The sequence below is a fragment of the Lynx canadensis genome, chromosome B4 (assembly GCF_007474595.2).
Source record: "Lynx canadensis isolate LIC74 chromosome B4, mLynCan4.pri.v2, whole genome shotgun sequence".
NCBI lineage: Eukaryota > Metazoa > Chordata > Mammalia > Carnivora > Felidae > Lynx > Lynx canadensis.
In genome coordinates this window covers 64464437-64608615 of record NC_044309.1, presented here as the reverse complement: position 1 = coordinate 64608615, position 144179 = coordinate 64464437, and the positions used below count along the sequence as shown (strand labels likewise).

Sequence of the window (144179 nt, the reverse complement as noted above, 5' to 3'; positions counted from 1 at the left end):
GAGAGAGAAAGAGCATGAATGAGGAAGGAGCAGAGAGAGGGAGAGAGAGAGAATCCCCAAGCAGGCTCTGCATTCTGCATGGAGCTCCACACAGAACTCAAACGCACAAACCATGAGATCATGACCTGAGCCAAAACCGAGAGTCAGATGCTTAACCGACTGAGCCATCCAGACACCTCATCAGTTACACTCTTCTCAAAACCCTCCCAGCTTCTGCCCACTGCCAGGTCCCAAAGCCATTCCCACATTTTTAAGTTTTGTTATGGCACTCCACTTCTGAGAGCCCAAATATGAATACTTACCTAATGCTCCATACCAAATGATTCCAAAGCATAGCAACTTAAAATAATGATCAACATTTATTATCTCACAGTTTCCATGGGTCAAAAAATTGGAAGTGGCTTAGCTAGGTGATCCTGGCAAAGAGTTTCTGATAAGATTGCAGTGCAGAGGGATGCCTGGCTGGCTCAGTCAGTAGAGTATGTGATGCTTGATCTCAGGGTTGTGAGTTCAAGCCCCATGTTGGGCATAGAGATTATCTTACAAAGAAAAAAAAAAAAACCCTTAACAACAACAACTAAAAGATTGCAGTGCAGATATCAGGTGGAGATGCAATTATCTGAAAACTTGACTAAGATTGGAAGATATGCTTCCAACATGGCTCAATTACGCTGCTGACAATTTTGTGCTGGTTGTTAGCAGGAAGCCTGAATTCCTTGTCATGTGGACTTCTTTATACATCTGCTGAAAATCCTCATGACCAGAGACTAGATTTGCTCTTCAGTCTGAAACAACTGAAAAATGAAAAACTGAAAAATATATGAAACAACAGTTTTCAGACTTTGAGTATCAGATGATGCAAGATAGTGACTCCGAAGAGAGGGAAAGCAAATGAACATAACCTTAAAATTACATTAGCTTCCTGCCTGAAAAGTTTTCAGGCCATAACACAGGGGAAAGAATTCACGGGAAGCCTAGGTATAATTTGGAATTCAAGAGACAGAACTGGGAATCCAGAGAGGCTAAGACAGTTAAAGTTCAAGGGCAGAGGACCACAGAAAAGATAACTACACAGAGAAGGAAATTCAGAGATCTCCAGAGGAACCCACTTAAGTTTTCAGTTGAGTACTGATCAGCACATGTGTATGAGGAAAATACCTGAGGTCAGAGAAAAAAATAGCAGAGGGAATAATTCTCTGCTCTCTGCTCTCTGCTCTGGGAAATGTTTGTGTTCCCACCCAGAAGAGTGTTCACAAAACCTCAGTACAGGGCCAAATTCGCCCTACACTAAGGGCTGCTCTGATCCAGCCCAATAAAGGCTAAATGCAGGCCTCAAAATAATTAAAGTAGCTTCATCCCAGAATAAAGTTCAGGAATAGTAATAGAAAATACAAATTATCCAGCACTTAAGTAAAATTCACAATGTCTGACATCCATTAAAATTACTAGACATGCAAAGAAACAAGTAAATAACATTAATAATAAAGACATTAATCAGTAGAAAGACTCAGAAAGATACAAGTGATAGAATTAGTAGACAAGGACATTAAAACATATATTCTATATATTATATATTCCTTATGTTCAAGGAGGGAGAGAAAAAATTGAGCACGTTAACTAGATAAATGAAAGACATTTTAAGAAAATCAAGTTTTAAGAGTTGAAATATAATGTCTTAGGTAAAATAAATACACATTAGGATTAACAGCAGATAGAAACTGCCAAAGAAAGTATTAGTAACTGGAATACATAGTAATAGTGATAGGGAAAAATCTGTTATAAGGTGGCTGACAGGAGTGATAGGGGACTTCCAGTCCCTGCCCAAAGACTCCCCTTCTGGGTTCTTCCTGCCCTGCTTGCCACGTATGCCAAATTACTACTAATGAGGAAGTAACAGACTATAAATTGTCCCCCATGCTTATGCTCAGGACTCAGAGCTCTGGAGAGTGATCTCCTCTGAGCCCACCGGTGTGAAATAAACCTCCTTCCTTCCAAGATCTCCGAGTACCACTTGGTTCTTCCACTGGGTGATCCAGGCCAGGTTCCATAACATTTGGTTCCCTGACCAGGAAACCCAACTGCACAGGCCCATTGTTGCCACCGGTCTGGGAAAATGGCGAAGCAGTGATGGTAGGAGGAATCGCAAAGGAGAAGGTGTGCCCTGCCTGATATTCAGCAGTCTCCCACTCGGTTGCCTCAGGCCCCACTCTGCCTTTCCCACCAGACTCGAGGAGGATTGGCAGGTGAGGAACTGGACCCGACATTGGATACCAGTAAGGCCTGGGGCCCCAATTCTGTCCTGTCCAGCCCACCCATAGTGGTGGAAGGGGGACCCGATTACTCCCTGAAGACCTCAGTGGTCTCACAGGCAGGAATCCTGGTATGGGGCCCCATCAGTCCAGCCCACCCAAAGGGGTGGAAGGGGGACCTGGTCATGCCCTGGAGACCTCAGTGATCTCACAGGTAGAAATTCTGTGGGAGGGAATGTAATAACCTCTGGTGTGTATGTGAGTGTGAATGTACGACTCAGTCTGGCTTGCCTACCGAGTTCAATTCTGTGGCTCCATGAGAGCACCCTTAAAGTCCTTAAGGTCCCCCAAAAGCCCATCGAGTCTGAGTGAATGGCATACAGTCTATGGCGGCATTGGAATAGTTTCCGATCATAAGTCACAGAGCTGAGACCACTACAGCTAAGTGTCACCTAAGTTCCTTCAGGACACTGCCAGACAGGCATCTGACTGGTCTCCTTATTAGAGGGGGCACCCCTACTCCTCTGTCTTTGCGACTCTGCCTCACAGGAACATCATGGGGTCGGACAGAGCAAAGAAGAGCTTTTCAGGAGACTGTGGAATTAAGATAACCCCTGGCAAGTTAAGGACCCTATGTGAGCTAGAATGGCCCACTTTTGGTGTAGGACGGCCCTCAGAGGGAACCTTAGATGTCCCAACAGTCTGTCGCGTCTGGCATGTTACACCACAGACCCAGGTTACCCTGATCATTTCCCGTATGTCGACTCCTGCTTAGAGACTGCCCAAACCCTTCCCCCTTGGGTGCTATTTACCTGCAACAAACAGGGACAGGCTAGGGTCTTAGTCGCCTCGACAAAGTGGCCCAGAGAAGGTCAACAGAAGTCCCAACCTCCACAAATTCTTGCCGTTGATCCAGAGGAAGAACCAATCTTGCTCCTGCCATATGCTCCCCCGAGACCATCAGCACCTAACCCCCCATTTCCTGATACTCCACCACCTTTGGTTGCCCCACCACCTCCGGACTTGGCAGATCCTCTCTCCCCCAGACCAGTGGCCAAATTGTGCCTTCAGCCAGGCACAGGCACTCTCCAGATGCTGGTCCACAGCCACTGGTACCAAGAGACTCTCCTCTGGGGGGATAGGAACAGGGCCTACGAAGCCTATGAATATGCCCAATCGCAAGGGGAATCCCTCAGGGACTATTATGAGAGGTCTGCGAGGCTTACACCCAGTTTGACCCTGAGGCACAAGAGAGCCATGACACCTTGACAAAAGGATGGGGAAGGTGCAGCCACCAAAAGCGGGGGAGACCCAAAACTTCCTTAGCAAGGGATCAATGTTCCTACTGCAAGGAGAAAGGACATTAAAAGAATGAATGTCCCAACGGGGAAAGTCCCAGAAACCCAGCCTATACACACAAGAACCATGCAAAAAAAAGCTCATAGGCCTAGCAGGAATAGCTTCAGATTGAGTGGGACCAGGCTCACTTCTTGGCCCCCACAAGCCCACAGTCAAAATAAAAGTAGAGGCCCAAACTATGACTTTTATGTGAATTTGGGGGCCACACGGTATGGCATGAATTCCTCTACCTACCTGAGTGCCCTATCCCTCTCCTCAGCTGGGATATACTCTCAAAGCTGGTGGCCCAAATAACCTTTGAGCCAACAGGATGCACCAGCCTCCCATTGGATCCAAATAGAGGCTATCCTGTGCCCAGGCCCAACCAAGTGGCCTGCCCAAATTCAGGACTGCCTTCCCCACTGTATGGGTCAAGGATAACCCCCGTGACTTGCCCACAACTGGGCTCCCATCATTGTAGAGTTAATCCCAGGGGCTCAACCGCAGAGACAGTGGCAATACCCCCTCCCACAAGAGGCAAGGGCGGGCACCCAAGAAAGCCAGCATTCTGGTTGAATGCCAATCACCCTGGAATACCCTGTTCTTGCCAGTCAAGAAGCCGGGAGGAGGGTACCGACCAGTTCAAGACCTCAGAGCTATCAACAAAGTGACTGTCTCCTTGCACCAAGTGGTCCTGAACCCATACACCCTCCTCAACCAGATCCCAGGCTCTGCCAGATGGTTTACCTGCCTAGATTTAAAGGATGCCTTCTTCTGCCTCCACTTGCCCCCCAGAGCCAACCCTTGTTTGCCTTTGAATGGACTGAACCAGACACAGGGCGACAGATGCAACTGACTCAGATGTGCTTCCCACAGGGGTTTAAAAACTCACCTACCCCCTTTTGGGAGGCACTGGCCGGAGACCTCGCCAGCTTTCCAAGGGAGACCACACACTGCACCCTTCTCCAGTATGTGAATGACCTCTTCCTCGCCAACAATACCTGGGAGAATTGCACAGAGGGCACAAGAGCCCTCCTCCAACTCCTGTCAGACTCAGGGTATCAGGTCTCATGGAAAGAGAGCACTAGGGCCAGAGAGAAAGAAGGTCATCACCTCCCTACTCCAGCCCCAAACTAAGAGGGGGCTATGAGAATTCCTGGGGGTTGTGGGATTCTGCCAAATCTGTATTCCCAGATTCTCAGCAATAGCAAGACCCCTCTATGATCTCTTGGTAGGGCCGGAATGAGAACACCCTGTCTGGACTGAAGAGGCCAAAGCCACCTTCCTAGAGATAAAGGCCACCTTGGGGCAGGCGTCAGCCCTTGGCCTGCGTGATATAGAAAAGCCTTTTAATCTCTTCGGGCGTGAGAAGGTCACCCTCGGGGTTCTCACACAGACCGTTGGCCCTTGGCAACGGCCAAAAGAGGCCAGTAGCAGCAGGATGGCCACCATGCCTTAGGGCACAATCAGAGTTTGGCCACAGTTCTGCTCATTAAGGAGGTAGATAAACTCACCTCCTGGGACAAGAGGTCACCTCTTGGGACAAAAAATAAATGTCAAGGTTCCCCATGGTGTTGCGTCTCTCATGCCTCCAACTCTTGGCTAGCACAATACCAGGGGCTTCTCTGCAAGAATCCACGGGTCACTCTTAAAAACAGTGCGGACGCTGAACCCCGCAGCTTTCCTACCTTCTGAGGAAGGGAATGTCCATTGCACACCAGGAACTCAAGGTTTCTCTCCTTTTGAACTAATATATGGGAGGCCTCCTCCATGTCTAGGGAGCTTCCCAGAAAGGAAATAAGAGAACAACTTCAAGGTTTAGGGGCCACCCTAAATGAGTTACAACAATACCATAGAGAGGGCATCAGTCTCTTTAGGATCCCCTGTCCACCACTTCTTACCAGGGAACTCGGTCTAGGTCAAAGACTGGAAAAAAGACCCTCTCAAACCACGGTGGGCTGGGCTTCATACCATTATTCTGGCCACCCCTACTGCCCTCAAGGTCACAGGTCACTCCATGGGTCCACCGCTCCAGAGTCAAGAGGGCCAGTCCTGAGGAGCCCCAGACTTGGAAGACTGACCCAACTCCGATCTTTAGCCCTGTTCCAGCCACACCCCGGAAGCTGACTGGTCTACGCACGGCAGAAGCTTGAGAAATTGCTGGTCTGATAAAATAGACTGTCCTTACTCCTTGCCATGGTATTGGCAGAAGTTGCCCCAGAAAGCTGGGGAAATAGCAAGAGGTTCCTGTTCACACTCACCTTCCTCTTACGGATAGGATGTTTTGTTGGCATTGATTGCCTCTAATCTGGGCCCCATTTGTAAGAGCGGGGCACTTTCAGTGGAAGAATCTGGGCGGGGGAGGGAGATTAAAAGCTTAAATGTGGTGTAACCTCTTTAGGTCTGCTGGTTTGCCTGCCAGTAAGGAGGTTGCCAATGCCATTTTGGGGAAGTGTTTGTACTAAAGTATGCCTCAAGCTTCAGGAAAAAGAGATTAAATGATTCTCAGGATAAAAGTTGGTGCTTGGATTAACCTTCAGCCCTGAGGCCCAGGCTAAATGAGAGGTGTTACTACCCATCCTCCTAGGGGCAGGAATAGCCACAGGGACAGGGACAGGCATAGGAGACATAGGCTAGTGTCCCTGCAGAGCCCCCCCCCCCCAAAAAAAAAGTTCCCTGGCAGGAGTTGCCCTCCAGAACAGATGGGCACTTGACCTCCTCACTGCCAAGAAAAGGGGCACCTGCATCTTCCTTGGAGAAGAATGCTGTTACTTTATAAACCAGTCAGTAATAGTTACAACCAAAGTCAGGGAACTGAGAGACAGAACCAGCCCATAAGTGAAGGTGATGCCCTCTAATACAGCCTAGATCTGTTTAAAGGGGCATCAAAGGGGGGAATGATAGGGAAAAATCTGTTACAAGGTGGCCAACAGGACTGATAATGGGAATTCCAGTCCCTGACCGAAGACTCCCCTTCCGAGTTTTTCTTCCCGCCCGGCTTGCCGTGCTCGAACAGACTACAAATTGTCCACACTGTTTATGCTCCAGACTCAGAATGATCTCCTGAGCCCACTGGTGTAAAATAAACCTCCTGCCTTCCAAGATCTCTGAGTGCCACTTGGTTCTTCTGCCAGTTGATTCAGACCAGTTTCCGTAACAATAGAAACTATCCAAGTGAATTACTGAGAGGGGAAAAAAGACTGAAAAAATGGAACAGATGTAAATGTGTCAATTATACTTCCATTTAAAAAAAATTGGAACAGCATATCAGCTGCAGGATGACTTCAACCAGCCTAACATACATATAATTGAAGTTTCTAAAGGACCAGAGTAGACAAATTATTTAAGTAATGACTAAGATTTTTCCAAATGTGGTGAAAATGTAAGGCTATTCATCCAAAAAGTTCAACAAAGCCCCCAAACAAGAAACATGAAGCAAACTATACCAAGGTACCATATAATGCTTAATAAATAAAATTGTAATTCTGAAACTCCCTATCCCTTTTTCTGCTGTATTTTCTTTATAGGTCTTATCATTCCTTAACATCACATTTATTTATTTATTTATTTATATAGTTTTGGATTAGTGTCTTTTTTATCCCTTAGAAAAATGAGCTTTGTAATAGCAAGAATTTATCTTGTTTATTACAATAAATCCAACATGTAAAACTATGCGTAATATACAGTAAACAGGCAAAAAGTAAATGTCAAATATTTATTCAGAGAAATTATTCTGAGTTTATAAATTTTTATGAGTTTAATTATTTTTGACCCAATTACTATATTACTATATCATACTTAAGGAGATAGAGTTTAGTTTTAGAAATAAAAACATTCCAGACAGTGCTATTGAACTGACCAAATTATCTCCAATTTATTATTCATTTTAAACCAAAATATACTGAATATCTAACCCAATTTTATTCAGTATAATCTTGTTTCTTTACAATATTCTATTGAAACTTCCCATACTCACATTAATCCCTGCCTTCCTTTTTCCTCACCTTTACTCCGAATTTGGCCCCTTCTCTTTCTCTCTCTCTCTCTCTCTCTCTCTCTCTCTCTATATATATATATATATATTTACATTCAGACACCATCTTGGTACAAACAAAAACACATTGAAGGATACCAGAATATACCACTCAAAATATACCTCTGACATATGGATTACTTTGAGCTAAAGGCTATTGAGAATCAGCAGATTCAGGAAAAATTCTCTACCTCCCCCTAATGAGCTAAAAATAGAGTATAAATTTTCTCTTTTATAAAGGAAATTTACACTTGTAAAGATGTCTCTGTACCAGGAAGAGAGCTACTCCTACTGACAATTCTTAAGGCCTGAGAGACTCTTATCTGCGTAACAAGACAACTCTTATTTACCATACATACATTTCCTTCTCTCCCCCTCCCACCCACAAGCCCAAACTTCTTTTCCTTTGTTTAGCTAAAAATGATATGCTAAGTCTCAAACATCTAATCTTATCCTGGAGCCATATTTTATTTTGTAAACACCTGTGCAAACACAAGGAATAATAACTGTTTTCTCTTGTTCTTCTGTCTTTTATCACGTCGATTCAAGACCCCCAGTCCTTGAACGTAGGATGGTAAACATTTTACCACCCATACTACATCCAGACACACCCATGTACATGCAAGCACACACATACATATACAAACCCCAGTCAAATAGAGACAAATATATATAAGCAAACATACACAAACACAGGTGAACATACACAGACTTACACAAAGACACATATATACACAATAAAATCCTTATAAACAGACTTAAAAAAACTTTTAATCTATACAAAATGGCTACACATTATATTCTCTCTCAGAGATTCATAACTTGCTTTAAGAGATTTTATGTAAAGAAACTGGATTAAATTTGCTTAACATAGTACTTTCCAAGATTATTTGAACACATAACTTTCTCACACTGCTATGAGCATCTTAAGGACAGTCTTCTGTAGGACACTGGCTTGGGAAATACTGAGCAGATCATCCCATGAAGTAGATATGTCAGATTATTTTAGCCCAGGGAGTATCCATGTCACTTGGGGAGATTTCTCAAAATTCAGAATTACAGAATCCATCCTAGATGTATTAAATTGAATCTATGCTCTAATCCACTCTGTGTTGATCTACCATTACCATTTCAGAGGACGGTCTACTTCTCCTGTTTCCAATTTCTAGCTGGCACCTTGCTATTAATCCCATATACATTTAAAACTCTCTGGAGTTCCTTTCTTTAAATTTTTTTTAATGTTTATTTATTTTTGATAGAGAAAAAAGAGAGAGAGAGCAAGTGGGGAAAAGGTAGAGAGAGCAACAGAATCTGAAGCATGCTCCAGGCTCTGGGCTGTCAGCACAGAGCCCGAAGCAGGGCTTGAACTCACAGACCACAAGATCATGACCTGAGCCAAAGTTGGACACTTAACCAATGAGCCACCCAGGTACCCCATCTCTGGAATTCCTTTCATGTGATGCCCAACTATCTGGTACTGAGATCAGATGTCACCATTCCTCTGAAGCCTTCACTGGCCTGTCCAGGTCGTCAATCTGATTCCCCTTTTCCATGAAGTGGTGTCATTTTACCTTGTAATTTTTTTTTCTATCTCTCTGCCTGCTATCCTTCATCATAATTATTTGTTTACATGTTCCTTTTATCAGACTGCTATTCTTTGCAGATAAGCCCTCAAGTTTACATCTTTATATTCCTACTGACTTTCAGTGTGTTTAACAAAATATTCAATAATTTTGTTGGTGGTGGTTTGGGTTTATTTAAACTAAAGTGAATTAAAATCTACTCATTTTATTCTATTTTGGTATAGTTCTCAGTTCTCAGTTATTTACACATAATATCCACACATATGGAGTCCTTTATGTAGCAAATAACCCACTTAGTATATATTTGTCCCATAGTCATCAGCCTATATTAGGGACACATTGTTACTGGCTCAGCCTACACAATTATGTCAAAATGTATACCAGGATATGACCAAAAAGATACTGTTGACTAAGATGTCCATAGTAAGTAAGAATTTAGGACAGTAGTGTTCGTATTTGAACCAGGTCCTAGACTCCCAGCTCATTGATCTGCCAATGGCTACCACCTCCTGACTGAGATGTGTTAGCCATTAGAGTTGAGAAGAGTCCAGGTACCAAAAAGGTAGCAACAAAGATTAAAATAATAATAATAATATACAATAATATAAAAATACAACAACAACAATAATAATAACTATCATTTATCAACCACTTACTTTTTGGCAGAATGCTCTACATCTACATATATTAATCTCTCATTAATCCCTACAATAACCTTGTAAGATAGCTATTAGTGTCAGAGAGGAAGAATTTGCCTTTCAAGGTTTTTCAAGTTGGAAGAAGAATCACATTGGCATGAGGCAGAATAACAGAAGGAAATCAAATTTAATAGCACACATATGGGGAATCCTCACAGACATGGAAATTCCAAAGATAAGCAACATAGTGCTTATGTGAGCTCATGCTTATGAGAGGTCAGAGGATACAAAGGGGAGAGAGACCATTAGCAGGAAAGTAAAAGGAGATATTTGGAAAACAAAGCTTGCCCTATTACTTAGATAAGTTTCTCAGGTAAAGAGGAATCTCTGTTAATATTTTTCTTCCTGATACAAGCAGGCAGTTGAAGGGGAGAAAAAGAGATTTTCCTAAATCTGCTGGGTATTGATAGCTTTCAGCTTAAAATAACGTTCATGCCAAAATGGCCCATCTTGGGGCAGCCTGCTCTTGGCCTCTACATTAGCTTCCTCTTTCTACAAATAAGAAAATCAAAGCCTAAAGAGTGTTATGGACTGGGGTTTGCATTCCCCAAATTTCATATGTTAAAGCCCTAATCTGAAATGTGAAGGTATTTGGAGGTAGGGTATTTGCGTGTGAAAGGTAATTAAGTTTGGGTGAGCTCATGAGAGTGGGGCCCACATGATGGGATTACTACCCATGTAAGAAGATTCCTTAAAATGCATCCTCCTGGCCTCTGACTTTCTTTACCCTTATCACACATGCTAAATTTTGACAAGGAGCACTGTCCTTCATGCAACATTTAATAAGTATTTGTTGTGATGTTCCATTCTCTTTTTTCTCTCAACCCCCAATAATTATTCTTCCTCCAGCTGTACTATTTTACACTTTGCTTAACAAACAACCTGCCTGAATTGATTCAGCTTTAGAACTTTCTCCCATCTAGCTACACTGCCCTCATGGACAGGGCTTCTATCAGAAGGATACTTTAGGATGCTTTCAGATACAGGTACCACCACCAACAACAACAACAACAAAACTGATTAAAGGAGGCTTAAGCCAAAAATATATAACTCAAGGTTAACAAAAAGTCTAGGTGTAAGCGGATCCAAGCAGTTTAGTGGCTCAAAGTTGTCAGCCCTCCAGGTTAGAATCCATGAGAGTCTCTTTGCTTTTATCTTATGGTCACAAGGTCACCATAGTTCTGATTAGTACTTCCTCCCAATAGCATGTACTGAGCAAAATAGACAAGGGTCAAAAAACACCTTCCCACCAAGTTGTCTCTCTGTTATCAAAGAAGAAAATGCTTCTCATATATTTTCAGATGGATTCCCTTATATTCCATTGTCATAACTAGAACTAAGCCCATTTTCCCACTGGCAAAGAAGAGTGAAATTAATGCGATCTGTTTAGTCAGTTATGGTTTACCCTCCCCTGAGCCCGTTGCTACCTGTCCAATACCTCAAAAAAAAAAGAAAGACTCAATTAGCAAGTAGGAAGAGAAGCAACAATTGTCAGGTAGATAAACAGTTGCATTGGCCACAAAGCTACCCAAGTCTCCAGGAGCAGGAACCAGCCACATGGCAGCCAGAGTCATATCTGCCTCACTTTCTATCCATCACTTCATCAAACAGAGTACGCTAATATTTTGAGTGGATGAAAGGCTTAGGGATGACTTGAAGAGGAGAGCAAAAAACAAGAACAATATTTTTACTGCCTGTATAGTGTGTGTGTAGTGTGTGTGTAATAATAGGTATTAGAGTGGGATATAGGAAACATGAGTCACACTGATTTCTGAAAGAATGAATTTTTAGAAATCAACAAAAACATGTAACATGCAAACGTATATAACAATACTTATAACTTTAAAAAGTCATGTATGGAGTATATGGTAGTATATGATGTGATCATTATTTTTAGGAAAAACCTCCTAAGGAAAATGAATTTTCAAAGGGAGTCTGAAGGAAGGAAAAAACAAAGAAACGAGTGAGAAGAGCACCCAGGGAGGAGACTGCACAAGAATCAGAAATGCCAGTAAAGACTGTGCTTTTACCCCCTTGTTATTTTTTTTCTTAGTGTCATTATTTTCCTCTCCTAGCAATCCCTTTTCATTCTCTGCCAAACTTATTTTATAAATAGTCGCCCCACACTGCTCCACTCCTTACCTCCTAGTAACTGCTCAACTCTGGGCAATTTAGCTTTTACCATCATCACTCTGCTAGACAAGAATAGAAAGGAAACACTCTTATTACCTAATCTAAACCCATCTCTCCTCTTCCTGCTCATATACCCCCAAGACATGGAACTTTAAGACAGCAATAATATGAACAGAGGAGCCTTCCCTTGGATGAAAGTAAGTATGAAAGAAATTCTGAGTTTTCCTCCAAAAACCGTAGATGATCCTTAGTATCTCCCATGCTGTCGGTAATGTTCTTCAACCCCAGTGCCAGTTTTGCTTACCAAAATTAGCCCATTAGCCTTTCACATTTCCTAAATTGAAGTAATTAGGAAAAAATATTAGCTCAGAAGATTCTTAATGGAAAACAATCATAAAAAAGGAGAGTAAAAGACACAAGCCCAAAACCAAAGAATATGTAGAGTATTAGTGCTCCAAGAGATTGAGCAAATCCGTCAAATTATTAGGTCTCAGTTTTTCCACATTTAAAACTAGAAGGGAGAAAGGGAGTTAAAAGATCTCTATAGAAATTTTTAGCCCAAAGGTTTATAATTTTATCAAAGTTCTGTCTCAATAAGTCACCAATAATCCTTTTAATTGTTACATCCAGTAGTCTTTGATCTTTTCTGATTTTGTTTTGCCTCTGCAGCATTTGGCACTTTTCACATTTTCTTCTTTCCTTTGATGTAAATGAAAGGTTGTGATTTCTTTAAGAACTGGCAGCACTTAAGACCGCTGCAAAAGATTACGTAGGATGGGTATTGCCCAACCTATTACATGCAAAGGACATTATTACAATCAAGGACATTATATCTACGCATGTATTATAAAACTTTTCCACTGATGACAGTAAATAATCTTGTCCAAAAAAACACCACTGTATTATGACTTTTTTTAAAAAGGTAACTTTTCTAATTTATGCAAAGGGTCTCATAGGCTGGCAGTATACTAGCAGCAAGGTCTGTGTTGATAGAACAGAATGAGTTCAGTCTTAACCCAGTTATTAGAACTTGAGATTTTACTGTCATCTTTGACTATTTCCTTTCCTCGACAAATGGCCAACGTAATATTCAAGTAATTCAACTTAATTATAATTCAACTAATTCAATATAATTCAACTTTTTTTTTTGAGCATTCACTCTTTTTAAATTAAAAAGAAAAAGGCATAGTAGTATTTAAGAGAGGTCAATCCTATTAATTCTACCCTCCTCTACATTTCTCCAGCCACAGTATTTGTCATTCTCCCTACCTTTGGTCTCATCCTTCACCGATATATCTTCTATACCACTACCAGTGATATCTCCCCAAGACACAGACCCAATCATCTCTTTTGTTTTCTTGACAACATGCACTTATTGATGAAGAAAATGTAAGAGTCATCCATGTTCTGGCCCCAGTCTACTCTTCCAGCTTTATTTCATGCTTAGTGGGTCCTTAATACATCTTCACTTGGGCCGGGGCTGTGGGGGAGAGAAGGACGTGGGGGGAGAGCAGGAAGGAAGTATAGAATGCCTTGGCAAAATCACAATTATTATTGACTAAAATGTAAATGTTTATACTACATCTGTGGCCTAAATAGACACAGTTTTGCCCAATCCATTTTAACATCTGATTGGGTGAAATAAAAGCGAAAATTCAGTCCTCTTATTTGGAGCCTTTAGATAATTTCACAGGGATTTATAAAGTTCCCAGCATTTCAATCTAGGGACACTCTCTGTTTAAGGCAAAGCAAACTATTCTTCCTCATTTTGGAATTGTTTATTATTCAGAGGCTACAGAAAAATACTCATTAATCCCTATACGAATGTGAAACGCAGAGGGATGCCTCATCACTGAGTCATTCAAAATTTTAGAACATTTAGCTCAAAAATAGATGATAACTCATGCAAGTTCTCTCCCTGTTTATTATTTCTGATCATTAAATTGTCTATGGCAACAAGTCTGTGACCCACCATATCAGCTGACAGCTGATTTTTAAAATAAATTTTCCTTCTGCCAATTTTCTAAATATATCAGCTCTCTTAAAATGAGTAAGCATCAAGGAGCTAACCTGAAGACCCAGTTTTTGCCCCTACTAAGAAGGTAGCTAAATGTAGAACTTGAAAATGAAACACATTCCATTTTATTTTCAGAATTTAAAAGCATAGGACATAATGAATAGCAAATAAGGAAAATGACATCTGAGAGACACAGAAAGAAAAGTAAAAAGCATTTTCCCATGATCGGTGACGTTAGTCTGTAATTCTCAGCTTCACATGGGTGGCCTGGGAGTAGTGGCTCATCTAGTTGCACACGGATGGTCTTCAACCACATCAGTTGGTTTCACATTCAAAATGATGGTTCTGGGACCAAGAATAATCCCATTTTTTTTCTATGTTTTATTTATAATTGGGTGTTCTTCTTCCACGAGTCTTTTGAAGCAACACAATCTGAGTAACTAAATACACTTACCTCGTCCACATGCCAATTAATTGCCTAATTTCCTCTTCTTTGTTATTTGGGTGTGTCTCACTCTGCTTAGCAAATGCATTTCTTTAAACTGTGTATGTCAAATTCTGATAAACTCATAGTATAAATATACTGGCGATGTTACTGTTTAAAGGAAATGTTTGATGAATGCTACTAAATGGTAAAAATCCTGAGAGCCACCTCTGAATTTCTCTACTATAAACTCTGGTTCCCACTTACTTACTGAGTTGTAAAAAGTGGGATTAGATCAATAAACATTTTTGGTCTTTGGAGAAAAAAAGCTTTCCAAATCTACTTTTACTTTGTTGGTTGTTTTTAGTCAAGACATTTTGAATGTTGTTATCCTTTGCATACTTAAGTGTCAGCTCACCACTGATGTTATGAAAGGAGCTTTGACCTTCATCTTAGTCTCATAAGTTGACTTGGCATGTGCCCAAAGTATTCTTAGTCAAGTTGATAGTGGCTCCTCATCTATGAGTCACATTGTTTTAAATACACTAATAATTTCATCAGTATGATCATAGTTTCTGCATGGAGGGTTTAGTTTAGGCTTTCTTTCCCTTCACTGAAACCACCTGGTTCGAGAAACAACTAAACAAAGGTGTATATATTGGATAACACTCAAAGGATCACATGTCAGGGTTGGATTTTGTTTGTTGTTTTTTCATTCTCTCAGCATTTCTGGCAAGTGAGGTGTGCAGAAACCAAAGAATACATTCCCTAACTGATGAGGTGGGGGAAGGCAGTAAGAAAATGACACCTACCTAGTTTAAGGTAATTCACTTAAAAATCCCAAAATTAAAAATCCCAAATTAAAAGGAAGATACCCTCTAACAACCACTTGATGTCACTGCTGTAGCTCATCTCCAACTTCTCCGGAAGAGTGCAAGTTGGCTCCTTCCTAAGTGACCAGAAAAGAAAAAAGGAGACAAATAGAGTTTTAGTCTTTTTACATGGACATTTTTTTAAAGCTAATGATTGTTTTAGTTTTAAGTTGGGTTATCCCACCGTGCTTCTTTTTCTTGTTCTGAAGAGAAAAGGAAAGTCTGTGAAGGATCTGAGCAGCTCCTACTGGACAAAGACAAATATTTCATTGCCATGTCTACAGTTCTCAAATTAGCTGCGTATCAGAACTCATCTGGGGATCTTTGTGAAAACACAGGTCACTGGACTCTACCCAGGAACTGTGGAATCCAAATCTCTGGAGTAGGGCATAGGCATTTACGTTTGTATTAAGTCTTTCAAAGTGATTCTGAGTATCAGTAGGGTTTGGAAATCTCCGTTTCATTTTGCATTACGTTTTTCCTAATTTATAATGTTAGGGAATGTAAGCTGACCTGGTTTTCTAGGCAACTAAAGAATTTTACATTTTCACATCCTCATTTGTCACTCAGAATGAACTTTTGGGATGCATCCTCTCCTTCATGCAAACCTTCTTTCTTTCATCTCTTTCCCTCATTTCTCCTCTTTATTTTTCTCTTCCTTAAGTATTACACAGTATACATTCTCTTAATTGCAACAATTATATATTTTGCTTTACTTACATATCTATTTTTCAACTGAAGGAAAGCTGAACTAAGTCCTCCCTTTGTTGTTTGGCCCTCCCTTTTATGACAAGGACTATACTAGTTCCAGCATTATTCCTAACAATAAAAACAAACTCCCTTGCTAAATTTACACATTATTAATGTTACATGCATTTTTTAGAAAAATAACTCCTTTACCTGGCCAGTTATATGCCAGATTCCATGTAAGACATTTCACACACATTTGTGCATTCTCTCATAAAACCCTATGTGACTAATACCATTAATGAATCTTTACAAATGAAGAAGTTGAAGCCAGAATTTTGCCTCCTCCACCCCACCCCCACCCTTAATCTTAAAGTGGGAAATTCTAACGCAAATTTTTTGGTTTTTGCTCTCTCTTAGATACTGCTTTGTCTTATCAGAAATATGATCACAGTGCTACTGACCAATCTATTAAGTACTCAGTGTGCCAACTTCAAGGAAAATCAGACTATAAGCTAAAGGTAAAGATCCCTACATAATCACATACTATGTAATCTTCTTGATGAGTCATATCATTTCTGGTTACTAGGAAAGAAGACTCAATAACAATCCCCAGAACTGTGAGCCAACTGCAGTGTGACAATCCAACACGTTTAGGACATTACCTAAAATTTTGCAGACTGAGGGACAGAAAATTCCATACTTTGAACAAAGAACCCAATTAGTGGCCCTGCCTTTAGCTGATAAATTGAAGATTGTGATGTCTTCCTGTGTTTTTTCAACAACTCCGTGCATTTCAGCTCTTCTGCAGAACTCGTCAACAATCTCAAGTGTTTTGTTTGCTTTTAGACTTCAAAGGAGATTTGAGACTGAAAACACACTTACCCAACCAATCATTTATGTAAGAAATACTGATTCAATTTTAGCATACTGCCTAATTCTGCCTTTTTCCTGACATAACAACTGGGAAGAATATCAAAGCAAAAATTGCATTGCTGAGCCTGAGAAGAGCCAAAACAATGATTATACTAGCACCAGATACTTAAAACACTGCCAAAAGAAAGGAAGGTATTATTCATTTTGCTAACTTGACTAAAATTGAAACAGAAATTCTGAATCTATGCTGTGTACCAGGTCCGTATCTGGTGATTATCCAGCTGTGATTTTTTTTTTAATTAAAGTGAAATTCACATAACATAAAATTAACCAATTTAAAGTGAACAATTCAGCGGCATAAATTACATTCACAATGTTGTACAACCACTGCTTCTAACAGTGTTAGTTTCAACATTTTTTTTTTTAGTTTCAACATTTTTATCATTCCAAAAGGAAGTCTGATACTCATGAAACAGTTACTCCCCTCTCCCCCAGCCCCTGGCAACCACCAATCTGCTTTCTGCCTCTATGAATTTATGTATTCCTGATATTTCATATAAATGGAATCATACAGGAGCACCTGAGTGGCTCAGTCGGTTGAGTGTCCAACTCTTGATGTCAGCTCAGGTCTTGATCTCAGGAGTTGTGAATTCAAGCCCCACCTTGGGCTCCATGCTGGGAGAGGAGCCTACTTAAAAAATAGTTAATTTGGGGACATCTGGGTGGCTCAGTTGGTTAAGCATCCAACTTTGGCTCAGGGCATGGTCTTGCAGTCTGTGAGTTTGAGCCCCACATTGGGCTTTGTGCTGACAGCTCAGAGCTTGGAGCCTGCTTCAGATTCTGTGTATCCCTCTCCCTTTCTCTCTCTCTCTCTCTCTGCTCCTCTCCCACTTATGCTCTGTCTCTGTCTCTCTCTCTCAAAAATAAACATTAAAAAATTTTTTGATAATTAATTAATTAATGGAATCATACAATATGTGACCTTTTGTGTCTGGCTTCTTTCAGTTAGTATAATGACTCCAAGGTCCATCCATGTTGTAGCATAAGCATATATCAGTACTTCACTCCACTTTATGGCTGAATAATATTTTATTATATGTATACATGATAATTTGCTTATCATTCATCTGTTGATGGGCCTTTGGGGTGTTTCTATGTTTTGGCTAATTTGAATAGTGCTGCTATGAAACATGTATACACATGTATTTGTTTGAGTAGCAGCATTTTTTTTTTGAAGTTTGACACACAATGTTACATTAATGTTACATTAATTTCAGGTGTACAACATAGTGATTCAACTTCTCTATGCATATGCTACGCTCATCACAAGCATAGCTACCATCTGTCACCATACAACACTATTACAGTGCCACTGACTGTATTCCCTATGCTGTACCTTTTATCCCCATGACTTATTCATTCCATTGAGTAGCAGTTTTAATTCTTTTTGGTACACCTTAAAGTGGATTTGCTGGCTCATATGGTAATTTTATGTTTAACTTTTTGAGGAACCACTGTGATACTTTTTATAGCACATTTCTTCTCCTGCCATCAGCTCTCATTGAGATAGAAAGTTAGAGGAAGAGGTGAGACAATGTCAATGAGACCAGAAGTTCTCAGACTTGTTGGTCTCCTTAACTCTTTATACTCTCGAACTTTTTTTTTTTTTTTTAAGTAGTCTTCAGGCCCACCATGGCCCTGACCAAACCCAAGACCCCAAGATCAAGATCTGAGCCAAGACCAAGAGTCAAACACCCAACCAACTGAGCCCCCACTCTGAAACATTTTTAAAGAACCCAAAAGGCTTTTGATTGTGCTGGCCGTGTCTATCATTATTTATTGTATTAGAAATTAAAACTGACAACTTCTTAAAATAACAGAGCCATTATATATTAGCATAAATAGCATATTTCTTGGTAAGATAACTATTTTCCAAAATGAAAATATTTAGTGACAATAGTGAAATTTTCATACATTTGCAGCTAATGTAAGACAGCTAGATTCTCTGGGTTCTCGGCTGGCTCATTTGATAGAGCGTGCAACTCTTGATCTCAGGGTTGTGAGTTCAAGCCCCACGTTGGGTGCAGAGATTACTAGAAACAATAATAGTAATAATAGTTTTATTTTTCATTTTGTGCTTTAAAGTATTTTTTTTTAATTTGAGAGAGTAAGTACGTGAGCACACACACATGCATGAACAGGAGAAGGGCAGAGAGAGAGGATCCCAAGCAGACTCCTTGCTGTCAGTGCACAGCCCCACATGGGGTTCAAACCCACAAACTATGAGATCATGACCTGAGCCGGAATCAAGAGTTGGATGCTCAACCAACTGAGCCACCCAGGTGCCCCAATAATATTTTTTTTAAGACAGCTGGATTCTCATATCTGCTTCTACAGTCAATCTGTTGTTTTACTGAAGTATAAGGAAAAAAATCCAGGCTCACATAGATATATAATTGGAAAAGGGTGGAACAGTTTAGTAGCCTTTTGGGATATTTGTCAGCATTTTCTTTGATACCACATGAAAACTTAAGTGGTAGAATCTTATAAAGGTTAGTTGTGATGTGGAATCTGAAACTACATTAATGAATTTTTTTCACTGTCTGCATTAAAATCCATTTGTCTATTTAGCAATCTGACTAGCTCGTTCACCATGCATGATTGTAACATAAATGTAGGTTCACTGAATTATGGATCTCTTCTAAATGTTGATAAGTCTGGGTATACAGGAACAAAAAAAATCATATTTTTTAATATCACCATCCATCTCAGAAAAATATGGGAAGCTTTTAAGGTCACAATGGTGACACATTGTTTCAAAGTTCTCATTTTTACTTAAAAGTATGAAGCTTGTCATTTGCAACAAATACTTGTAGTTGGTGCCCTTAAATTGACAGCCTTCATTTATTTTCAAGAAAATACCTGCCAATTACCCAAATCTGAATAATCATATTTTGTCAGTCCTTCCTAAAGTGAAAAATGCTATCTCATGAAAAAAGGGACTTGTTACACTCACAACTCAAACAGTTGCACAAACACTTTTCTCCTAACAGTTCTCAGCAGTTCTCTGTGTGTACTTCCCCCAACGTGGGGCTTGAACTCACCATCCTGAGATCAAGAGTTGCATGCTCTACCAACTGAGCCAGCCAGATGCCCCAGTCATACAGAATTTTAATTTTTTTTTAACATTTATTTATTTTTAAGAGACAAAGAACACAAGCTGGGGAAGGGCAGGGAAAGAGGGAGACACAGAATCCGAAGTGGGCTCCAGACTCTGAGTTGTCAGCACAGAGCCTGACGCAGGACTCAAACTCATGAACCGTGAGATCATGACCTGAGCCCAAGTCAGTCGCTTAACCGACTGAGCCACCCAGGCGCCCCATACAGAATTTTTAAAAGGCATGTACTCAAGGATCAAGATTTAATAGAATTAATAAGTTTTACTCTTCCATTAATGCTATCTGTAAGTGAAACTGGTATTGTCTCCTCTCCTGCAAGTGTGTGGCTGTGGAGACTGCAGTGGGTCCAAGGGTGGTGCAAGACCACTGCCTTGCCATCTGTCTTACCGGCCACTGTTTTCCACAGTCAGGACAAACATCAACATAGCAGAAAAGGCAGAGAAAGTTTCACTCTTGTTATGAAAATGGTTTTACTTTAAAGAACTCTGTACAAGGGTCTCTGGAATCTCTTAGTGTCTGTAGACTATGCTTTAAAAACCTCTACTCTAAACGTATGTGCTTGGCCAGAGAAAAGTTATACAGGAATAGCTTTTTAAGGGCAGGGCTGGAAATTTGGAATTCTTAAGCAAATCAGTTGCAAAAGTGTCCCAAGAGTTGTTTCTGTTGAGAGTCTAGGGAGACAGAGAAAAAGAAAGAAACCGTCTTAACCTCCTAAACAACCAAATTGTTAGGGGCCTTTTGAATGGTGCTAAACATCCCTCCTACGTAACAAATTCTCCTACTACCATTGCTTCTTCTGCATCTGGCTGAGAAAACACATGCCCTAGAGCCCCGGAATCACCTTCTGATCCCCATAATACCGAGGACTCCTAGTTTACCAATTCATCTCCACTCCTCTTTTCCCTTCCAGGCCATTCCAGGGACTATAGATAAAGAGATCAGTATCTCAGATTCATACCTCAGAGAACCATCACGCTCCAAAACTTTCTGTGACTCTCCACTGACCATTGCAGTTTTCTCATGGGGTGTCCAAAGACACTTTTTTTTAAAATATAAAGTTTATTTATTTTTGAGAGACAGAGAGAGACAAAGTGTGAGGAGGGGAGGGGCAGAGAGAGAGGGAGACACAGAATCCAAAGCAGGCTCCAGGCTCTGAGCTGTCAGCACAGACCCTGACACAGGGCTTGAACCCACAAAGCATGAAATTGTGACCTAAGCCAAAGTCAGATGCTTCACCAGCTGAGCCACCCAGGCCCCCTTAGACACTTTTCTTTTTAACAAAATATTTGTACATGGTTAAAGTTTGAGATGTGCTGTTGTATAACGCACAAAATCTACTCCCAACATTAAGGCCTTTGCAGTTTGGACCTCAACTAAATTTCTTGCTTTATGGTCCACCGATCCTTTTTACCTGTGGTTTCCAAACCTGGCTGTTCATTAGAATCTCCTTGAAAGCTTTTTCAAGCTTATAGATTCTGATTTAATTGGTTTCCACTGGAGCCTACGAACCAGTATAATTTTTAAAGTTTCCTCCTTGATTCTAATGTTCAACTGGTTTGGGAACACTATCCAGAATTACTCTAGTCAGGCTACTTTCCTTATCAGGCTTCCAGCCATCACACTTTTCTACCTCCACACTTATGCTGCCCACCTTCTTAAAAGCCTCTACCACTTTCCACCTAATTCCATCCTACCTACCCTCAAGATCCAGATCAGTGAAGGGGCACCTGGGTGGCTCAGTCACTTAACCATCTGACTTTGGCTCAGGTCATGATCTTTGGGTTCGTCGGTGGAGCCCCGTGTCAGGCTCTGTGCTGACAGCTCAGAGCCTGGAGCCTGCTTTGGATTCTGTGTCTCCCTCTCTTTCTGCCCCTCCCTTGCTCACGCTTTGTCTCTCTCTCAAAAACAAATAAACATTTAATAATTTAAAAAAAAAAAAAAGATCCAGCACTGTGAATACCCAACCACAATGTCTATACGTATTGCACCACCTGGAAAGCAATCTCTCATGCCTGGGACTTCAGAAATACTCTTTATCTTTCCAATTTATTTGGCACATCATCCTGTACCACCTCCTTTATTGTTGCTTTGAAAAATTTTTGACATGCTATTGTTATTTAACTTTTGACATATTTTTGTTTTATCTCCCTATCTGTGACAGAAGGGCCTCTAGGGCAAGAATGTGCCTTATTCTTTTTGCATACCAAGTTCCTAGCTACTGTCTTACATATTGCTGGCTTTAAAACAATCTGTTGCTTTGATCGCACATGTGTAAAAATTCTAAAATATGCAAGGGGCATGAGGGAACCCATAAGAGCAGATGAAGTCAGCCTTGCTACGGAAAGAAAACATAAATTGGCCCTTAAAAGGTGGGTAGACATAAACTAGGCAGCCACTGAAAACGAGAGGAAATGAGCACCAACAATTTAGGGTGTGAAAAGAATTTTAGCCTGCCTACTTCAGAATGTTTGTTCTGGAGAGTTCCATACTGTGAGATGAAGTCAGCTTGGTAGGGTGAGGCTGATGAGAAAGATCTTAAATACCAGGATAATTAATGCTGGCTAATCCTTTATGCAACTGATTGTTAATGGGGTCACTTTCCCACTTAAGAACTTTCCTGACAACATCTTTGAAATTTGGTTTATTTAGTCAATAATTGCCTTGTTATTCATGGCTTCAAAGCTTGATGTTTCTGCTGAAATACATAGCATTGAAATATTAGCAAGGCCATTCAAAATGCCCAGCAAATCTTTTTAAACCATTTCCACGGAAGCTCCTGCCACAGTCATAGTAACTTCAGAGGGATTTCCTTTCTTACCTCCTCTTCTGTATCACGGGGCAGTCACTAGGATTCCTAGTTGACTTTGGTTCTATGGCCAGAATATTTCTTCAAAATGTTTCTGCTGTCTGAGCGATGACACTTTAAGCTTAAAAAGAGCAGAACTTGGGGCATCTGCATGGTAGCTCATTTGGTTGAACATCTGACTCTTGTTCCCCACTCAGGTCATGATCTCATGGTTCATGAGTTCAAGCTCCGAGTGGGGCTTCATGCTGATGGCCTGGAGCCTGCTTGGGATTCTCTCTGTTTCCCTCTCTCTCTGTCCCTCCCCTGTTTGTGCGCAGGTGCACGCCCCCACTCTCTTTCTTTCTCTCAAAATAAATAAACAATTTTTTTAAAAAAGAGCCGAACTGGACAGGTCCTAAATTTGAACTCGTTTACTTCAATTAAGTAGATGATATTAAGGAATTTTAGTTGCCGCAGGAAAGCTTGGGCTGTAAAAATGAAACAAGTGACTTCAGAGATGCAGAAGTATGTGTCCTGTCTAGACCTGTCCCTGAAACCATGAAAATCCAGAGCGCTCCAAAAGGCCTTTGCCCTTTACAAGATTGCCACATGATCCCTAAGTGAAAGGGGGTGGTTCTGAGAGATATGCAGTAAGCTCTGGGTTTCAGGTTCCAGGATCACAACAAATTGTGAAAACGGATGATTGCTTAACCTTACCTTCAGTTAACACATCATTATTCAAAGCCTTAAGTTTAAAAAAAAATAATGAGATCAAATTAATAAATCAGAATCCCATCTTTTATTATAAACCTTTTTTTCCATAAAGACACACAAAAAATTTGTCCCCACATTTAAACTCTATTAAACAAGAGAGAAGAACTAAAATTAAAATGTATTTCTATTATGCATTTATTTAACAAATCCTGGGAGCTTACTATATGTATGGATTCTCAGTAGTACAGATGAATTGGTGAACAAAGAGTATCTGCTTGCAGGAATCTTAAATTCTAGTAGGGAAATAACACGTATGAACATATGTATCTCTGTAAAAACGACAACTATCAGGACAAATAAGTGCTTTGTAGAGAGTGACAAGGTAGCCGTTTCACACTGTTTGGCCAGGGTAATGCTTTCTTTTTATTTTTTTAAGTAAGCCCTACACCCAATGTAGGGCTCAAACACATGGCCTCAAGATCAAGGTTCTCATGCTCCACCAGCTGAGCCAGCCAGGTGCCCCAGGGAAATTCTTTTTGAGGAGGAGATATTTTAACACATCTGAATGACAGGAAGAAATCCATCTCATGAAGATTTGGGGAAAGCATCTTCCAGGAAGAGAAAGAATTAATGCACAGGTGAAATTCAGCAAAATATGAAAAAGGACACTAGCCCCATTAGCCAAGCCTTGCCCACACAATTTTTAAATTGAGACTGCAGACCTAATAAAATAGAACAGAACATAACTGGTATGGCCTGAATGTTTGTGTCCCCCTCCCCCCAAATTTATATGTGAAACCTAAAACCCAATGTGATAGTATTAGGAGGTGGGGTCTTTGAGAGGTGGTTGGGTCATGAGGATGGAGCCCTCATGAATTGGAGTAGCACTTTTATAAAGAAGACCCCACAGAGATCTCTTCCCCATCTTCCCCATCCCCATCCTCCAGTAAAAAGATGCCTTCTGTGACCTGGGAAGTGAATTCTCACCGGACACCGAATCTGCTGGTATCTTGATCTCGGACTTCTAGCCCCCAGAGGTATGAGAAATAAATGTTTGTTACCATTAAGCCACACTTTGTATGGTATTTTGTATAGCAGCTTGCACCAAGACAATAATGGAATAGCAATGTAAAATAATGGGGTTGGAATAATAATTGTCTGTCCCTTCTCACTCATACTCTCTTTTGGCGGTTGCTGTTCTTTTGGACGATAGCAACTATATTCCAAGTGAATAGCACACATTTCTTCTTAATATTGTAAAGGTGTTATGTATTTTTCTCTTGTCATTATTATAAGTAGGAATGCCACAATAAAGTTAAGCTATACTATTAATCACTTTTGAGATTTTTTAAGTTATTAATGAGTGTACTCTGAATAAAATCCAAGATGATGATCATTTAAGCACCAGTGACATCACTGAGATGGTGAACACACTGGAACTCTATCCACTGTTGAACCAGGAGAGGGCCAGCAGGGAATGCTTCACATCCAATGAAATATGTCTGGATTAACTGCACTTGATTTCTAAAGATATCCAGGTTTTCTCTGAATAGAGTTTAAACTCCACTGATAAAACAGGCAAAGAGCTACATGGATCCTCTAATCTTAAGTAAATTAAGATTGATTTCCTTTGGCTTTGTGTCCTGGCCATCAAAAAATAATAACAGTCCTGCTAACCTCTGAGAGATATGCCAATTATTGATAATGGTAAATAATAACAGCAGCTGCCACGTATTGAGCACTAAGGGTGTTAGATGGTTTACAAAGATAGCCACAGCATCTCCTCCCATCCCTGCATGCACACCCCTTGTAATACAACTTTGTAGTCTCTCCCTTAAGAGGTGTCATCTCTTCCCCCCCCTCCTTGAATCTGGGCTGGTTTTGTAACTTGCTTTTACCAATAGAATGTGGCCAAAACAACACTGAGCAAGTGCCGGAGCCTAAGCTTAAAAAGCCCTATTGCTTCTGCTCCTACTGTCTTAGAATGCTACTCAAGACTACCCTGTAAAGAAGCCTAACTACTAGTATCCAAAATCTATAAAGAGCTCACCAAACTCCACACCGAAAAAACAAATAATCCAGTGAAGAAATGGGCAGAAAACATGAATAGACACTTCTCTAAAGAAGACATCCAGATGGCCAACAGGCACATGAAAAGATGCTCAACATCACTCCTCATCAGGGAAATACAAATCAAAACCACACTCAGGTATCACCTCATGCCAGTCAGAGTGGCCAAAATGAACAAATCAGGAGACTATAGATGTTGGAGAGGATGTGGAGAAACGGGAACCCTCTGCCACTGTTGGTGGGAATGCAAACTGGTACAGCCACTCTGGAAAACAGTGTGGAGGTTCCTCAAAAAATTAAAAATAGACCTACCCTATGACCCAGCAATAGCACTGCTAGGAATTTACCCAAGGGATACAGGAGTCCTGATGCATAGGGGCACTTGTACCCCAATGTTTACAGCAGCACTCTCAACAATAGCCAAATTATGGAAAGAGCCTAAATGTCCATCAACTGATGAATGGATAAAGAAATTGTGGTTTATATACACAATGGAGTACTACGTGGCAATGAGAAAGAATGAAATATGGCCCTTTGTAGCAACGTGGATGGAACTGGAGAGTGTGATGCTAAGTGAAATAAGCCATACAGAGAAGGACAGATACCATATGTTTTCACTCTTATGTGGATCCTGAGAAACTTAACAGGAACCCATGGGGGAGGGGAAGAAAAAAAAAAAGAGGTTAGAGTGGGAGAGAGCCAAAGCATAAGAGACTCTTAAAAACTGAGAACAAACTGAGGATTGATGGGGGGTGGGAGGGAGGGGAGAGTGGGTGATGGGCATTGAGGAGGGCACCTTTTGGGATGAGCACTGGGTGTTGTATGGAAACCAATTTGACAATAAATTTCATATGTTGAAAAAAAATAAAAAATAAAAAAATAAAATTCATAGGCATAAAAAAATAAAATTCATAGGCATAAAAAGAAAAACTGAGAACAAACTGAGAGTTGATGGGGGGTGGGAGGGAGGGGAGGGTTGGTGATGGGCATTGAAGAGGGCATCTTTTAGGATTAGCACTGGGTGTTGTATGGAAACCAATTTGACAATCAATTTCATATATTAAAAAAAAAAGAAGCCTAACTAACCTACTAGAAGATGAGAGACCATATGGAAAGAGGCTCAACCATCCTAACTGTTCCAGCCATACTAGGTGAGTTCCCGGACCTATGAGTATGGCTGTCTTAGACTACTGTACAGCCCCTGCCAAGCCACCAGCTGCCCTCAGCCCCATGAGTGAACTCAGGCTGAACCCACAGAACTGTTGAGTTAACCACCAGATGATGAGAAAGAAATCATTGCATGTTTAAACTCTTAAATGTTGGGATAGGTTTTTGTTGTTGTTGTTTTTGTTTTTCAAGAATCAATAACTGAACTAGGTGTGGACTAGGAGATCTAAGTGTTTTATATTTAGTATCTAAGTGAATCTTCTTAACAGCCCTTAGAGGCCAATACTATTAATGATGCAACATGACAAATAAAGGACTTGAAACTCAATGAATTTAAGTAACTTGCCTAAAGCCGCATAGCAAAGCAACAAATCAAACCCAGCTCTCTCTGGACTCCAACACACATTTACATCCCTCTGCCATTCTATGAGGATGCTTTAAAATATCGGGGCGCCTGGGTGGCGCAGTCGGTTAAGCGCCCGACTTCAGCCAGGTCACGATCTCCCGGTCCGGGAGTTCGAGCCCCGCGTCAGGCTCTGGGCTGATGGCTCAGAGCCTGGAGCCTGTTTCCGATTCTGTGTCTCCCTCTCTCTCTGCCCCTCCCCCATTCATGCTCTGTCTCTCTCTCTGTCTCAAAAATAAATAAACGTTCAAAAAAAAGAAAATTAAAAAAAAAATAAAATAAAATATCATCCTATGAGGATGTTTATGAAAGATGGGACTTTTTAAAATCCAAGCCAGATTATTAATATTATTTTTTTGATGTAGAATGTAATACTTCCATTTTTAGAATTTCAAGGAAATAATAGTATGTATGGAAAAAGAACACAAATTAAAAATGAAGATAATTTATTCATGAATGAAAATACACATATATCAATATCTTGTATCCAAATAATTGCCAAACAATTCAAAAGTATATAATGAAGTAATTTAAAAAATTTAAATAATTCATGACACTGTGATGCTAGATCCTTTACAAAGTTGTAGAAAACCATTTTTTTCCTGAATTTCTATGATACCTTCATAAGGTTAAAGATTATTAAACATTGTTCCCTCTTAAGCATTCAAATCACACTGAGATTTTGTTTCAGGCCAGGCCACCTCCTTCAGGGTGCACCTGGGCCCACTCAGAAGCAAACTAATTGATCAAAATGCCTATAGGTAAGAGGTTATACTCAATAAAGTATTTATTGAGCACCTACTAGTTATCTCATTGCTAGGCTCTATGGCAGAGACAAAGTGAGGAACATGGTCTCCTATGAAACCAAGAATATATGGTGGAAATCAATCAAGTTGTTCCCTCCCTTCCACCTCTGTGGCCATCAGATGAAAGTTCTGACAGCCATTTATGGAGCAGCTGTGATCATCCACCCAGAAGGTAGTGAGCTCATACATGCCCATTAGTCATGATTAAAGTAACTGTCTTTTTTCTTTTTTTTTTTTTTAGTAAACTCTATGTCCAATGTGGGGCTCAAGCTCACAACCCTCAGATCAAGAGTCTTATGTTTTACTGACTAAGCCAGCTGGTGGCCCCTAAAGGAACTGTCTCAGAAGCCTCAGTAACTTTGAAGAAATTGCTTGTTGCCAGCCCTCGTGGTTGCCCACTGGGTTTCTACTTCCCACATCACATTTGAGGTCTTTTAAAAAGGATAATTTTCAGACCTACATACTGACAATGTATCCAGAATAGCAGACAAAATGGACATCTGTATTAAAGATAAACACCTTTACCCTCATTTCCAATGAAAGTCCCCATCAGAGAGTGATGTTCAGCACCTTCCTTTTCCACTCCTAATGCAGTTTCATTGTATGTGGCTAATGATAAAACTGTTACCCATTGCCTTGGCAACATATCCATTTGCTAAAAGGAGAAATAAAACCTGAGATTTAAAATTTTCTGCCAGGTCTCTTACACTAATTTAGGAAATATTTTTAAAAGAAATAGATATTAATAGCCTACAAATAGTAACAGGAAAATGTTTCAAGAGAAGACACTCATGAAAATGTATTAAAGCTTATTTTTTAAAATAAAAATCAAAGAATTTTGATGCCATTAATGTTCTTTAATGTTCTTCATTAAATTAAATATTATTTCTGGGTGGCTCAGTCAGTTGAACATCTGACTTCAACTCAGGTCATGATCTCATGAGTCATGGGGTCAAGCCCCACATCAGGCTTTGTGCTGACCGCTCAGAGCCTGGAGCCTGCTCCAGATTCTCTCTCTCCCTCTCTCTCTGCCTCTCCCCCACTTGTACTCTCTCTCTCTCTCTCAAAAACTAAACATTAAAAAAAAAGGTTGAAATATTACTTCTGCTCCAAAATGTATACTATAGTCTTCCAGTAACTTCATGAATTTTGTGCATATTGGAATTTCCCATCCTGGAATTTGTAAATCGTTAAAGAAAAATAAAGATTACTCTGAGGAAACCCTAACTGTAGGTTTGAAAACAATAAAATATTTGTACTTAAAGGTTATAATGTATAAATCAGATAAAAATGCAAATTTAAAACTCAAGACTTTTTCGAATCCTTACTGCAGTTTTCCAGAAGTAACCTCATAATTCAATTATCTGTTATTTACATTCTACCTCAACATTGCTGTGATTTTACCTTTTTTTTTTCCTTTGTTGGCTTCTGTTGGTAAATGAAAAACAAAAGAAGTGAAGCATTTTCAAAATTGAACCAAATACTAAAAAGTAGTAGATTGCAGAACAGCCAAACACCACAGAACTATTCACAGCATTTTATTTCCACTCCACAATTTGTTGGCCAGAAGCTATGTTTAGCAGGTAATCTCAGGGCTTGCTCACAATTTAGGAAGTCAGCTAAGCAGTTTTCCAGGAAATGCAAAGAACATGACAGGACTTGCACTCTGTTGGAGTAGAAATACATCTATTGTGCGTTTTGGGGCATGAGACTGGAGTCTGCATCCTTACCCTGTAATTATTGCTATTGCAATAGGGTTCTCATGTTCAAAGAGATCCTTTGATTGAGTTGATATGTTAAGCTTATTTTCAAAGGGATTGTTCTACTGAACCATTGAATTATGAAAGTATTCAAAAGTTATTTCAGTTTAGCTTGGTTTTATTTATAGGAATATTACATAGCTAATTGGTAGAATACCTAGAGTATATAAAGATATCCATGTGACTTTTTAAAAGATAACATGTTACCAAAAGAGTTTGAAAACCTAAATAATTATTGCTAATGGCTGTTGGCCACTCATCATATACCATGAAATAAACTAAGTTCTTTTTTATTTTTTAAAGTTTAGGGCACCTGGGTGGCTCAGTCTGTTAAGTGACTTCAGCTCAGGTCATGATCTCATGGTTCATGGGCTGGAGCCCTGCATCAGGCTCTGTGCTGACAGCTCAGAGCCTGGAGCCTGCTTCAGATTCCGTGCCTCCCTCTCTCTCTGCCCCTCTTCCATTCATGCTTTCTCTCTCTCTCTCTCTCTCTCTCTCTGTCTCTCAAATATACATTTAAAAAAATTAAATGTATTTATTTATTTTGAGAGAGAGAAAGAGAGCATGCAAGTGGGGGAGGAGCAGAGAGGGAGGGGGACAGAAGATCCAAAACAGGCATTGTGCTGAGAACAGACAGCCTGATGTGAGGCTCCAACTCACAAAAACATGAGATCTTGACCTGAGCTGAAGGCAGACATTTAACCAACTGAGCCACCCAGGTGCCCTGAAGTTCTTTTTGTAAAAAATCCTTATTTATTTATTTATTTATTTATTTATTTATTTGTGTGTGAGAGGGAGACTGTGCACGAATGTGCGTGTGCAAGCAGAGAAGCGGCAGAGACAGAGGGAAAAAGAGAATCCCAAGTAGGTTCTGTGGTGTCAGCTCAGAGTCTGACCGGGGGCTTGATCCCATGAATCGTGAGATTATGACCTGAGCCAAAATCTAGAGTTGGTCCCTTAACCGACTGAGCCACCCAGGTGCCCTTATACTAAGTTCTTTTATGCTTCATTCATTCATTCATTCCAACATATATCTATTGTCTACTATGTGCATTACTCTAGGGCCTGGAGAACAGCAGTGAACAAAGCATCCCAGCTTTCATGAAGCTTATATTCTTGCACGAAACAATTAACAAATAAGTGAAACATAGACCATCTTTAATGAAAATAAGTGCTATGGAAAAAAATTAAGCAGCAAAAGGAGACACTGAGGACTCTGTGTGAGTATGTGTGTGTTAATGTACCTCACTGAGATAAGTCAACATGTGAGCAAAGACCTGAAGGAGCTGAGGAAGTCCAAAAGTGGGTCCCAGGAAGATGTTTGTTAAACAGCATTAAGCAATTACTTATTGAGTATTCTTATGAACCACCTATTTAATTCTCACATCAGCAGTTTATGGTAGGTACTTTCATTGTTCCCATTTTGCAGGTAAGAGAATTGAGGCTCAAAAATGTAAAGAAATTTGTTTAAGGCCACAGCGTTCACAAAGGGCAAGTTGAGATCTGAACGCAGATCTGCCTCGCTCACAAACTGTAAGGCTTTCAACCAGCTTCATCCTGTCTAATCACCCACTTATCCTATCACAAGATTTCTACGTGCTCAATATTGGTACCTACGTAAGATGATAGTCAATTACAACATCACACTTAAAAAAAAAAAAACTACTTGAGAGGAAAAAGTAAGCCAAGTTTGGCTCAGTCAAATAAAATAAATGAGAAAAATTCCTCTCCAGTTCCCTGGTTAGGGTTCTAGATGGCGGCAGAACTGATCTTGTGGATTATGGCTCTCCAGGCACAAAAACAGGGATGCCTCAGCTGGCCCTGTGGGGCTGGTACTGAAATGTCCTTCAATGCAGCATTTCCAGGGCTGAAATAAGAGGCCATGAGTAGAAGTGGGGCAGAGAAAGAAGAAGGGGACGGGCACTGAGTCTGTTGTTGGAAGTCTCTATCATCACTCCCCCATCAGGTCACTGATCTTTTCAGTTGAATCTCAGCATCAGGGTTGAATGTTTACATCTGACTGTGTAATTGAACTCTTCACAGGGTATAATCTACTTCAGGACTGGTCCTGCTGTAAGGCATTAAGACCCACCATCTACATGACTTCACTTAAGCACTACATTCCACAAGGCTTTAGCCTGTGGCCTGCTGAGAAAGAGTGGCAAAACTATCACCACTCTGTGGTCTAGGCTTTGGGCCCCTTGATTTCCTCTTCACTCCCTGGAAGCACATGTACCTGTGCATTAAGTGTGTGTGTATGCTTAGTGGTGAATGCACAGGACAAAAGGGAAGCTGTGTTCCCCAGCCACTCCAGACCTGAATAAATGGAGTTTTGCAGTAATTGAGTGATTTGAGGGAAAGTGAACATACAAATCCAAACAATCAAAGGAAAGATTATCTTACTTAATACCAGGGATAGAGGTTTTTCTTTCTGCCTCTCAAGTCCAAAGAGGAAAATCAGGACAAGTGGCTTAGGTTGTAAACTTTAAGGTCAAGGACCCTTTCTGTTGAGCTTGGCTCTCAAGTTCTCTGAGTAGTCAACTGCGGGTGAAACATAATGAATAGCATGATAAATATCAGTTGTGAAAGATCTGATTGAAAGTCAGAGGCCACTTCCATGGGCACCCTACAAAAAGCTTACCACAAACAAGGCTTAATCAACATTAGCAGGGCTATTAAACAGTATCACCTATTAAAAGCGAGCTCTTCCTAGCGCCTCTTTTTGGAGTTTCTCTGTGTGGGTGTGTTCGTAAGAGACTGGGTGAGCAAGTGTGTACTGGGTACAATTTGTGTGTTTACAAGAGAAAACAGAAGCTCTCAATGAGGAAGAACATATGTTTCTGGGACGGCATCTGCGCAAAAAGTACATAGCCCCTGAAGTTGTACTAAGAAAAAAAACTAGTTAATAAAAGTCTTTTATTTCACACACGTCATCTTCTTGGCACATTTCCCTCCTACTGCCCTTTCTGCCCCACCTTTCTTACCCTCAGGTCCAGGAAAACCACGAAATGTTGAACAGTCTGACAGAGCCTGCCTAACCAGATATGCTACTCACTCGGGGATCCCAGAGGCAAATCTCAAGCCAGGATCAGAAATGACTCTCCAGGGCGCACCTGCCTGGAGGGCGGCCACTCTGCAATTAAGCGGAAATCACATCCCTTGCCAGGGCTGCGCGGACGCCGAGCACTGCAACCTGAGCACAGCGCGGCCCCTGCAGGCGGTATCGGAGGTGACTCGGAGGGTTTGCGCGACCCCGGGCAGACCGCGCCCCTCTCCCACCTCCCCGCGGGCGCGTCCGACTAGCCAAGGGTCGGCGCGCGCGATCGGCCCCGCCCCCGCTCCCGGGCCGAGTGCGCGTGCCTGGCCGGAGCGGCGCCCCCTGCCCGAGGAGAAGCTGGACCTCAGATCCGGAGGCCGCATTCCCCCTTGCTCGGGCCTCGCTCCAGGCGTGGGGGGCGGGGCTGGAGGCGGGGCCGGGGCGGGGCTCGAGCCAGTGCCCGGGGCTCTGCTGCAGAGTCTTCCGCAGGTCTCGCGGCAGGCTAGCGGCTCCGTCGCCCCTCCGGCCCCATGGCAGCCCCCGGCTCCCCGGCAGAGTGCGGCTACATCCGGACAGTCCTGGGCCAGCAGATCCTGGGGCAGCTGGACAGCTCCAGCCTGGCTCTGCCCTCCGAGGCCAAGCTGAAGCTGGCGGGGAGCAGCAGCCGCAGCAGCCAGGCGGCCAAGAGCCTGCGGATCCAGGAGCAGGTGCAGCAGACCCTGGCCCGGAAGGGCCGCAGCTTGGTGGGCAACGGTGAGTGGAGCCCCGCTGTCCCCCGCACCGCGCGGATCCCGCCCCTTGACCCTTCCCCTACCCAACCCTCATTCTCAGCGCCCTGTTGCTTCGATTCGTTGCTTCCTGGGGGTGCGGGACCTGGTGTTCTGCCCACCTGTTGCTCGCCGTCCCTTTGTATGACCCGCCGCTCCTCCAGACTCTGACTTATTTGGGGAAAGCATTCTAAAAGCTTATTCAGCTTCGTCTTTTATGTATTTACATATATTAGATGCACGTGTATATCTACGTGAAAGAATTCAGTACTAGATTTTCACCCCTTCCTTAACACCCTCCCCTCTTCACCCCCCCCCCCACCCCAATACCGTGGACTTAATCTGGAGGCTGCGGGAGTCTATAAGCATTTTGAGATTCTGTGCAGAAATTTGTATCATTTTTTTTTTCTGGGAGAAAATGCTTCTAGCTTTTATTAGATTTTTTTAAAAGAGTATGACCCCTCCATATATACATACATATATATATATATATATATATATATATATTTTTTTTTTTTTTTTTTTTTTTTAAACCTGAAAGTACTGGCCCTCCCTCTTACAACCTGTAAATTGGGATTGTAGTGCCTCGCCCAGGTACTTTAGGGCTCTCCACCTTTATGCGGAGCGAGTGGTTGATCTAGGAAGTGGAAAAAATTGAGTAGGAGTCTTTGGGCGAGCGAAAAACCACACCACCTGCGGAGGAGGAGGTGGAAGGGGACTTTGGCCCAGGCGGCCGAAGCCTTGTCTGCCTCGTTGCACCGTGCAGAAGTCCTCGTGTGTACAGCCCTGGTCTCTCCAAAAATTTAAAACGTGGAAGTAAAAGCGGTTTAAAAAAACACAACAGCACTATATTAGTAATTAATTGATAGGGGAGGTGGAAGGGAACACGGCAAACCGGTTGTTAAAATTAGAGAACGTGATATATCATTTTCTCCCCTGCTAAAAGTCAGATGATCAGATCCGCAGAGTAACTCTTATTGTTTAATTTACTTTATTATAAAAGCAGTAAAGGGGCACCTGTGTGGCTTAGTCGGTTGAGCGTCCGGCTTCAGCTCAGGTCATGATCTCACAGTTTGTGGGTTTGGGCCCCGCATGGGGCTCTGTGCTGACAGCTTAGAGCCTGAAGCCTGCTTATGATTCTGTGTCTCCCTCTCTCTGCTCCTCCCCCGCTTATGCTCTGTCTCTCTCTCCCTTTCAAAAATAAATAAAAACATTTAAAAAATTTTTAATTAAAAAAAGCAGTATAGGCTTATTGCAGAAAAAAAGAAGAAAGAAATTGAACAGTTAAGTTGGGATATCTGTTTGTTTCCAGCAATGTTGAACTATTTCTTTCTTGAGGACATAACTTGGGCAATGGCAAATGTAGAACCCATTAGGAAGAAAAAAAAATATTTGCAGACCAGAACAAAGATTTAAAACAGCTGTCCCTGGGAGGATGTATTGTTTTCAGTTTGTGTTAAAGAATCCTAAAGGATCCTAAAGGATCCTAAAGGATCCTAAAGAATCGTAAAGGATCTGGCAGTACGTATTTGCATGCTTGAAAGGTAAAGAGATGTTTAATGACTGCAGTTAATGTAATTGCCTGTGTGTGCCATGAATCAACTATGTGGTTTGCATTTGTTACTATGCTTTCAAAACAGTACTTCTGTGGTAGATGTTTGAATCCCCATTTTACAGATGAGGAAACTAAGCAGCTAAGTAACACTCAAGTTTCCACAGATCGTAGCAGAATTGGTATTTAAACCACCAAGCCTGAATTTTTAAACCACTCATTAGTTGTATTGTTAGCTTTTGGGTTAATACAAAATGGGGTTTTTATTAGACCCTGAGGCCTTCCTCATCCCCTATTTTCCTCTAAGTAAAAAATCTGAGGCGTTCCGAGAGTAGGGAGGTCTAGATAACGCTGAACTGCCACAGTACATGGGATAAAAAGAACCTAAATTTACATTTGAGAGTCTGACTAAAGACTCCAGGACAATTGAGGCCAATTTTTGACTGGTGGTGTCATTGCACCCATTAGTCTGTGCAGGTCCAGTGTTTAACTGAAACCAAACTAGGGTCTTCTCAGGGGACACAAGGGATGCACATTGTGTGTTCTTTCTTACTCTCAGAAAGTGGCTAGCCAGAAGAGCAACTAGACATCAACTATTCAATAAATGGGGGAAATTAACAGAAGAAGAGGGAACATTGTTGAGCATCTGTGTGCCTAACCCTGTTCTAAAATCTTCCTCTGTTCGCATTTCATTAAATCCTGAAAACAATTGCATAGGATAGATATGAAGCTCCATTTCACGTGTGAAGAATGCATCAGTCTCTGAATATTGGATGCTTGACTCCAAACCCACATGTGAACTGTCTTCCCTACAATGTGGTGATTCAGGTTGCTTGGTGAATTCAAGAACTACTGAATGAGTCTATACTTCATGCAGGGCATTGTGCAGGTGCTGAATTACCCATAAGACTCCCCTTGCTTTTGGGCAAGAAGTTTAAAGTCTAAAGAAGGAAACCTCCCTTAAAAAAATATGTTCTCAAATAGGAAATAGTGAGGAACCCAAAAGAAGGAGAGCTAACATATTATGGAGTTTAGAAGTATGAGTTAGGCTACTAGTTGAAGGAAATTTTGAAAAGCTTCTGAAAGAAATTGAAATTTTAGAAGTCAAAAATTCAGTAGGACTGGATATGGGACAGACATTGGAGCATTCCAGGAGAGAGCAACAGGAATATTTCATGGTTCACAGAATTGATATGGTAGAACAAATCATGTCATGGTGTTTCTGCTCTAATGCTTAGGGCAACTCCTTGAATGGCCCTGCCTTATACTAAGGAACAAAGTGTTTGAAATATTTTGATTACAACAGGAGCTTCCCTGCAAACTGAAATGCACTCAACAGCCTACACAGAAGTACAAGTCAGGCAGAGAGATAAGGCAGCTAACAACACCTACTTACTCTAAAGCCTCAGCTTTCTGAGACTTAAAAAGGAAATCGGCTTCAAAGGAATTTAACATGTCATGCCAAGGAACAATTACCAGGGATGGTTCATGTATGTTAATTAAAGTTCTTTGAAAAGGCCTGGGGGGCTTGTGATGGTTGTGAGTATTGTTTTTAGTATTTCCGTATTACTGTCATGTCTCTAAAGTTGAAACAGACAAGCAATTGTTGAAATAGTACTGGCCTGGAAAGAATCCTGTATCAACACAAGAAAGTCTGGGAAGAAATGACCCTGGTGTTAACTGCTGTTAGTTCCAGAGCCCTGGAGAATTCTGAATTGTTGACATACCTACAAGATTGAGGCAGTAGATAATCTGTTGAAAACAGAGATGCGATAAATGAGGCTGATCTGTTGATAAATACCCCGCAAGGGTCTTGAATGCCTCAGTATATAGGTGGGTGGTTTTCATTGTAAATCATTCTAACTGCTGAACATTGTAAAGTTGCCTGTAACTCTTGGGAGGTGGGTTGGGGGAGGGACGGGAAGCTGTGAAAGGGAGGTTAGAGGGACGGGGGGATCAGAGGTGTGTAGTAGCATTGTGAAATGAATGTATTGTGGGGAATTTAAAAAATCATTTTATAAACATCAAAGAGAAGATATTTAAGAATTGCAAGTATTAGCAAATGAAAAAAATTTAAGTGTCCAAATCCTATTTATTACACTTATTTTGAAAGTACTATTATACTTACTACACAGTTCCCCAGGGTGCTTGAATAGGAAGAAAATTATGTTTTAAACTGTTGTATGTAATACTCATAAAACACAATGAACAATATCCCAATAAAATTTTCACCTTCTTTGGAAATCCACTATAAAAACTTGAGGCATGTCATTTACTTAGTTTCTCTGGCCAAAAAGTTTTGAATACCTGTGATCAGAAGAAATTCTGGAGAAAGGACTGAAAATTGGCTAAGGAAGCAAAAAAGGCAGTAGGCATTATTGAGGAGAGTGGGGTTGGGGTGGGGGTGATTGTTCAAATCCTGTATGGATTATTTGTTTGCCAAAAATAAATTCCAGGAATGAAGCAATTCTGGGAGCCAGGTGCCTAGTCATTCAGAAAGTGGGAGGGATGGGGGGGGGGAGTCAGATGATGGGGGGGGGGGGGGGCAGAGATATGCCCAAGCTGCTCTGAACGTAGTACATCAGTAGTCCAACCTGATTGAAAGTCTGTGTCTGCCTGAAAAGCCCATGGGCCACTTTTTGTTTAGTGTCTAGCAGATCGATTGCTGTGAGTACAGAAAAGGTGGGGGGGGGGGGGGGGGGTTGTTGTATTTGTTTATTTGTTTAGAAATTCTTCTGATTATAGTTTCTCAAAGGAAACAGAACACTAGCAAAAAACGGTTACAAAAAAAATATATTCCACACCCTTAGAAAAAGTGAGAACACACCCTTTATGGATAAAGTTTTGAGTAAGAGGGATCTTAGGGATCTTTCAGAATCAGTGGAGCTGTAACAGTGTTTGATTTTGATTATAAAAATTCATTGCTCTGTGTGTCACAGATAAAATGCAGGACACTTCCTTTGAGAGAAGACTGTCATTTAGGCTTTTAAAAAGGCCCCTTTAATGTTATCTATGCCCTGTCCTGGTGGTTCCACTCATGGGAACAGAGGGGAGTTCACTTGACTTAGATATTTTAGGTATTTGTTGTTCACATTGGCTCATTCTTCTGAAGTGCTGTCTTGGTTGTCAACTTTAAAACTTTTTCCTCATGTGTTCAAATAAGGATATACATATTTGCCTTATTTTATCTTCAGATATAGTTATCATTGATTTTACACTAAAACTGAATTTCTGGTCTGATCAATAAAAGCTTTTTTTTTTTTTTTTTTTTTTTTTTTTTTTTTTTGCTAAGAGAGTAACCATATTATTGGCAACCTATCTCTGATAGGTTGAAATATAATATGTTGCTAGAACCTCTGGAATTTATAAACCAGAGTTGATAAGTCCCATAAAAGATCACTTGGTTCCATCTCACATGATAGTCAAGAATTTAAAATTACACAATTCTGAGATAAAAATGTTGGACTCCAGCTATTTTGTGCATGTACATAAATGTATGAATACATAAACACCATACTCCTGGAAAAGTAAACAGTAAAAGGCAGTGTTGCAAGTGGGAGTAGAAAAATGGGAAAACTTCATCTTTGTATTAGAGTGAGCCTGTTCACTTGCCTAACTTCTTATGGTAAGAGTAACAGAATTTCAGGGGTGCCCGGCTGGCTCCGTCAGTTATGTGTCCGAGTCTAGATTTCCACTCAGGGCTTGATCTTGCAGTTTGTGATTTCGAGCCCTGTGTCCGGCTCTGCACTAACAGTATGGAGCCTGCTTGGGATTCTCTCTGTCTAGCCACCCCCCCACCCCCACCTTCCCTGCTCTCACTCTCTCTCTCAAAATAAATAATCTTAAAAATTTTTTCAAAAAGAATAACAACTTCAGATCCTCTTATAATAGAAATATTTAAAAATCTATTTTATATCTTGTGTAATGCTATTAGTGGCAATTGGATATTGGACATAAAAACAGTTGTTATATTCTCTCAAGTTCTTGAAATGAGGTAGGGAACCCAATATGTAGACTTAGATTAAAATGCATATTTAGAAAAAAAGAACCTTGAGCACTTGAAAATGCAATTCTCCATTACCATTAAAAGAATCCATATATTTGTATCCTTGGAATAATCAGATTTCAACTTAACAATGTTGATGGGTGAGGCATCATGATCAAAGCAATCCCTTAATTTCCAGAAGAAATCATCGCTCATTAGAAGCTTAATAAATTATTTCCACTAAACCTTAAATCTCACCAACACATCCATACAATGAGCGTAAGGGGGGTCCCATGAGAATTATTGTATTGGATTACCTTTTCTCTTTGAAGGAGGAAAACAAATGGGGACTTTTCTTGATAGCTATTAGGAACTTATTATAGACCACCAAAATATTACAGAAAAATACTCAAGCCATACAGATAAGAGAATGACAATAAATATTTAGCATCCAGATGTAGACGCAACCTCACCAAAAAGAACATAGCTTTTCTACTCAGGAAGAAAGATTCTGCTTACGTTAGGGGGAAAGAATTTTTTCCTCCTCTTTCTATTCCCAGAATGACAGAGAAACAGAAAATATTTGAGCACCTTCCATCCACTCCAAGGCAAGAGCACACATGTGACTACCATCTTCATATTTTGGCCCCACTATGGCGATCCACGGGATAGACGTCAGCCTGAAGCATCAAGTGCAAACTGAATTTATAGAACTGGGATATTTTGAATGTATAAGGAAATATGACTAACAATTAACTCCTCAAGTGCTGATGCAAGACTGTACTAGAAGCAGTAGTAAAAGATGCTATTCTTTATGTCAGGATGTGAAAATTTACCTAGAAAAGATAAACTCTTCCTGCTTTAATCTGGCCTCCAACCCATTCTCCACCTCACTCCTGGAGTAAACTCTCTAAAGTCTCAATGCATCGTTTCTTGATTTAAATTCCTTCAGTTCCTTGCTGTTTTCTACATAGCCATTCTATGAGTAAAATCGTCATTCAGCATGGCATTCCAAGTTCTTCAGGGTCTGATGCCTGCAACTTCTCAAACTTCATCTTATCACCACCACTCCCACTCCCCCACCAAACAAACACGTGTGACTTATCTTCCTTTGTGTTCCTATTCCTGTGGCCCTCATTCCTCCCTTCTCTTGGCCTGGTTAACTCTTACCTGCCCCTCAAAACTCAGTTCAGTTGTGCCCTTGGATAGACACTATCTCAGAGGGTAGAGAGAGATCTTGAATGCAAGTTAAAGGTTTGATATTTGCGAGTCACAGAAGATGTTTAGCAAGGGAGAAACCTGAAAAATGCAGGGGATTTCTGACAGTACATTTGGAAGATTTGGTGAGAGGAGGATTTTAAAGGAGAAGGGACAGCAGCTCTGAATGAGTCGGGAGGGAAGAGACTAGCTGTGGTAAGTGACAGGCAGTATAATGATTGAGACTTGTTACGAAAACCTGTAGTGAGTTTTTAAAAGAAAATAATTAACTTTGTGAGTTCTGTAAATTCATCATTTTGACACTGTGAGTATGATGTGATATTTGTCATTGCAGTTCTGAAGTTATCATTAGGGATATCTCAGCAAATGAATTGGCAGAAATGCCACGGTAAGGAGACACATCACAGGAATTAATAGATTTAGAAACTTCCAGGATGTATCAACTTAGTACTTTACCGGTGTGCTTATATTATAATCACACATTCTGCTTATCCTGCTGCTCAAGCAAAATGCATGATACAGACACCTGCAGTACATAAGGGCTTTTGTAATAGGTATTTTTGTAGTCATCTAGAGCAGTAATTTGAGGATTGTCCCCCAAATGCCATAAATGGATCTATCAGAGGAAAATCTCAAACTGGTTAGGGGCCTCCTAAAAAATAAAAACTTCTGGTGACTGGTTGATATATTGTGTGAGGGTTAATAGTCATTGACTAGATCCATCATGGCACATGGAGCTTGTGGCCCGTTCTGTGAGGAGAGCTGCTCTGTTTGTGGCACATTCACATTCATTGGAAGGCAGCCGTGCTATACTCGCCACTGTATCACCAATGCTGACTGCTGGAGTATCAACTTTGTAAGAAGTCGTAGCTATCCAACCATATACCCAATATACCAGTTGTTTCTTCTATTTGATTATGGAAGTTGTGTTAACTGGTCACAATAAGCACTGCGCACTTTTTGTTCATTTTTCAATAATGCAGAACATTAATAGATTTTGACCTACTTTGAAATAATTCTTTGCCATAATTTTTAAACCAACAAATTCTGTTCATTTTCCAGCCTGAGCAAGAACTCACCTGAGTTGGTTGCATGTTTAGAATTGTGGTTTCCATAAATATCTGTTCATTGTTCTTAGTAAGAACAGAAGATAAATATATGTGTGTGTATACACATATATAAATAAATTTTAATGTAAGTTCAGGAAAGTGAATCCTGGGCCATATGCCCACACAGGCAAAAGAAAAATCCGTCACCAGTTCCAGAGTCCTGAGGTATGGTTCTTGATAGGTCCTAATGAATTTCATGTTGTTTTTTTGTTTTTTTTTTTAAATTTTAACATTTATTTATTTCTGAGGGACAGGGAGAGACAGAGCATGAGCAGGGGAGGGGGATACAGAGAGAGACACAGAATCCAAAACAAGCTCCAGGCTCTGAGCTGTTTGTTAGCACAGAGCCCAACACGGGGCTTGAACTCACGAACTGTGAGACCGTGACCTGAGCTGAAGTCGGAAGCTCAACCGACTGAGCCACCCAGGCACCCCATGAATTTCATGTTTTTAAGCTCCTACTTTGGTTGGTAAATGACTTTAAGGAGCCATTTAAATATGAATTTCTCTATACAAATTCATTCTGATCAGCTTCACCTATAATGCTGGCTCACCTATAATGACATGCCCCCAATTTTACTCTTAGTGAAGAAGTTAAATTTCTTTTTAATTATTTTGAGAGAGAGAGAGAACAAGGGAGGGGAAGAGAGAAAGAGAGAGAATTCCTAGCAGACTCTGCATTGTCAGCGCAGAGCCTAGCTTGGGGCTTGAACTCATAAACCATGGGATCATGACCTAGAGGAAATCAAAAGTCAGATGCTTAACTGACTGAGCCACGCAGGTACCAGAAGTTAAAGCTTTTTAAGGTGTGTGAAGACAACTGTTACCTAGAGGTTGCTGGTGAAAGGCCAAATACAAGCTTTTAGACCTCCAGGCTCTCTGTCCACCATAAGACCATTGTCAGCCCACACTGTGAAGGCAACGTCTTGTGAGTGCCAGCACAGTTAAATGGAGCGTTTAAATCAACACTAGAAGTAAACACCTGCTGATTTCTATGTATACATTTAGTCATACCTGTTTTCACGGGAATTTCTTCTATCTCGAGCTCTACAAGTACTCTTCTTATAGTCAAATCAGGTTTTTAACCATGCTGGTGGAGAGTCATAGAAGAGAGTACAAGAAGTGAGTACTAGAAATTTGAAAGAAAAGATGCTTTTCTGAATGCAAATGGTACTCTAACAAAGGTTTTGTTTTCTGTTTAGCTCTTCTCAATTGTCTATTTACCATGAGGGAAGCTCGAGTTGATTTTTTAAATGTGCTCAGATACAGGTAATAAAGTCACAGTAGAAGCTTCTCAATTTGATTTTGTAAGTGTATTAAATTTAACTAGTTCGGTAATAAGCCGCTCACAAAACCCACAAACAAAAAACTGATTATGGAAGTTAGTTTATTTTTAACCCTGACAACAATCCATTATTTTGGACAGTACTGGCATGCATAACCAGAAACCAAGATATTTTCTCCCAACCGCTGCTTAGGGAATCATATCATTCAGATTAACGTTCAGACCAGGAAAGAGAAAATTACATCATCACATGAGGTGAACACCTGTGCAGTCTTCCAGGCAGTTCGGCATCCTTCCACCATCAAAACCCAGTCCCATCACCACCCCTACCCCTACCATTGCTTTGAGCTGAACTGCTTGTTATTTGTGGAGGTGGGGTTTCAAGTTGTTCTGTAACTACCTCATTCATTTCCCTTAAAGTGGGTTCCATAAAGTGTCAATGGTGTTCTTAGAAGAAGAGGTAAGGATAATGTTGCCCAAGTAATATTAATTTAAAATAGTTCCTATAAATATTGCCTTCTTTAGGAAACTGTACAAATGAAATGAATGGCTGGAAAAACCACAATATCATTGTGAGCATCAGTGGCTGGGTCCATCACAAATAACCAGAAAAAGTTAAATTCAGTGTCACTAGTAAATCTACCAGAAAAAAAACTCTGAGATACAACACAGTGTAAATTGAAGCATGCACAGTAGTTTATCCCTCATTCTAGAACAGATTAATTCATGAAAAAGTGTAAAAAATTTTTGTAACCCAAATTCTGTTTTATTTTTTTCGTTTTTTTTTTTAAGTTTATTATTTTAGAGAGACAGAGACGTTGCAAGCGGGGAAGGGGCAGAGAGAAAGAGGGAGACAGAGAATCCCAAGCAGGCTCCATGCTGGCAGCGCAGAGTGTGACGTGGAGCTTGAACTCACAAAGCCATGAGATCATGACCTGAGCCAAAACCAAGATTCGGATGCTCAACTGAGCCACCTAGGCGCCCCTCAAATTCTATTTTAAAAACTATATCTCATTTTTTCACGTTTCTTTACAATTTTAAAAGCATTTGTATATATGCTTTCTCAAGTAAACCTCTGTCTCAGCAACTCTGTTAGTAACCAGAATTAAGGGAAACTGAGACATCTGAGTGATTTGTCTAGGCACACAGGAAGGGGTGGAGTGGAGGCTCCAGGCCAAGTCCACAGATTTCTTCCATTTAGGGAAGATACCTGTGTCATTTTGTGAAGTAAACAAATTCTTTGAAATGTAAGGATACCCTAATATTCCATGTTAGAAGATCTGAATTTTCATATTGGATTTATTGAATCAGGGTGTGCCTGTAAATACGCTGTTTTTGTTTGCTTTGTTGTTTCTGGGTTGGAGAAGGGCATGGCTGAGTTTTTATATGTGTTCAGTAGTCATCATTACATATTTTATCCTTCAAACAGAAAATGGCTTGTTTAAAGAGATTCATTTCCATCCTGATTAATACATATCCTTTTTTTTTTAAATCTCACCCAGTTCAAAATTTCTTTAAAATCTTAGCATACAGCTGCTAATTCACCTTTAATCCACTATACTGATCTCAAACCCATGACTGCCTAGTCAAATCAATCTGCATTACTTGTTGTTTGAGATTGTCCCTTTAACCAGAGAAACCTGCAAGCAGAGTATCAGGAGTCACAAGCTTTCTAGCACAGGAAGAGAGTCTGTGGCTTAAAGATCCAAGCTTATTTTATTCCTTGTTCCCAACTGTGTTACAGTTATTTTGGGAACCAGTAAACCGGTCTCAGTTCATAGATCCGAAAACCGAAGGAGAGGCTTCCTTATAAGGACTTATGTTGGGAAATAAAGATTTAATAGTTAGAGAGTATTTGGAGTTACCCAGATAAAGGTTCTCAAGGAAAGAGAATGATTGCTTGTGGTCTTCACATCCAAACCTATGATGATAATCCCACCAGAGCTTTCACAAATGGCAATTTCACAAAGACCACAGTGCAGTCAAATAGCAGAGACCAGTAGAAATGAGACCCAGAGTTCAAACGTGATACAAAACCGCTTTGCAATTTGAAGCAAGTAACTTAGGGGCGCCTGGGTGGCTCAGTCAGTTAAGCATCTGAGTTTGGCTCAGGTCATGACCTCAGAAGCTCCTGCGTTCAAGCTCCACTGTCAGCACAGAGCCCACTTCGGATCCTCTGTCTCCCTCTCTCCCTTCCCTTCCCTGCATTTCTCTCTCTCTCTCTCTCTCTCTCTCTCTCTCTCTCAAAAATAAATAAATAAGTATTAAAAAAAATAATAAACCAAGTCACTTAAGTTTCCCTGTTTATAAAAGGAGGTGATAGTAGCTGACTGCATCACAGGCATATTGAAAAGAAACATATAAAAATAATTTGAGCTCTTTTCAAAAGCAAGTAATATTGAGCTATAAGGAGCTCATGTAAGTTCCTTTAAAAAGCCTTATAGCCCCCAGCAACACTGTGAGTTAAACATCTTACTTAAGTAGGCCTGATGATAAAACTCACTGATTACCTACCTGTTCTGGTAGGATACATTGTTTCACTGGATCTTTTCCAAAGATTCTTAACACATTTCAAATATCCTTGCAGGAATCTCAGCTTGAAAATGGAAGTAGCCCCCTATTAACTGTTTTCTAGAATGTCTACCTGTTCCTGGAAGTAGGGCAAGGGTAATACTTAATACTGCAGGTGATCATGAGCTGGAGGGGGCCCTGGAAGAAATTTCCATGTTTGTTTGTTTGTTTTTTAATGGCACCTTTACATCTTCCACCATGTCACTGGAATTCATTGTTCTAGCTACCATCCACATATGTCATTAATATTTTCCCAGTCTAGATTGTCCCTGACTCATATGTTCAGTTTTCATATAATCTAAAGTTTTGAAACTACTTTTTTGAAAGACAATAAATTTGATTTCTTATATATCAGGTAACCAGTAATTTTCTACTTGGCCGTAACGTCTGTAAAAAAGACTTCTCTTTTATTGGAGTCGGGCACGGTCTGAGCATGCTCCTGCCTCTCCCCCAGCCTCTCCTGCCTTTCTACATCCCTAGTGCTGAGGGCACCCTGGTCCCAGACCTTTCAAGATTAGAGCCAGGATGTTCCCTGGACCTGCCAGCCAGCCTCCTTTTCCACACCAGCAGGACCCTTGCTGCCTTGCTTTTCTGATAGCCTGGGGTGGAGAGCAGGGGTGACAGAGTTGTGGGGCCTAAGACAGCCTCTGCAAACCAGCCTGGAGCCTCAGGCAGGTTTTGAGAATTGAGCCCTTAAGGCCTCATAGCCTTTGCTCTAGGGTTGTAGAGAATTCCTTTCCCTCATTCAGTGCCCAGGTTCCAGACATTCTCTGTCATTGAGGTTAAAAATAAGGGGCTATCTGGCCGTTTGCCTGCCCTTATGGAGAAACCAGGCTCTAGAAACAGCAGATGCCTGGCTTACCTCACCTTCCATGGTCTATAGAAAGGTGACACTTATAAGCCTGTAGCTGTCCCCCCTAACCCCTCAGGACCCTTTGAGGCCTGAAACTGTTTACCAGCTAGGTTTGTTGGCTCCAGGAAATAAGACACACGTATAAACATAATTTGGAATGGATTCATACTTTTTAGTTCTCTGACAACAACAATCTCAATCCCCCCACCCCCTCAAAATATGTGATTCTATTTTTGAAAAATGTGAATCTATTGTTAGCCTTTGAAATTTTGACTTTATAATAATCTTGTTGGGAAAGTATGTTGGTATGTTCCAATGGTGTTGGAAAGACACTGCCTGTGTTTTATTCTCCACATCCTTTATGAGTCTGAAACCTGAGAGAGTTCATTGAGTATTTTTTCCTCTGATTTTTAAAGGAAAAGGAAATTTTGGTTAAAATCAGGGAACCAGAAATTTCCTAAGTTTTACGGATCTGTGATTTTTTTTTTTAATTTTAATGCTTATTTATTTTTGAGAGAGAGAGAGAGGAAGACACAGAATCAAAATCCAAAGGAGGCTCCAGACAATGAGCCACCAGCACAGAGTCCGACATGGGGCCCGAACTCATGAACCGTGAGATCATGACCTGAGCCGAAGTTGGACACCCAGCTGACTGAGCCATCTAGGCGCCCCAGATCTGTGATTATTTGGATTATCATCATCATTATTATTATTTTTAAGGCAGTGGGAGATTATAAAAGAAGAACAAATACAAAGCTGAGAGAAGGGGCAGCCTGGGTGGCTCTGTCAGTTAAGCATCCGACTCTTGGTTTTGGCTCAGGTGGTGATTTCACCATTCCGTGGATTCGAGCCCCTCATTGGGCTCTGCACTGACAGCACAGAGCCTGCTTGGGATTCTCTCTCTTCCTCTCTCTCTACCCCTCCCCTGCTCGCTTGCTCTCTGTCTCAAAATAAATAAACATTAAAAAAAAAAAAGCTGAGAAAAAGATAAAGGAGGTAGAAGAGGGTTACAACACTGCCCTCTACCACCCCCTCCTCAGAGAGAAGTATTTTAAGAGATCTGCATCCATTGAGAAGGCCCTACAGCCCCACAGAGTGAGCAGGGAGGGCTGCCTCCTACTGTGTTTGTAGAGGAGTGGGCTGAATTAGACCACCAAACTAAGAGAGAATCTTGTAAGTACACAAAAGCACTCATCTATAGTTCTGAGGTTGATTTTCGTCTCCTGGCTAACTCATGTTGCCAAATACCTCAACCCCAGACTTGGCCCTTTTTAAGCTGATCTATGTTTTCTTTGACCACAGTGACCCACCTTACTGTTTTTACAAGCTGTCTTATCTAGTAGTGTTGAGTCACTGTTATATTTGTCACCATTATATTTATTGCCTACACCTACATCCTTCTCAGGAAGCTTCTGAATTCCTGCCCTGGGAATAAAGTTCTCCTCTGACTTAAGAAATGGAAAATTTATGGGATGGACCACCTAAGCCAATAAGTGATTCCCCAATTCCTCAGTATTATAACAAACACTTTTGGATCTTTGTGAAAATCTTCTCTCCCCTTTGTTCCTTTTTCTTACCAAAAAAAAAAAAAAAGTAATTAATTTTTAAAAATATTTTTTGATTTTTCAACTTTCATTTTGAAAAGCTCATAAAGAATGTTGTGAAACCTTTCTTCACTTCCCACATCTAAGGGTGATGTTAAACCAACACTTAAAAACACTAATACTTGGTATTGGTCTTAATTACTTAAATTTAAAGTACACTATTATTATATAATCCTTAACTACCAGTTGGCCTACTTAATATTTTACTATATGCTTTATTTCAGGAAATCTTCACCGAACCAGCAGTGTTCCTGAGTATGTCTATAACCTGCACTTGGTTGAAAATGATTTTGCCAGTGGGCGTTCTCCTGGTACTAAAACCTATGATATGCTAAAGGTAGGATACCAAAGAATAACCTACTTATCAGATTACCATGAAAACATTTTTAAGCTTCCATAGATATTTTTTTGTAGATCTTTATTTTTTTTATTTTTATTTTTTTAAGTAAGCTCTGTGCCCAACGTGGGGTTTGAACTCATGATCCCAAGATCAAGAGTCACATGCTCTACCAACTGAACCAGCCAGGCACCCCTTCCATTGATTATTTTTTTTATTTATCTTTCCCAAATATTGCCATTTCCTAGATGAATTATATGAAGATTGCTTTTGTGTGGACACCATGGAAAACCGGGGACTTTAAATAGTGTCACATCTGGGGCACCTGGGTGGCTCAGTCAGTTAAGCGTCTTGATTTTAGTTCAGGTCATAATCTCGTGGTTCGTGAGTTCAAGCCCCATGTCGGGCTCTCTGCTCTCACAGTGCAGAGTCTGTTTTGGATCCTGTGTCTCCCTCTCTCTACCCCTCTCTCTGTCTCTCTCAAAAATAAATAAACATTAAAAAAATTTTTTTGCAATAAAATAGTATCAAATCTTAGTACAAAAAACTTAGTGCAAAACTTAGTACAAATAACGAAGTCTCTTTTTTAGAAAAGGGGCCAACCTCTTCATGTGATTCAGAGACACAGACATCTTATGTAATAGTCATGGAGTAGTTGGTCTTCAACAGAGATGAAAACTGATTTATGCCTCATTTAAACTTGATTTCTCTGCAGCCAGGCACCACTTATGCCACTTATGAAAATCGCTGGGGGAGAGGAACCGCACAGTACAGTTCACAGAAGTCAATGGAAGAACGATCCTTGAGGCAACCTCTGAGGAGACTTGAGATTTCTCCAGACAGCAGCCCTGAGAGGATTCATTACTCACACAGCGATTACCAGTACAGCCACAGAAGCCAGACCGGGCACACTTTGCGGCACCAAGACAGCAGGAGATCCACCCTCCTTCTGCCACCTAGATATGCTCGCTCCGAGATTGTTGGTTTCAGTCACTCTGCAGCCATGAGCAAAAATCGCCACTATGACACCTACCACAGACAGTACCAGTACGGCTCTGTTAACGACGCCGTTTTTGACCCCGTTCCCGTCAACCCGGTGGTGCTCACGTACCCCAGGCCCGGGACCAGTCACAGCATGGGCAACCTTTTGGAGAAAGAGAACTATCTGACTTCAGGGCCTGCCGCTGGGCAGGTCAGGCCACTGGTGCCCCTGCAGCCTGTCACTCAGAACAGGGCTTCTCGGTCCTCCTGGCATCAGAGCTCCTTCCACAGCACTCGCATGGTGAGGGAAGCCGGGCCCAGTGTCACTGTGGATTCAGGCGGGAGGAGGACACACATGACTGTTGGCCAAGTGGCAGCAGGTGGAGGAAGTGGGAACATGCTCACGGAGAGAAGCGCTTTCACCGACTCCCAGCTCGGGTGAGTCCCCTTGTCAATCTGTGGGACAGTCAGTGCCAGCACATTCTGTTCCCACAGGCCTTAGGGTGTGAGCTGGCACTTCTGGGGCCGCAGAGAAAGGCTTCCAGAGATAAGTGATTAAAATAATGACTTTTCAGGCAGCTGCCTAATTGACAGATTAGCCTATTTACCTCAGGGACAGGGGCCAAGCTACCTGTTCCTATGGCAGCTTTGTGGGGAAATGTGACATTTCGTCCATCTGTTCCAAATTAGATGCCGGCTGAAGGGCTGGCCACCCCTTGGCTGTGTGAAAAGCTGCTCTGAATGGGAGCTAACTTCAGAGTAGACCAAGAAATGGGTAATTGCATGCATTTGCTCAATCATTCCTTAAAATGAAGGAAAGAAGGAAAAAATGCTTACTGCCCGTGCTAAGAGTGAACTTCATATGCTATTTTGATGACTACTGTCCTAAAAAGATGGAGAGTTAAGTAAGTAAAGCAGCTAATTTCTAGGTGCTGATACCGATGCTTTTACTTTTTGATTCTAGCAGCAGTGAATTGGAGGGTATTTTTTTTGGCAATACTGAATAATTCATCAAATTTTCTAAGTCATTATTTTACCTCTCATATTGACTTTATGGCTCATCTAATCTAACCTTTGGAACTTAACTCATTCAGGTTTAATGATGGAGTACAAATTTCATGAACTGAGGAAGTTACTAAGAGAAAAAGGTTGAGACATTATTTGATTATTAAATCAGTAACTCCCAAAATAATGATGTAGTATTATTATAGTAAAACATTAAATATGTGGTTGTTTTAATTTCTAAAATTGCTTAGTGGAAGTTGTCATCTCTCATGATCCCTGTAAGAGAAATTGACTTAATACTCATTGACTGGGCAGGCCCTGGTGATAAAAGATACTAGGATTCATCTAATCTTGAAGCAGGAAATGTGTTTTATAAAGCAAAACTGAGCATGAGACTTCTAGCATTTCTTTTTTTTTTTTTCTTAAGTCTATTTATTTTGAGGGAGAGCCAGTACAAGTGGGGGTGGGACTGAAAGTTGGAGGCGGGTGGAGAGAATCCCAAGCAGGCTTCTTACTCTCAGCATGGAGCCCAGTGTGGGACATGAACTCAATGAACTGTGAGATCATGACCTGAGCCAAGATTGAGAGTCAGACGCTTAACTGATTGAGCCACCCAGGTGCCCCGAGACTTCTAAGATTTCTTATTGAAAGCTGATCTTTGTCAATATGAACATACTTAGAAGAAAATGCATGAGGTCATTATTTGTGGAGGAAAAAGCTGATCAAGGCTTTTAAATGGACAATTTAAAATTTATTAAATGCCTACTATATCCTAAGATTTGTGCTTGGGCACAGTTTTCACACAGTGATTTTAGCAATAACAGAACTCTCATGCCACATCCTCTGACAATTAGCCTTCTTCTCTTCCTCCATCTGTGTGTCCCCATGCTTCTTGAGCCACCCTGTCACTTCTCAGTCTCCTCACTCTGCTGCATTTGGCTTCAGTCCCCACCATTTCACTGGAACATTGTCCTCACCAATGGCTGCCTTTTTGCTACATCCAAAGTAGACACATATTTAGTCCTTATAATACTCGGCCTTTGGGCAACATTTGACAGCAGGGTCTCTGAAGTTCTCTCTCCCATTGGTTTCCAGGGCATCAGCCTCTCCTGGTTTTCCACTCGCCTCTCAAGCCACATCTTCATATTCTCTGAGTGCTCCTTTTCTGCATGCCCGGGGAGGTCATCTTTAGTAACCTTCCTCTTCCTGGTCTGGGTGCTCTTCCAGAGAGGCCCGTGTACCATGAATCCTCATGATTCCCAAAGTTTTATCTTCAGAACCATCCTCTATCTTGAATTCTATCTAGATCTGCATGCATTTCCAGCAACCTCCTGGACATCCTACACTCAGTATATGAAAAACTAGATTTATTAGCTCCTCCTTACTGTCTACTCCTAACCATCTCCTTATACTGAAGTCGTGCCATTTACAAACCTAGAAGTCATGCTTATCTTCACCCCTCCCCAGTCACATCACCATATTTTAACCTCCTTAATGGGCCTTAAATTTTTACCCTTCTGTCCGTCTTCATTGCACATATGTCTCTTCCTCTGGTCTTACTGAGAACTGTTCTCTGGCCATTAGAATGATCTTCACAAATCTAATTGTTTCTCTGCCCAGATTATAACCTTTCCATAATTCCACCAAGTTTCCATACTATGCAGCATGGCACACATGGCCCAGCCTGTGTTTTCACCTCTGCTTATCACTCCAGTCCCATCTCTTTCTACTCTCCTTCACCCTTTCTCACCGCCATCCGCACACACTCCCCCCACTGCCAACCACTTGAAACTTCTTCACTTTCTTCTTCCTTACTGCCTTCCTTTTTTTCCATCTAGCCATCTGTCTCTCTCTGTCTCTGTCTCTTTGCCCCCAGTAGCTCTGGTTTTGCCTGGCTACTCATGATACTGGATGTGGCTCAGATACTGCCTATTTCCTGATGATGCCCCTCACAATCTAGATGCCCCAGATAGGTGCACTGTGTGGGTGTCTCTACCAAAATAATACATTGTAGTTATTCATTTCTTACCTGCTTTCCCTCTAGACTTTGAACTTCCTGTGAGTGTCTTATCATCTTCATATTCTCAGTACCCTAAAACAGAGGCAGGCCCAGTATAGGCACTATATAAACATATGGCAAGAGAACACAAGAATTAAGGAAGGAGGAAATGAAATAGAAACTCTTTACTTTTTGCAATCTAAGTTCTTTTTGTTGCTCAGATTCTAGAAGTATTAACTATGCTATTTGGGGTTATTGTTGTAATGGACAGGGCAGGTTTCATTAGAATAATCCTACCTAAAAGAATAGAAGGAACACTTGGGAGTCAAGAAATTTAGAATAAAGGGTAAGACTTATATTCTTTTTTTTTTCAATATATGAAATTTATTGTCAAATTGGTTTCCATAAAATACCCAGTGCTCATCCCAAAAGGTGCCCTCCTCAATACCCATCACCCGCCCTCCCCTCCCTCCCACCCCCCATCAACCCTCAGTTTGTTCTCAGTTTTTAAGAGTCTCTTATGCTTTGGCTCTCTCCCACTCTAACCTCTTTTTTTTTTTTTCCTTCCCCTCCCCCATGGGTTTCTGTTAAGTTTCTCAGGATCCACGTAAGAGTGAAATCATATGGTATCTGTCTTTCTCTGTTTGGCTTATTTCAGTTAGCATCACACTCTCCAGTTCCATCCACGTTGCTACAAAGGGCCATATTTCGTTCTTTCTCATTGCCCTGTAGTACTCCATTGTGTATATAAACCACAATTTCTTTAAGGACTTATATTCTTGACAGTTCCTAAGTTGCCATTCTAGAGAAATCATAAAAACGAACTCTTCTTGAAATTTTTGTTCTCTTCATAAAACGAGAGGGGGTCAGAGGTATTTCCTATAACGAGGAGAATAGGTGATCAAGGAGGCATCCATGCCTAATGCCTAGATTTATGGTGTCTATGTCTCCCTTTCTTTAGTGTGCCCATGGCATTTCAGCTCCCCAGGCTGCCTCCTGAGAGCCCTGGCTCTGGGACCACACCCTGTGTTCTCCTTTGCCCTGCATTCTGGCCCCTGTTTTTGGAATCTATACTTTTTTCTTTCTTTCTTTCTTTCTTTCTTTCTTTCTTTCTTTCTTTCTTTCTTTCTCTCTCTCTCTCTCTCTCTCTCTTTCTTTCTTTCTTTCTTTCTTTTTTTGTTTAGTGGAAGCCCCACGTGTAAAGAAGAGGTCTTTCATGTATGTGGAACATTCCTACAGAGTAGCTAGATAGAATTATAAACCTACACAATAACATAAGATATCAAACAATGGATCTTTCTTTCCAAAAGAATGTCTGGCCAGTTACTAAGGTAGCTGAAAACCAAGACATTGGAGTAAAAGACAGTCAGTATCTGTTTAAATCAGACTGCTGAGAAAGGTTTAAGAAATCACCAAATAAAACATTCCAGGTCTGTTTTTCTGAAAATATGATTTTCGTACCTTTGGGGAACTAGTGGTTCAACAAATGAATATTAGGCTCCTCCTGTGTACCCAGCACTGTAAGAGGTAGAAACGGCATGGAAAGGATCAGTGAAAAAGAAAATGAGACACATCATCAAGTGCTAGGTTATGGAAATTCAGAGAACAAAAGAGCGTTGTGCTCTGAGATTAGTAGATGGAGCCTCTGGAGAGAGATTGAATCTCTAGTAGGATTACCAGTGAAGTTTGTGACAGCAGCACAGAACAGAAAAATTCTTCCACATCCTGTTAATTACCAACCTCTTCAGTTCTTTGATTCGAGTCTCTTTCAGGTATATCTATCTTTCCATTTCCATTTTTAATGGCCCAGTTCAAAGCTTTATTGCCTCAGCTAAGACTCTTACAGTTCCCTCAAAACGGCCTCTAGAAGTACGTATCTCCACCAGAGGCCTATTCCCAAAGCAGTGCTTTCATCACACTTCAATCTTCACGGAGTGGAGGAATTGCATTTCCTGAGCATCTGACCACACGCGGGAGCTTTCCATTCATCGTCTTATGTTTGGCCCTCTGAGGTGTAGCCCCGTGAATACATAGAATATCAGGGGACCTGCCTCGGGTGGGGCTGTGTTGTTAGCTGGCAGGAACACTGGTTGCTGAAGGATTGCACACGTGAAAAAGTACCATTTTTAATTTTTTCCTACATCTCGTATTCTGACCAATGATACCATACATGCTTCCTCTTGCATTTTTCATATACATTGACATCATTTTAACATTCTCTGAAGTTGTTAAAAAAAAGACTTCTGGAGAATATGTTCAGGTGAAAATGGGGCCCAGGTGCAACTACTCTTCCTGATTCTCCTCCCTGCCCCTCCTCCCCCCCCCCCCCCGCCCCATCTCCCAAGCACATTTCTGTAGGCTTCAGGAAGTGCTTTGTAATTGGGTGGGAAGGAAAGAGGGAAGGAAGAAGAGAGAGAGGAAGGAGGAAGAGAGAGGGAAGGGGTGGGGAGGAATGCTGTGAGAGAATAGAGGAAATTTGGAATAGGTCTAGCTGGGGATAGGGACACGCAAAGATTTCACTGGACTGCACAGACGGTAACAAAACAGAAAATCCACACCCTGACCACTGTTGCAAACCTTCTTAAAGAGGAAGTGCTCCTTCAGTTTGGGAATTTTTTTTTTTTAATGTTCATTTTTATTTTTGAGAGAACACGAAGCGAGGAGGGGCAGAGAGTGAGGGGGACAGAGGATCTGAGGCAGGCTCTGCACTGACAGCGGCACCCAATACGGGCTCAAACTAGTTTGGGAATTGTTTTCAATGATAATATGAAGTAGCACTGGATTGATTAGCAGTGGATAGAGAGCTTCTTTATGAATCATGTTCAGGAAAATAAAGGAGTAATGGAATTATTTGTGGGTGTTAAGAGTGTTGGGAAATTCAAACTTTCCTGCATCGTGTATGACTTATGAAATGGATTAAAGGCTTAGTCTTAAAAAAAAAAAAAACTGCATCGAACAGAAGGCTATTCTTATGTTATAAATAATTTTCCATCAGTTGAAGCACCTGTAGTGACGGATGGTAAAGATTTAAAATTGCCACTGAGATTGAGACTGTTACAGTTTTAATTTCTCTGTAAAGGTATTGGAGTCCATGCATGTAAACTATTTCCATCTCTTTTAAATGATGTATTTCTACTAAATAAAAGTGACTCAAATTCTGGATTTAATGATAATAGCCTACATTTTTACCCATTAAATTGACTCCTGAGGCACAACATTTTAAAATGTGAGATCATTATATAATTCTCAGTACAGATGCCAAAACTGTTCTGCTTCATTCTTAATACCCTTGTACTCATGACATAACACTTGTATGTTTGAACATGTGTATCAGAAACACTGGGTATTGGTTTTTAGTCATGAGTCCCATTACTCTTATCTCCACACCTGTGTTATACCCACTCACACACACATTCACAATACTATACACACGCATAATGCATACATTATGCATAATGCATACACTACACACGTGCATACATTAGTGGGTTGGCCTGATATAAGAATTTACAGGCATACCTCAGAGGTATGGTGGGTTAGGTTCCAGACCACTACAATAAAGTGAATATTTTGTTTTCCCAGTGCATACAAAAGTTATGTATACACTATAATCTATGAAATGTGCAATAGCATTCTGTCTTAAAAAACAGTGTACATACCTTAATTAAAAAATACTTTCTTGCTGGGATGCCTCAGTGGCTCAGTTAAGCGCCCGACTTCAGCTCAGCTCATGATCTCACAGTTTGTGGGTTCAAGCCCCACGTCGGGCTCTCTGCTGACAGCCCAGAGCCTGGAGCCTGCAGTCTGCTTCAGATTCTGTGTCTCCCTCTCTCTGCCCCTCCCCCACTTGTAGTCTGCCTGTCTCTTTCTCTCTCAAAAATAAACATTAAAAATTTTTTAAAAAATACTTTCTTGCTAAAAAATGCTAACCATCATCTGAGCATTCAGAGAGTTGTAATCTTTTTCCTGGTGGAGGGTCTTGCCTCGAAGTTGATGGCAGCTGACTGGTCACGGGGGTGCTTGCTGAAGGTTGGGGTGCCTGTATTGTGTGGCAATTTCTTAAGATCAGACAATGAGGTATGCTCCATCGATGGACTCTTCCTTTCATGAGTGATTTCTCTGTAGCATGTGATGCTGTTCAATAGCGTTTTACCCACAGTAGAAACGTCTTTCAAGATTGGAATCAATCCTCTCAAACCCTGCTGCTTTACCAGCTAAGTTGATGTAGTATCCTAAATCCTTTGTTGTCATTTCAACAGTCTTCACAGTATCTTCACCGGGAGTAGATGCCATCTCAAGAGACCACTTTCTTTGCTCATCCATAAGAAGCAACTCCTCTTTTATTAAAGTTCATGAGATTGCTGCAATTCAGTCACATCTACAGGCCCCACTTCTAGTTCTCTTGCTGCTCTTACCACACCTGCAGTTACTTCCTCTCCTGAAGTCTTGAGCCCCTTAAAGTCATCAATGAGGGTTGAAAAAAACCTCTCCCAAACTTCTGTTAATGTTGATATTTTGGCCTCTTCCTATGAATCAGGAATGCTCCTTATTTATTTTTTAAGTTTTATTTACTTAGGTAATCTCTACACCCAATATGAGGCTCGAACTCAGGACCCTGAGATCAAGAGTCACATGCTCTTGCAACTGAGCCAGCCAGGCACCCAGAATCAGGAATCCTCTTAATGGCATCTAGAATGGTGAATCCTTTCCATAAGTTCTTTAATTTACTTTGCCCAACTCCATCAGAGGAATTACTATCTATGGAAGCTATAGCCTTATGCAGTGTATTTTTTTAATAAATTTTTGAGTGTAATTGACAAACAATGTTACATTAGTTTCAGGTAGAGAACATAGTGATTCAACAGGTTTATACATTATGTTCACCACAGTGTAGCTACCATCTGTCACCAACGCTACTACAGTATCATTGACTATACTCCTTATGTTGTGTATTTTATTCCCATGACTTCTAAAAACCATAGACCTCTTCACAAATATTCGTGTTATCATTGCTCAGGAGCATGATAATCTCTATATCATTCCAATTTTAGCATATGTGCTCCCGAAGCCATGCATTTCTTAAATAATAAGACTTAGGTGCCCCAAATTACTCGTTGATCGGTGAGCTGCGGAGTGCATATTGTGTTAGTAGGCATAAAAACAACATTAATCTCGCACATCTCCATCTGATTTCTTGGGTGACCAGGTGCATTGTCAATGAGCAGCAATATTCCGAAAGGAATCTTTTTCTTCTGAGCAGTGGGTCTCCACAGTGGGCTTAAAAATTCAGTGAACCATGTTGCATACAGATGTGCTGTCACCCAGGGTTTGTTGTTCCATTGACAGAATGCAGGCAAAGTAGATTTAGCATAATTTTTAAGGGCCCTAGGATTTTGGAAATGGTCAATGAGAATTGGCTTCGACTTCAAACCACCAGCTGCAGTGGCCCTTATAACAAAAGAGCCTGTGTTTTGAAGCCAGGTGCTGGCTTCTCCTCCCTAGCTATGAAAATCCTAAATAGCATCTTCTAATATAAAGCTGCTGCATTGAAAATCTGTTTTTTAGTGTGGCCACCTTTCTTAAATATCTTAGCTAGCTCTTCTGCGTAACCCGACGCAGCCTCTACACGAGTGCTTCACCTTGCAGTTATAGGTTATGGAGACGGCTTCTTTCCTTAAACCTCATGAACCAACCGCTGCTAACTTCCACCTTTTCTTCTGCAGCTTCCTCCTCTCTCTCAGCCTTCATAGATTTAAAGAGAGTCAGGGCCTTCCTCTGGATTAGGCTGTGGCTTAAGGGAAGGTTGAATGTTGGGCCGGTTTGATCTTCTATCCAGACTGCTGAAACTTGCTCCATATCAGCAATAAGCCTGTTTCCCTTTCTTACCCTTTGTGTGTTCACTGGAGTGGATTTTGAATTTCCTTCAAGAACGTTTTAAATTTCCCTCAGGAACTTTTCCTTTGCATTTACAACTTGGCCAACTGTTTGCTCCAAGAGCCTGACCTGTCTTGGCTTTCAACATGCCTTCTTCACTGAGCCTGATCACTTCCAGCTTTGGATTGGAAGTGAGAGACATGCAACTCTTGCCTTCCCTTGAACACGTAGAGGCCACAGTAGAGTTAATATTGGCCTAGTTTCAATCCGTGTCTCAGAGAATAAGGAGGCCTTGAGGAGAGGGAGAGAGGTGGGGGAATAGCTGGTTGGTGGAGCAGTCAGAATACACACATTTTTGGGTTAAGTTTGTCATCTTACGTGGGTGTGGTTTGTGGTGCCCCAAAAGAAATACAATAGTAACATTGTATTACAGATCACCATAGCAAAAATTTAAATATCGTGAGAATTACCAAAACGTGACCCAGAGACATGAGGTGAGAAAATGCTGCTGGAAAAATGGCACTGATGGGCATGCTGGACACAGGGTTGCTGCAACCTTCAGTTTTTAAAAAAGCAGTATTGCAAAGCAGTAGAGTAAGGTACAGTAAAACATGCTATGCTTGTATTCATTGTGCTTGCTAACAAATACTGGAAAACACCCTGCCACACTGTCTTTTTTATTCTCCATTACCTGGAATGAATCAGGTGTACTCTTTTTGAAGCCAGAGTCCTAGGATACCTTTAAGGCATATCTTTAGCCACAGTTCTAAGATTTCGCTGTCCTCAGTCTGGTTTCTCTGAGTCAATGCTTAAGGAAGCATGAACGTGTTAACATCCACAGTGATAATAGGTCCCCTAACCCAGTTACCCTCTAGGCAGAAATAAAAGGGGAGAGAAAAACCAGTTCAATGAGGCATTTGGGAGTTATTGTTTTACAAGTGGCAATTTTATTTGTCCTCTATAAATTATCCTCTCTTGAGTCAAACTGCATCAGATTTCATCATCACTATAAATACCCGCAATTAGTAAAGGACAAAAGGATGCTACTAGAAAGACATAAACCAAATGTCATTATAATGGCAAAACAAATGGTAACAGAATGTTTATAAAATTGTTTTCTTTAAGAAAAAGCATATTTTAAAAGTTTATTTATTTTGAGAAAGAGAGAGAGAGAACACAATCACAAATAGGGGAGGGGCAGAGAGAGAGAGAGAGAGAGGGAAAGAGAATCCCAAACAGGTGCAAAACCCTACACAGGGCTTGAACCCGCGAACTGTGAGATCATGACCTGAGCTGAAATCAAGAGTCAGATGCTTAACTGACTGAGAGACCCAAGTGTCCCAAGAAAAAGCATATTTAAATCTTTAAAAAAAATTTTTTTTTATGTTTTTTTATTTATTTTTGAGAAAGAGAGATGGCGTGAGCAGGGGAAGGGCAGAGAGTGTGGGAGATGCAGAATCTGAAGCAGGCTCCAGACTGAACTGTCAGCACACAGCCCGATGTGGGGCTCGAACTCATGAACCACAAGATCATAACCTGAGCTAAAGACAGACACTTAGCCGACTAAGCCACCCAGGTGCCCCAAGAAAAAGCATATTTATAATTGTCTTTAATCATTACCTTTCCTGATGAATTCTTCACATCAGCATGATTTATTTGAACAAAACAAACCCAATTTTCCTGAATTTTACTGTTTACATACTGTTACATTTATTAAATAAGAATACTTTTAGAGGCGCCTGGGTGGCTCAGTTGGTTAAGTGACTGTGACTCTGGTCATGATATCACGGTTCGTGAGTTCAAGTCCCACATCCAGCTCTGCTGTCAGCACGGAGCCCGCTTCAGATCCCCTCTCTCTCTTGCCCCTCCCCTACTAGTGCCCTCTGTGCACTCTCTCTCTTTCAAAAATAAACATTAAAAAAAGAGAAAATTTTTAGGATGCTTATTTTAAAATTCATTTTTAGCTGAAATAACAGTTTCAAACAACTCTGAGAAAAACCTAGTGATTGTTGAGGGAAGGTGTTTCATTCCACAGGTGTAACATTACCCATGGTAGAAATAATTTTTAACTTCTATGACCAAATTTATTTTATTTTTTTATTTTTTATTTTTTCAATATATGAAATTTATTGTCAAATTGGTTTCCATACAACACCCAGTGCTCATCCCAAAAGGTGCCCTCCTCAATACCCATCACCCACCCTCCCCTCCCTCCCACCCCCCATCAACCCTCAGTTTGTTCTCAGTTTTTAAGGGTCTCTTAAGCTTTGGCTCTCTCCCACTCTAACCTCTTTTTTTTTTTTTTCCGTCCCCTCTTCCATGGGTTTCTGTTAAGTTTCTCAGGATCCACATAAGAGTGAAAACATATGGTATCTGTCTTTCTCTGTATGACTTATTTCAGTTAGCATCACACTCTCCAGTTCCATCCACGTTGCTACAAAGGGCCATATTTCGTTCTTTCTCATTGCCCTGTAGTACTCCATTGTGTATATAAACCACAATTTCTTTATCCACTCATCAGTTGATGGACATTTAGGCTCTTTCCATAATTTGGCTATTGTTGAGAGTGCTGCTATAAACATTGGGGTACAAGTGCCCCTATGCATCAGTACTCCTGTATCCCTTGGGTAAATTCCTAGCAGTGCTATTGCTGGGTCATAGGGTAGGTCTGATCAAATTTATTTTAAATTCCACGTAAAGTCTTATTGTGCCTTTGAAGTGACCTTTTCAGGTGTAATTATCATACTACACATGTTTATCTCCAGTGAGTTCAGTTTCTTTCTTCGGTATATATTATGCTGCTACTTAATTCAGTGACATTCTCAGAGGCCAGTCTGATCAGAGGTGGAATATTTCTACTGCTAGCTTCCTATGCCTTCTGACCTCAGCTGATGATTTTTCTTTTGGCTGAAGAAAAGCCAAGGCTTAGGTGTTCTAGGTGCTTCCCCATGTTAGCCAAGTCATCTCTGAAAGATCAGGTTGGTAGGCAGGAGGGAGCAGGTTTGGAACTCTGCTGAATCCGTGACTGTTTGTCTAGGAATGCAGACGTGGAGATGACTCTGGAGCGAGCAGTGAGCATGCTGGATGCAGACCACACACCAGCACCCAGAATTTCTGCGGCAGCTACTTTCATACAGCACGAGTGCTTCCAGAAATCTGAAGCGCGGAAAAGGGTGAGTATCATCTTAAGTCCACTGTAAAATTACCACGCTTTGACATCTATTATGGTGGCCCTGCACACTGAAACCAGTAATTTAAGTTAAAAACAAATCTTTATTGAGTTATATGTCAACTATAGGTCAATTTTAAATAACAAGTTAATAAAATAAGTAAGTCTTCATCGAGCCTTTTTAATTTAAAGGGAATATATACTCATTACCAAAAAAAATTTACTGCAATTCAGAAACTTAGAATGTAAGTCTCCACACAAACCTTCCCCTCTTTGTCTGTCTCTCCAATCTCCTGCTTTGGGACCAAAGCCAACAATTGTTCACAGTCTGTGTACTTTTAGAGTTTTCTGATGGGAGGAGGGGGTTAGAGAGCTACCAAGAGCGCACATGAGCATTTTAGACTATTGTTTTCTATATTTAAATATATATTAAATATAAGCAATGTTTTGTGGTTTTCTCATTAGGCAGTTATGAAAATGGTTCCATAGACAGCTCTGTACATATATCTTTTGGCATTCCCATAAGTGTTGTACAGGGCAGACCACCTCCCAAATGGAATCACTAGGTCATTTTATGTTTGTTTAAAAAGTGGTATATTTTTTCAGGAAAAAATCATAGTTGAAAAAGGTTTGCAGTGAACCTAAGTTTCCCTCCTACTCCAAACCTACCCCCCATCTTCCTTTTTCTTTTTCTCTCTCCTATCCTCTCTCCTCCTCCCTCCCTTCTCTTTCCCTGTCTCTCTCTCCCACATCATTTTTGGGTGTCTTTCCAGAGATATTCTATACGTGTAGAAACAATTACTGGGTGGGTTGGTTCAGTATCCTTTTTCATTTAAAACAAAATTACAAATAGTAGCAGGTTATGTATAGTAGTCTGCACTTTGTTTTCATTTAAGGCTATATCTTAGAAATGTTTGATATATATTAGCGCTATTTCATTCTTTAAAGTTGCTACATGGATTTCTTTTGTATAAATGTACCAGTTTTGTTTGTTCATTTTTTAACAGCTTTATTAAGGTCCAATTAAATTTTACCATGTTTAGCCATCATGAAGCCACCACAATCACGATAACGAACATATCCATTATCTCCAAAGTCTCTTTGTGCCCCTTTATAATCCATACATCTGACCCCTCCCTAACCCACTTCCACTCCCCAGGTAACCAATGATCTGCTTTCTGTTACTATAGAATATATTAAAGTTTCTAGAGTTTTATGTAAACTATGTAGTATATATGCTTTTTTCTTTGGATTCTTTTACTGAGCTTTAATCTTTTGAGATTTATCCATGTTGTGTATATCAAAAGATGTGTGCATATGTGTGTTTGTGTGTGTATAGCTGAACAGTATTTCATTGTATGGATACACCTTAGTTTGTTGATTCACTCACCTGTTGATGGATATTTGAGTTTGAGCTATTACAAATAAAGCTGCTGTGAACATATATGCACAAATCTGTTTTCATTTCTATTGGGTAGATACCTAGGAGCTGAATGTCTGGTAGGTATATGTTTGACTTTTTAAGAAACTGCCAAACTATTTATTTTTACTTATTATTTAGAGAGAGAGAGAGAGAGAGAGAGAGAGAGAATGAATCCCAAACAGGCTCTGCACCATCAGAGCCACACAGACACCCATTTTTCCTTTTAAAAAAATTATTTAAATTCCAGTTAAATGCAGTGTCACATTAGTTTCAGGTGCACAAAACAGTGATTCAACACTTCCATACAACACTCGGTGCTCATCACAACAGGGTACTTTTTAATCCCCATCATCTATTTAACCCATCCACTCACCCACCTCCTCTCTGGTAACCATCAGTTTGTTCTCTATAGCTTAGAGTCTGTTTCTTGGTTTGCCTCTCTCTCTTTTTCCCCTCTATGCACATTTGTTTTGTTACTCAAATTCCACATGTGAGTGAAATCATATGGTATTTGTCTTTCTCTGACTTATTTCACGTAGCACTATACTCTCTATCTCTGTCCACATCACCATAAATGGCAAGATTTCATTATTTTTTATGGCTGAGTAATATTCTAGTACTTTATCCATTCATCAGTCAATGACATTTGGGCTGGTTCCATAATTTGGCTATTGTTGATAATGCTATTTTGAACAGAGGGGTGCATGTATCTCTTTGAATTAGTATTTTTGTATTTGTTGTGTCAATACCTAGTAATGCAATAGCTGAATTGTACAGTAGTTCTATTTTTAACTTTTTGAGGAACTTCCACTCTGTTTTCCAGAGTGACTGCACTAGTTTGCATTCCCACCAACAGTGCAATAGGGTTTCCCTTTCTCCTCATCCTTGCCAACACCTGTTGTTTCTTGTCTTAGCAATTCTGACAGATATGAGGTGATACCTCATAGTTCTTTTGCCCATTTTTATTTGGGTTTTTGTTCTCTTGTCATTGAATTTTGTCAGTTCTTTCTATATTCTAGATATGTCTTTTTTTTTTTTCAAATATGTGATTTGGAAATACTTTCTCCCAGTTGTATTTTGTCTTTCCATTATTGTAATAGTTTTTGATTTTGATGGAGTCTAATTATAAATCTTTTCCTTTATGGACTGTGCTTTTCATGATACATCCAAGAAATTTTTCTGTACTCCGATGTCACAAAGATAATCTATATTTTCTTCTAGAAGTTTTATAACTGTCAGATTTTATAGTGTATGATCCATTTGGGTTTAATTTTTGTATATATTGCAAATGTAGACTGATGTTCCTTTAAAAAAAAAAAAACACATATGCAGGGGCACCTGGGTGGCTCAGTCAATTAAGCGTCCGACTGTTGGTTTCAGCTCAGGTCATGATCTCACAGTTAATGGGTTTGAGTCCCCTGTTGGGCTCCGCGCTCACAGCTCTCTCTCTCTCTTTCTCAAAATAAATAAATATACATTTAAAAAGTATATATGCAATTGTTTAGGCACCATTTGCTGGAAAGATTATTATTTTGGTATTACTTCGTTTTTGTGCCTTTGTTGAAAAGTAATTGATCACATCTATATGAGTCTATTTCTGTATCATGTATTGTATTTCACTGATGTATTATTGGTCTATCTCCTTGCTAATACGACACTGTCTCGATTACTATAGTTTTATATATTAATATAGTTTTATATTGAAGTTTGCTAGTGTTAGTCCTCTGACTTTATTCTTTTTCAAGTGATTTTGGCTATTCTAGGTCTTTTACAGTCCCATTTGAATTTTAGAATCAGCTTGTCAATTTATTTGTGACAAAACTGCTGGGATTTTGTTTGAGATTGCATTGAATCTATAATGTATGGAGAATTTTCATCTAAGCAATATTAAGTCTTCTGACCCCTGACCATGGTACATTTCACTATTTATTTAGGTCTTCTTTAATTTCTCTCAGCAGTGTATTGTAGTTTTTACTCCAGAGATCTTTCATGGTTTTTGTTAGATTTATCCCTAAAGATATAATATTTCTAAATGTTTTTACACATGGTCTGGGTTTTTTTTTTTCACTTCAATTTTTGATTGTTCAATGCTAGTATATAGAAATATAATTGATTTTTTGTATATTGATCTTGTATCCTGTGACACTACTAAATTCACTCTAAGCTCTAGTAGCATATTTGTAGATTTGTCAGATTTTCTACATAGACCATGCCATCTGCTAATAAAAACTGTTTTGTTTCTTCCTTTGCAATCTTAATGACTTAGGTTTCTTTTTCCTTTTTTTCTTTGGTACTGGCTAGAACCTCTAGCACAGTGTTAAAAGGAAGTGAAAGTGAACCTGTCCTGTTCTTGATCACAGGCAGAAGCATTTGGTTGTTCTTGCACTATTAAGTATGATGCTACCTGTAAGTTTTTGTTTGTTTTTAGGAATTTAATCTGGGGGATTTTTACGTGGGTTTTTTTTTTTTTTTTGGAAGAAAGGAAAAAATTTTATATTTTAGTATTTTTAACACCATTTCCTTTTCCTGCTTTTTGTTTTATTTTTTAAATTGAGTTATAATTGACATATAACAGTATATTCAGGTGTACAACATGACCCGATATATGCATATCAATGATTACCAATCTAGTTACCATCCATGCTCGGTTATGAATTTTTTTCTTGTGATGAGAACTTTTAAGATCTACTCTTAGCACTTTCAAATGTACAATACACTCTTAATAACTAGTCATCATGGTGTACATTACATCTTCTTGACTTATTTTATAACTAGAAGTATGTCCCTTTTGACCACCTTCACCCATTTCACCCATGCCAAACCTCCCACCTCTGGCAACCACCAGTCTGTTCTCTGTATCTTTGATTTTGTTTTTTCTTGGTTTGTTTGTTTGTTTTTAGATTCCACATATAAGTGAGATCATATAGTATTTGTTCATTGTCTGACTATTTTACTCAGCATAATGCCCTCAAGGTTCATCCATGTCGTTGCAAATAGCAGTTTTTCCTTCTTACTTATGGCTGAATATAGTCCATTGTGTATATATGTCACACTTTCCTTATCCACTCATCCATCAGTGGACACTTAGATTGTTTCCATGCAATAGCTTTTGTAAATAATACTGCAGTAAACATGGAAATTCATATATCTTTTTGAGTTAGTGTTTTCATTTCTTTCTGATAAATACTCAGAAGTAGAATTACTGGACCATAAGGTAGTTCTAGACTTCATTTTTTGAGGAACCTCCATACTATTTTCAGAGTGTTTGTACCAAGTTATATGCTCTCCAACAGCGCACAGGGGTTCCCTTTTGGCCACATCCTTGCCAACACTTGTTATTTCTTGTCTTTTTGGTAATAGCCATTCTGACAGGTGTGATGTGATATCTTGTTGTGGTTTTGATTTGCATTTCCCTGATGATTAAGAAGGCTGAGCACCTTTTCTGTATGTTGGCCGTCTGTATGTCTTCCTTGGAAAAATCTATTCAGGTCCTTTGCCCATCGTTTAATTGAATTGTTGTTTTGCTATTGAGTCATGTGAGTTCTTTATGTTGTGATTATTAACCCCTTATCAGATTTATGATTTGCAAATATTTCCTTCCATTCCGTAGGTTGTCTTTTCATTTTGTGATAGTTTCCTTTGCTGTTTGATCTAGTCCTACTTGTTTCTTTTTGCTTTTGTTCTTTTCTTGTGTCATATCCAAAAAATCATTGCAAAGACTGACATCAAAGAGGTTGCTGCCTATGTTTTCTTCTAGGAGTTTTATAGTTTCAGGTCTCACATTCAAGACTTTAAGTTGAGTTAATTTTTGTGTATGGTATGAGATAGTGGTCCAGTTTCACTTTTTTTTGCATGTGGCCATCCAGTTTTCTCAGCACCATTTGTTGATAAGGCTCTCCTTTTCCTGTTGTGTATTCTCGGGTTTTTTGTTGTAAATTAATTGGCCACATATGTGTGGTTTATTTCTGGGCTGTTTATTCCGTTCCATTGATCTGCATGTCTTTTTATGCCAAAATCATACTATTTTTATTACTACAGCTTTTTAATATAGTTTTGAAATCAGCATGATGGCCTCCAGCTTTATTCTTCTTTCTCAAGATTGATCTGACTAGTCAGGATCTTTTTGTGGTTCCATATAAATTTTAGAATTATTTGTTTTATTTCTGTGAAAAATACCATTGGAATTTTTTTTTTTTTAATTTATTTTTGGGACAGAGAGAGACAGAGCATGAACGGGGGAGGGGCAAAGAGAGAGGGAGACACAGAATCGGAAACAGGCTCCAGGCTCTGAGCCATCAGCCCAGAGCCTGACGCGGGGCTCGAACCCACGGACCGCGAGATGGTGACCTAGCTGAAGTCGGACGCTTAACCGACTGCGCCACCCAGGCGCCCCGTGGAATTTTGATGGGAATTGCATGGAATCTGTAGATTGCTTTGGATAGTATGCACATTTCAACAGCATTTCTCTAATCCATAAGCAGGGAATATCTTTCCATTTATTTGTGTCTTCAGTTTCTTTCATGGACAGATCTTCTCCTCTATTAAATTTATTCCCAGGTGTGTGTGTGTGTGTGTGTTTTTAATGCAATTGTAAGTGGGATTGTTTTCTTAATTCTGATAGTTTATTACAGGTGTACAAAAATGCAACAAAATTTTGCATATTGTTTTATATACTACAACTTTACTGAATTCATTGATTAGTTCAAGTAAACTTTTGGTGGGATCTTTAGGATTTTCTATATAATATGTCACCCGCAAATAGTGACGTTTTGCTCTTTCTTTACCAATTTGGATGCCACTTCCTTTTCTTGCCTAATTACTCCAGCTAGGACTTGAATACTATGTTGAATAAAAGTGGTCAGAGTGGACATCCTTGCCTTGTTCCTAGTCTTCAGAAAAAAAGCTTTTAGCTTTTAACCATTGAATATGATGTTAGCCGTAGGTTTTTCATACATCACAATATCAAGTTGAAGAACTTACCTTTATCCCTAATTTTATGGAATTTTTTTTTTGGTTTTTACTCAGAAATGGTTTTGGGGGACACCTGGGTGGCTCAGTCAGTTAAGTGTCCAACTTTGGCCGAGATCGTGATCTCACAGTTTGTGAGTTCGAGCCCCTCGTCAGGCTCTGTGCTGACAGCTCAGAGCTTGGAGCCTGCTTCAGATTCTTTGTCTCCCCTTTTCTCTTCCCCTCCCCCACTCGTACTCTCTCTCAAAAATAAATAAACATTAGATTTAAAAAAAAAGAAATGGTTTTTGGACTTTATCAAATGTTTTATTCACTTATTAAAATATTTCTATGGTTTTTATCTTAATTTTGCTAATATGGTAAATTACTTTGGTCTTTAAGTGTTATCCCATTCCTGGGATCCCACTTGGTCACGATGTCCTGTTACCTTTTTAAAATTAGATTTGGTAGAACTTTGTTAAGGCAGTTATACAGCTATATTTATAAAGAATATTGATCTTTTCTTGTAATGTCTTTCTCCAGTTTTGGATTGAGAGTAATAAAATACATTGGGAAGTGTTCTCTCCTCTTCAATTTTCTGAAAGTTTGATTGTAATTGGAATTATTTCCATCATAAATGTTTGGTAGAATTCACCAGCAAAGCTCTTGGACTTGAACTTTTCTTGTGAGAGGTTCTTAACCACACTCAGGACCTTCAGATTATGAGACTGGCACACTGCCTGCTGTGCTAAGGAAGCTAGCTGTGTTCTCAACTATAAATTCATTTTCTTTAATTGGTAACAGGGCTTTGGGGGCTCTGTATTTTTTGTAATGAACTTCGGTAGTGTGTGTCTTTCAAAGACTTTGTCCATTTCGTCTAGGTTGTTCCAGTGCTCTTCATTGTTTTGCGTAGATGTCATGTTATTTCCCATTGCCTAAAGAATTCTCTTTAACATTTACTCTAGTGCAGGTCTCCTGGTGGTTAACTTGAGCTTTTGTATGTCTAAAAAGGAATTTCATCTTTGCTTTTGAGAGGTCTTTTCACTAGGTTGACAGTTTTTTATTTCAGTACTTGAAAGTTGTTGCTTCACTGTCATCTTACTTGCTTTGCTTCAGACAAGAAATCATCTGTCATCTTCATTGTTCCTCAGTACATACTGTAACTCTCTCCACCTACCCAGCCTGCTTTTCAGATTTTCTCTTTATCACTAGCATTGAGCAGGTTGGTCATAATGTGCCTTGGTGTAGTTTTCCTTAGGTTTCTTGTGCTTGGGAGCTCATTGAGCTTAAATTTGTAGATTTTTTACTTTTCATCAAATTTTGGAACTTTGTTTGGAATTTCCAATTTTCAACCATTAATTCTTCAAAGATTTTTTTTCTATCCTTTGGGAACTTGTTACATATATATTTGGCTACTTGAAGTTGTCTCATAGCTCATCTGTACTCTATTCTTTTTCTTTAGTTTTTGTTTTCTGTATGTTTTCTTTTTTAGATATGTTTATTTTAAACATATTTTATTAGATATTTATTTGCTATGCTTTAAATTCACTAATTCTTTCTTCTGTAAAGTTTAATATGCCATTAATCTCATTCAGGATTTTCTTTCATTCATAAATTGTAGTTTTCATCTCTAAAAGTTTTGAGTCTTTTTTCTATCTTCTATGTCTCTACCTAACATTTCAAGTTACTTGAAATCGGTTTGACCCTTTTAAATCTTGCTTTTGAGATTTGCTAGATGGAACCAGAGCAGCATTTATTCTAGAACGAATTAATCCCCACTTCTTAAAGCAAGACAATTCTGAAAACTAATGCACCATGAATTAAGAGGTTTTCTGACTGGGTAGTGAGAATAGGCACTGTTCTTGGGCCTGTGTGACCATGAGGAGCTGTTCCCTTAAGTCCTTTGGTTATTTGGTTGGTTAGTTGGTTATTTCCCTGGCTTCAGGCAATTTTCTCACACATGTGCACTAATTAATACTCTACTGAATATTAGATGGAGACACTCTGCAACCTCAGGAGTTCTCTTTCTGTGCCGCTTTCTCACTGGTACCTCTTCCCTACGGACTCTTCTTCTTGGATCCTGCACTGTCTCCTGAACTCTGCTTGTTGAATTCCATTTGGGTTTTACCTCACTACACAGCAGCCTGAGAACTCTCTCCATACGGTGATCTTTGACAGCAGTGGGGCTCACCTTGCTTGTTATCCATCCCTTGGGGATCACTATCCATCATTGCTACATTACCAATTGTGGAAACCATTGTATGCTTTGTCTGGTTTTTAACATTGTTTCAGATGATAGGTAAATCCAGTCCTTGTCACTATTGAGTCATTATTAATTTTGATAAATAATTCCCTAATAAATTCCACCTAAGATTGTGTAGACTTAAACATCACCAACATTGCATCATAGTGCCCATTTATATGTACCATTACTACCATGAGATTATTCTTTTGTGTTTGTTTTTGTTAATCTAATAAGCAAAAAAAAAAAAAAAGCCATCTCTTTATGGTAAAAACTTTACTTTTTTTTTGAAATCAAGACTAATAGTTGGTCACTTAATCAGTTACAAAGGAAAAAAAAATTTAGTTATACACACATACCACACACAGTTTGTCATAATCTTGCATAAATTATGCCCATTGTGTATCATCTGCAATTTTTAGTTTCTTTAAAGTGAAATGAGAACTTAATGACACTGATTCATCTGATTTCACCTGTATCTGAATTTTTACATTTCCCGTAGTCTTTTACATTAATTTTGTTCACAAATAATTACAGAGCTTTTTAAAGCTGTTTTCCTTTATCTAGTCTTTCCAAAGCATGCAGATTAGTTTTCAGAGAAACCGAACTCTTTTCACCCTTAAATTTCATTCGTTTACCTAACAGGTAAATAAATTACATGATTACAGTAACAAGTACAGTTGGCCTAAATACATTGGGAAACATGTAAGTTATTCTTAGTAAATTTGTAACTCAACTAGTAAAAATTGGAGTGCAAAGCCCAACATAGAGTAACCTCTCAGCTTTGATAATTCTCAGGGAATCAGTAGGATTTCCAGAGGGAAACAAGAATGTGACTAATCCTACATATCAGTTAAGTAGAGTCAGGCAAAAGAGTTCTGTGGACTGTTTTCTCCAAAGATTTGTATCTCCTTAATGCTTGGTAGGAATTCATTATCTATTATGCGTAATATTATATATAATCCAGTGTTATGCATCTTATTGTATCTTTCATCATGCAGGATTGAAAAAGTCTTCTGAAGTCCAATTTGTCAGTATTTCTATTCATGACATCTGTATTTTAGGTATTACTTTAAAACCTATCCCCACATCTAGATTATTTCTCGTTTTAAAAGCTACATAATTATTGAGTAGTTCTCACTGCCCTTTGCCTGTATGTTTGTTCCATGGGAAGAATATGTAAGGATTAAAAAAAAAAAATTTTTTTAACATTTATTTATTTTTGAGAGACAGAGACAGAATGTGAGCAGGAGAGGAATAGAGACAGACGGAGACACAGAATCCAAAGCAGGCTCCAGGCTCCGAGCTGTCAGCACAGAGCCTGATGCGGGGCCCGAACCCACAAACTAATTGTGATATCATGACCTGAGCCGAAGTTGGGACACTCAACTGACTGAGCCACCCAGGAGCCCCAAGATTTAAAAAAATAATGTATTTAACTAGTAATGAACCCTCTTTATACATATAGGTGAAAAGAATTCGGCTAAAAATTAGTCCTTTCTATGACTAACTCAGATAAATGTTTAAATCTTTTTTTATTACCAATTTTAAAAAGCTGGGCATTATTAAGCATGCTTTCATTTTCTAATATGGAATTACTTGAATTTTTCTTTTGTTTCTCAAATTGGGCTAGATTTCTACGATCTCTTAAGTTGCTAATTTGATTATAAATATCATTTTGCTTACATATGTGATTAAAGCTGTGCTTGCCTTCTTGGCTCTTTTTCTAAAACTAGGACAAACACTGGTTTTGAGAATAATGAAACATGAAAGTCACACTGAAACCTAAAAATACATATGCATGGTAGAAAAATTTAAGTATTAAGTTATAACCCAACATGAACAAAATCCTGCTAATATTAAGCATAGTGCTATAGCATTTGAATTTATGTATAAAAGACATTACAGGCTCAGTCTCTGGGGCATGTGACTCTTGATCTTGGGATTGTAAATTTGAGCCCCATGTTGGGCATAGAGATTATTTAAGAATAAAATCTTAGGGGGAGAGGGAAAATGGGTGATGGGCATTGAGGAGGGAACTTGTTGGGATGTGCACTGGTATGTTGTATGTAAGCGATGAATCATGGGAATCTACCCCCAAAAGCAAGAGCACACTGTATACACTGTATGTGAGCCAACTTGACAATAAATTATATTTAAAAAAAGAAATAAAATCTTTTTTAAAAAGGCAATTCTAATTTGAATATAAAGATCAAAATTCTAGGGGCGCCTGGGTGGCGCAGTCGGTTGAGCGTCCGACTTCAGCCAGGTCACGATCTCGCGGTCCGTGAGTTCGAGCCCCGCGTCAGGCTCTGGGCTGATGGCTCGGAGCCTGGAGCCTGTTTCCGATTCTGTGTCTCCCTCTCTCTCTGCCCCTTCCCCGTTCATGCTCTGTCTCTCTCTGTCCCAAAAATAAATAAACGTTGAAAAAAAAAAATTAAAGATCAAAATTCTAAATCATAAACTTTTAAAACCAGTGGCAACTTTTTAATCCTTATTTTATTTGATTAGGACTCAGCCCATTTATCATACTTGATCCTCTTTTCCTTTTTGAACCTTTCTTCTTTTGGTCCAGAGTCTCCTGGTTCTTTTTCCATTTCTCTGGCTCCTTCAGCTTTCTTCTGTGAAAAATTTATCATCAGCTGTCCCTTAAATGTTTATGTTCCTGAGATGCCTTCCTGGGACTTTTCTTCCTCAGCACCATCTCCTGACCTGCCTCATCCACTCCTATGACTTCCATCCCTATATGATTTAAATGCTGATGACTTCCTGCATCTCTGCCCCCTTCTGTCCCCTGGGCTCTAAACCATGTGTCCATCTATTTCCTGGACATCCCACTGAACTCAACATCAGCATTTCAAAAATGGGCACGTTAATTTCTTTTGCTTTTCCTCTCTACTAGCCAACCCTCCTTCTAACTTGTTCTTCCTGCTGGGTTGAAAGGCAGGACCCTTGGTGGTTTGAGTATTAACACTCAGAAGTCACTCAGGGAAGCGTGAGTCCCAGCATCCTAATTACCTCAGTGACCTTGGGCAGGATACTAACGTCTCTGAGCCTTGGCATTCCTACCTATAAAGTGGAAATAATAATCCTACTAGAAAGAGTTGTGAGAATGCACTCAGATCATGGTACAATGCCTGCCCCAATCTGAACATATTATTTCCTGTGTGAGTGGTAGTTCACCCAGGTGGTATGACACAAAAACTTGAACACAGACTTTCAACTTTTCTTTTATTCTTACCTCTCAACATTATTCATATTCATGCAGTCTTCAAGACTTTTTAGTGCTGCTACTAAAAGTGTCTTGAATCTACTCACCTCTTTCCCTCCCTACTCAGCGCCACTATGCTAATCCCTATCACCATGTTTTCTGTTAACTCAGCCACTTCCTGGTTAATTTCCCTTCCTCCACTTTTAACCCACTACTGATACAGTCGCCTCTCAGCACCCACTTGCCTTTAGGAGGAAGGATAAATTTAATCTGCAAGACCCTTCTAAAACTGACCTTATTTCCATTCCTGCTTCAGATCTCATCACTGAAGTTTTGACTGCCATAACTATCTTGCAGAATCTTATAAAACTCATACGAATTCATTACTCAAAATTTGAGAAATTAAGAAACAGACAAAAAGAGACATACCCACACTTCCCCAATATTGTTACCATCTTAGTTTTGTTCTCTGACTTTTTACAAATTGAGTATGTAGCTTTCCTCGTAGGGATTTTTTTTTTTTGCTTTGATTTTAAGAAGCATGCACAAATATATGCTTGTTGTTTAAAAAAATACAAAATAACAAGCAACTTTCATAATTTATATGCCCATCATTTCTCCCAAACTCCCTAAATTCATTTCCTTCTTTATGTCTGTGTTTGAGTAGAAATAACATAGATATTTTATACATTTTTTCTAGTAACACTGTACAATAAGCATTTCCTCATAACATTAGCAATATTTTGCATACCTCATATTAATGGTGATGCAGTAGCTACCATGTGTTGAGTGAGTTCTATGTACCTAGCATGAAGATTGTTAATCTTAGATAATCTCCATTTGACTGGTGAGGGAACTGTAATGACCAATATAAAATATCTGTCAGTTCTAACATTACTCTGCCTCTCCCATGGAAACTTCAATCTGTGTGGATTGTGACAATCATTAACTAGTCTTCCCCTGTTGTTGGACATTTATGGTTTCAAATTTTTCCCTTTTATAAATACTACAGTCACAGTGTGCTTGGGTGGCTCAGTTAGTTAAGCATCCAACTCTTGATTTTGGCTCATGTCTTGATCTCATGGTTCGTGGGTTCGAGCCCCATGCCAGGCTCCACACTCAGCACAGAGCCTGCCTGAGATATTCTCATTCATTCATTCTCTCTCTCTCTCTCTCTCTCTCTCTCTCTCCCCCTCTCTCCCTTTCTCCTCCTCTCCTTCCCTCCTTCCCTCCCTCCCTCCCTCCCTCCCTCTCTTGCTCTGCCCCTCCCCTGTTTGTGCAGGCTCTCACTCTCTCTCAAAAATAAATAAATTTTATTAAAAATTAAATAAATACTGTACTTACAATTACATGTGTGTACATTTCAAATTCTTTCCTAATGAAGGTTATTAGAAGAGAATATTTTTGAAGTTTTTGGCACTTACTGCTGATTGCCTTCCTGAAAGGTTATACCAATTTTCATGGAGTGATTAGTTCTAATGGGAAGGAAAAGAGAAAAGGGGAGTGACATTTCACAGAGGTGGTGACATTTGAGCCAGCTCATGCAGGATGAGCAGGGCTTTGCCAGAAGTGAGGCAGAGTGGTCGGAGCATTCCCAACGGGAAGGAAGTGAGAGCAAGGGCACCAGGGCACAAGGGAGCCCTTGCCCCAAAGGAGTCAGTCTGTTCCTTCCGCTAATTTGCCACCAGAATCCTCATCATTTATTTTATAGTTGACAGGAAGAAGAATCAGAATAGAGCCCTTCCATATATTTAGAAACCATCTCAAATGAAAGGTCTTTTGAAGTTCTGAGATAGTCATGTTAGTCTGTTTCTTCTTTCCTTTTCCCAAAGGGAGAACAAATCCCCTGAGGGTTCAGTATAACTGGGAAATACATGCCACCTCTCTCATCCCATCTGCTTCCCTGAATGTGAAGGGACATTCAGTACATCTGAATGGGACAAAGACAGTACATCTGGCGTTGGTTCTGACGTGTACAGGATCTGGAGCGCCTGGGTGGCTCAGTCAGTTAAGCCACTGACTTCGGCTCAGGTTATGATCTCACAGTTCACGGGTTCGAGCCCCGCATCAGGCTCTGTGCTGACAGCTCAGCGCCGGGAGCCTGCTTCAGATTCTGTGTCTCCCTCTCTCTCTGTCTCTCTCCTGCTCGTGCTCTGTCTCTCTCTCAAAAATAGACATTAAAAATAATGCATTTGGTATTGATTTTGTATCAATCTGCTTAACAAGATGGATAAAAGTAACCTAAGTCTATTTATAAATTTGGGAGAGGTGCCAGACACTAGGGCGTCAAATTCAGCAGTGACTAGAGCTGTAGCAGATTTCTACATTTGTCTGAGCATGGTGTGTCCACAATGCCTCCTTTCTGGGCTGGAGCAAGTGCTGAAAGCCCAAGGGGTGAAGGTGACAGGGTAAGCAAAGCCGGCTGTCCAAGCCCCCGAGTCCAGTTCCACATGCCACTTCTCGCTGATTCTATCATCGCATCTGGAAATGCAATATGACTGGTAAGCCACATCCCATCATATTTTAAAGAAGGCCACTTAGGAGTTACAAATCAAGCAATAAAATATTTCTAAAGCTTGCAAAATACCTTCAGGACAAACAGGATTTTCTTTCTGCATCTGATGCTTCTATAGCTACTGTGAAGATTTAGTATAGCTGGCATTTATGAAGTTTGTGGAGTGTACATTTAACCAACTTAAAACCTAACTATGAAATAGAAATTGATGGAATTGGAGAAACCTGTGAATTATAAACAATTTAAAATGTGCCTTTCTGCTCTTAAGGAAGTGTAGTAATGGGAATAGAGGAAGTGATCAAGTAGATGATCTACTGGACCAGAATTAATTGACAGCTAAGAAATCTTTATCAGTAGCACTTTTGTGCAAATATATTAGAATGGCTGTAAACATAGCCCAACAAAATTGCTGTGGCCAGTTTACCAGTCATGCCCTGTTCTGCACATGTCTCCTCTGAAGTGAGTTGTAAGTGGAAGTATTATTCCTCATTATTACTAGTGAAGCCTCAAAGAGACCAAAAGAGTACTTCTCTCATAAGGTTCTCAACAAGCTATTAATTAGATAACATAAATGAAACTCTTAACACTATGCCAACACCTTCTAATGGTAGAAGTGGGTGGGAGAGTCATTATCTGTGTTTTATTATTATTATTATTATTATTATGGTTATTATTTTTAAACTTTGACTTTGATTCTTGCCTTGCTAGTCTTCTCCCCAGTCCTAACAAAGAAAGATGTAAGATTGGAAGATTATGTCTTAAATCTCATTTATCTGTTTACGAAAGGGAAGCTGAAATTTGATGATACATAGAAAATATGAAAAGGTATTACTGGGCGCCAGAGCATGAACTGTGAAGCAGTTAGGGCATCATTCATAAGTGATGAACTTCAGCTGAAAGGGAACCTCCTGCCCATTCACAACCATAAGTGTTTCCTAAAATTTTCTGCATTAAGATGGTGAGAATGACTGACATCTTTACTAGAAGTTCTTACTAATTTAAAATTTCTGCATCGGATGCCAGTGGAAGCCCATGAGAAGAAAAAAGCCCTCAGTCTACAACTTAACATTTTGCTTCAGCCACCCCACGTCCACCTCTTGACTTCTTTAGATAATATTTGCAGCCTAAAGTATCACATTGCTCATATTGCCATGATTTGACCTCTTCTTGAACAGCTATACATTTCAGAATCTAAACCATCTATTTTTATTCTTCTTTTCCTAGTGGTAACCCTTTCTCTAATAGACAGCATGCCCTTTCTTGCATATTTGGATGGGAGAGATATTTTCTATTTTTTTTAATTTTTTCTATTTTTATTTTTTTAATGTTTATTTTTGAGAGAGAGAGAGAGAGAGAGAGAGAGAGAGATGGAGTGTGAATGGGGGAGGGGCAGAGAGAAAGGGAGACAGAATCTGGAGCAGCCTCCAGGCTCTGAGCAAGCTGTCAGCACAGAGACTGACATGGGGCTTGAACTCACAAACTGTGAGATCATGACCCGAGCCAAAGTCGGACACTTCACCAACTGAGCCACCCAGGTGCCCCGAGAGATATTTTTTAAATAGCATATCAAGGGGTGCCTGGATGGCTCAGTTGGTGAAGCGTCTGACTTCAGCTCAGGTCATCATCTCACAGTCTGTGAGTTCGAGCCCCTCATCAGGCTCTGTGCTGACAGCTCAGAGCCTGGAGACTGCTTCAGATTCTGTGTCTCCCTCTCTCTCTGCCTCTCCCCTGCTCATGCTGTGTCTCTCTCTATCTTAAAAATAAAAACATTTAAAAAAATTTAAATAACATATCAAAAGTGTAAAGTTACATTATTTACTTAAATTAAGAAGCTTGCATAATTTTTATATGAAGCTTTTTAAATACCCTAAGCAATTGATCATAAAAATAGCTGGCATTTAGGATTAGTTTGCATTGCTACTACCAGTGCCATGGTAAATGAATCTTTATTTCTACCATTGATGGTGAGATCTGTCCATTTATATTGACTGTAAAGTTCTGTCTGGAAAAAAAAATGAAATGTTCATATAATTGTGCTGTTCTTCTATAAAACTCCTTACTCCTCTCATTCCAGCTCTGTTCATCTTCATTATGCTCAAGACTTTAAAAAAATATTTTTTTTAACGTTTATTTATTTCTGAGAGAGAAAGTGAGACAGCGTGAGTGGGGGAGGGACGGAGAAAGAGAAGGAGACACAGAATCTAAACAGGCTCCAGGTTCTGAGCTGTCAGCCCAGAGCCCGACAGGAGGCTTGAACCCACAAACTGTGAGAACATGACCTGTATGCTCAAGACTTTTATAGCTTAACTCTTTCTGTCCACTTAACTGTCACTTACCCACCTATCACTTTACTTTCCCCTTCAATTTTTTCATAGGTTTCAGTCTTCTCACATTTATTGTTAGCTCCTCCAAGAGAGGCAGGCACTGCCTTATAGCAGGTGTATATTGTATGCAGTGAGCCTCAGGTTGTGTCCCAGTTACTGTCTGATGGGGACTCTACTTGACATTAGTGAACTTCATCTGTTCATTCATATTACAACAAATGTCTTTAATGCTACATCAGAATAAATATCTGAAATACACATCTGCTTCTTCCCCAGGTTAATCAGCTTCGTGGCATCCCCAAGCTTCTGCAGCTCCTAAAAGTTCAGAATGAAGATGTTCAGCGAGCCGTGTGTGGGGCCCTGCGAAACTTGGTATTTGAAGACAATGACAACAAGTTGGAGGTCGCTGAACTCAACGGGATACCTCGGCTGCTCCAGGTGCTGAAGCAAACTAGAGACTTGGAGACTAAAAAGCAAATAACAGGTACTGCTAACAGAATATTGAAGGATGTAGAACAGTGTACCCAGCTGGGTATGTTATGTCATCTGTTTTTCTTTTTTTTTTTTTTTTTATTTTCTTTTTTCTTTTTTTAAATTTACATCCTAATTAGTTAGCATATAGTGCAACAATGATTTCAGGAGTAGATTCCTTAGTGCCCCTTACCCATTTAGCCCACCCCCACTCCCACAATCCCTCCAGTAACCATCTGTTTGTTCTCCATAGTTATGAGTCTCTTATGCTTTGTTCCCTTCCCTGGTTTTATATTATTTTTGCTTCCCCTCCCTTATGTTCATCTGTTTTGTCTCTTAAAGTCCTCATATGAGTGAAGTCATAGGATTTTTGTCTTTCTCTGATGGACTCATTTCACTTAGCATAATACCCTCCAGTTCCATCCACGTAGTTGCAAATGGCAAGATTTCATTCTTTTTGATTGCCAAGTAATACTCCATTATATATATGTATATATATTTACCACATCTTCTTTATCCATTCATCCATTGATGGACATTTGGGCTCTTTCCATACTTTGGCTATTGTTGATAGTGCTGCTATAAACATGGGGGTGCATATGTCCCTTCAAAACAGCACACCTGTATCCCATGGATAAATGCCTAGTAGTGCAATTGATGGGTCATAGGGTAGTTCTGTTTTTAGCTTTTTGAGGAACCTCCATACTGTTTTCCAGAGTGGCTGCACCAGCTTGCATTCCCACCAGCAATGCAAAAGAGATCCTCTTTTCTCCGCATCCTTGCCAACATCTGTTGTTGCCTGAGTTGTTAATGTTAGCCATTCTGACAGGTGTAAGGTGGTATCTCATTGTGGTTTTGATTTGTATTTCCCTGATGATGAGTGATGTTGAGCATTTTTTCACATGTCGGTTGGCTATCCGGATGTCTTCTTTGGAGAAGTGTCTATTCATGTCTTTGCCCTTTTCTTCACTGGACTATTTATTTTTTGAGTGTTGAGTTGGATAAGTTCTTTATAGATTTTGGATACTAACCCTTTATCTGATACATTGTTTGCAAATATCTTCTCCCATTCTGTCGGTTGCCTTATAGCTTTGCTGATTGTTTCCTTTGTTGTCAGAAGATTTTTATTTTGATGAGGTCCCAGTAGTTCATTTTTGCTTTTGTTTCCCTTGCCTCTGGAGACATGTTGAGTAAGAAGTTGCTGTGGCCAAGATCAAAGAGGTTTTTGCCTGCTTCCTCCTCGAGGATTTTGATGGCTTCCTGTCTTACATTTAGGTGTTTCATCCATTTTGAGTTTATTTTTGTGTGTGGTGTAAGAAAGTGGTCCAGGTTCATTCTTCTGCATGTCTCTGTCCAGTTTTCCCAGCACCACTTGCTGAAGAGACTGTCTTTATTCCATTGGATATTCTTTCCTGCTTTGTCAAAGATTAGTTGGCCATATGTTTGTGGGTCCATTTCCGGGTTCTCTATTCTGTTCCACTGATCTGAGTGTCTGTTCTTGTGCCCGTACCATACTGTCTGATGGTTACAGCTTTGTAGCATAGCTTGAAGTCTGGGATTGTGATGCCTTCTGCTTTGGTTTTTGGGGTCTTTTCTGGTTCCATACAAGTTTTAGGATTATTTGTTCTAGCTCTGTGAAGAATGCTGGTGTTATTTTGATAGGGTGTCATCTGTTTTTAAGTTTCCCGGAACAAATGGCTAATGGGCTCATTATTATCTGAGAGGTGGCTTTCAAGGAACATTGTCACCCTCTGAGTTAAACCCCAGATTAAAGTCAAGTTAGAAATTTTTTTCCTGAAAGGGAAATTATTTTGAGGCTTTTGCTCAATATTTTAAATTAAAAACTCTGCAACTTTGCATGTTTTTACAACTTTACAGTGCTCACCATAGGGAAATTCTGCATCAGTTTACTAACAGCCAACTTTGTGATTTGAGAACGTGTAAGGTTTCAGTATTGCCTCAAGTGCACAAGGCATTCATTCTGAAGAGACTCAGTAAGAACCACACCCAATTATTTGTTTTATTTATTCAATAATCCACTTGCTGGATGTATACAAAGAAAGTGAATCAGGGAATCAAATAGTGTCCTTGTGTAGAGGATTAGTTTAATCAAATTAGTCAAAATACAAGAAATGTTATTTCCCAATCCTTCCATTACCTGGACCCCCCAAAATACCAGCTCCCTAGCCCACTCATCCCTGCACCCTAAAAAGAAGAAAAAAAGATGAGAGTGGCTGGATGCGTTTTTCTAGTTCTTTACTTCATATTTCAAAATCTTGATTTGAACAAATAAATATCTTCTTTCTGCCCAATAGATTAGAAGAATGAAATAATCTGATAGAATTAAAGCAACAGTTTTAGTAATCCTTGAAATGTGGAGAAGAGAGACCTAGTTTTATTTAAATGAATAGTGCATATGGTAGAGGAGAAAAGGGTGCATTGATGTTCAAGCTTAGCCCTCTTGCTGTCACCGTCAGCTCCCTGCTGATGCTCCCTGCACACATTCCTGAGTGCAAGAGCATTACTGAGTGCAACCGTTGGTGGTATTGCCTTGCGGAAACCTTCCTTAAGTATCTTCAGGGGCCTAGGTGGTATACATACATTTTTAATTTATCGCCAAAAGGTTTTAAGGTATTTTTAGGTATTATTAGGTGATGAAATCTCAGTTTTATAGATGAGAAAAGTAAGGCCCAAGCCCTTTTTAATATATCATATAAAAGTATTTTTAAATGATAATGCTGGACAGTGTTGTTTATTTTAGAAGGAAGTATTCCATACATTTTGTTATAAGTTGAATATATTCTACACTTCTGCAGAATATACAGCAGTTTATTATACAACAGGGTTTTTTTCCTGTTTTTAAAAATGTTGTCATTCTATCTTCTCTGCCCATTTATATCTTAAAGTAATCACATTTTTTTTCTATCTTGATATATTTTAATTTTATAAAACTGTATGAAGGGTTATACCTTGCTATCCTTCTTCCAGCACGCTGTCATGTCCCATGAGAAATTTCCTTCCATAACTATGACTTATATTAAAACACCTACAGAAATTAAGAGGGATCTCACTCATTCATTCATTCAGCCAGCATTTACAGGGTGCCTGCAAGTACCAGGCAATGAGAATCATTTTAGAAAGGTTGTAGATGTTCTTTTCTTTCTACTAAAACATGAACATTTACTTGATGGTTGGCACTTAAAAAGAAAACCAAACCTCACAATTGGAACCTAACATTTCCTTCATTAAACTGTAGTAATGACAGCCGCAGGAGAGAATCAGATAATCTGTTATACGGTAAAAAAAAAAAAAAAAAAAAAACTTTCCGAAGGAGATGTTTCATTGTGGACTTTAAAATAAGGATAGGATACATTTTGAACTGGTGTTTTGAAGGAGAATGAAAATTATTCCCAGCGAAGTGAACATCATTAGCGAAGCAAAAAGAAGCTGCTGGTCATTTTTAGAGGCAGTTGGATAATAGAGTATTGATGTTAAGGTATATTGTATCTAGAGAGCTTGGGAGGATGTGTGGGTGTGTGTTGAGGAAGTAATCCATTGAACCATGCTTCCCCTTCTTTTGTAGGCAATAGGAAACTATGGTCAGAGAACATTCTGTGGTATTAATGCCATAGAAACCATTCAGTTATCTTTACATAATGTGCAGAACTGATCAGTGGAGGTTTATTGTGCAATTCTCAGGATTTCTAGTACAAGCCAAGCATCCCTTCCAGAGGGGGCTCATTACATGCTAATTGAATTGAGTCGATACTTGAATGTTTGATACAAATCCTTCTAAATAACTTTCTTTAGCTATTAATAGAACAGCTAAGTAAGTGCTTTCTGGTCCTCAGAAATAAATTGTTGACTTAATGTAGACATGTTTATATCTTTGCTTAGAAACACAAAGCGAATGACCATACATATGAATTTTTTCTTGTCTATTTTGTGGGTATCTTTTTATTGAGCCTGTTCTTTGTGCTAGTCACTAAGCTAGGACTTTCCATTTTTCATCTTTGTCCCTCCAGTCATCTCCATAAGGCATTATTGACAATTTACATATCATCAGTGTGACACTCGGTGGGGTTAAGTAGATTGCCCAAGATTATGCAGCTAACAAAGAACAAAGCCCATATTTCAACCCAGCTGTATCTGGGTGTCTTGCTGTATGAAAGTGGCTCTCACCTCCCTCTTTGGAGGCAGAGAGTGATTCATTTTTACACTTCTTTGGGAAAAGACTTGTCTTTTAGGATCTCAGATCAGAGAGCTCTCCTTCACTCCTCTCTGACCCTTCCTCTGTCTCCACTTGCCACTGACTTGGTTAAGTCCTCTTCACCTCTCTGGTCTACTATTGCAGTAGCCTCTTACCTGCCCACTGATTCAGTTTTGCACATTCCCAGTCTGTCCACTACTCTGCTCCTAGAGATTTCTTTCTGATACGAAAATATGGTCCCATTGTGCTCCCCATTACCTCTAAGATACAGTCTATACTGTGCAGTATGCCACACAAAGATTTTATGATCTGAGCCTGGTGGCCACTGGCAGCAATATCTCCTCTCATACCCTCCCAGCCCAGGTTCTGAAATCCTAAAGGATTTGCTGGTCTGTCTGTGTCTCTTTTCTGTCTTGATATCTTTGTCTCTGCTGTTGTCTTGGACTAAAATCCTTTTCCACACTTTGACCACCTGGTGAACCCTCCTCATCCTTCAATAGCTGTCTTTTCCTCTGAAGGATTTTCAGATGCCATCCTTCCATACTTCATGCCCCCCAGTGGAGTTTTGAAAGAAGGGGCATCTTTGAACTACTTTTGCATCCTTTAATATTAGGATGCCACTTATTTCATGCCTGTGTGTTTACTGCAATAACAACTTTGCTACTCCTCTAAGTTGTTCAACATCTGTGGCTGATTGAATATAAAAAAAGAGATTCATGACCTGGGAATATCTCGATTAAGAGAAATAAAAGGATCAGGTTTGTTTTCAGATAAGACCCTGATTTTCCTGGCCAAGCTATAAAAAAAATTAACCATCCGATTTCTATATATGCATAAAAAAGGCATCAGCGCTTTGTTCTGCTGGGAGAGAACATCAACTCACTGACCTTCCTGGCATTTTCAGTACCAGCCTAGGAGGGAAGCTCTTCCCTTTTCAGATGAAAAGACTTAAGGATCAAAGACGTTCCCTCTATGAGATTGTTCCCCCTTCCTTACCAAGTGAGCCTGTTAGTGTACTTTAATTGAAATGAGAACAGTACATACTGGTCTCAGAGGCTCATCTCCAAGGTCACTGAGTATTGAGCATTTGCAGGGGTGAGTAGGACTCTGACTTGGTAAGAATGAAGCAGGAGATTCTTGTGCCTCTTTTCATGTTGCATAAGGCTTAAGAGTCAGGATGATTGGCAATGAAATTTGTTAAAAATGCATATTGACCTCTGCATGTTTTTTGGAAATATTTCATTGGCTTGGTATATTTTAGTAAAGTAGCAAAAACATTTTGCTACAAGATATTCATTATGCACCTTTTAAAAATAATTGTATATTATTTTATTCTGCACTTGTAATGTGCAACAAGTTATCTTGGGTTTGTATATAACTTGGACTAAATGGCCTTTGCAATAGTGTGATATTTCAGGGAAGGCTTACAAAACTTAGGTGAAAGAAGTATATCCATGCAAGGGAAATTATTTTAAAAAAAAAATTCCTCCTGGTCTGTGATCACTTTGAAAAATAAGATTAAAATGAACCAGTCTTCCTCCTCCTGCTCCTCTTCTCCTTCTGTACTGATAATAGGGATTCATTTAATCATAATATGTAATTTCTGCTACCTCATTGTCATGCAGAATTTGTTAAATAACTCTATTTCTATTCCTAGAAGGCAATATTAATAAAACACAGATTTTAATATAAGATCCTTCTACTAAAATTAGCTGTTTTTTGCAAAAATCACAGTTGGCAAAACATTTCTGGAGAACACAGTTATTCTTATCTCTTTTATAATTGCTAATTATTCAAAGTATATCCCTTACCAGAATCCATTTCTTTCTTTTTGGCTAGAATGAGAGCTTAGAGATAGAAAATTACAGGCTTATCACCTGCAACAAAGAACTTAATAATAGAAATTTAGGCACTATGAGTAAATTGACTGGAAGTTAAAGGTGAGACCAATGAAAACCTAAACCCTAATGTTATATCGGGTCATCTAGAATCTAGTCATTGAAATGAATATGTATTAAGGGTCCTTTAGTCCATTCATTACCCAATGCGAGAAATGGGAATCTTTTTTTTTTTCAAATCATCTCTATGCTCAGTGTGGGGCCCGAGTGCACAACCCTGAGATCAGGAATTGTGTGCTCTACCTAATGGGGTAGCCAAAGGCCCCAAGAATAATTTTTAAAATACAAATTACTAAAATCCATTCTGAGATTCTAGCTAATAAATTTGGAATGTGGCCCAAGAATATGTCATTCTGATATGCCGCTCGGTTTATTAGAAAACTGGTAGTCTAGTCTAACACTCTAGCTTTGGGATAAAACCGCTTGTCAATATTTTGATAAAGGAGGAGCTCATTTTTAGCAGTCTTAGCGATAGAGCTGGATCTTACAGCAGATCTTTCTGTTTCCTTCAAAGCTCTCTTAGAAGTTTATATTTTCAGTGAGCCAGAATCTCCTTCCCTAGAATTTCCACTCATTAGTTCTGGTTTTGCCTTCATATAGTCACAAAAAATGATACCTAGCTATTAAATTTACATTTGTTTAGTTACTAGAGAAAATGTATTCCTATGTGTATTAGATTCTAATATTTTTTAGCTTGGGTTAATTTTTCTACTAGCAATTGAATTTTTAATGATATTTAAGAACTCTATATATTAAGGATATTCACCCCTTGTCTCATATTGTCATATGTATTTTCCCAATTTGTAATTGGTCATTTATTGATGTTGTATGTACATGTTGGGAGAATGTATAACTGTTTAATCCTGAATCTCTAGTGAAAAGTTCCTTCCTAGCTTTGTACCATACAAAAATTTGGCAGGCATGACATTTCTATATAATACCCTACATTAAAAATTTTAAAGTTATACTAAAACTCCCAAACCAGATACTTTTATAGAAATAATACTGGATACCAAGTTATAAAGGATGTTGACTGTTGGAGGAAAATTCCACTCCCTTTGTTCAGATTAATCCTCTTCTGGTTTTTATTGTAAGTTATACTTTTCCTTTGAGTGCCCTGTGTGGTCCTTTTTTAAAAGAGGAAATGGCATCATGCTTCACATTTTTAAGCCTCTGGCAGGCAGGGACTATTAATTTGTTTGCTTATTTAAAGCAGGAAGCTTTTTTTTCCCTCTCTCTCTCTTCTTTTTAACTTTCTTTAGTAGCTTAGAAACCACAACTCCACCTTAGACCTGCCTCTAAATTGTTTTCAACAACCCTTGGAATTTTATTCTGTCACTCCCCCATCCAGAGCCCCTCAAGATAAAGTGGGAGGAATGAAGTCATTGTGTTGCAAAATCTGTGGCCCAGGGACACTGCTACTGCTCCTGACTAGTCTAGTTTGACCAGGAAAAGACCTCCTCCTGAGCCCGAATGCTAGCCCTCAGAAAACACTAGACCCAGTGTCGCCCCATCTGACTGTAGCTCTGTGTAGGCTGCAGTGGAAGTTTGGTTTCAGAAATTGTTGTTTCAGAAACTGATTAAGTAAAACTGATTAAGGTCAAAAGGCTGCATCTGGCCTAGAGTGTTCTAAATGGTGGTCCAAATAGAACTATGGTTGAATAATTATCAACCTTTACCTGTACAATTATTTCAGTCATTAAATCAGGGGAGATGATATCACCACATAATTCAGCCAAAAAAACCAAAAGCACCTTTCCTTGTTTCATAAGGTAGACTGTCCTGTATACCTATGCTTCCTCTCTCTCGTATGCAGACAAAAGAGTACATTTTAAAAGTGAGAATTACTGACTGGGCAATGGCGGAGTGAGTAGGGAAGAAAACGAAGATTCCCATCTCTTTCTACCTCCTCTCTCTGCCTTCCTGGATGCTAGGGAGTTAGAGTCATTTGCTGAGGTATGAAAGAAGGCAATGCAACTTGACACCTGCTGGGAGTCACTGGAATAGCAAGCAGGAGGTGTGCCCTCCTTCCACTGAATCAGAAGTATTTGAATGCCAAATTTGTAAGAAAAACCAATCCTAAATGGATGTGCCACTTTGTATCCTCTCTGACTACCCAGCCTCAGGCTCTGTCTCACAAAGGCCCTGGAAAGTACAGTATTCTATTATCTTAATTTCTTTCTGAGTTGGCTTGTATGGCCTTTTTCTTTAATGGTGGGTTAAGGGGAGAAGTTTCAAGAGGAAAGGGAAAGTTAAATCAGTAAATGCAGTACCAGCCTTAGACCAATGTTTAGGCCATACATGTTGGTAGATAGATTAAAAATACTCTTGTATCTCCTTCACTACCAAACTATAATATAAGAAATACATGAGGTAGCCAGTGTAAATTCCAGGAGGACATAAAGTCTGTCATTGGGTAGGATTTAATAAATATTGGGGCGCCTGGGTGGCGCAGTCGGTTAAGCGTCCGACTTCAGCCAGGTCACGATCTCGCGGTCCGTGAGTTCGAGCCCCGCGTCGGGCTCTGGGCTGATGGCTCAGAGCCTGGAGCCTGTTTCCGATTCTGTGTCTCCCTCTCTCTCTGCCCCCTCCCCCATTCATGCTCTGTCTCTCTCTGTCCCAAAAATAAATAAACATTGAAAAAAAAAATTTAAATATTAATTGGCGATGTTGATCAGCCTACTGGTGATAGGCATGGGTATAAGCAAAGGCTCTGTAGGCCATCCGTGCTGTTACTGGGAGGCAAATATCAGGTGGAAGTTTCAGGTAGTGGGGAGCAGGAGGCGGAGGGAGATATTCCCTTTATATGGCCCTTTAAAAACATTGAGGTCTTGGGGCACCTGGGTGGCTCAGTCTGTTAAGCATCCAACTCTTTATTTTGGCTCGGGTCCTGACCTCGTGGTTTGTGAGTTGGAGCCCTGCATCAGGCACTGCGCTGACACGCAGAACGTGCTTGGTATTCTCTCTCTCCCTCTCTCCCTGCCCCTCCCCTGCTCTCTTGCTCTCTCTCTCTCTCAAAATAAGTAAACATTAAAAACATTGATGTGGGGCGCCTGGGTGGCGCAGTCGGTTAAGCGTCCGACTTCAGCCAGGTCACGATCTCGCGGTCCGTGAGTTCGAGCCTCGCGTCAGGCTCTGGGCTGATGGCTCGGAGCCTGGAGCCTGTTTCCGATTCTGTGTCTCCCTCTCTCTCTGCCCCTCCCCCGTTCATGCTCTGTCTCTCTCTGTCCCAAAAATAAATAAACGTTGAAAAAAAAAAAAAAAAAAAAACATTGATTGATGTCTTGGGGCGCCTGAGTGGCTCATTTGGGTAAGCATCTGACTTTGGCTCAGGTCATGATCTTGCGGTTTGTGAGTTCAGGCCCCACATCAGGCTCTGGGCTGACAGCTCAGAGCCTTGAGCCCATTTCAGATTCTGTGTCTCCCTCTCTCTCTGCCCCTCCCCTGCTCATGCTCTGTCTCTCCTGCAAAAATAAATAAACATTAAAAAAAACAACAACAACATTGAAATCTTGGGATACCTGTCTGGCTCTGTCGGTAGAGTGTTCAATTCTTGATCTCATGGTTGTGCATTTCAAGCCCCACATAGGTTGTAGGGATAACTTTAAAAAAAAATAAAGTCTTTTTTTTACAAAATTAAATAAATAACAATAAAAACATTGAAGTCTTTATTGCAGTAGGGTCATTTCGGGCCTTCATGTTGGTGAGACCAGAATTTATTATGTATGTGATGTCAGCTTAATGGTAGGATCATTTAAGAGAAATGGCAATAAATGTTTAAGGATTTCTAGCTTCCATTATCATTCCTGATTAATTTAAACCTGCATAATTTTATATCATAATTCCCCCCCACCCCACCCCTGCTGATTATGGATCAGTTTCATTGCCATCTAAAGAACTCTAAACCAATTCTTTTGGTTGGGAAAGGGGCTATCTCCCTCACTCCCCCCCCCCCCACCCAAATACCTAGCCACAGCCCTAGGAGTGCTGGCTGTAACTCCTCTTTTCAGCAGTTATTTGACCCATCCCTGTTTTGATAGTACTCTTTGTTTTTCTAGGTTTGCTGTGGAATTTGTCATCTAATGACAAACTCAAGAATCTCATGATAACAGAAGCCTTGCTCATCCTGACTGAGAATATCATCATCCCCTTCTCTGGTTGGCCAGAAGGAGACTACCCCAAAGCAAACGGTTTGCTCGATTTTGATATATTTTACAACGTCACAGGATGCTTAAGGTAATGCCACTCTACAGATCTTTCCTCTGTGTACCTTATATACTACATCCAGATTTTCTAAAACTCTACCCCACTACCTAGAAGTCCTATAAGAATTATAAAGATCACTCTAAATATAAGAAGCACAATGTAGAGACAATGAGAGAGGTAAAGTAAGAACAGAATGTTGTTTCTAGGTATGTTTGATTCCAGAAGCTACCCACATTAGTTCACAAGAGCGAGGATGTCAGTTCCAATAAAACAGAGATCTAACCTGAACACCCAGAAGTCCATGCAGACTGGCCTTCCCTATCTCCCAGGGTTTGAGGCAGGCTCCATGCTATTTTTAATTCATTAAAATCTAACTTAATGATGTGGTTAAAAAAATAATTGTAAACCTAGTGTTTTTGTTATATTTTATTAAAGTATAATTGTATTTGTTTTAGATGTACAAAGTAATGATTAGATATTTGTATATTTTACAGACGGTCACCAGAATAAGTCTAATGTTCATCACCATACATAGTCACAAAATTCTTTTTCCTTGTGATGAGAGCTTTTATGATTTTTTTCTCTTAGCAACTTTCAAATGTGTAGTATTGTATTATTAACTATAGTTGCCATGCTGTATGTTACATCTCCAGGACTGACTGACTGACTTATTTATATGTTTGTTTATTTATTTATGGCATATGAAAATTTATTTCCATTATGGTTTTCTTTGGACTTACTTATTTTATAACTGGAAGTTTGTAACTTTTCCACATATACCCACTTTGCACCCCCCCCCCGCCTCTGGAAACCCCACCAATCTGTACTCTGTATCAGCTTATTTGTTTTGTTTTGTTTTAAAAGTAATCTCTATACCCAACATGTGGCTTGAACTTACAACCCCAAGATGTTCTACTGACTGAGCCAGCCCCTATGAGCTTTGTTTTTGTTTTTGTTTTGTTTCTTTTAGATTCCATTTATAAGTGAGATCATACAGTATTTATCTTTCTCTGACTTATTTCACTTAGCATAAGGCTCTCACAGTCCATCCATGATGTTGCCAGGGGAGATATTTCATTCTTTATTGTTGCTGAATAATATTCCACGTATATATACCAGATTTTCTTATCCATTCATTTGTCAGTAGATACTCAGATTGTTTCCATAGATTGTTTCCATTCCTTGGCTATTATGAATAATGCTTCAGTGAACATGGGAGTGCATATATCTTTTCAAGTTAGTGTTTTCATTTTCTTTGGATAAATACTCAGAAGTGAAATTGCTAGATCATAGGGTAGCTCTGTGTTTAATTTTTTGAGGAACCTCCATAATGTTTTCCGTATTGGTTGTGCCAACTTACATTCCACAAGCACAGCACAAGGTTTGCCTCTTCTCCATATCCTCACCAACACTTGTTATTTCTTATCTTTTTGATGATAGCTATTCTAATAGGTGTGAGGTGATATGTCATTTTGATTTGCATTTCCTTGGTGATTAGTAACGAGCATTTTTTCATGTGCCTATTGGCCATCTCTGTCTTCTTTAGAAAAATGTCTATTCAGTTCTTCTGAATCTATCTTTCCTTTTCTCTTTCCTTTCTCCTTTCACCACTTTCCCCAAGTATTCTTGACTTCTTTGTTGCAAATGAATTGACTGTATATGCCCAAGTTTATTTTTGGACTCTTTATTCTGTTCCAATGACTTATGTGTCTGTTTTTATGCCAGTACCACATGCTATTTTGATTAATACAGCTTTGTAACATAGTTTGAAATCAGGGAGTGTGATGCCTCCAGCTTTGTTCTTCCTTCTCAAGATTTCTTTGGCTGTTTGGGATCTTATGTGATTCCATACAATTTGTAGAATTGTTTGTTCTATTTCTGTGAAAAATGCCATTGAAAATTTGCTAGGAATTGCATTGAATTTGTAGATCGCCTTGGGTAGAATGGACATTTTAACAATGTTAATTCTGCCAATTCCTGAGTATGGTATATCTTTTCATTTATTTGTGTCTTCAGTTTGTTTTTATCAATGTCTTATCATTGTTAGTATACAGGTCTTTTACCTAGTTGGTCAAATTTATTCCTAGGTGTTTTTAAATAGCTGTAAGGCAACAAAGCCTAAAGGAACAGGCTTATGTTTTACCATAAGAACAGCTACTAAAGAAGTTAGTTTGAGCCGCATTTCTAAATAGTGGGATGAAAAAATGCTTGAGTTGTTTTCTCCTTTGGGCTGTCAGATGCCAACTAAATCAAGAGAAAATAGAAACACATGCAGGAGAAAGAAAAATGCTAGTTTTAACTTCTTTAAAATCATGCATCTCAAGCTTTCTTGTATTTGAAAATAATCATTGTTCTTTATGTGCAAGGATTAAAAGAAATCAGAAGATGTAATCAAAATTAGACAGCCCACGAGAGGTCAGGACATATTCTGCCTTTTGTTATTTTCTCTAGTTACAGTTCATTTTTGAGGGAATCTAGATGGTAACTGAGAGAATTTATCATGGTGAAATGTTTAATCTCCAAAGTTAATCACACAGTAATGCATATCAAATACCAGTTTTGTGTAAGAATTATGTTAGCTACTCAGAATTTTACAAATGTGAATAAGAAAATCTTTTGGGGATTTTTAACGTAGTAGGGAAAGCAGATGAGTAAAAGCACTAGAACACAGCTACAGTGAAATGTATTTATTAGAGCAGTGGGCCCCTGGAGCATTAGCATCTGCATCACCTGGGTCCCACCCAGACGTTATGAATCAGAAACTCTCAGGGTGGGGCCCAGCAATCTCGTTTTGACAAGCCCTCCTGGTGATTCTGATGCCATGGTATCAGAAGTACAAGTGAGGTGCTGCAGGAATGCAGAACAAAGGACAATTCATGCCAGCTGACTGGGATCTGAAAGACACTATAGAAGAGGTGCCAAATGAACTAGGCCTTGGTGGATTATTTCAATAGTCACAAATTCTCTAAGGACTAAGGACTAAATTCTTGAACAGCAGAAGAGGTGCCTGTATGATCTGTTTGAGTCTGTCCTTCTGTACAGTTCACTAGAACTGCTTTTTTATTGCACTTTTGATCTAATAACACATTTTGTTCTACTTGAAAACATTTTGGGGGAAAAGTAAATAAATAAAGTAAATAAAAATAAAAATATTTTGGAGACAGCTGGGTGGCCCAGTCGGCTAAGCATCCGAGTCTTGATTTTGGCTCAGGTTATGATCTCACAGTTTGTGGGCTCGAGCCCCACATCGGGCTCTGCACTGACCATGGAGCCTGCTTGGGATTCATTATCTCTCTCTCTCTCTTTCTCTGCCCCTGCCTTGCTAACATTCTCTCCCATCCCTCCCTCTCTCTCTCTTGAAATAAATAAAAATAAACACTCAAAAAATTAAAAACATTTTGCATCTCAAAATTTCTCTGTAGCTCCCCTTGCCTGGCTGTGTACATCAGAGTTCTTAAAGTGGCAGATGTATCTGGACTTTTTCAACTCAAAATGACAGATACTCAACTCAAACTCACTCAAGCCAAATAAAGATTCATTGGCTCATGTGGGTGATATGTTGACAGTCACTTGTGAAAGTAAAGGAAGTACACGAGGAACCATGACCTCAAGGACTAGGACAGAAATTCAGCATCCCTGGGACTCACTCTTTTTTTTTTTTTTTTTAAGTTTATTTATTTGGGGGGTGGGGGGAAGGGAGAATGAATGGGGGAGGGGCAGAGACAGGGAAAGAATCCCAAGCAGGCTCCTCTGCCAGCACTCAGCCCAACGTGGGATTGGATCTTATGAACCAAGAGATCATGACCTGACCCGAGATCAAGAGTTAGACACTTGATGGACTGGGTCCCCCACCCCGGTGCCCCTCACCCTTTTTTAAAATTTCTATCTTCTCTCTGCTTCCTCTTCTTTTGCATGTTGAGCTCATTTCTCTACAAATGCAAACATGTCTACACATTCTGTTTATCTTTAATCCTTGACACCTAGCAAAGTTTCTGACATATAGTAAGCAAATATAAAGTATTTGAATTAAAAAAATAAATGAATGAGCAAATGAAAAAATGATGAACTGAGTGAATAATCAAGTCTGGCAACGGTATCAAATTTGTGATGGGAAGTGATCAAACAGAAGTTGGAAACATAGGCTAAGGCCAGATTGTGGGGGCCTTGAAGGTCATCTTAAGGAGTTAATTTTTTTCTTCTGTAAGCAAGATTAGCTAGTATGGGAGGATAGAAATATGAGTTCTGTGTGAAGAAGAATTATAATATCAATGGGAAGGGTGTATTGAGAAGGTGAATAATATAAAGATAAAAACGTGAGTATCAAATTTCTTTGTGTAGTTTCCCCTTATGAATGAAGAATAAAAGATTTGCATGGTCTGAGTGTAGCAGTGCCCTGGTTCACATACATTTTCCAGAAGATGTGATAGCTGAATACACTCCCATCAGTATGAAACCATTTCAAAGAGTGTTTGCAAAACCAATCCAAACCACTGATTTGAACTACTTTCAGAAGCAGAATATAGCAAAAAATCTACAAAATTGAATGCCATATTATATGCTTAAGTATCTGTTCTTATTTCGCCTGTATATCTAATTTACAATAATAATAACTGACATTTATTGTGTATTATGTTCTAGAAACTGTTCTGAATGCTTTATGAGGATTTTCTCAGTGTATTCTTAAACTGAGGCCCTTGTAAAGTAAGCTTTCTCTATCTTGTAGATGAGGGGCTTAGATTAATGATTTTTCCCCAACGTCATGTGACTAGTAAGAGACAAAGCTGGAATTCAGATCCAGGAAGGCTGTCTCCAAAGCCAAATACATTTATAAATGAATACATTAATGTTTGTCACATTTCTACAGACTGTGCTCGTATGGATAAAGCGTCTGCCCTTCACAGTCTTGTAACCTCACAGGGTAGGTAGGCCAATTTAAAGTCACATTCAAGTCTTAAAGTACTGTATCCGTGTCTCCTTGTTTTTGTTTTAGAAGTTCTGTGCAAGTGGAACTCTACACTGCGTTTCATATAAACAGAGAAGGTACAAAGGATGAAGCCTAAGAAATGAGAGAAATTTCCATGAGAGGAGATGGCATTGTAGGCAAATCAGGGTAGATGTTGTCACTATGAGTATAAAAGCCTCTAGGACCTGTGCTAGGACAAATGCGCAGAATGTAAGAGAAGACCTCTAGGGAACCTGCAATCACATAGCCTCAGTTTCCATGACAATAGAAGTGTGTGCTGAGCAGTTGCTTATTTTTGACCACAGCTTCTCTAAAAAAGATTTTAAGACAGGTGTTGACTGGTTCTAACAAGTGTGAATCTAAGCTGAATAAGAAGGTCATAAATGTTAGCAAATATCTTAATTGCTACAAGTTTATTTGAGGTATTCTGTCCCCCAGAGAGTATAAGAGCCAAAAATGAATTGGCCACATGAGCAGTATCCTTGGCATTATGGTTGACTCAGGTTAGCCTAGCTAAATTTTTTCAATCTACTTAGGAGAAAAACCACATGCACCAGTGACTTTGTCCCTTTACTAACTTGACACTGAGATCAGTTTTGAGAAGAACTTCCCTTGGTCTGCATATAGCAATGGCATAGAATGAGTCACTTGCTTTGTTGATGAAATTGTGGCAGTGGCCCTGTGCACCTGGAGCTGCCTCAGCGAGATTGCATTCACACAGGAGCACCTGCAGAGTTTATCATTCAGAGAGACTGTCAGGTACAGCATACTTGTCAGGTGTCAGATCTCTTACATACAGGATTAACGTCTGCTTGCAGCAGCATTTTCCATGGGACGTGGCGCTTTCTTTAGGTTTCTTAAATAATATTATGCTAGCCTAAGAGTAGTAAAATCCAAGGTAGGAGAGGAAACATGAAATTGTACCCTCTACCTTGTGCTAGAGCCAGCAAAAGCGATCGTCAGCATCTCTTAACTCCATAGGCAGTGACCTCATGTTGGTAACTTGAAATCAGCCACTGGGAGTATTTATACCATAGAAACTGGCAAATGCTGCAAGTCAGAGGTCTCCCAACTCCCTTGCCCCTAGAAAGTTGGTTGTTAAATAAACATTCACCAGCACACCACCAGATCTGAATTTCTGTTAATTACCATCAAAATGTGGATAGTTAGGGTACAAGCATATTTTTTTCTATACACATCCCTTTTCAAAGAAGAAACAATTCCTTTGTTTTCTTGGAAGGTATTCCAAAGCTTCAGCATTTCTTTTTTCTTTTTTTTTTTTTTTTTTTGAATGGAGAAAATTTTTTTCAAATTATTTTTATTTATTTAGAGTGACAAGTGTAACAGTTAAAATATTTGATAATTCATTGCAATCAGTAGGATACACTCTGCCAGGAATTTCAGATTCCAAAAGACTTATGTGACAATCATAGAATTATAAATTTACCAAAAAGCATTAGCTGCCTCCTTTGATTTAACACCTCTCCTACAAGCACACTCATTGTGATGAGCCCCTGCTTTCCAATTAATATGGGTAACTTCTTAGCAATTGATGTGACATGGCTGTCAAATCTGTATGTTCCACCTCCCTCATTGACACACTTTTGGAAAACCTTTGGATGTGACAAATAAAACCAATGGTTATTATCAGGGGAGGTTTGAAATTTCTACCAAAGATTGACCACTGTTCTCTGTTCCTCCATATTACTCTCCTGGCTTCTATCTTCCCCTCCTTCCTTCCTTTCATTTCTTTCCCCCTCTTTCCTCAGTCTTTGTTCTCTTAAAGGAGAAGGGGTGGAAATAACTTAGAGGTCAGAAATTAGAATGCCTCCAGACTTCAGATTGGACTTCTTGTGGACAGGTGTAAGACCATGTGGAATGGCAGAAACTGTCAGACTAGAGAATGGCGGGAAAAATGCTTGTTCCAAGAGCAGTGAGATTCAAACTTCTGGAAGACACTTTGGGCCAAACACAAACCTCTCTAGGCAGCCTCTGTTAGCAGTCTCCTTCTTCATTCTTGAAGAAATTAAGCGGACAGTGATTCTCCCACAAGTACAGAACCAGTTATCAGAAATTTGAGAAAGGAAACTAGTCCAGCTTTCTTGGTATTTTACCACTTAGTCTATCTTTCCTCTTACCCAACATTGTATTTATTCCTTGAATGCCTGCTATATTCAGAGCACTGTTTAAATTTCTGAAATTTCAAAGGGAGATGAGATCTATCGTTGCCCTGGAGGAACTCCAGGTTTAGTAGGAGAGACAGGCACCTGAAGAGAAAAGTCACAGTCCATTTGATAAGAAGTGTAAAAGGTATGAAAGACCAAGGCATTGAGTTGCCTGAAGGTTGGAAAAAGTTAACTGGAAAGTTACATTGAAGGAGCTTTTAAAGGATGAGCAGGTGTTTGAATGTCCCTCTCCATCTTCAGCTCCTCATTCTGTTACTGGTTCGTCTCTGTCATTTTTCAATATAGTCATATTAATCTTATCACCATAATTGAAGACCACCCTAGAATTTTGCCTTTTTGTTTAGGATGATTTTTCTTATTCTTGTATTTTGTGCCCATAGATGAAGCAAATGGTTAGAGAAGCAAATGGTTACCACATTTCCCTTGCAAATTACTCAAACTTCATTTTCTCCACATCACAGTATAGCAAATGTGTTTTGATGAATGTATAATATAATTATATAAACTAAAATTTATAACTGTCTTAAAAGAAACTTCCATTGTCACTTATTACTGTAAATCTAACCGGGGTGGATTTGAGTGGTCAGAGAAAGCAAACTACCTTAAAAAGAAAAGCTGTACTTATCAGTCTTGTGTCCTAATTAGCCACAGGGTTGAGAGTAATGTCATGAGGTGGGAGGGCGTGCTGTACTGAATATCAGTACACCTACTCTCTGGAAAAAGAATGTCTCTATGTAAAATTTTAATACATTCAAATATATCTATCTTGTTGAGTATTAAAAAATATGGTGTTACTGAATTTCATTTTACACATATCTAGATATCAAACTTCAGAACTTTTTTGAATCTGCATTTCCTTAATTATATATTTTCATTCTATTTATTTGTGCTCATTCATCCCTTATTCTGAATATTCATGACAGAAAAGGATTTATTTGGTCGAGCTGTGTGCATAATGCTAGATGATTATTTAAATAATTAAGATTACTTAAACTAGGGTCTAGTTTCCCTGATTATCAAATAAGTTTTTTTGTGTGTGAGAATATAGATCCAAAGCAAGTCAGAACTACTTTTTAAAATTGTAATTTAAATGTAGTTCTTTATTTCTGGAAAATAATTTAATATAAAGGTAGAAGATAGTGTAAACAATACCAAAACCTGATAGAAGTATTCACATAATTCAACCTACAGAGTGGTTTTTCCAGAAATATAAAGACAGTTGAATCATCAACTTCAAACACGTGTATTTGGTTAATTATTTAAATTCTTCACATTTGATATGTAAACATAAGCAATATTGAAGTCTGTTGATGGAGAGGAAAATTTTTTCTGTGCCCTTCAAGATTCTTCTGGCTGGTCTAACAATCAAATTGACTTGAGACAGACTAGCAGGAGAAAGTCAAACAAAAGCTTAATAAAATGTATATCTCCTATATACATGGGAGAAACCCAAGAAAACTGAGTAACTCCCCAAAATGGCTAAAGCCATCACCTTAAATATCATCTTCAGTCACAGACAAAGAAGATGTTGGGGGTGGGAGTCAGGGAAGTTACCAGGCAAACCACAGTAAACAAGAATAAGGCTGTTAGGTAGTTTTAAGTTCATGCTTTCTCCATTGATAATTTTTTAGAGATTTAGAGTCTTCCCCCACTTGCCAATACAGCTAGGAGACACCTTCACAAATGGAGATTTCCCTTACAAATGTAAATGTCTCTTACAAAAGTGTAACTTCCACTTAGTTTGCAGACCTTCTCCTGTGTTTGCTGCTTCTTAAAAATAACCAGCTTAAAATAATATGTCAAAGAGGCATTCCTTGGGGCGACAAAATTTACTCCTGTACACCATATGTAATGGAATTGGCAATATTTACAGCAATGTTATACTATCAGTTATAATTGCATTTTATATGTGGTACATTTTAGATATTGTGGGGGTCAAGGATAGACCACCCTAAGAGGGCCCACCTTGACATGAAGATTATTTTGAGCTGAAGGCAATCAAGATCCTGTGGGCTCTAGAGAAAATTTTGCCCCTTCGTTAACTACATAGAATACCCTAAATTAGGGGTCTTTCCAAAATAAGGGTTATTAGCATAGATAAATTTTATCCGACCCATCTGTATGGCAGGACAAACATCTAATTACCAGACATCTGCTCTTTTCTTACTGCCCTGTAAATTATATTTCTCTGAAGTCCCAGATCCCTACCCACTTCTTCTTAGTTCAGAATGACTCATATACTTCATTTTGCCTGTCTTTGGAATTTCCATGAATGTGTAGATTCTCTGTAAATACGCTATTTGATTTTCTCCTCTAAATCTGTGTCGTGTCAATTTGATTTTTAGTCCAGCTGGAAGGATCGGAATTCTTGGGGGACAGGAATTCTTGATCCCCAATAATATAGAAACAAATGTGTAGTTTAACGGATTAAATTATTTTGTAAATGTCTCTTCACATAAATTTAAAAGGTGTAAGTTGTATTTAAATGGATATATAAGAGCTTCCTGGGTAGCTCAGTCAATTGAGCATCTGACTCTTGATTTTGGCTCAGGTTGTGATCTCACAGTTCGTGGGTTCAAGCCCTGCAGCAGGCTGTGTGCTGACAGCATGGAGCCTATTTGGAATTCTTTCTCCCTCTCCCTCTGCCCCGCCTCCACTCACACACTCTCTCTCTCAAAAGTAAACATGTAAAAAATAAATGGGTATATAAAATCTGGATTTTAAAAAATGTTTTATAAGCTAAATCTTGGAGATTTCAGATCATCAGTTTGAAATTTCTCATCAGTGGGGCACCTGGGTGGCTCAGTCAGTTAAGCATCCGACTTCGGCTCAGGTCATGATCTCACAGTTCATGGGTTCGAGCCCTGCATCAGGCTCTGTGCTGACAGCTCAGAGCCTGGAGCCCTCTTCGGATTCTGTGCCTCCCTCTCTCTCTGTTCCTCCCCCGCTCATGCTCTATCGGTCTCCTTCAAAAATAAATAAAAACATTTAAAAAAAAATTTGAAATCTCTCATCAGTAAGTAAGATAGTAAAGCAAACAAATCAAACATCAAACCAAGCAAATACAGCCATGTTTTCATCCCTCTCTCATCTCCCTCAGCCCAGTGCTCTTAAGAGCATATGTCACATTAGAATTGTCAAACAGCACAATGACAATCCTTGAAAAGGTCTCAGTTCTTCAGACTCAATTTTCTCCTGTCCTATCCATGCCCTTAGCAGATAGGCCCAGATTAAAAATTGTACTTCTCAATAATTATATGACATTTCTCGTTGTCAAAGAAACTCTTATCATAGTCAGAATTACTATTAAAAATTTTGTAATTCATCATTATTTAAAAAAAAATGAGCAGGTTGATGTATTTGGATAAAGCAGCTGATGACTTTGTTGCTATCCTGTGGTTAAAGTCTATGGCTGTCTTGGAGGTACAGACTATCTGAGCATCATATGATTTTCGCTAGGACTTAAGCACCTTTATCAATCTTAGTCTGGTACCCAGATGTCTCCCTTAGGTGTCAAGAGTGTCTACCCAAGTTCCAGTGGCTTCTGGGCATATTTTAAAAATGAGTTTGCTCTTGATAATTGATTTGAAATGTAATTTGGCATTTTATCTTGAACAGCCAGCTAAATCCGAAAGAAATGACTGTTAACCTGCCAACCAGATTATTACTGGCTGCATTGACTATTCAGAATACTTTTGGAGGACCTGAAAAATACAGGAAAGCAAAACTAAAGGATTTTTAAGGACAGATTTTCTCCTCCTCTACCTTCTGGTTTCTTGATGTATAATAGATGCTGACATATCTTTGTTCGGTTAATGTTCCTTGTCCTGGAAGGAACAAGATATGTAGGTGGGAGAGCTTTGTTCTACTTCCCAATGATGCTTCTGTTTGCAGACCAAACAGTTGACTTTGGCTGATGTTTGCAGATACCTTCAGGAACTGATGTTGACTTCAGGGTAACAGACAAGCCCTTCTCTTGGCAAAGAGTTTTTGTCCCTCTGCCAGCTCAAATGAGGCTCCCCTTTTGTTCTGTGCAATAACAGACTGCCTCTGCTGCTTTCTCTGGGTTAATCACAGACAAGGCCCAACTGTTTGATATATATCAGCTGAGAGATAAACAAAAGCCCAGACCTAAATCTCAAATAACAAGAGGAAGAAGGACGCCTCCTTATCCACCAATCTCTTATCAAGTGCCTGTTGGGTCTTAGAATGGACTCTGACCAAGCACTTAGCAGACTGAGACCTTACTGCACAATTTCTGATACATAACATTAGAAATCCCACAATTGTTGTTGAATGTGAAGATGTAGCCATAGTATTTTTTAAACCATTGAGGTGATCACTATTTCAGTGTGCGTGGTTATACCTTGAAGACTGGTCCCATAGGCAGTAGGTCTTGCATGTGATACACATGTAAACTGTGTGTTAGTAGAAAACCACACCTATAATCAGTAGACATTGCCCCATTTAAAAAAAAAAAAATGGGGGGGGGGGCCTGGGTGACATAGTTAAATGTCTGTCTTTGGCTCAGGTCATGATCTCACGGTCCATGAGTTGGAGCCTACTTCAGATTCTGTGTCTCCTTTCTCTGCCCTCTCCCTGCCCCAAAAGTAAGTAAATATTTTAAAAATATTTTTAAAAAATCTCTGCCTCTTAGAATTACTTGTTGGTGAAGTATCTTAAAAAGATTCACTTTGGGGCATCTGGGTGGCTCAGTCGGTTAAGAGGCTGACTTGGGGCTCAGGCCATGACCTCTTGGTTTGTGAGTTCAAGCCCCGCATCAGGTTCTGCACTGCAGAGCCTGCTTGGGATTTTCTTTCTCTCCTTCTCTCTCTACCCCTCCCCTACTTGTGTGCACACATGTGCAGACACGTACTCGTGCTCTCGCTTTCTCTAATAAATTAAAAAAAAAAAAAAGATTGACTTTAACCATATTATTATCTGTCGTTCTCCTATCTGGTAAACAATTATAGCCTTTCACTTTATTTTTTTTTAATTTTTAATTTCAGTATAGTTAACATACAGTGTTCATTTCCCCTAGCTAGTTGGCCATGCACCACACAGTGAGCTTTGAACATTCTGTGTTGTAACAAACTTTCTTTCAGTGCTGGCAGACTGGTTGTAACAGCATGCCTGCCTACAAGCAGCCACACACAGATAACTGCTGATGGAAGGACCAATAAAAATCCTACTAGAAGCAGATAATTCTGATTTTAAACAGGAGTCACAGGTCAGGATTCCAAATGAGATTTTAGCATGCTGTGATTTGGGGGAATTTTATGAAAATTACAGATCATAATATTTATATAATGCCTACTCTATCTGTCACATCCACTAAATTGCAGTTATTTTTATCATTTGACTTTGTCCATTCTTTGGTTCACCATATGAATTGAAGGTTTAGTCAACCTGTCATTAATCTTAACAAAGATATACCATTCTTCTTTTAATTCTAGCAAGGTCCAGGGTGTTTGGTTTTCTTTTCTTCTTTTCATTGTGACACTCAGGAATCTGGGAGATAAGTGGTCGCAGAGAGAGTCACGAAATCACTGATTCGCTTTTGGATAAAACACCCGAATCCTCCTAAATATGTGAGGTTTTGTTCAGAGATGTACAGAGGGTTCAGATTCTATTTTTTCCCCACCTATTACAGGTCACATTACCAGAAAAACTCTTCTTAATACCTTGTGTATTAAGGTGTCTTAATACCTTCTTTTTTTTTTTTTTTTTTTAACGTTTATTTATTTTTGAGACAGAGACAGAGCATGAACGGGGGAGGGTCAGAGAGAGAGGAAGACACAGAATCCGAAGGAGGCTCCAGGCTCTGAGCTGTCAGCACAGAGTCCAATGCAGGGCTTGAACTCACAGACTGCAAGATCATGACCTGAGCCGAAGTCGGACGCTTAACTGACTGAGCCACCCAGGCGCCCTAATACCTTCTTGTGTATTAAGATCACAAGCAACTGATCAAACTGATGTCCTCCCAGTCTGACTCAGTGAAGGTGAAGAGCTCCAAAACAGCCCTGCCTTGGTCAATGTGTTTATATTCCCTGCCTTGGTGCAATGAGTTTATATTCCTTCTTCTGAGGCCCCAGCCACCTGCCTCCAACCCCCACTCCAAGGACCTGGTCTTTATTTTTTTTTGTTTATTTTTCTTTTAAATTTTTTTAACATTTATTTGTCTTTGTGAGACAGAGACACAGCGTGAGTGGGGGAGGGGCAGAGAGAGGGAGACACAGAATCCAAAGCAGGCTCCAGGCTCTGAGCTGACAGCACAGAGCCTGATGTGGGGCTGGAACTCACAAACCATGAGATCATGACCTGAGCCGAAGTCAGACGCTTAACCGACTGAGCCACTCAGGTGCCCCTAAGGACCTGGTTTTTAAATTTCAGTGTACCAACAGCATGAGGTTTCAGTTCCTGGAAGTTGCCCACATACTTACTAAGACTTTGGCTAGATTATACCAGAGAAAGTAAATGCATCATTTAATTAATGCCGTAGACACTAAGCATTTCTAATATATTCATTGGTAACTCTGATAATCAATTTTTAATGAGTCGTGTGTTTGCTCATTCTCTTTTACTTTTCAATAGGATTTTTGTTTTGACATATTGATACTTGATATTGTTCCATTTATAACTTTGGGATTTTTTTCATATTAAACTTCCATTGGGCTACATGTAAGGAATAGTTACAAAGAAATATTTCTTAGGATTCAGGAGATACATTGTAAAAGCTTCCATTCTGCCTAAGATCATCACGGTTTAATTCTCTGATTCCCACAAGCTTAAATACTAGCTATTGAAAAAACTATTTTAGTACTTTAAAATAGATACATCATTTTAGTAATTACTGCTTCTTTTCAGAGTGGTGCAATAGCAAATTCCTTTCTGACTAGTGACTTCTATTCATGGATATAGCGCTATAAAATAATCCACCCTTATCGTTCATATTTCTGGGTGGTTAAGTAAGGTAGGAACTATTTTTGATATGCAGGAGCAAATGACTGAAGCAGTGGGGTTCCATGCACTTTCTGTCAACAAAGGTATCAACTGCCAGAAAATCCTGATAAGTCCCATTTCAAAAGCAAGCAGAGTCTGGATAATACCAAACTGCAAGACAGCAGTTCATGTGTGTGAACTGGCAGTCCTGCCAATTTGAATTACCATTCTCACCCAAAATAAACACTTTGAAGTTTAACGAAGTTAAGCCATCCATCTGCAAGGTGTATAATGGCTTCAGCTAGTGAGAAATCTTTTGATTTGTCAAAGCAATTTTAAACTACTGCCATTTCTCCAAGCCAGAGGTTGCAAAGGTCAAAGGGAAGCTTTCAAACACGTGATAGCATTGTCTCAGAGTTGGGGGACATATGGTGTTTGCTAACCAAATGGCGGAGTGAATAAATGTTAGACGAGGTGTGCTCTATTCTGGAGAATAAAGAACAGCTCTCCTATCCTGACGTTACCACTACTGTGCTATCATCCAGAAAAGTAACTTAAACTCTGTGGACCTCAGTTTCTCCAGGTATAAAATGAGATGACTGGAAAAGATGCTTTTTCAGTTTCTGTCAAGCTTCTTCAAAGAGTGGATACGGGATCTTGGTTCAAATGATCATTTCTTGGGAAAAACCTACAGTAAAAATGGTTTGATTTACAGTTTACGAACCCATGAGTTTTCTTTTTTCAGTGGTACAGTAAAAACTAAATAAAGAGAATAAAGAGGTGAATCTGTAATTAGAATAGTCAAATGAAAACCAGAGTCACAGAAGGGATTTTGTTAAAGTTAAAAATTCATTGTAGAATAGACACTTCTCTAACAAAGACATCCAGATGGCCAACAGGCACATGAAAAGATGCTCACCATCACTCCTCATCAGGGAAATACAAATCAAAACCACACTCAGATATCACCTCATGCCAGTCAGAGTGGCCAAAATGAACAAATCAGGAGACTATAGATGCTGGAGAGGATGTGGAGAAACGGGAACCCTCTTGCACTGTTGGTAGGAATGCAAACTGGTGCGGCCACTCTGGAAAACAGTGTGGAGGTCCTCAAAAAATTAAAAATAGAACTACTCTATGACCCAGCAGTAGCACTGATAAGAATTTACCCAAGGGATACAGGAGTACTGATGCATAGGGGCACTTGTACCCCAATGTTTACAGCAGCACTCTCAACAATAGCCAAATTATGGAAAGAGCCTAAATGTCCATCAACTGATGAATGGATAAAGAAATTATGGTTTATATACACAATGGAGTACTACGTGGCAATGAGAAAGAATGAAATATGGCCCTTTGTAGCAACGTGGATGGAACTGGAGAGTGTGATGCTAAGTGAAATAAGTCATACAGAGAAGGACAGATACCATATGGTTTCACTCTTGTGTGGATCCTGAGAAACTTAACAGAAACCCATGGGGGAGGGGAAGGAAAAAAAAAAGAGGTTAGAGTGGGAGAGAGCCAAAGCATAAGAGACTGTTAAAAACTGAGAACAAACTGTGGGTTGATGGGGGGTGGGAGGGAGGGGAGGGTTGGTGATGGGCATTGAAGAGGGCATCTTTTGGGATGAGCACTGGGTGTTGTATGGGAACTGACAATAAATTCCATATAAAAAAAAATTCATTGTATTGATCCAGCAACCATTCTCTCCTCGACTGTTAGGTTGAATCATGAACTTGCATTTTTGTGGGTTAAAAGCAGTCTTGTATCATTGATTTCATCCTATAGATGTGGTCTTCGCGGGAGCAGGATACAATGCTGTGTGTGCTTTCTTGTTCCCACTAGTTCTTAACACAATGCTGGGCACATTTGTTCTTTGTATGTATCGAAAGCAGTATTTGGGGGCAGAAAGGCTTTTGAAATCGCTTGGTGCAATATGTTATTTTATTTTATTTTTTAAGTTTATTTTATTTAAAAAAAAATTTTTTTTTTTTTTACATTTTATTTATTTTTGAGAGAGAGACAGAGCACAAGTCGGGGAGAGGCAGAGCGAGAGGGAAGCACAGAGTCCGAAGCAGGCTCCAGGCTCTGAGCTGTCAGCACAGAGCCCGACATGGGGCTCGAACTCACAAACTGTTGGATCATGACCTGAGCCAAGTCAGACACTTAACCGACTGAGCCACCCAGGCGCCCCTAAGTTTGTTTTTTTTGAGAGAGACAGAGACAGGATGAGTTGGGAAGGGGCAGAGAGAGCGGGAGACAGAATCCCAAGTAGGCTTTGCACGGCCAGCACAGAGCCCGATGCAGGAATCAACAAAGCCATGAGATCATAACCTGAACCGAAACCAAGAGCCAGATGCTCAACCAACTGAAAGCCATTCAGGCACCCCACAACCTATTATTTTAAAGATGAAGAATAACCCAAAAGTTCTCAGAATTGTAATTCTTTTGATGTTCAGAATGACAGCGACATTGTAAATAAAAACTTTTGAATATCCTTTGAATGTTCTACCTACCAGTAAAAAGAACGAGTCTGATAAATTTTATAGGACTAGTTCTTAGCAATTAAAGTTAGCCAAAGGGTGATTCTCAAAATTCAAAGAATGTGAAGATGCTGCTCTTGTGCCATTTTTGTTGACAGAAGTGTTAACACTGTGGGGAATTCAACTTTTTTAATTGCTATGCTAAGAAGAAAACCTTAACCCAGAGGAACATAGTAATAATAATACTAGAGTATAAACGTGATCTGAATTTGAAATATGATCCCCAAATAAATTACTTTGCTGTATTTGATACGTTTCAGTTCTCTATAAGGAAGCAATCTCCACTTGTAGATGTAGTTACTGTTTATAGACAGATGTCATGACCTAGCAAAATTAGAAATAGACTAAGTACAAAGATATTTATAGGTCATGCTTTTGACTTAGGTCTTAACTGTGGAACTTTACACTTTTGTCACATCTGTCTGCCATTTTAGCTATTAAATCATCACATTTTAGAACATCTGAGTTGATATTTGTCAGTAATTGTTTACACTGAAATCTACAAAACCCCAAAATAATATAGTCCAACATCATGTCTTTATAAATGTGGAAATTGAGGCCCAGAGAATTTAAGTAACCTTAAGTTACTTAGAGTTAAGACACGGAACAGGTTGGGGCTTGGACGTCTACTATACTGTGTCTAATGTACCATTTGTTCTTTTACTTGCAAAATGTTTGCCTCATATCTATCCTCTCAGAGATGGATTGCAGATTAAGTAAATGATGCTATGACCTTGGTGCTTAGAGTGAAGTAGACAGAAAGCTTTTATTGACGTGACAACATGTTATATGAATATAGTTAGAAGTTGTGTCCAGATTTGAAAACCATTGAGAAATTGATAATTAATTGACCCCAGGAAGTGTCTGCCACACTTTTGCTTATTTGTCAGTTTTCCAGACACATGGAAGAAGCATCAATCAAATAAAGCTTTGAAATAAAGGCCTATTAGATACACAGCTTAAGTCTTATGGTTGGTTGTTTGTTTTTTCCTGGTAGAAACATGAGCTCAGCAGGCCCTGATGGGAGGAAAGTGATGAGAAGGTGTGATGGACTGATTGACTCGCTGGTTCATTATGTTAGAGGAACCATTGCAGATTACCAGCCAGATGACAAGGTGATTCACGCGTTAAATATCTTGCATTTGATTTACCTCCTTTGTCTTACTAAGACTCTTCAGAGTATTCTGGAAGTAGCTATTTGGCATTAACTCATTTGCTAAGCTTAAGATATCCCATCCATGCTTAGAAATATTAAAATCTGCCTAACCCCATTTTTCCGTCTACTTTCCAGACCCAAATTTACAATTAGCCATTTAACAACTCTGTGTAGATATTTGAATGGAGGCCTGTGCTACATGTGCAGCAATGAACTTAAATTCATCTCTTCTCTTACTCCCAAACTTGCTCCTTCTCTGAATAATCCTTCTTAACAATTATCACCATCCACCAAATGAAAGCAGAAATCTGAGTAATCTCCGACTACCTTCCTTCCTCACATCCCATATCCACCAGGCAGCAAACCATGTGCGCTCCACTTCAGAAACGCCCTCCAGTTCGTCCATTCCTCCCTCATACTGCTGCTGCTGCCCTGGTTTGTGCATCTTTCATACTGATCACTGCAGTAGCCCCTAACTGGTCCTGTAAACAATAGCTTCAGTTTTCCAGCTCCATGTGACTACTAAATTATGTATCTTAAAATATAGAATCGTTCTGAACACACCCTTAAAAGTGAACTAGAAAGGCTCTCCGGGGTTGTAAGAAAGTCAGCCTCTATGTCCTAATATTGTGCTCATGACAGTTCGTGATCTAGCCATACTCATTCCACTCCCCGCACCCAGGGAACCCCACAGTCCAAGCACACCCTACAGCATCCAGTAAACTGTGTAAGATCTAAAACCTAGTAAGTCCTGTGATAGGTGATAGCATACGTGCAAAGGGGCATCTATGTGTATATGGTCAATATGCACATCCTCTTTTCTCAGGCCACGGAGAACTGTGTGTGCATTCTTCATAACCTCTCCTACCAGCTGGAGACAGAGCTCCCAGACAGATATTCCCAGAGTATCTATATTCAAAATCGGACTATCCAGGCCGACAACAACAAAAGTATTGGGTGTTTTGGCAGTCGAAGCAGGAAAATAAAAGAGGTATGTTGGGAAGACTTTGAAAGCCAAAGTGTGTATGTGTGTATTTCTGAGTACTTAGTGTATCTCAGGCACTATTTTAATTTGTTCTAATCCTTACATCCACCTTACGAGGTGTGCATTGTTGGTATCCTCATTTACTGATGAGGAAACAGAAGCACCGAAAGGTTAATGAATTTTCCCAGAAAAATTTAGGAAATTAGTAGAGGGGATAGAATTCAGTCCTGGGCAGTCTGGCTCCAGATTTGCATTGTTCACCGCAACGTCATACTGCTGTATGCTTTATAAGTTAGGAAATAAGCTTAATATAGTATAGTCAGTGGTGTAGAAATTGCTTAACATTAATAGTGACCCTGATGCTTGGCTCTGGATATCCTAAAAGTACACCCATACGAAGAAATACTGTGCATTCTGGCATTTTGTGAAAACTGGAAGAATGTCACCCCTCCTATTCCTCAGACTATCGTGGTGTGTATTTGTGAACTTGGAGAGCAACTGGTAAGCTTAGAATCCTGTTGTTATCCCAGACAACTTCACAAGACTTGGGGAAGAGGCCTGTTTTTCTTATCTCCAGGGTGGTTGTGACTAATTTAGCTTCTAGCTTAACAGCAGCCTGAAAACTGTTCTAGAATAGCCTATGCTTAATTCTCTTAGATTCTCTTTCACTATGAAATGTAAAGTTGGGAGGTTTACAGGATGTTGTTAAGGAGAAACAGTCATTGTGAGCTCAAAGTTAACTGATTGGATATGATACCTATTTGCCTTTTTGTTTCCATACCAGGCGCTTGTTATTATGCAAAGTATTAGTCTCTCTAGACTAGATGGTATTTCTGCTCTCTTGGTTTGGGTGTGGAATTGTAGAAATGACTCGAAGGCATTAATTCTGGATTTCATTGTGTATGTGGTTAGCAATATCAGGACATGCCAATGCCGGAAGAAAAGAGCAACCCCAAGGGTGTGGAATGGCTGTGGCATTCCATCGTGATAAGGATGTATCTGTCCTTGATCGCCAAGAGTGTCCGAAACTACACTCAGGAAGCGTCTTTGGGAGCTCTGCAGAATCTCACAGCAGGAAGTGGACCAGTGAGTATCACCCCTGTTTTTCTGCTTTTTAAAAACAACGACATTGTTGGGGCGCCTGGGTGGCTCAGTTGGTTAAGCATCGGACTCTTGGTTTCGGCTCAGGTCATGATGTCACAGTTCGTGAGTTTGAGCCCTGTGTCGGGCTCTATGCTGACAGTGCGGAGCCTGCTTGGGATTCTCTGTCTCCTCTCTCTACCCCTCCGCTGCTGTCTCTGTCTCTCAAAATAAATAAATAAACATTAAAAAAAATAAGGACACTGTAGGACATACCTACATCAGGTTCAGAGATGAGGTAGTAAAGTAAGAGCAAAAGTTTTTCTCTCTTCGGTTAAGACAGTTCTCTATAATTTCCAGCAAGAGTTCCAGCTTTCTAGGACTTTCAGCCTCCATTTCTACAGAACCAAGTCAGGCTGTGAGTGAAAGACTCCTAGATATTTATATTAGAGCTCTTTCAGTTACAAGTCTCAGAATCCTACCTACTGGCCTGGGCAAAAAAGAGTAATTTCTTGGCTCATTTAACTGAAAAGTCCAAGGTGGTGGGTAAGGTGCTCCAACAATTGTAATTATAACTTTATCTCTGGGTTCTCTTTGCTCTTTTGGTTTTATTCTCAAAGGCTCTCCTCATATGGCAGCAAAGGTCACCAGTGATTTCAGACTTACCTTTTATCCAGGCCAGGGTCCCCACAGAAAAGAAACTACCATTTTCTCAATAACTCCATTTGGAACTCAAGACATAAGTTTCACTTGCCCATTTCTGAAGAAGTACCTGTGGCTGGGAGCCTGTGATGTTCTGATTGTCCAGGACTCGGTAGTGTGCCCACATGTGAATTTCAGGGGATGGGTTAGAGCAGGCAGGGGTCACTGCCACTTGTATCACATGGACTGAAATGCTAAAGGAGTGGCTCATCACCAAAAGGAAGAATGAGTGCTGGGCAGGCAAAAACAACAGATGTCTACTGGGTATGGAGTTGGAAAGGACATCTGTGCTTTTGTGCCCCAAAAACTCAACTGCAGAATAAGGAGCTGCTTCTCTTCCTGATGTGCTTACTTTATACCAGCAAAGTAAAAAATATATAAAACAGTAAAAGCTCATTCCGTCCCCCATGTATTTTACACCTTAGTTCATACTTAGGGATTCTATTAATATGTAGTTATTTGAACTAAGCTTATATTCCTTGCCTTGGTCATGAAATCATTAGAATAACCCCCCCCCCCATAATAGTTCATAATATGTCCAGTTTCCAATTATCCATCCCCATAGAGAAGAATACTCTTCTGGATAACAAAAATATTATTTATTCTTTACTTGAGAAACCATGTTCATTCTTTAATGTGTTTACAGAGAAGCTTGCTCTGTTTTGAAAAAAATTGTGAAATAGTAAAACCAATATTTCTCTTAACAGAAATAGGAGTGCCTGGGTGACTCATTCAGTTAAGCATGACTCTTCATTTTGGCTCAGGTCATGATCTCGAGCCTTGTATCAGATTCTCTTCTGGGTGTGGAGCCTGCTTAAGGTTCTCTCTCTCCCTCTCTGCCTGCCCCTCCCCTGTGTGTGCCTGGCTGGCTAAGTCAGTAGAGCATGTGACTCTTGATCTCGGGGTTGCGAGTTTGAGACCCATGCGGGTGTAGAGATTACTTAAAAATGTATATACGTGTGTGTATACATACACACACACACACACACACACACACGTATATATATGTATATACACATATACATATACATATATACATATATGACAAAACTTTAACCTCTCTGATTTTCTGCAAAATTTACTTGTGCATGAAGAGAAGGAAACAAGAAACTACCAGGAACGACACAGTCCTCTTACCTTCCCATTTTCCCATGCTAGGTTTCCCAAAACCATTTTTTTTTTCACTTTGCCAAACTACAGAAACCCTTCTATTAGCTACCAGCCAACTTAAAAGAAAATGCCAGGAATTAACTTGGTGTGCATGTATGTGTATGGATATCTGAGTCCACTGTGTTCTGAGTATGGTTCAATATGAGCTAACCCTTTAAGCTTGGCTTTTAGCCTCTTCCAGTCCAAGATCTCTCATGGAATCCAAACAGTCCAGAAATGTTTCCATGTTCCTGAGGATAGATACTACGTACAGAAACACTTACACTACTTAAGTTCTGAATATGTAGTTTATTACCTAGAGCTTAAGTTCCTTCATTCATTTATTAAACAAACATTTTTTGAGTGCCTACCGTATAGCAGGCACTAGCCTAGAGCTAAGCACATAGCAGTAAATAAGATTAAATCCCTGTGTTTGGTAATAATCTAACTGGGATAAACAAAATAGGAATTTAAGGCACTAGGAGATTCCAAGTCCAAAAGGAATCGAAGCATTGGAGATAGCCTCATAACTGTCCTAATTGTGTCGAGGCATTTAAAATCATACCTAATGTTAGACCAGTCCAGTTCCCTGAAAGGAGGCTTACACTGAACTGGTATTAATCCATACTCAGAATTGTTAGAGTTTAATTTGACTGGAGATTTATAGGAGAAAATCCTTGGCACCATGGGACAATGATATTTTCTTTTAAGTTAAAAGATGCTTTTTATGAAAATTTTAACTTACATATATATCTTTTATAGTTATCACTGTTCCTAATTTTGTTATGCTTAAATTGTGTGATAAAAAAAATACTTGGTTTTATAATTTCCAAAAAGAATCATTGAATAGGAAAACATGAAAAGCAGGGCATTTAAAATAATTTCAGGAAATATCCAGTCTATTAAACTTGTATTCATAACTGAGATAGCACTGAGCAGTTGATGGTCATGGGCAAAGAGCCTAAACTAGAATGGATACAATGTGTGTGTCAGTTATGTATCAGTAGAAATAAGTTAATTAAACATCACATAGTCAAAGTTAAAAACCATTGAAATAAGCACTTTTCAAATTTCTAAAACACTTTAGAAGTTTTTAATTTCATATCTGTTAGGAAAAAACAAAACATATCCCCTACCCTCACACCTTACTAGAAAACAAGTTCCAACAGCAATGAGATTTAAATGTTAAAGACAAAACTATAAAGCTTGTGAAAGGATATCTTCATGATAGGGGAAGATTATTTAAAAGTGGATGCAAGGGGCGCCTGGGTGGCTCAGTCGGTTAAGCGGCCGACTTTGGATCAGGTTATGATCTCGCCGTCCGTGAGTTCCAGCCCCGCATCGGGCTCTGTGCTGACCGCTCAGAGCCTGGAGCCTGTTTTAGATTCTGTGTCTCCCTCTCTCTGACCCTCCCCCGTTCATGCTCTGTCTCTCTCTCAAAAATAAATAAACGTTAAAAAAAAAAAAAAAAAAAACCATCTTGTTTAAATTTTTTTTTTTTTCAACGTTTATTTATTTTTGGGACAGAGAGAGACAGAGCATGAACGGGGGAGGGGCAGAGAGAGAGGGAGACACAGAATCGGAAGCAGGCTCCAGGCTCTGAGCCATCAGCCCAGAGCCCGACGCGGGGCTCGAACTCACGGACCGCGAGATCGTGACCTGGCTGAAGTCGGACGCTTAACCGACTGCGCCACCCAGGCGCCCCAAAACCATCTTGTTTAAAAAAAAAAAAAAAAAAAAAAAAAGATAAAAGTGGATGCAAAAAGTACTACTATAAAGTATGTGTTTTATAAATTGACTACATTAAAATTAATAACTTATGGTGCTATGCTATCCAAAGACATTGTTAAGACAGTAAAGAGTCAAACCACAAAGTAGAAAAAGATTTTTGCAACGTGTGTAAGTAACAAAGGTTGGTATATAGAAAATATGACAACTCATCGCGGCGCCTGGGAGGCTCAGTCAGTTAAGCATCCAACCTCGGCTCAGGTCATGATCTCACAGTTCATGAGTTCGAGCCCCGTGTTGGACTCTGTGCTGACAGCTTGAAGCCTGGAGCCTGCTTGAGATTCTGTCTCTCTGCCCCTCCCCTAGTCGCTCTCTGTCTGTCTGTCTCTCTCTCTCTCTCTTAAATATAAAAAATAAAACATAAAAAAATTTTTTTTAAAAACTCATCAAATTAACAATCAAAAGGTAATCCAAAGAAAACTGGCAAGAGACTTGAACAGGTGCTTCACAAAATGGCCAATAAACATTTGAAAAGGTATTTAAAACCTCCTTAGTAATCAGGACAATATGAACTAGAAGTGCTTTTTGCAAATAGTTGACTGAGTAACTAATAGTCATTCTCACATATTCCCTAGAGCTGGAATACAAAAATCTCTTGGGTAAATCTGTCTGTTTACTTTCCTTTTTGAGCAAATTCTAAAGACCACCTCACTTCACTTTCTCATTTGCCTCCACGAATCAGAATTAATAAGACTAATATTTAGCTATTCTTTCCCCTGATTGATTAAACATCATTTGAGAATCCAAACTTCATCTAGACTTGCATGTTTCCAATTATCATTTTTATATACTAACATCAAAGCACTTTATTATATATAAGAATATATCATTAGGTGGTATAGTATGATATACGTACAAAACAAGATTTTAATTTTAAAAGCATCTTATGTCTCAAGAGAAAATAAAAATTTTAAGAAATAAATATCTTGTGATGTTTTAATCTATCTTGATCTCCTGAGATGATAGTAAATCTTTAGGAAAACTTGATAACATATTATTCATATAGTTCAGTTCAATAAATATTTACATAAGACCTCTCATGTTCTAGGCACTGTACAAGGCACTGAAAGGAAAAAAAAGAGTTGGATAAGACCCATTTCTTCCTTTAAAGGAGCTTCTAGCAGGAGAGATAGCAGTTTAGTATAGTTGTAACCTAGAGAATTAGGGAGTAATGATAAGGAAAGAGGAAAATGGATACCAGGCCAGACGAAGACATCTGAAGACCATTCTGGAAACAATGGAGAGTCATTACAGAGTTTAAACCTGAGGCGGAACATAATCAGATTAAATTTTAGAAGAGTCATTCTGGTGGGAGGCTTTGAATCCCCAACTGGCATTTAAAAAACAGAAAGTTGACTGGCAACATTTGGTTCCTAGTGGAGATTGGAGACCATAACTTCGCAGAAGTGCCAGTCCGCAAATGCACTATTTACTCTAGCAGTATTTGGTGGCCAAGTATAAAATCAGTTTTGCAATTATACTGGGTAGGTAGAAAATAAGCTGGAATGATAAGAGAATTAAGGGTATTGAAAGATAGTTTGTGATGTGTTGGTTCATGTACAACTAGTCTAAATAAGAAAGAAAGTTAAAACGGAAGAGTATTGGCAACTTGAGGTGTGGGGAGTAAAGGTTGAGATAAGGGCACTGGAGTTCTTGATGAGGCTGAAGAAGAAATATAGTAGGAGTGAGGGACAGAGAGCAAAGTGAACAGGAAATTGTGTTCAGAGTATAACAGTTTATGTTTTCAGAGTCAAGATATTTTGGGATGAAATAGGTTCTGTATGACCATGGAAGTGAATGACTGATGTGTGGAAGAGATGACAGTCAGTGACATTTAGCAAGTCTAGGAACAAAGGCATAATTAATGTGGTCATCTATAGTGAATGTGGAGTGGAGAAGGCTCTGAGCCAGGCTCCGAAGCCTCCAGTGGATGTTGGGAAAGGAACGGTAGGCCTTGAGATGACAAAGAAAATGCTATGGGGGTGATAGAGCTGGATGGCCATGACTCAGAAGACAGAGCTACTGCGTGTGAGGGAAGACATCTAGACGGGCCATTGGGAAGACAGAGGAATGCTAACCTACCTCTGTGCCCAAGTCACGGGAGTGGTACAGAATAAATAGCCTCCTCTGGATGGCTACAGAGGAAGGATTCTTCTCAGAGTGGAGCAAATAGTTTAATGGAGTGCTCTACAAGTTAGTGTGACAGACTTGTTTACAATAAAACATTCTAAAATAGTGATTGTTAAACTTCTTTTGAGTCTTGGACACTTTGACTATCTAATAAAAGTTATAAACCCTTTCCCTGAGAAATTTTATTATAAACACAAAAATAAGTTTTCTTTATTTTTTATTTTTAAGTAATCTCTATACCCAACATGGGGCTCAAACTCACAATCCCGAGATCAAGAGCCACATGCTCCACCAACTGAACCAGCCAGATGCCCCAATACAAAAATAGCTTTAAGGACTTGCTGTCCTCTCCCTAAAACCTTTCTGGGATCCAATCTTCAGAACCCCTGTTCTAAAAAGTACAGTAGAGAATATAAGAGCAAATCTGCAGGAGGGAGGAGAAAATAAGCAGTATTTAGATAAGATAAACAGAGAAGATAGACACCCTGAAGAATGGTGGGAATTTCTGGCAGGTGGCCTCAAGTTAGTTTCAGATAGAAATCTATAAAGTTGTAGACACAAGCCAAGATCCCTGTATTAGAGGTGTATTGATGCCAGGAAGGTTTTGGTCAGTACTCTAATTTGCCAACCTAATTCCAAATAAGATTGGTCTCTAGTGGACTTGGACCTGGACCAGCAACTTGCATACACAGCCTCTGACTGAAAGCATCGAATTAGAAATAATCTAACGAGCCATACATTCTTTTCTCTAAAGGCCCAATATCTCTTTCAGAATAAACTGGCTTTTTAGAATTGAACAAGTTTATTAAGATATGTAAAATGCCAAAACTTAAGCAAAAAGAAACAGAAAAGGTGACTAAGCCAACAAATACATCGAATATTAATCAAAGGCATCTCCCTTTAAAATTTTTCTCAGTTGTCTTCGTGGATAAATTCCACCAGACCCACAAAGTTGAGATTATACTTACACAAATAGTTCAAGAAAATAGAAAAATGGAAAACATTATGCAACTAATTTCATGACACTAGTGTTTGATTCTAAAACATCATCCTTATATCCTTTTCACAATGCTGAGCTGAAGATATGAATAAAGAGGAAAGCAAGGAAAAGACAGGCCCATTTTATTTACGAACAGGCAAAAATATAGTAGGTAACCAAATCCAATATTCTATTTAAAAATACCTAATAAGCTGTTTTTCTCCAGAAATAAAATTGAAAACGTAATAAGAATTTAAAGGAAGTATCTTCAGGCTGGTTTCATCACAGCTTTAGTTTTAACAGTCTCTGGTAATCTACAGAAATTTAAAATTAGTGTGAAGTCAAATACAGTGATATTGATAAGATATGTCTCACGCAACAGATGCCAACATCAGTAGCTCAGACAGTTGTCCAGAAGGAAAATGGCCTGCAGCACACCCGGAAGATGCTGCATGTTGGTGATCCAAGTGTGAAAAAGACAGCGGTCTCCCTGCTGAGGAATTTGTCTCGGAATCTCTCTCTGCAGAATGAAATTGGTGAGTCAGCAAACGTGTCTTGATGTAGTGAATACATATCGAAAATATAAATTCAGGGGCACCTGGGTGGCTCAGTTGGCTAAGCATTCAACTCTTGATTTCGGTCATGATCTCATGGTTTGCAAGATCAAGCTCCATGTCAGGCACTGCACTGACGGCACAGAGCCTGCTTCGAATTCTCTCTCTCCCTCTCTATCTGCCCCTTCCCTCCCTCCCCTCTCTCTGAAAATGGGTAAATAAACTTAAAAAAAAAGAAAGAAAAGAAAATATAGGGGCATCTGGGTGGCTCAGTCAGCTAAGCATCTGACTTCAGCTCAGGTCATGATCCCATGGTCCATGAGTTCAAGCCCTGCATTGGGCTCTGTGCTGATAATTCAGAGCCTGGAGCCTGCTTTGGATTCTGTGTCCCCCTCTTTCTCTGCCCCTCCACCACTTATGCTCTGTCTCTCTCTCTCTCTCTCTCTCAAAAATAAATAAACATTAAATTAAAAAAAAAATACAAATGCAATAAAACATTGTCTGTATCACTTTTTTTTTTTTTTTTTTGCAATGATGAACTGAAAATGTGACTAAGGAGCAAAATGTGATAAAATAGACCTGGCCTTTGCACCCAGGCATCAAGGGTCCGCTTTCTCCCAGGGTCTCAAATAGGATTTTTCTTTTTTTTTTTTTAAATTTTTTTTTTTTTTCAACGTTTATTTATTTTTGGGACAGAGAGAGACAGAGCATGAACGGGGGAGGGGCAGAGAGAGAGGGAGACACAGAATCGGAAACAGGCTCCAGGCTCTGAGCCATCAGCCCAGAGCCTGACGCGGGGCTCGAACTCACGGACCGCGAGATCGTGACCTGGCTGAAGTCGGACGCTTAACCGACTGCGCCACCCAGGCGCCCCTCAAATAGGATTTTTCTTAATATCCAGTGTTTTGTTTTGTTTTGTTTTGTTTTGTTTTGTTTTAATTACTATAGAAGGGAAACTTAGACCTAATTATAATTAACAAGGTAAGTACATATTTGATGTTTTTCTGCCTTCAGTTGTATCATTGTGGATAGTCTTTTTAACCTATGCACCTGGCTTTGGGGATGCTCTCTGGGTGGCCTACTTAAGTGCTGCTCTTCTGAAACATTGAAAGTGTACACAGAGTGGTGTTCACTTTAGAACCTTGGTCCTTGGGGTGCCTGGGTGACTCAGTCAGTTGAGTGTCCGACTCTTAATTTCGGCTCAGGTCATGATCCCAAGGTCGTGGGATTGAGCCCTGCATCAGGCTTCACTCTAAGCGTGGAACCTGCTTGGGATTCTCTCTCTCTCTCTCTCTCTCTCTCTCTCTCTCTCTCTGCCCATTTCCCCCGTTCACTCTCTCTCTCTAAAAAAAAAAAAAGAAGAAGAAGAAGAGACTTGGTCCTTGTTGTGCTAGAAAAAAATGAATGAACAGATCACACACAAAAAAAAGACAAAAAGGAGGAGTATACTGAATGTAGTGGATTCAGCATAGATGGTTTTTAAATGAATACAATGAAACATTTGCTTTATTTTTGAGAGTCTTTATTATTGACAAAGGTGATAACTATTTACACCATCAAATAATGTTTTCATTTGCTTTATACATAGAAATGCCTGATATGGGGCACCTGGGTGGCTCAGTCGGTTAAGCAGCCGACTTCGGCTCAGGTCATGATCTCATAGTCCATGAGTTCGAGCCCCGCATCGGGCTCTGTGCTGGCAGCTCAGAGCCTGGAGCCTCTTTCAGATTCTGTGTCTCCCTGTCTCTGACCCTCCCCTGTTCATGCTCTGTCTCTCTCTATCTCAAAAATAAATAAACGTTAAAAAAAAAATTTTAAAAAAAAAGAAATGCCTGATAAATACTTGTGAATCAAGTCAAAAACTATAAAATGAGATAATAGGAAAATAATGCCAAAAATCAGTCATGCTTCTAATGCTCCATAAATTAGTCATTTCTGACAACTTGAAAACTAGTTTTTCACAAAATTCTACTAAATTTATAAACAAATGCTTGTTTGTTTTGGTGGACACACACACACACACACACACACACACACACAGCACCAGAGATACTGAAGTCTGATTATGTCTTAATAATGTCATTTCCAAAGCCAACCAGCAGCACAACATTGGAGAGGTAGTTTCATACAATGGTTTCGTGCCCATAATAAATATAGAGAGAGCCTGGAAATTTTTCAGTGAATATGAAAGAAACCTTGCCGTAGGCACTCTGAAAATTATGAAAGTGTTCTCTTCATTGTCCTTTGTGGACTTTTGTGTTGCACTTTAATCAGGTATATTATCTTTGACTTTTTTTTTTCTTTCCCTAAAGGAAATGTTGACTCCATCTTTAAAACAGTGCCGATGGAAATAACTGTGCTCCACACATTATGCATGTGCCTTCAGGGCAAAAATGCTGTTGGTCTCAGGTTCAACCATCCTCTAACTGTTGGGAAGATACAAATACAGCCCCATACTTTATTTTTTTATAAATAAGCATTGTATTTAATTCTTCAATGGAGCAGGAAATGACCTTGGCAGAATCAAGGTTTTTTTGTATTTCACTACACTTAATGTTTATCTATTTTCTTTGTTTACCTACTTTGAGTGACTTCTGGCCTTCATACATTGCATCTTAAATTTTGTTGACAAGCTTGGGTAATTACAATATTCATACTTTCTTTTTCCGTTAACAATTAATGGCTTAGCAATGTGACTTCTCATTCCATATTTGTCACTTTTAAGCAGAAGCTAGGTAAGTGGAAAATCATTGTTCTGGATGGTTTTATTAAATAATAACAACATCAATTAAAAAAAGATATGTGTTCATTTAAAAAATTCAAGAAATTAAGAAAAGCATAATAAATGAAGCAAAAAATACTTCCTCTTACCACTTGGAAAATAACCATTGGTAACATTAGGTGAATATTATTCCTGAGATCTCTCTATACCTATCTACCTATGATAAAAGTTTAGACAAAGAGAGAACTAAATAAATCATGCTATTAAAATTGGATCATACATCTAGTGGTTAACTAAAAATTATTAGAGTTAATTTTAACAAAATAAAAGCAAACTGAATGATACAGAATAACTTCAAATACATTTTTCATTACATTTCAGGCATGTTTTAGAGATTGTGATAATGTGTGCTCGAGTTTGTCTCAGTCCTGATCTCTAACTCTTGGCCAAATCCAGAAGAATGTCTTAATTGCATGTGTAGCAATCTTAGTCTCCTCAATCACCAATAGTTCATCTTGTTGTAACATTCATGTCATGTGTGTGCAACGTGTGTCAGTAGCCCGTAAAAAGATAAAACAGAAAGAAACAAAGGAAAGAAGAAAGGGGAGTCAAGAAGGGGAAGAGGGAGGAAAGTTTCTATTCCAATATCTATATTTATTCTAGTTTGTCATTTTAGTGGTCCTGTTAATTCAAGTGCCATGTAACCTGTAGGTGATGCCTACTGAGCATTATAGGGAGGACCAGTGTTTTGTTAAATAGGTCTGGCCTTCTCCTTCATTATGGAATAGATCCAAAGGATTATTATGTTATAGTCACATCAGAGTTTATGGTGACCTGCCTGATCCAAATCCTCTTACTAATGAAGTAGTTTGCACTAAAAGTTAGTTTTGGGGCGCCTGGGTGGCTTAGTCGGTTAAGTGTCCGACTTGAGCTCAGGTCATGATCTCACGGCTCGTGAGTTCGAGCCCCGCATCAGGCTCTATGCTGACAGCTCAGAGCCTGGAGCCTGCTTCAGATTCTGTGTCTCCCTCTCTCTCTGCCCCTTTCCCACTCATACTCTGTCTCTTTCTCTCAAAAATAAATAAACATTGAAAAAAATTTTTTAAGTTGTTCAATTTGTTTTATGCAGCCTGTAACTGTGATGAGGCTTTTATCTGTAAAATTCTGATGAGATTATCTGTTATTTTGGGGGGAATTTTTAAATGTTAATTCCAGTATAGTTGTCATACAGTGTTCTATTAGTTTCAGGTGTACAATATAGTGATTCAACAATTCCATACCTTACTCAGTGCTCATCAAGATAAGTGTACTCTTAATATCCCTTTACCTATTTCACCCATCCCCTCACCCATCTCCCCTCTTGTGACCATCAGTTTCTTCTCTATAGTTAAGCATCTGTTTTTTTGTTTTGTCTTTTTTTTCCTTTGTTTATTTGGTCTGTTTCTTAAATACTACATAGGAGTGAAATCATATGGTATTTGTCTTTCCTTGACTGAATTATTTTACTTATTAGCATTATAGTCTCTAGCTCCACCCCTGTTGTGACAAATGGCAATATTTCATTCCTTTTTATGATGAATAATATTTCATATAATACACCCACACCCCGCATCTTCTTTATCCATTCATCTATCAGTGGACACTTGGGCTACTTCTATAATTTGGCTATTGTAAATAATGCTGCAATAAACATAGGAGTGCGTAAATCCCTTTGAATTAGTGTTTTTGTATTCTATGGGTAAATACCCAGTACTGCGATTACTGGATGGTAGGGTAGTTCTATTTTTAATTTTTTGAGGAACCTCCATAGTGTCTTCCACTGTAGCTGCACCAATGTGCATTCCCGCCAATAGCACACGAGGGTTCCCCTTTCTTCACATCCTCATCAACACTTGTTGTTTCTTAAGTTTTTTATTTTAGCCGTTCTGACAGGTAAGAGGTAGTTTTTCATTGTAGTTTTGATTTGTATTTCCCTGATGATAAGCAGTGGTAAGCATCTTTTTATGTGTCTGTTAGCCATCTGTATGTCTTCTTTAAAGAAATGTCAATTCATGTCTTATGCCCATTTTTTTAAATTGGATTATTTGTTTTTTGGAGGTGAGTTGTATAAGTTCTTTATATATTTTGCATACTAACCCTTTATCAGATATATCATTTGCAAATACCTCCTCCCATTCCAAAGTTGTCTTTAGTTTTGCTGGTTGTTTTCTTTGCAGTTCAGAAGCTTTTTCTTTTGATATAGTCCCAGTAGTATATTTTTGTTTATGTTTCCCTTGCCTCAGGAGACAGATCTAGAAAAATGTTGCTATGGCCAATGTCAGAGAAATTACTGCCTGTGCTTTCTTCTAGGACTTTTATGGTTTCAGGTCTCACACTGAAGTCCTTAATCAATTTTGAACTTATTTTTGTGTATGGTGTAAGAAAGTGGTCTGGTTTCATTCTTTTGCATGTTGCTGTCCAGTTTTCCCAACACCATTTGTTGAAGAGACTGTTATTTTCCCAATGGGTATTCTTGCCTCCTTGTCGAAGATTAATTGAATATAATTGTGGCTTTATTTCTTTGTAGCCTCATGCTTTCGTAAGATGATCCACTGATAAACCTCCCCTCATTTTAATTACACTTAAATTCACTTAATTCCATGATGTCCATCTAAATTCAGTGGAAAGAAAATTCACATTCTCAAGGCCTTTAATTCTGTGATTTAACATATTAAAAGGAGGAAGCCTTCTGATAATAATTTGTTTCTATTGGGAGATTACTACTTGCAGGGTGCTGTGATCAATTAACACATTAACTCATTTAATCCCTCACAACAACCCTGTGAAGTAGATACTATTATTATCCCATTTTATAGATTAGGACAATGCAGCATTGAGAGGTTAAGCAGCTTGCCCAAACCACCCAGCCATTGGGTGGCAGAGGCAAGACTGAAATGGAAGAAGTGTGGCTTCAGAGACTGAGCTCTGAGCTCTAAACACTGTGCTGTGATGCTTTAATAACCATGGAAAACAGAGTTCAGGTCTTTGAGCAGAACGTGTGTCTTTCCTGTCAATCAGGTCCACATATTATCAAAGGATGACAATTGTTCAGTTCCTTTTTTGCACACCTCTCTGTTCTAGGCATAGTGATTCATGCTGGAAATACAGAGATGAATTTGATAATTGTTCTCAGGAGCCCATAGCCCCACTTGGAATTCAGACAGGCACATAACTAATTACAATCCAGTATTCTAGAGAAGTGCGCAGTTCAGGGTGCCACATAAACTCAGATGAAAAACAACAAAATTGGGGCACCTGGGTGGCTCAGTTGATTAAGCATCTGACTTCGGCTCATGTCATTGTCTCACAGTTGGTGAGTTTGAGCCCCGTGTCGGGCTCTGTGCTGACAGCTCAGAGCCTGGAACCTGCCTCAGATTCTGTGTCTCCCTCTCTCTCTGCCCCTCCCCTGCTCATACTCTGTCTCTCTCAAAAATAAACATTTAAAAAAAATTTTTTTAAAGAAAATTAAGCAGAAGTTTTCATTATACAACCATGATAAACACAACACCGTATTCAAGAGTTGTGAGGAGAAATAGAAGCAGGAGAAATAGATAGCCAGGAACTTACATACAGAGTGAAAAAATAAAATAGTTTTTTTCTCCTTTTTATTTAAAAAAAAAAAATTTTTTTTTAACGTTTATTTTTGAGACAGAGACAGAGCATGAACAGGGGGAGGGTCAGAGAGAGAGGGAGACACAGAATCGGAAGCAGGCTCCAGGCTCTGAGCCATCAGCCCAGAGCCCGACGCGGGGCTTCAGACCGTGAGATCGTGACCTGAGCCGAAGTCGGACGCTTAACTGACTGAGCCACCCAGGCACCCCTCTCCTTTTTAAATATTAGTATTATTTGTACATTGATGAAACTAAGCAGTACAGATAATTTTTTTAAAAATTTTCGGTCACCGTCAATATTGTTGTAGAAGAACAAGTCCTATTCATATGTTAGTGTATTTCTTCTCAGGTTTCTTTTGCGTATTTTCTTTTCTAATGTTTATATTATAGATTATTTAAGTATATTAATTTTTCATAAAGAATATTAACAAATATTTTCTTGCGTTACATGTTTCATAAATATTTGGGGGGTGTATAATATTCTTTGCAGCTTGGTTTTTGATAGTATCCTATCACTGCGTTACTTGGGCATTTTATCATTTGTCACTTATAGATAATACTATAATAAAAATCTCTGCATAAAGCTTCTTCTATTTTTTTTTTTTTCCAACGTTTTTTTATTTATTTTTGGGACAGAGAGAGACAGAGCATGAACGGGGGAGGGGCAGAGAGAGAGGGAGACACAGAATCGGAAACAGGCTCCAGGCTCCGAGCCATCAGCCCAGAGCCTGACGCGGGGCTCGAACTCACGGACCGCGAGATCGTGACCTGGCTGAAGTCGGACGCTTAACCGACTGCGCCACCCAGGCGCCCCAAGCTTCTTCTATTTTTAAAGTGATATCTTTAGGATGAATTTCCAGAAGTGGAATTACTAAATTAAAGGATGTGAAAGTTTTTTAAATTCCTGATGTTTCTGTCAAATTGTCATTGTCATTTCTATCAAAAGATTTCCAGTGTACTGAGCACTGAGTATCCTCTTTTTAAGAATCTTTTTAAAAATTGAATAATAGAGAGATTACATCTTTCCATATATTTCTTAACCAGTTGTGTTTCTTTTTAAAATATTCTTTACCCAAAATATCTTGGGATGTTCGGATTTAGAGACAACCTTTTTAATCAAGTATTCTTCTTCTTTCATTTTATAGCCAAAGAAACTCTACCTGATTTGGTTTCCATAATTCCTGACACAGTCCCGAGTACTGACCTTCTCATTGAGACTACAGCCTCTGCCTGCTACACATTGAACAATATAATCCAAAATAGTTACCAGAATGCACGGGACCTTCTAAACACTGGGGGCCTGCAGAAAATCATGACTATCAGCTCAGGCGATGTGTAAGTCCTGTAGTATCTGCCTGTTGGCTCTCTTCCCTTTCCTCATACCACTCCCAACACCCATCTGTAAATCTAGCTGTGAATGTGCAATCATTGAGGACCATGGGTAACGTGGCCAAAGAGCGAGATTGTAACGCTGTGCCAAATCATTTGGTTCAATCCTTAGTAATCAAGCAAGTGAAAGACTGAATTCCCCAAGCCCAATAGTTGCCCATTATCTTCTAAAGTATCCAGCTAGAGGCACCTGGGTGGTTCAGTTGGTTAAGCGTCCGACTTCTGCTCAGGTCATGGTCTCACAGTTAGTGAGTTTGAGCCCTGCATCAGGCTCTGTGCTGATAGCTCAGAGCCTGGAGCCTGTGTCCATTCTTTGTCTCCCTCTCTCTCTCTGCCCCCCCACCCCTGCTCATGCTCGCTCTCACACTCTCTCTCAATCTCTCTCTCAAAAATAAAATTAAAAATTAAAAAATTAGGGGCACCTGGGTGGCTCAGTCGGTTAAGCATCTGACTTTGGCTCATGATCTCCTGGTTCATGCACTTGAGCCATGTCAGGCCCTGTGCTGACAGCTCAGAGCCTGGAGCCTGCTCTGGATTCTGTGTGTCCTTCTCTCTCTGCCCCTCCCCAGCTCGCGTTCATTCTCTCTCTCTCTCTCTCTCTCTCTCTCTCTCTCTCTCTCTCTCTCTCTCAAAAATAAGTAAACATTAAAAAAAACCTTAAAAATAAAAATAATTTAAAAAATTTTTAACTGAAGTATCAAGCTAGTCAAATGCCATATCTTCTCTGGGTAGCACATTCCAGCCTTTTATTGACCTAACAAATTCATTTATTTCCCAGAGCCATAACTATGATTTAAGAATAGGAGAATATAGGCAATGTGGAAGTCCTGTGGACAGGGATTGCCCTTTTCCTCACTTAAATCTGGAGCCAGTATCACCCCAGTGGCTTAAAAGAAGCAGTAATAACACAAGAAGTAGGAGGCAACATAATCAAATTCTTGCTTTCTTGGTTTTCTCTATCACATCTCTTCCATGTCTTATTCCCTTTTGAGAATAGAAGTTCTAATGCATATAAGTCATTCCACATCGCTGTTTCTGTGTCTTTAAATTTTCCCCATTAAAAAAAAAGTGAGGAAGAGAATGAAAAACCTTGTATAACAAAATCATTATTATTAGTTAATTTAGAGACATGGGATCCAAAGAGGGCATGAAGATTATTATATTTTTCTCTTTATACAATTCTGAACTGTTTGACTTGTTAAATACAAGTTACTTTTATAAATAACCAAGCAAGAGAAGAAATGTTACAGCCCAATTATAATGAGTTGCAAAGCAAACAGACTTTACCTATGGTAGACAAATGTGTGCTTGGCCACACAGGGGCAAGCCTAGGGGTCTGTGGTATCCTGGAGTACTTGTGCTCTGCAGCCCCACTCTGGCAAGCCTCATAGGGAAGGAAGACCATATTCAGAGTCATAGGATAAAACGGAGCACTGGTTAGAATGTGAGTTCCCCGAGTCAGAATATCCACCTGTCCCCAGCGACTGGCAAAGAGCAGTTACTTAATTTGTGGGAAGATTGAATGATTACTGTATAAAACAGAAATGACTATTCCGAGTAGTCATCCATGCTCCTAAGCAAATCTCAGTAAGACCTATGATTTTAATTATTTGAGTATTCAGACACATGAGATCTCATAAGCACATGAGAACTTTTGGAAACTTCTTATAGCTTAACAACAAATGGGGATGTCTGACTCTGTTACTTCCTTTTTGCCTTGAGTGTCCATCCATTTGTGAACCAGTCCTCATATGCCCTGTCTCAAAAAAAAAAAAAAAAAAAAAAAAAAAAAACAACAAGGAGCTTCTACCAGATGTGCCTGCTTTTCCGTCCTTGTGAGAGTGTTGGGTAACTGACCTGTAATTTAAGGGCTAGACTGGAAATAAGTTGCCATATATAGCATTTTTTTTCAAATAAATAATTTCAAAGTGCCAAACAACCAATTGATAAACTATAAATATAGAACATTTGCAATTCAAGAACACTTTCCAATTTTAGATATCAGAGACCCATAGTCTTCATGGATTTATGGGTACTTCAGTATTAGCAAGTGAGTCCAAGAACTCCATGAAGTACTAAAAGAATCTGTGAGGTGCTGATTTGGCTTCCCCTTCATACAAGTCTGGTATGGAAGAGAAAGGCTCTTAGCCAAAGAATGACCCCAAGATGTGCTTCTCCATACAGTACTGCATTTTTAGTTCATGGTTGCCTGTTTACAAACGCCCATGATATGAAAAATTAAATCTTTGTTTCTTTGGGGGCCCCTGGGTGACTCAGTTGGTTAAGCGTCCAACGATTTCAGCTCAGGTCATGATCTCATGGTTTGTGAGTTCGAGTCCCACATTGGGCTCTGCACTGACAGTGTGGAGCCTGCTTGAGATTCTCACTCTCCCTCTCTTCCTCTCCCTGCTCACGCACTCTGTATCTCAAAATAAATAAACATTAGAAAAAAAGCTTTGTTTCTTTGTTAGAAGACAAAATTTGGCCGTATGCGATTTGAGGTGATGGAAAAGAGAGAGCTCTAAGAAAGCAGAGAACCTTAGCCAGAAATAGGAAGTTCAGTACAAATTTAAAAGTAAAACATCAAAAACTAATAAGTACAGTGTTCATTTCTGTGGTGACTTGGCTATATAAGAGGAGTGCATTTTCCATTTGCTCTATACAAGAACAAAGAAATTTTGAAACTATTTTAAATGTTTCAAGAATTTATTAACTTGAAAATATCACTCCTAATTCATAGAGTAGTGTAGGAGGTATATATGTTTTTCAGTCCTGCTTTTCTGCATTTGTATTCTATAAATATATATTATAAACATACAAATATATTTCTATTCTACAAATAGTATATGTATAATATTTAATATAAACATATTTAATTGTGTTTAATGTAATATAAAATAAATGGAAATAGTGTATACAAATATACAAATTTTATTTTGTAAGTTAATTCAAGGATTTATGGAATCTAAGGACATATTCCTTATAAATATTAGGAATATGCTCTATAAACTGATAGCCCTGTGCTAGTGGTTTTAAAAGATGAAAAAAAATGGTTTTTTTAACCTAGTGTGGCCCCTGGCCTTCAAAGCTCACCATCCAATTCTCTTGTCATGGTGAGTGACCTGACTTAATGGATGGCCACCAAGCAACAGCAGTTAAAGATTTATGGAATGTCTGAGGCAGCATCCAGAAGCCTGACACACTCTCACTGATCTCAGAATGCTTTCTTCCTTTTTTCAGTTATGCCTCCAACAAGGCAAGTAAAGCTGCTTCTGTTCTCCTCTATTCTCTGTGGACGCACACGGAGCTCCATAATGCCTACAAGAAGGTAAGTACACTAGAAAGGTGAGTGTTGCAGTTAATAGGCAGATAATAGTGGTCCCCTGGTGAGAGATCAATAAAAACATTTAGCATTTTCTTGGGGCACCTGGGTGGCTCAGTGGGTTGAGCCGACTTTGGCTCAGGTCATGATCTCATGGTTCATGAGTTTGAGCCCCATATCAGGCTCTCTACTGTCAGTGCAGAGCCCTCTTCAGATCCTCTGTACCCTCCTCTCTCTGCCGCTCCCCTGCTCGTGTTCTCTCTCCCTCTCCCTCCCTCTCCCTCCCTCTCCCTCCCTCCCCCTCCCTCCCCCTCCCTCCCCCTCCCTCTCTCTCTCTCTCTCTCTCTCTCTCAAAAAAAAATTTTTTTTTTAAACTGCATTTTCTTGGATGACAGTGTTGTTACCTTTCACATATCTGTTTGCTTATTCCAAAGGCTCAGTTTAAGAAGACAGATTTTGTCAACAGCCGGACTGCCAAAGCCTACCACTCCCTTAAAGACTGAGAAAATGAAACAGAGCTCTCCGAAATCTCAACCATCCGCAGCCATAAAAAAGCCCCAGAGGAAAACACCTATTTTTCTACTTCCCAGCCCAAGAAACCTCAAAAAAGCATGCCCTGTTTCTTATCCTTTTCTATTTCCATGGTCCCCAGAATCCAGAACACAAATAATCAGAATAATAATTTTATTAGTTTTCCAGAAGACTTTTGCAAGTTTGCTACCACTAGGCACTGGTAACAGGCTTGATTTTATCCTCCACTGGTAGTGGTCTTTGTGATCAGGGCTTACGGCACAGGGCCTCCTGGAAGCAAAACGTGGATTCATGTGGAATGGACGTAACAGAATAAGGAAAGAAGTCATTGTATGACTAGGATTTTAAAAGTTTGATTTACATTTACGTTCCTTTCCGGTCTCCATGTTTTGTCACTCAAATGCACGTTGTTTCACCTTTGAGCTACGTGTGTGTGGTTCTGCGGTGTTGAAACAGAATGGAAATGACGAAGAATACTGACAGAGTTATCCAGGAGAAATTTTAATGGCAAAATTATATGTTTGTTTACTCTATGCTTGTTTTTATCCTCTTGAATATTTTTTCTCTGATTTTAAATGAACTTAAAAGTTTTAGATCACAGCGTGCATGACTCTGAGAAAGTGAAATTGAAATGAAGTGATCATAGCAACTTTAAAAATCTTTTCAAAGGCAACTGTGCTTATGAAATTCAGTGTTCCCTCTAAACACCGTGTAAATGCTTTTCTTGCTCAAGGAAAATATGAATAACAACACCATTAAATGCAAATCTCTTCTGAATAGTAGGATTCAGTGTGATCTATCTCCTGGACTTTTTCAGTTACTGCCGTGGGCTGATAGAAAAATGGACTCTATATTCTTCAGCTCCAAAAGGAACCAAACCTCTCAAACAGCTGGGTGAGCCCAGGGCACTGAAAACACAGCTCATTTTAATGAATTGCATCATCAACCAGCCCAACTTTGCCCAACATTTAAAAAAATAGCGCAGAGCCTCTAAATCTCATGTGATCTTCCTCAAGCCATTATTTTAAATGAAGGAAACTCTAGAGCAAAAAATGAAGACGTTATATTGAGGGAAAATATTTCAAGGCCACCCAGAAATGATATGAGAAACACTAATGTTGAAAAGTTGACAACCTCGTTTGTCGAAGCAAACACTCTGTCAAGTGTTCTTTTAACTGAGCTCTGATTAATACCATTTCCATAGAATTAGTCTTCTCAGTTACAATTCTGTTATATTTTGCTTTTTTAAAAAAAATCCAACAATGTTTGCTGTAAGAAAGTAGGAAGGAAAAATGTCTTTCAGCTCCTTTTGGCCAGAAAAGTGTAATAGAAAATAAATTCCCATTTTCAATTTGAATGTGTACTTAAGTCTTTATTACATTTAGGCATTAAAATTATTTTAATTTTAAAAGCTCAATGGAGAAGACTTAGGTTTCTAACCTAGTTCAAAATGAAATTAAATACCAATTTCTTTTTTAAATTTTTAAATGTTTATTTTTGAGAGAGAGAGAGAGAACAGGTGGGGGATGGGCAGAGAGAAAGGGAGACACAGAATCCGAAGGAGACTCCAGGTTCTGAGCTTTCAGCACAGAGCCTGATATAGGTCTCAAACCCACAAACCATGAGGTCATGACCTGAGCTGAAGTCGGACGCTTAACCAACTGAGTCACCCAGGCGCCCCCAGATGTCAATTTTTAATACTAAGGAGAGAAATCATCTGTTTTTTCAGAGTTTTGATGAATACAGCATTTGGAGCATATTTATTCCTCCAGATATCTGAAGTATGTTCAAGAAGTTTCTATGGTTTTTAAAGCACTAGTAAAGCCTTCAATGACTTTAAACACGAAAGGAGGCAAAATAATGTTGCCTGCATTGGTATCTGTGTACGTCTGATTATTGTGTATTGTGGCATATGTGGTATGATTGACATGACATTTGAGGACTTGACCTGATAAACTTCAGTTGCTAAGGATTTAATACTTTGTAATTATTTCTATTCCTTTCCCTAATTAATGCCTAAATTCTTTACTAACAAATACTTCCTATAAGAAAATGGGACTGGCTAATGACTAAAGCTTGTAAAAAAGGAGAGACCTACGAATGCGTTAGATTTTAGTAAATTTGAGTGGGTCTGTGACCCTGAAAGGATAGACTCTGTCTGATCCCCATGTCCTGCTTTGTTCACCCTGATTACCAAAACCTCACTACTTTACTCTGTAGACACCTCTGAGGAGATCCTTGTGTGGTTGAATATCCATTTGGATCACAGTTCCACACAAAAAGTTCTTTTTTTTTTAAATGCATATCCTGACCTTGCCCATGTCATCAAGGGAACTGACAGGCTGAGCAGGGTCTTTTCGTGTATTTGTGCTGAGAGTTCCAAAGGGCTGCTGCCTTGTCAAGAATTCTTAATGGCATTCTGGAATATAGAAGGTTGCTGCCCTAGATTTCCATCGCTGGGAACATTTGTTTAGATCTGATGGAAGTCACCAAAGGGTTATCTGGCAAGATAGGGGATTAACATGTCAAACGGGAAAAGAAGCAGCATTAGAAGATAGATAAACCTCTTTAAAACAAATGCAATCACCCTCCGAAGAAGCAATTTCTTAGAATAAAAAAAGGAAATAGGAAATACATATATTTAAATATATCCTTATATACATATATATACAACTTATTTGTACTGTAGTTATAAATGAAATTTCCTCTAAAATGTGTAAAGAACTTATGCTTTGAAATGAGGATGACTTCAGCATGTTTGTACTTGGAACAAAATTGCAGAAGCCTCAAATCGGGATCTGAGGATTAAGACAGAATTTAGAGGGCATCTGGTCAGGTCCTCCTTAAAGTGACAGAGAAGAAAAATATGCAGTCACTCATTCAGTTCAGCATCACCCTGTAACTCACCCCAGTAACCGTTGCATTAAAGTATTTGTTGTGGAAGAGAAGATAAATTTTAAAAAAGGAAACAGAATTTTCCAAATAAAATTCTCCTTTAGCTGTAACGTTTTAGTTTACAGTGGTCCTGACAGTTTCATCTCTCATGAAATAAACTTCAACCTTTTAAGGACTATAAGAAAAAGGAAAACTCTTCATATGATATATTCAGGAAAGAGAGATCAAAATGCCGTACGTTGGTAAAAGAGCTGTTTAAGAGCTGAAGGGAAAGCATTCTGAAGCCATAGTCGGGAGACACAGTTAAAGAATCCAGCAATAGTTTGCCTGGAAGAAAGGTGCCATGTTACCTGTCTTTAAATACCTGAAGGACCATTGTATAAAAGTTGGCAGTCTTACTCTAACCAAGCAGAGGACAGACCAGGGCCAGTAGGTAGAGACCTGGGAGAGTAGGTCTGAGTAGACAGTAGTGACATGTATGGAGCACCCCTCACAGACTCCTTGTGAAGTATATACTCCTTTCTTTTTCTTTCTTTCTTTCTTTCTTTCTTTCTTTCTTTCTTTCTTTATTTCTTTCTTTCTTTCTTTCCTTTCTTTCCTTTCTTTCCTTTCTTTCCTTTCTTTCTTTCTTTCTATTTTACACATGAAAATGATGTGAAGCAGAGAGAGGTTACATTCCAAAGAAACATAGCCCAAAAGTGCTGGCAGGCCATATAAAGCCAGGTGGGTTAGCTCCTCACCAGGGGTTCCTTGGAGACCAAGAATGGAAAATGTGTCTCCATGCTGGGGAATGTGGGGATCTCTTTGAAGAGTTAAGCGGGCAGTCTGACATAATGGTAAAGAGGACTGATTCTAGAACCAGACAGTCTGAGCACAAAGTGTGACTTCCCCATTTGATAGCTGGGGTAAATTTCTTACTCACTCTTAGTCTCAGCCTTCTTTATCTGTTAGATGAGAATGACAGTAGTATTACTTCATTGGGTTCTTTTGAGGTTAAATGTGTTCGTGGTTGTAAAGTATTTAAAACAGTGTCTGACAGGGGTGCCTAGGTGGCTCAGCTGGTTGAGCATCCGACTTCAGCTCAGGTCATGATCCTGCACCAGGTCAGAACCTGGAGCCTGCTTGGGATTCTGTCTCCCCCTGTCTCTCTACCAGTCCCCTGCTCACACTCTGTCTCTCTCGCTCTCTCAAAACTAAATATTTTAAAAAAATTTTTAAAAGCGTCTGACAGTATGCAGCCAATAAATGCTAACTTACATTACTTGGAATTCCCTGGTTTGGAGGTTCTTTTCTTTTTAATCTGTCTCTTTTGAGTTTGTCTTTTCAGATATGGTTAGTTCGTTAAAAGCCCCAATCTCCTCCACCCCAGAACACAACACACACACACACACACACACACACACCCCTTAGAAGGCCAGGTAAAAATGAGGAAAACAAACACAGTCCAGACAAATGATTCTGAATGTCTGTTCCTCAGGACACAAGTCTTTGGGGAGGTATTTACAGGTGTTCTATGAAAAGGAATATCCCATAATCGAATACGTTTGGGAAGGGCTGAGTTATACAAAGATTGATTGTAAGACTTCTCAGAAGCTTCTTCAACATGTTGTTTCATTCCCACCTGGAGTGTGGTGGGAATCTGCAGACAGGAAAGTAACTCAGAAGGCAGTTATTAGCCCAGAGGAGCAGGCTGAGGCAGCAACAGACATTCCCACATCCAGCTGATCAAACCTTGTCATAAATCTCACACCAAGAAGCAGTTAAATCTCTCAGAAGCCTGAATTTTGCCTCTAAGCTACTAAGATACAGTGCATCTGGCAAGGAATAAAAAACAAGTCCAAACTTGCAGATTTTCCTACAACTATAATAGGATGTTCTTCCCAGTAACAACTAATCCTTTGGGTGTTTTACTTTAGGGACAAAAAAAAGAGGAAGAGTTCCACTTTTAATTATCTTTCAACATACATGTATTGAACAATTATTCCTAGAGCTAAGGACCAGTGAGATGCACTTTTATGAGGAAGTGCTCACAGATCAAAGCAAAACTGACTTCCCTGTGATGGACACTTGCACAGTTAAAAGTATCCTTTGCGTTATCTGGGAAAAGAAAATTCATTTCATTTCCTGGAGAATGAACTTCATCATGCTATAGGGTGACAGCTGGGCAGCTCTAGACTCCTACAGATCTTCTGGAATAGGGCTTTCTCATAAAACAAGAATGGTTAGCCTGGGAGGCAGAGGATTATTAAGAAGATACCTTCATTTTTAGCCAGAGGGAGTTGTCACAATTGATATCCTTTAATAAGAGTGTGTAAAAATTTTAATATTTAGAAAACTGACAAAGACATTTTTCCTCATGAATTTGTTTTACCTCTTGCTCTAATTGGAGATTTTTGCAGGTCCTAATTTAAAATATAGAAGTAATCTATTTTTGTGGTATTGCCTGAACAGCTTTCTATAAGAATTACGTGTGACATATTAAGTAGCACATTCCCACCTCTTTTGGTGACTCACACCTACTGTGACCCAGTTCCTCATCTCCTGTCCTGTTTCTCCTACTTTATCACTTACAATGCTTCATTTGCATTTAGGTACAAAAAAGTTCAACTCAAGTGACTTAAACAATTAATGTTTTTATGTCATGTAACAGTAAGACCATGTTCAGGCTTGGGCTTGCTTATTTCAGCAGCTCATTGAAGTCATCAAGAATCTAGATTTCTGGGGCTCCTGGGTGGGTTGGTCAGCGTTGACTCTTGGTTTCGGCTCAGGTCATGATCTCATAGTTCGTGAGTTCGAGTTCCGCGTTGGGCTCTGCACTGGCAGTGTGGAGACTGCTTAGGGTCCTCTCTCCCTTTCTCTCTGCCCCTATCCTGCTCATGCTCGCTCGCTTGCTCTCTCTCTCTCTCTCTCTCTCTCTCTCTCAAAATAAATAAACTTTAAAGAAATAAAAAGAATCTAGATTCCTTTAGTCTTTCTGCTCTGCTATCCTCAGCATTCGCCCCTGGTTGATGTCTCCATGTTGACAAAATGGTTGTAGCAGTTCCAAACATCCCATCATTTCAGGGCCATTTCCTAAGGCCAGAAGAGTAAGCATTCCTTTCTTGCCTCCTTTTTTCAATAAGTGAAGAAAACTTTCCCGGAAGCCTCCATCAGATATCCCTCATTTCGTATCACCCAGAATTATATCACCTGTCATTTCCTAACTCAACTCCTAGTTAGGAAAATGAAGCTACTGTTCCTTTCTCAAACTAGGCACATTTCGCCCAAGTCTGGGCCTGCCTCCCCCAAAATTCAGGGATGGGGAATACTTGAACCAAGTCAGGGTTTAATTGGGCAAGGACAAAAAGGGCTGCAGAATAGTCAACCACCATTGCCTGCCATCTGTAGGGACACTCAAAGAGGAAAAAATACATTTGTTAGCAAACTGACTTCATTTGGCCTCTAAGAGAAGTGTGCGCTTAAACACTGCTGGTAAAAGTGCAAGTTTGGCTGCCGTGGCTATTGCATTTAGGACAAAGTCTGTGAGGGTTTGTGGACAAAGAGGATAGAAGAGCTAGGAACTGCAGTTAAACCAGTAGTCGTGATTTCAAAGAGAATATGATGAAAGAAGATGGTAAAGCGGGTGCTCAGCCAAACAGTAGGTGTGGAGTAAAATCACTTCGGAGGTACGGTGCCTCTCTTTTTCATTCTCCCTTTCTTGACCTCTGTCATTCCTCACCTTTAACTAGTAATTATGGAACCCAAGTTATACCTTCATTGAGCAAGCCATCTTGGAAGAAAGTTGGCCTGAGCCTGAGGTGTTTGGATAATCTCATTTTCTCAGTGAGACATCAGTTTAGCCAGTAGACACAACATGGATTTGAATTCTGACTTTACCTCTCACCAGCTGTGTGACTCTGGGGAGTTACTTTAACTTTCTGGGTGTTTCACCTCCTTGGTGAAGTGGAGTTGACAATGACTGCTTCACAGGATTGTTGAGGGAAAAAAATAAGGTGATGTTTTCATCATGCTTGGTGCCTCAGCACTCAATACTTACAGGAGCCTTTACTACTTCCTATAGATCTGGCAGCACCCAAGGGCTCCCCAGCCTTCAACTTCCTCCTCCTGTTTCCATTCTCCTGCTTCTCACAGTGGCCCAGGAATCCTGTTAGAGCAGAAAACAAATTTCATCGTGATGAAACAGGAAGTGATAAGAGAGAGGGAGAATTACCTGCTGAATCTCCTCTCCCCCTCCAGCCCCTCCTCATGCCTCCTGGTTTCTCTCACTTTCTTTGGTAAATTTATTATTTATTTTGAGAGAGCACAAGCAAGCAGGGGAGGGGTGGAGAGAGAGGGAGGGAGGAAATCCCAAGTAGGCTCCATGCTGTCAGCGCGGAGCCCAAAGCAGGGCTTGATCCCACAAACAAATCCCATGAACCGTGAGATCATGACCTGAGCCAAAACCAAGAGTCGGTTGCTCAACCAACTGAACCACCCAGGTGGCCCCGCTCCCTTTTCTTCTGATCCGTCATGCACAACCCCAGTCTCTTGACCTGTTTCTACACCAAACTCTGTCCTCTAGAACAACTCAGATCAGGGAAACCTGCTAGGGGCACAAAGTGAAAAGACTCCCCTTACTGTGAGAGTTGCAGCAGGAGACAATATGTTCATGCTAACCCAGCTGGAAATACTGAGTAAGCTTTTCTATTAAAGCCATTTGTGCCACTTATGGTAAATAACACTTCAGGTCAAACAGTAAAACTTAATGTCCTTTCCTGAAAAAAAAAATCTTTTTTTAAAAGTATTCTGATACTCTTCAAAAGTAAATGTTTAGGGGCAGCTTGGTGGCTCAGTAGGTTGAGCGTCTGACTTCAGCTCAGGTCACGATCTCATGACTCGTGAGTCTGAGCCCCACGTTGGGCTCTGTGCTGACAGCTCAGAGCCTGGAGCCTGCTTCCAATTCTGTGTATGTCTCTCTCTCTGCCTCTACCCTGCTCACATTCTGTCTATCTCTCAAAAATAAATAAACTTTAAAAAATGTTTTATGTTTGTATTAAAGTTTGATGTGGCATAGACTGCTCATTGCCCCCACTACACCCTCTCTCAGCTTTTCCCAACACAATAGAGTATTGACAGGTCACATGGTACCCAGAGTAAAAACTGCATTTCCCTGCTCCCGCTGGCAGTCAAGTTGAAAGCATATGACTAAATGCTAGCCAGTGGAATGGAAGTGTAATCCTACAGTCTCTCAAAACCTTCCTGAAGACCGTGGGCACATGCCCTTTACCCTCATTTTTCCCCATTAGCCATTCTGCCTGGAATGCTGATACTCCCTACCAGGACCACAAGGATGAAGGCCACACTCTGGTGTGGCAGCACAGTGATCTCGGTGAAACTCGGTCATACGAGCTCTGGGCCACTCACCTTCAGACACTGCACACATGAGAGAGATACATTTTATTGCGTATAAGCTATTATTATTTTAGGTTTTATATCTCACAATCAAACTTAATTCTAACTATTACTTCTTAGCACTATTATATAGAGCAAAACCAAATTAAGAAAATTTCCAAACCAGAAGATACAGTGCTTCTGTCCTAGATCAAAAAGCCACCTAGAAGATTAAACTGCTAGCCAATATACAGAAGAAGAGAAGTAACTTTGGTGAATTAATTTTAAACTTGGATTCTTTTATTCTGTTGATAAGGCACTTTACAAAGCAGTTTTCAGCCACATTGTGAAATTAATTCTGCTCAGTAGAAAGATACATTTTCAAGAGGGAACTGGAAGGTACAGGTTTGGCCAAATGGTGTCATCTTTCCTCTGGGAAGCACACCCTGGGTCATATTGCCTAGAGCGGAAAAAGTACGTGAAATACAATCCTTGTAAAACTATGTGATTAGAGAAGCCTGTTTTCTACAATGTATTTGCTGACAAATGTCAAGAGGAAACAGTTTCTGCAAAATGAAGAGCCATTAGGTGGCCAAACATTTCTATTTTTTTATTTTTTAATGTTTTTAAAGTTTATTTATTTTGAGAGAGAGAAAGGGAGAGAGAGAATCCCAAGCAAGCTCCGTGCTGTCAGTGCAGAGCCCGATGTGGGGCTTGAACTCACCAACCGTGAAATCATGACTTGAACAGAAACCAAGAATCAGATGCTCAAATGACTGAGCCTCAAGCACCCAGGTCACAGACATTTTTAAAACCTCTACTGGAAAACCATCTACAGCTGCCCAATACCCTGTGTCCCATAGGAACTCTGATAAAAGGCATCCAATTTCTGACCTGCTTATTGTAGTGTTATAGAAAATAATACTGGGCGCCTGAGTGGCAGAGTCAGTTAAGCGTCTGACTTAGGCTCAGATCATGATCTCACAGTTCATGAGTTCCAGCCCTCCATCGGGCTCTGTGCTGACAGCTTGGAGCCTGGAGCCTCCTTTGGATTCTGTGTCTCCCTCTCTCTCTGCCCCTCACCTGCTTGTGCTCTGCTCTCTCTCAAATATAAATAAATGTTAAAAATTTTTAAAAAAAGAAAATAATACCAAGTCATAATAAATAGGCCTATATTGATTTGTGGAATTTGCTTAATGGATCTTGTCTTTGGGCACCCAGCACCCCATTCCCACCTCTTGTAAATTCCCTCCTGTGTCACAGGGGCTAGAATGCAAGGAACTACATTTACACTCTCCTGCTGCTAGAGTTTTGGGTGCAGCTGGGGTTCTGCCAACATGATGCAGGTGGGTAGGAAGGCAGAGGCCATGTTCTAGCTATTGTTGTGTTTGGCAAGCAAGTCCCAACAGATGTTAAGTGTACCAATGTCCAGTCACCATCCTCACGAGTGTTGGCAGTCATGACGATGACAGATGTGATGGTAGGAACCGTAGCAGCTGGCCTCCCGACTTCTGTTCTTCCCACTCTTCCATGAGTGTGTGAACATCCAAAGTCCTTTAGACTCATACCTAGAGTGAATTCTGTTTTCTGCACTGAACCTGGTATGGTATTCCAGTCACTTATATTTGCTAGGAATTGTGGAAATCTGTTTCCCAAAAGAGCCTAATTGTTAACTGTGTTCTTTAACATTAAAAAGGGATCTTTAGTATATCATAAAGATTTGCATTTGTTTTTTTTAATGTTTATTTATTTTTGACAGAGACAGAGCATGAGTGGGGGAGGGGCAGAGAGAGAAGGAGACACAGAATCCAAAGCAGGTTCCAGGCTCCCAGCTGTCAGCACAGAGCCCGATGCGGGCTTGAACTGACAAACTGCGAGATCATGACCTGAGCCAAAGTCGGACACTTAACCAACTGAGCCACCCAGGCACCACAAGATTTGTATTTCTTAAATATTGAGCTCACCTTAAATATCTGGTTGTTTTACATACAAATATAAGTTTTCTATAAAATTTTTACTTGATCTTTGGTTGATATTCTAATAAGTTTAACAGAGTAATTTACTCCAAATAATGAACACCTTCATTAATTACATTCAGTTAAGCATGTTAAACAATAATCACAAAATTTCAATGTATCTCAAGGCCTTCATACATGTTACATCATACAGATATTTAGCTAAACTTTTCTAAGCAGTTAAATGGTGCTAAAAAAAACCTGAGGGTAAAGACTTGAAATATCCAATTCCTTTAGATAGTCAAATACTATTTATGAACTAAAGCAAATACCTTCCTCATAAAAATCACAAGACTAACATTAATTAATTATTTCATATCACAGCTACAGGGGTGCCTGGCCGGCTCAGTCAGAAGAGCATGGGAGTCTTGATCTCAGGGTCATGAGTTCAAACCCCACATTGGGTGTAGAGATTACTGAAAAATAAATAAATAAAGTTTAATAAATAAATAAATAAAATCACAAGCACAAAAAGCCAGATACCCTTAATTATGTTGAGTGTGTGAAATAACAAACAGAGACAGATTATAATGATGATTTTAAAACTTGTCTCTAGGTGTACATAGAAGTATTAAAATTATTATTTTGACTTATGTCATCTTTCCTATAATAGCTAGAGTCTTTTCAGGGCCACAAAGTCACTTATATAACTAAAGAAAACAGTATACCTGAAACTGATATAATATATTTAACTCTACCGGAATTTAAAAAAGTAATAAAATTTAAAGTAAGTTATATAAAGAAATAAAAATAGGAAAAGCAGACTTACCATTTTAGGATGGCTAAGTTCATTTGGTGTGAAATCCAGGACCAAAATGCTATCACAGGTGTGATCATAGTCCTAGAGATTCCAGGGGGGGGTCTACATGCTGTTTCCTTTTGATTCTACAGGAACCACTCAAACCACAGATGACCTCTCTCTGTCCTTTCTCACAGATTATCCTTAGAGTAATAGGACTTTGGAAGCACATGTTTTTTCTGCTACCTAGTCCCCTTCCTCAACCTCTAACGACATTTCGTTATCTTACTTTAGTGGGGTGAACTACTTACTCATATGTATACACACACAATCACACATACCAAGTGAGATTGCAACAAATCTCTGCTGCCTGATTAGAGTTAACTGAATCTTGCAAGTAAGCGCGCGCGCGCGCGCACACACACACACACACACACACACACACACACACACAGAAATTAATGTGTTAACTTTATTACTTATAAAGCCATTATTTTTTAAACATCGTATGGACATTGCTGACTTTTGGCCCTGATACAAAAAGTCTACAATAATTACAAATTAGAGACAGCATTCCTTTGGGGGAAAAAAAACACACCTTCTTCCTTTTTCCCTCCTGGGGAAAAACCCATTGTCCCTGAGAACGTAATAGATTTGAACTCATGGGAAATGAAAGGCACTTCCAGGTCTTGAATTTATATCCTACTTCAAAGAAATTTTTCTGAATCAGGAAAACTTAGCAGTTTTAGATGTTTTTAAATCACTTTTGAACAGACCCCTACTGGGGGTTTTGCTTTCAAAAGTTTTAGTTAAATTTTGGCTAGTAGATAATTAAAGCCATTGATTTGTTCTGTGTTTAGCTACTTGAAATTACACTCAGGGCCAAAGTGTCTTGTAGGAATTTCTTCTTCATCAGATAAACCATTACAGAAAGGTAATTTCTAACAATGCTATACTTGGCAAATTAATCTTTTTTAAAAAATTCTTCACAACACTAGTGTACTATAAAAACCCAAGTGATTAGCCAAACTCCTCATTGTTAGAGTTGTAAACTGAAGTTCAACATTTCTTGACTCACTGCCGTGATTCATTATTTTGAATAGGTGTGTTCTGGGCTGAGGCCCCATGTTTGAAAATCACAGCAATAAAACCCAGATAATCAGAGTTATTCATGACATGCTTATACACAAAATTTGTTTCTGTATACCACGGTTATTATTAGCTTTGCTTATCCTTTTAACCCCATTATTTAAAAAAAAAATTTAATGTTTTTATTTATTTTTGAGAGAGCAAGAGAGTGTGAGCAGGGTAGGTGCAGAGAGAGGGAGACACAGAATCCAAAGCAGGCTTTCCAGGCTCTGAGCTGTCAGCCCAGAGACTGACGTGGGCCTCGAGTTTGAACTCACAAGCCGTGAGATCATGACCTGAGCTGAAGTCAGATGCTCAACCGACTGAGCCACCCAAGCACCCCTCCCAATATTTTTAAAGACAGTAATTCCTCATATAGTCTTTCTACTGTAGAATCAGTTTATTAAACAATAATAAAGCATTTTATTTTTGAAAAATTTTTGTAATATTAATTATGCTCTGACAAAAGCCATCCAGTCATTGTAGGCCAACAGAGTCTGATTAGGTGGAAGGCATTTCTATCAAAACAAAAAGTTCCTAATTGAAGAGGATATTTATATCTGGTCTGTGCCATTGCCTGGAAGTCAACAATTAGAGATTAAGGCTCTGGTTAGCATTGTTAGGCAGAAAAACACTGAAGTAGGGTGACTCCATTTATATAAATTTCAAAAACTAAACTAAAAAAATATTGATTAGGAATAGATATTTCTGTGTCTTTAAAAATCATTAAAAGAATGCATGTCAAGAAGTATTTAAGAACACACGTAAAGAAGATATTTGCTCCTTGCTTGCCGTGTTGAGCACAGTGCTATATCAGTAAATGGACACGACAACCATTCTGTAATGCACGCAGAGCTGTGTTTAAGAACGCTGAAATAAAGATGTTTATGAGGAAAAAAAATCATATTGTAGGTTGAATTGTGTCCCCAAACCCAATCTGACTGGTGTCCTTATTTAAAAAAAATATTTAAATTAAAAAAAAAAGCTATAAAGAGTAGCTAGTAAATGATTAACACCAGACTTAGGTCAGCAGTTACCTCCCAAGAGAAGGATACAAGTAAGGAGATTTATGTGGGGGATTCCAAGGTATTGGAAATGGTGTATTTGGTATACATATATTGTGAGTTCTCTAGTATGATATATGTCATGATTTAAAAGTTTAAAACTAATTTAAAAATTAAAGATAAGCTTCCATGATTAAAAAATGAAAGGCTCTGTGCTGACAGCTGCTTCAGATTCTGCAGCTCCGTCTCTCTGCCCCTCCCCCACTCACGCGCGCGCGCGCGCGCGCGCGCGCGCTCTCTCTCTCTCTCTCTCTCTCTCTCTCTCTCTCTCTCTCTCTCTCAAAAATCATTAAAAAAAAAAACACTAAAAAATTTTTTAAAAACGTACCAGAACTCTGAGCAGAGTCACACACATTTGTCCCATCCCCATCTCTCCTTAGAGGCTGTTGTGTTCCACCAGGATCCCTGACCCCAGGTTTTGAGCACACACCCCCAGCTTTTGGGAGTGTTAGCAAACGCTGTCTGTGAGCTGAGTCCCTCTCTGGGACTTGCTTTTGGCTAAAGATAGCCATAAACCCAAGATAACACCCCCTTCCCGGAAAAAGCCCATATCCACAGACTGGTTAAATTGAGATTACTGGCATACCTCCTTTTACTGCGCTTGGCTTTATCGCGCTTTCCAGATAGTGTGTTTTTTTACATATTGAAGGTTTTGGCAACCCTGCATCAAGGAAGTCGATCGATGCCATTTTTCCAACGGCATTCTGTTCACCTCATGCCTGTGTGCCATATTTTGATAATTCTCACAATATTTCAAAGTTTTTGTCACCTGTGATCAGTGATCTTTGTTATGGTCACCTGTGATCAGTGATCTTTGATGTTACTATTGTAATTGTCTTAGGGCATCGTGAATCATACCCACATAAGACAACAAACTTAATTGGTAAAAGTGTGTGTTCTGACTGCTCCACCAACCGGCCATTCCCCCATGTCTCTCCTCCGGGCCTCCCTATTCCCTGAGACACAGATTGAAACTAGGCCAATTAATAACCCTACCGTGGCCTCTAAGTGTTCAAGTGAAGGGAAGAGTTGCACGTCTCTCACTTTCAATCCAAAGCTAGAAATGATTAAGCTCGGTGAGGAAGGCATGTTGAAAGCCAAGAGATGCCAAAAGCCAGGCCTCTTGCACCAAACAATTAGCCAAGTTGTGAATGCAAAGGAAAAGTTCTTGATAAAAAAGCAAAACAGACTTATTGCTGATACAGAGAAAGTTTCAATGGTTTGTATAGAAGATCAAACTGCCACAACATTCAACATTCCCTTAAGCCAAAGCCTAATCCAGAGCCAGGCCCTGACTCTCTTCAAGTCTACAGAATCTAAGAAAGGTGAGGAGAAGAAAAGTTGGAAGCTAGCAGAGGCTGATTCATGAGATTTAAGGAAAGAAGCCATCTCCATAACATAAAAGTGCAAGGTGTAGCAGCAGGTGCTTATGGAGAAGCTGCAGCGAATTATCCAGAAAATCTGGCTAAGATCATTAATGAAGGTAGTTACCCTAAACAACAGATTTCCAATGTAGATGAAGCAGCTTTATATTAGAACAAGATGTCATCCAGGACTTTCATAGCTACAGAGGAGAAGCCAATGCCTAGCTTCAAAAAACTCTTTTGTTAGGGACTAATGCAGCTGGTGACTTACGTTGAAGTTAATTCTCATTGACCATTTCCAAAATCCTAGGACCCTTAAGAATTATACTAAATCTGGGGCACCTGGGTGGGTCAGTCGGTTGAACACCTGACTCTTGGTTCAGCCTCAGGTCATGATCTGATGGTTTGTGAGTGCCAGCCCCATGTCAGACTCTGCATTGACCGTGCAAAGCCTGCTTGGGACTCTCTGTCTCTCTCTGCCCCTCCCCAACTCACGCATGCTCGCTCTCTCTCTCTCTCTCTCTCTCTCTCTCTCTCTCTCTCTCTCTCTCTTTCTCTCTAAAAATAAGCACTAAGAAAAAGAATTATACTATACCTACTTTGCCTGTGCTTTATCAATGGAAAACAAAGCCTGGATGTCAGCACATTTGTTTGCAACACAGTTCACTGAATTTTTTAAGCTCACTGTTGAGATATGCTCAGATAAAAAGATTCCTTTCAAAATATTACTGCTCACTGATAATGCACCCGATCACCCAGCAGATCCGATGGAGACATACAAGATTAATGTTGTTTTCATGCCTGCTAATACAACATTCATTCTGCAGCCCATCATTCAAGGGCTGATTTTGACTTTCAAGTCTTATTATTTAAAAATTACATTGCATAAGGCTATAGCTGCTACAGATAGTGATTCCTGTGAGGGATCTGGGCAAAGTAAACTGAAAACCTTCTGGAAAGGATTCACCATTCTAGATGCCATTAAGAACATTTTTGATCTATGAGGCGAGGTCAAAATAACATGAACAAGAGTTTGGAAGAAGTTAATTCCAACCCTTATAGATGACTTTGATGGGTTCAGGACTTCAGTAGATGCAATAACCGAGGATGAACTGAGAATAGCCAGAGAACTAGAATTAGAAGTGGAGCCTGTGGATGGCACTGAATTGCTGCAATCCCCTGATAAAAGTTTAATGGAAGAGGATTGCTTCTTATGGATGGGCAAAGAAAGTGGTTTCTTGATGGCATCTACTCCTGGTGAAGACGCAATGAAGATTGTGGAAATGGCAACAAAGGATTTAGAATATTCCATCAATTTAGCTGATAAGCAGTGGCAGGATTTGAGAGGATTGACTCCAATTCTGAAAGACATTCTACTGTGGGTAAAATGCTATCAAACAGCATCACATGCTACAGAGAAATAATATGTGAAGGAAATTTGTTAATTGATGGGGAAAACTTCATTGTCTCCTTTTAAGAAATTGCTGAAGTCACCCAGCCTTTAGTAACCACCACCTTGATCAGTCAGCAACCATGAACATCCAGGCAAGACCCTATACCAGCAAAAAGACTACTCTCTGAATGCTCAGATGATCGTTATCATTTTTTAACAATTAAGTATTTTTAAACTAAGGTGTGTACATTGTTCGTTTTAGACATAATGCTATTGCACACTTAATACACTACCGTATAGTGTAAATCTAACTTGTGTGTGCACTGGGAAACAAAAAAATTCATTTGACTTGCTCTGTTGCAATAGTCACTTTACTGTGGTCGTCTGGAAGCGAACCTGCAGTATCTCTGAGGTGTGCTTGTATAAAGGGCTAGTCCCTTTGCCCTTCAGAGGATTTAAATATGATGACATGGACATGTTTTAAATAATTATGAAAAATATTAGAAATAATTTAGGTTAATTGAGAAAAAATGCCAGTCAGATTGTTGCATCCACACGACTCCTGAAACAGAATGCTACGGGCACCAGTGACAGTCACAACAAAGTTTATTGCAATGAGAGGTAAGGCAAACCGATGGATCGGGACCTACACTCTTGACTAGAGTGCGGTCTTGAATAGCCGGGGTACAAGAGTATTTATAGCCAACCACATCTTATTATCACCTGGGAACAGAACAAAGGAATAGTTCCCAGATGGAAACAGTTCAAACAGACCCTTGCTCCAATCCAGTCAAACACTAATCCATCCCTTGATTGATAGGATAAGGCTGTTATCTCTTAACCTATAGTGTTA

At 39.6% G+C, this 144179-nt stretch overlaps 1 protein-coding gene, 1 non-coding gene and 1 pseudogene across 2 annotated transcripts; 2 read left to right on the top strand and 1 right to left on the bottom strand.

The window, feature by feature from the left end:
• Positions 1 to 33311: 33311 nt before the first annotated feature.
• Positions 33312 to 128715, top strand: PKP2 (plakophilin 2). The gene is made up of 13 exons (XM_030322140.2): positions 33312 to 33584; positions 48000 to 48112; positions 48828 to 49531; positions 61009 to 61144; positions 78079 to 78286; positions 88440 to 88617; positions 106219 to 106336; positions 107204 to 107368; positions 108275 to 108448; positions 115573 to 115726; positions 123262 to 123451; positions 126746 to 126833; positions 127262 to 128715. The coding sequence occupies exons 1-13, from the start codon at positions 33362 to 33364 to the stop codon at positions 127328 to 127330; spliced, it is 2520 nt and encodes an 839-aa protein (XP_030178000.1). The 5' UTR covers positions 33312 to 33361; the 3' UTR covers positions 127331 to 128715.
• On the bottom strand, positions 57070 to 57173 carry LOC115519579. The gene has a single exon (XR_003970577.1). It is a non-coding gene; the product is annotated as a U6 spliceosomal RNA (small nuclear RNA).
• Positions 128716 to 141497: 12782 nt separating the features above from the next.
• LOC115518675 lies at positions 141498 to 143560 on the top strand (annotated as a pseudogene).
• The last annotated feature ends 619 nt before the right edge of the window (positions 143561 to 144179 follow it).

Bases quoted from the DNA above. Each gene is read 5' to 3' on its own strand.
- PKP2 (XM_030322140.2), top strand. From the start codon at position 33,362: ATGGCAGCCCCCGGCTCCCCGGCAGAGTGCGGCTACATCCGGACAGTC. The intron at 61,145-78,078 runs GTGAGTATCATC...CTTCTTCCCCAG, and splicing joins AATCTGAAGCGCGGAAAAGG to GTTAATCAGCTTCGTGGCAT. The intron at 78,287-88,439 runs GTACTGCTAACA...TTGTTTTTCTAG, and splicing joins GACTAAAAAGCAAATAACAG to GTTTGCTGTGGAATTTGTCA.